Here is a 144,179-nt window from a genome sequence, read left to right as displayed (position 1 = left end):
CAAACACAAAAGATAATCCTCTGCTCCGCCGCCAATGGTCTGGACCCCCATTTTCAGTTGACGCGAAAAGGGGATAAGATGGGGAAAGGGAAGAAAACACGAGAAAGATGGATTTTAGCACCTCTCCTATCGATGCTCTAGCCTGTCTCAACCTCAGATGCTGGAAGCATTGCAATATTAGCGGTGAAGTGTACACCGTCATGACCGTTACGGGTAGATGGAAAACAATGTAGCCTGGGGGCCGCTTCACAAAGCTGTTCGTAAATTAAGAGCGACTTTAAGAGCGACTGGTGAACCCTTCTTACGCGCTAAAGCATCGCCAATTCAATATACCATTTAAAAGAAAGGTTCACCAGTCGTTCTTAAAGTCGCTCTTAACTTACGAACAGCTTTATGAAACAGCCACCAGGAAGGTGAGGAAGTTTTGACCTGCATAGGGGAGGGGTCGAGGGGAGGATAATGGATGAGCAAAGGGAAGAGAGTAACTGACAAAGAACTTTTTTCAAGTGTTTCATGGAAGCCACTTAAAGACTTTCAATTCTTCCTGACTCTCCAGAGGTTGTTTGCCGATGATTTTTTTTTTTTACATTTTCCATTTCTCTATTATGATAGGTCATGATCAAGCGTGGAAAGAAGTATACTCAAACCAGAGATCAAATTAAGGTAGAATTTTTTCACTTATGAAATTAGATTTGAAAATCTTTCTTTATTTTGCATCGTTTCCATATTGTGTTCCAAGCCATCTTTTCGTTTTTATTTGTATAACATGAAATGAGAAAGACTAACATTTTCTGTTCCTGGGACTAACTAAGTCTATTATACATGGATAAACTGATTATCTCTTGGGTCTTCTTCGTCCCTTTTCAAATACATACATTAGGTGAGAGGAAATTAGAATAAAATCTGTTTTGTTTGATACAAAGACGAACAAAAGAAAGGGAAGTAATATTGTTATCAATCGTCGGTATAATAATACACCTAAGACCATTGGCGGCGGAAGCCAAAAATTTTATGGGGGACCACCAAAATTTTTTGACAAGCAAAAAAAAAAAAAGGTTATCTCAACCAAAAATTTGAGGGGGGACGCAGGAAACAAAATTGACAAGCAAAAAAAGAAAGAAAAAAAAAGGTAATCAACAAAAAATTTAGGGGGGATCGTCTCCCACCTAAAATTTAGGGGGACACGTCCCCCCCCCCCCCCCCGCCGCCTATGCCTAAGACTGGTAATGATAATATACATCAATTCACCACCCAAATCCCACCCTATAATACCAATTCATTATAAAAGAATATGTTATGCAACACTTGATTTTCTATCAAAAAAATGTATACGAATTCTCTCGTGTTAAGAAAAAAAAACACTTCACACATTCTATGACCAGCCAAATGGATTCAAACACAACTGTTTTACAAAATAAATATTCTGCAAATTATGTCGAAATTGAAATTGTTTTGACTGTTTGATTTGACTCTTTATTATAATTTTTGTTAGTCAACTCAATATTTGGTTGAAGAGACCCCTTTAAGAAAGGATTCTGACAAAGACCATTCACTATTAGGCTCATCAGAATATGAACGATCAAACCACACTTGTACACTCCAGTTGAACTTCATCGTCGACGTCAAAAATATTTGACCCCACTGAGAGCTGAAGCATTCCTAACGGTTTGACTTTGTCTTTGACGAAACAATTAACAATGTTATTTTAATGGATTTTAGAAGACTTAAGTCAAGGCACTACAAGGAAATAGCTCATATTAAATAATTTATTTTTATAAATCATTCACCATTCTCTGCAGGAGTGGACTATCCTTGTAATCAATTCTCCAAATCCTCCGACTAGACATCACAAACCCCTTTAACACACTCCCGGGGTGCTTTCCAAGACAGCGATGCATCCTTCGTTTCTGTTGATGAGGATGATGATGATGTTGCTCCTGCTGCCGTTGTTGTTGTCGTTTATTCTAAGTGATGCGTTCAGGATTCTATCGAGATGGAGATGAGGGTGAGAAGCAGTCTCGGACAGCTGTTCGTGTCAGGACACCCTAATGAGGTTTACAAACTAGAAAATACTTGACATGAAAGGTCACATCCTCAGTTACACACGATCTCCGATATGATGGCGGGGGTGGAAGTAGGCTGGGTAGGGGTGTTTTGGAAAATATTTTTATCGTTGTAGAGCGAGTGGTGTGTATATCAATCGAAGTATATTCGCCGAACTTTATATGAGGGACTTCTTTACTCTAGGATTCTGAGAAATGAAACAAATTATCAACTCAATGTCATGACCAAAAGTTTGTCCCATTCATGTGGCTTAATCTGAACTTCGCTATACAATCAATGTCCCAGTCAGTGGCGTAACAGGCGGGGGGCAGGGGGGGGGCAAGCTGCCCCCTGGCGGATTTCACCGGGAAAATAAAAAAAACGGGAAAAAGAGAAAAGGGAGGGAGAAAGAAAGACAAAGGGGAAGGAAAGGGGAAAAGGAAAGGAGGAAGGGAAAATGAAAAATGAAAAATGAAAAGAAAACGAAGATTTCTTTTTAATGGAATTTAAAGGAAGGAAAGCGGGAAAAGGAACGAAAGAAAACATTTGAGAAAGAACAAATCATTCCGAAATAAGCCTATGTAATGCAATAGCATGATTGGAAATAAATTAAAAGATGACAAAGTGGCAAACAATAGCAGGAAACGAAGGTAGAATGAAATTAGTCAAAAAATAAAATTGGAAAACAAAGAAAAGGGACAAGAAAAAAAAATTAATAACACGACCGGGCTGCCGAGGATTGAAAATTAAGAGCGGGAAGAAAGATGGACAGCATACAACATTGTACTATAAGCTTTCTAAATTTTATGCAAATAAGCTACCGGGGCTTTGCCCCAGACCCCACGCAGTAGGGGCTCTTCATCTATAACCTTCAAATGGCTCTATAACGCCCCCTGTAGGGACCCTTCCTACATTAAGCTTTATGTTCAATCACTGGCGTACAGGCGCGGGGGGAGGGGATCTTGGTTCCACGCAAAAGAGGAAATAAAATAAATTATAGGAGACAACATATAATGAAATGAATAGAAACAATGAAATGTGTTATTTGCTGAATAGAATGGAAAAATCTATTACATAATTAGAATTTAATTTCAATAGGCAATTTTTTCCAGCTCGCTGGCGACCTTTTTTTTCCTACATTGCTATGTTTTGCCCCCTCAAAATGTTTGGTTCATTACGCAACTGGGTTGAATAAATGTGTTGTGTAAAAGCTATAAATTCTGTATATACCCGCAATTTGATTTAAAATAGCGGCAATCTGCGAGGTTTAAATGGCTTTGATATCAACCGCATAGCACTGCCGTATATGGAAGGGTTGGGCCATGGCCCCAACAGTTCTACAACCAAGAAAAAAAAAGGAAAGAAAAAGAAAAGCAAAGTAAAAGTGTAGGTTATGATTTTATTTACTGAATATAATGTCAAAAAGGTATCTCAAAGTTATATTCTTCGCTCGCTCGGGATTTATATTAAAGTGATTGGTTAACAAAAAAAAAATCTGAGCTAGGTCACACTTGTCACCTGTGTCTGTGATATGTTACAAAAATGAAGCCCAGAAAAATTGCGTTCGAAAATAATTATTTAGTGCTTCAAAAATTGAAATATATAGTGACCGAAAACACCATCTTAATTTCATCCCATACACTTATGTGTACTGTTTAGGCGTCTATAAGACGCCTATTTACAAAATCGGGGTTTGCCTTGTAGTTTTAGCTTTTCATTCTCAATAATGGTTGTTTTCAGGGTTTATTGGTTCTAATACATGCACTTGTACACATGTTTCATCTTGGTTTGAGAATTTTTTAAATCGGCTGCTCACAAAGTTAAACAATACCTTTAAGCAGCTTTTTAGCACATGCGCCATACTGCGCCCCTCATTTTTTTTACTCTTCACGCTACTGCCGCAAAGAATCCTGTTCACAGTGGCGTATAGACCACAAAAAAGAAACGGAAAGAGAGAAGAGTGAAATATATTATTTTCATGTCAAAATCTATCACAAACTTGGATTTTTGTATTGAAATTGTCAAAAATTTTGCTCGCTCGCTTCGCTCGCTCACATTTTCAAAAAAAAAAAAAATATAGATTCTGCCCGATACGCAATTACACCATTACGCCTGTTCATACCATGATATGATCGGGAAATTTTTGGCTTTGCCCCCCCCCCCCTGGCCACCGACCCCTGTTACGCCGCTGGTCCCAGTTAGTTTCTTGTTTAATCGTGGTATGAAAATGTGATATTCATGGGGCTACCCCCCCCCCCTCTCTCTCACTCTCTCTTTCTGTCTCTGTCTCTCTCCCCATCCCCCATCTCTGTCTCTCCGCCTCCACCAATAAGAGCTGAATAAGAACTATAATGAAATTTGATTTAGATTTCACTTTTACCCTTCCAAGCTGCCAGCCTCCATACCCTACCTAAGGAGTATTCCAATACTACCTGACGTTTTAAAGCCTTATATTTCACGGCTTTTCTATCTGCGCGACTTTTGTGACATGAAAACCAGGTTCTGATGACGGGAAGGAAGTATGACGTCATAGACGGTCGTAAGTCCCAGGCTACATCCACAAAGAGCTGGAAGACGAATCGGATTATGGAAAATATCTGATGACGTAAATTGGAGAACCAATTTTGGATCATCGCTTGCTGTCTTCTCCCAACATCACCAAATACTCCCTCCCTTTTCTCTCGTTTGATACAGTAATACCACACAGTATAGATCAAAGAATAACAAAAAGAAAGAAAATGACAAGGAAAAGTGGAATATTACATCATATCTGAATACTTTGTCTAAATCCATCAACAAACTTGCATTAAGAACGGTAAAAGTGTGTGTTTTTAGAGCTTTTGCTCAATCTGCCATATTCAATTCAATTTATTCAACCATAAATATATGTATATATAAATCATTCAGTGTACATAATTATGCAATAAATAGTACAAAATATGGCAAGGAACATAAAAAAGCAAATTGCTTGTAGATAATGGCCCCAATTAATATCTAGTCGCTGCACTTTTTTTCATTTTATTTGTACGTTTCAAAACTGCACATGCAGGTGATGTATATTTCTATTGTAATGATTAATTATGAAATGTACTTTGAAAATTTGTGGAATATGAATATATGAATAAATAAATGAATAAAAAATAAATAGCTATTTTTTAAATTTTATTTTCATATTTTCGGGGGGGGGGGGGCTCAATGCGTCAATGACCTACCACTTGCGCCGCCATCCTCGTTTGTGCTGATTTTACATTATCACCATTCGCAAATTCAATCTCTGTAATATTCTTGGAAAGCCAGCGGTGGCTTTTCCCGCCGTCTTGATAGCTTTCTACTCTCACACAGCATTTGGCGCATCGATCGAACCAGTATCTGTCACAAAAGTGTAACGAACTCCTTCAGTATTGCATCCCTGATTATTGTAAGCGATTAGATTCGAACTGTTTATCTCTTGTTCATTAACCTACATTCAGTCGAGGTGTTTAAAGTTGATTAAACTTGATTAAATGTAATGAGCTAAGGGATGGTATGAAGAAAGGGAGACAAAGAGGGTTGTTATAAAGAATGAGCATCGCTTTCTCTGAGTCACAATAATTTAAGAAGCAGCTAAGAAGATGTTTGTTAGATGACATTTCCTTTATTATAATCAGGTAAAAGTTTGGCAGGTTTATTGATTTCTGTTCCTCTCTTTGCAATACTGTTATCACGGTTATTAGGCTTATATTATGATGTCAGTAAACAATGTTAAAGTTTAGGTAGGGTAGGTGTTGCATTCCGTAAGAAAAATCATATCTAAAATTCATTGCATGTTTTCACAAATTTATGCCCAAACTATGCCCATCAAATGTTAAATCCAGCTTCGGATGTTTCACTACCTTGTTGGGTTTTCTTGAACGTTTAGACATATTTATTTGCTTCCGTAAAATTCTGCATAATTGTGCCGTCAACGGTCACTAATATATGGACTATATCACTTTGTATGAATGAATGCCTATTTGACATTGATCGATGAAGAATCAGAAAGATGAATAAGAACCATCGCCTATCTATTCTTTACAACTTAAACTGGTGTTTATTATAGTCATCTGTGTGGGTTTTTTTTATTTTTTTATTAACAAACTTCATTCATATGGCATGAATATTTTGTTTTAAAATATATACAATGATAACATAAACAAAAACATTCATAAGTGTATGTCGTATATAAATCAGTAATACATCGATTTCCAATTATTATAAAGATATACATCTATATACAAAGAGAAATGACTAATTGAAAATTAACATAAAGAAGGTGTAGCATAATGCAATATACATAAGTTATCTAATTATCGAATACAAATCAGGAAGTATTTTGTATTTTCGTTGACCGATTATCTGTGTGCTTCTCTGACTTAACCCTTTTCTTTGCTTAACTTAATCAACGATTTCAGCCTAACATGGCCTAAAGGACCCATACAGCTTTACAGCTGTTAGCATGAATTTGACGAATTACGTGTCCCCTGCATAGCTCCGTACGCCCTAAGGAAGAGGTTCAAGATTCAAGTTTGCTTTATTTCATTTTTCAACTTAACTTAGGGCCTTCTCACACGTGAATCTTGAATCATCATTGTAATGATGATTGAAATTCGTCTTTAGAATCATCAGACCTTTCACACGGAAAATTCGTACCATAATTTGAGTGAAACTTTATACTGGAATTCACCTACGGAGTAGAATTTGAATTCGTGATTGTGATTAGCGTTCGTGATTCTAGTTTGGTTCACACGTGCTAAAAATTCGTCATTAGCCTTATCTTTCACTGGAATCATCATTCAAATTACGATTTTTTTTTTACCTTGTGAAAGGGCGGTCAATTTTACAACATAGGAAATGATAACACAGATATACATGTATGTATATCCAAAGTCATAAGAAGGAAGAAAAGGGGGTGGGGAACACTAGTGCTTATATTATAACGATGTTAGTATACCTGTATACACATAACTGGCAAGACTTTTAACTGGAATTTTAGTGAGCTAATAATGGCATACTTACGTTTTAAAATCATGTTTATTTCATCGCATGTGCATCTTCTCTTGCTGTTAAATAATTGAACTTTGTGTTATGCAGGGTCCAAAGTTCAAATCGTATAATCAAAGATGTTCGCATGCTTTGAAGAATCGCTAGGGAACCATTTTGGATTACGTTACGAAGCTTCGTATTCAAATTATTCACAAAGTCTTGCTGAGTCTAACGAATGGCCTAGTAAAAATCCATTTAATATTTTGCTCGAGGAGAAAAAATAATGTTGTCCCTTCACTGTTTTTAAGTTAGAGATAGATATATATATAGAGAGAGGGGGAGGTGGACGGGTGAGTTCTTGATCGCCCCTAAAAAAACATGAATGACCGAGATTAAAACTGAAATGTCCTTAATGATCCCTTACTGAAGACAATCGTATTCAATGAAGACACAAATAGAAAGTTCTTGGGTTTGATTTGGAATGTATGTCATGCAGAGTTGCATAATGCGTCAATGTTACCCTTGTAGGGGAGCAATCAGGATTGCTCTGGAATGGTCTCTAAAGTTCTTGAAGCGTCGTATATTCTCAGGCTCCGAACCTCCTCTTGTTTTCTCTTTCTCACATTCATTAGTAAGCATCGTCGTCATCATCATCATACATCCTCACCATCAACATTACACATCAGACATCGTCATCATCATCAACATCATCATCGTCGTCGTCGTCGTCATCAATCATTACCATCATCATCACCACCACCATCATCATCATCTTCATCATCATCACTACCACTAACATCATCCCCATTCATCTGTAAAAGCCTACTCGGTTGCTCAAACCCTGACCACATAGCTTTACCCCGTCACCATTCCTCGTGGAGTTATTGTTGACGGTGAGACAGTTTACCATCTTATTTAGATCGTATAATAGACGAGGCGCCAGTGAGCTAAGGATATCATGCAGTGATCATTATACCAAGCTAACCCGCCTCCTTATCATCTTACTCTTCCTATGAAAGAAAGTCGTTTACTGTTTGGTAGAAAATATGTTTTGATTATTGTGTAATTTGTCAGATAACACGAGGGATAATTCGAGTGTTTTGATAAATCAATATATGTTTTCATAATCTACAAAGTGTGGAAAGATGTTTGAGGAAACGGTATTTCTTCCTGAGATCATCATATCAATAAAACATATCTTATTTATTTCTCTATGCGGTTAATTCACAGTAGCAAACACTCTTTAAAATGTTTCGAGTTTGCTGATTATTTTGGGGGTCTTGCATAATTATTTAGAACATGTAGAAAAAGCAGTAATTCAATAAAATTTGTCAAAAAATCCCAAAATGTCCTAGTGTATAACTAAACAGAATCTTTTGAAGCTCATACAGGCTCTGTTTCTATTTGAAAAGGACTCGCTCTGTTTCAATAATTTGGTTCTAGTGGGCAAAGACAGTTGATGATGGAGGTAGATTTGGTCCACAATAAAAAGTAAATAAATCCACAAACGGTCGACTTTTGAAATTTGATTTTCTAGGGCAAACGATTAGTTATTACGGTCTTGTCTTTAGATATCCCTTTAATTACCTTTTTTGTTATTGCGATTTCTTCTAATACCAAGATGAATATGAACTTTTTTTTCCACCATGGACAAAGAATCAATCCCGGTAGTGCATTTATTTGTAAAAACCATGCAATGTCAGATTCAAACCATAACACATACAAATCATGTGGTAAAAAAGGCTGAAGGCCATCCCTGTATCATAAATATAATTCAAATAGTTACAAATTGTGCTGCTCTGAAACTGATAGTCATCGAAAATCATCACTAAGATATCGAATGTTTTCGAAAACGCGTATCTCGGTTTAAAAAGTAAATGATTGACACTGTATTATTTCGCCTATTTCAACGGCATTGCACATCGATTTGCTTTGCTGCAAGCACCTCATAATTTGAGCTCGAATTATTTTTCCCTCTCAACTTTAACTCTGGACTACCCTACAGGGCTCCTTCTTGAAATAAACAATGATCTATACCAGTGGCGTACCTAGGATTTTCCACAGGGGGGGGGGCAAAACCGTCCGCCAAAAAATTTGACAAGCAAAAAAAAAAAAAAAAAAAAAAAAAAAAAAAAAAAAAAGGTCTTCGATCACAAATAAAGGATTTCGTATCAGAAAAAATTTGACAAGCAAAAAAAAAAAAAAAAAAAAAAAAAAAAAAAAAAAAAAGTCTTCAAGCTCGTCAGGGGGGCATTGAAGGTCTTAAAGCTCGTCAGGGGGGGCAAAAAAGGTTTTTCAAGCCCGTCAGGGGGGGCAAAGATACGTTTTTTGCATGGGTTGTGACTCGTCAGGGGGGGCAGAGTGCCCCCCCTGCCCCCCCCCCCGTAGGTACGCTAGTGATCTATACTCTATCACAAAGAGGTTCATCGAAAATGTGATACTTGAGGAAAGTAGAAGATTTAAGACATCGTGACGAATCTTGAAACCGAGTATCCCGTCTCCCATGATGCATAGCGATCTACTTTTAAACGATTATTACCGGTTATCATTGCGATAATGTGTATCGGGTCAAGGTTAGAGTGATCATGGGGTACTAATTAAATTTGGAGTGGTTTATGACCGACTTGATGCCAACCGGACGCGTTGCAAGCCGGGCATCGCTTTGTTCACGAGAAAATAATATGTTATCTTGCATGTATTGACCACCAAACTTTAAAATACAAATGCATTTAAATGTAATGGGAAGTTACATTTATTTTCATACGCCCGATTCTACACACACTTAATAAAGGAAACAATCAAATATACATGTCATATAATTCATACATTAAAGTCATATCATAAAAATCAGTATTACACACTATGAAATTAAGGTTCGTGTTTGCACCCTAAATGCAACACTTGCAAGTAGCAAAACCTTTTGGGGTGCATTCTATTCTTATAAAATAGGTGAAACAGATGTAAAATTTCAATTTTGTACTTGTTTTAGCTAGAAAATGTTCATTTTTAGCCTAAAACTTGCGACATTGCAACTTATAGTCTGCGTATAACTTCATGAATTAAAAAGGTGCAAATTCCTTTACCTGTAAGCCTACATCTGTGCAAACTTTATTGTAGCTATATAACGGCACAATTCAAGGTGCACGACAGCACCCGGTGGGGATGTAATTGTAAATCAAACCTACATTAGTGTGCATAATACATAAAAGATAGACAATCACTAAATGCAAATTTATACAGAGTGACAGTAGGGTCTTAGGGTTGTTTATGGGACAGGGACATTATAATCCGAATTTAAATTTCATTATTTCTTTTCTATTTTAGTATCATGGTTGGATATCAACCATTGTTTATTTCTTGTTTTATACGTTTATTCAAATTTTCTTGCCCTAGTTATTTCATCCCTTGGGAAATCATAGACGCGACCATCTCGCTTGCCCCCCCCCCCCCCCATTCAGTCTCCTGTATGTTGGCCCGGAGTCGTTATGGCAGTTAACATTCATTGCACAATTGCCATGAATGTAAATTTATTTACATTAATTATTGACCATGCCATGGGGGTAAAACTCCTATTCATTCAAAAAATATATAATAGTAATGACTATGATGATGTTAAGAATTATGATGATATAGATGATGTGAGTTTCAGTACAAAGGGGGTGGTTTTACTTTTTTTGGGACTATATGATGGTTACGATATTTTAGCCTGAAATTTCTCCGCAAAGTTCATTTGTAAAATCAAATGTTAACGCTAAATGAGCTGGAATGGGATATACCTTAAACTTGTTCCAATCATATAAATGTCTTTTTTTCGAGGGACCTGAAGAATGACGTCAATTTGTCTATCTTGATCTGATTGCATTTGCTCGAAAACACTTCAAATTAACTGCCGCTGGGGGCGCAAAAACACTATGTAGCCACCTCCTCATGTTGGAGTCCATGCGTGTCTGAAACTCTTGTAACTTCTCTCAAACTATTTCACTTACTTTGAGGGCATTAGTTATTCAGATCACGGCACAACCATTATCGATTACCCCCTTTACACTTGAAGAGGGTATCTTTTATCGAGATCGAGGGAAAACGAACAAAACATCCGAATGGAGAAAGGACATGGAGTTTGTAACCATCTAGAAAACAGCAAATAATTTTTCCCCTCAAAATAATCAAATTTAGAAAATAACACAAGCAACAAGGGGAATGTACCGTTACACAAATATTCAGTGATTTTCACTACCAAATTCCTCTGCGTCAATTAGATACAACAAATTCGGCAGATAATAACAATAGTACGTGAAAATCTCTGAGTTTTTTTGTTTCATTAAATACCCCCCGATGGGGAGTTTTGGGAAAATTATCACCCCTGCAGCATACTAAGCTATGATAAGCTATACAAAGAAAAAATGATGTTGTCGATAATGTGTCAATTTGAATATAAATCAATATGGAAAGAAAAGGTGTAAGTCTTGTAAGAAAGCATCTCCACCTCTTTTCCAATTCAAAACCTTGAAAATTAGCCATCATTCCCTGTTCTCCGTCAAAAGACAGATCCGATAACTTCTATTAAAGAAAATTAAAAAAATTGGGTAATACATTTACCCTCCCTTCTCAGCATTTTGTAGCTGAAAAGTTCGCCATGGATCAGAAACTTGAGCAATAACTATCATCGTAATAGTGGTGTATCTGAGGATATACTTGTATCCCATTCGTCCGAGTCTCCGGAAATAGAACCAGTTTCCAAATCAAGAGAGCTGCTCTCCGATGATGACGTTGACGATATGGTTTCCTCGGTATCTGAACTGCCGCTATACGACGTTTCGCTTTCACTAGATTCAACAATATTATTATTTTTGTTCCTCGACCGTTTCATCTTGGTACCACCTCGTTTTACAGGTGACCTACCTTTCCCCGCCTTTGCTGTACCTTTCTTCCATTTGGGGGCACTTTTGGTTTTTCCCATGGATTTTGGCCTACTTTTCATGCTTTTCGTTGGGCTTCTCTTAGGACTTCTCTTGGGACTTCTCTTGGGACTTCTCTTGGGACTTCTCTGGGGGCTCCTCTTTGGACTCTTCATTGGTTTTCGCTTTACAGATTTCGATTTAGGGCTTGTCCTAGACTTGGTGGGGCTTCTCGATTTAGGACTTGCCTTGGACTTTCTCGTTGAAGCGGATTTAGTCTGCTTCGTTTTGGCACTTACTTTCTTCTTGCTCGGGCTGGCACTTCCCCCTCGTTTTGGAGATGATTTCACACTTTTCTTTGGGCTCTGTTTTGGTGCTGACTTTTTAGGGGTACTAGTTTTTGGTTGCTTGCTTCCAGTTTTCTTTGATGGAGGTTTGTCAGGTCTCGGAGGACCCTTTTTGCCTGCCTTCGTTTTTCCACCCGGAGATGATTGCGATGGTGGTTTGCTGGGTCTAGGAGGTGCTTGTTTCTTTGGAGAAGCTTTCTTGCTAGGTGGTGGGCCGTCTGGTCTTTTGGGCGGACCTGTAGCTGGGCGTGACGGAGGAGCTCCTTTGGGCCGTTGAGGTGGAGGGCCTTCTGGTCTCTTTGGTGGAGGACCGCCAGGTCTTTTCGGTGGAGGACCACTTGGAAGTGCAGGAGGCATCGGAGCATCTGGTGGACCACTTGGAAGCATAGGAGGCAACGGCGCATCAGGAGCTGTATTATAAAGATCCGCCATGCCCCCTGGAGCATATGCTTGCATGTTGTCATAAAAGTCGTCTATTGGTGGAGGGGCATATGCTGGAATATTCTCATAAAGATCTTCCTCTGCCGTGGGGACATAAGCTGGAATGTCGTCATAGATATGTTCTTCGTCGCGGCGAATCGGTTCTTCGTAAGGGGACTCACTTTCGTACTGATTAATGTTTTCGTAGATTGGTTCATTCTCGTACTGATTAATGTTTTCGTAGATTGGTTCACTCTCGTACGGCTTAATGTTTTCGTAGATTGGCTCACTCCCGTACTGACCATCGTTCTCATATGGATTGTAGCTTTTTGTCTGATTAGAGGCATACGCAGTGACGGGCTCATCAAATTCTTCATCAAATGTCGAATCATCTAGTAAAGTGTCGTACCCTTCTTCAGCATCCAAGTCATGATCTTCAAAATCTTCCATGGATCCTCCTAGGCCACCTTTATCTTTTCCAAAAGGAACATCTCCACCACCTTTCTTCGGTTTTGGGCCGTCCCCTTTTGGCGGTGGAGGTGGTCCGTCTCCCCCTGGGCATAGGAATCCTGGTGTAGGCGCCTCCGGGTCTCCCTCGGCTATGGCACCAGCTATTGAGGTCTGAAGGTAACGGGCAAGCAGAAGAGCCAACACCTGAAACAGGGTATCGTATAAAGTGTCTGATTAGTCAAGGGTACGAATTTCTCCGCCCAGATGTGATGATCGTGGATGTTATGTTGAGATCATTGTATAGTTACTCAACTTTTCTTTCTCAAAATTATGGTGGTTCGGCTGAAGAAAGACAAACAAATGTGTTTTTCCATTACATAACAAAAAGAAGCACACATGTATGTACATGCATCATGTCCAGACAAGTTGTAAATTCGGGCAAGAAGGCAATTTGAATAATACAAATTTAATTCAATTGGAATAACCATAATTTCGGTATTGAAGTATTGTTGGATAATTTCACAAATAAGAAATTTTAAGTATCCTTTATGTGTTCTTCAATGGTTAAATTTTTGGAAATCTAAAACCGCAATACAGGGGGGGGGGGGGGTGCCTGACACCAAACCCAAATCCAACTTTTTTTTTAGAAAAGAGAATTGCTAACAATAGTACAAAATATGTGTATTGGTGCTACTTAATGAATGAATTTATTTATTTTCCCACTGGGCATTTTACCTGACATTACCCGGGTTGTAACAGGTAATAACATGAATATTACTACGGTAACAACAGTGGGTAATAACAGGGAAATAGTAGACCAATCCTTCCCTCTTATTACCTGGACCTGATATTACTCCATTTACCCAATATTTCTCAGTATGATGTAACTACTATTTCCAGCATTTTAATGATATCACCACCTCATATTACTCTGTTTACCCAATATTACCCAATTAATGTCGGCTCATTAAAAAAACAATTAGTGTCATTAGGGTCATTGAAGCACATTTTTACAACTCCATACTCTAAGCCATATCATCTTATCCTATCCCAAAATCCTACATCCTAATCCTAATCCTATCCTACACCTATCCACCAAACCCTGTCATTTACTTCTATATATTGAGCGAGTTTACAACACTTGACAAATTATGGTTAACAATTATTCAACCCTAAAACATTTTTCTAAAATTAATGTCATGATTATGACTAATATGATATATAAACTACACATTTTTCTGAAAATTTTCTGGGTGGAATAATTGCATAAACATATACACATTAATTATTACAGCTATATTAGCTAAAATTTTGGCCATTTATTGTAGTAATGAATATTCATGAGTAACTAATATTCCCAGCATTTTCCTGATATTACCATCTGATATTACTCCATTTACCCAATATTAATTGGTTCCGCATGGGTTGGAGGTCTCGTTTCCATCTGAGTCCTATCTGGGCACCATGTGGGTTCAAGTATATGTTTTCATCTGGGTTCCATGTGGGCCCATATGGGACCCAGATATCCCAGATAAGAACCGTATGTGATCCAGATACTTTGCTGTCTGGGAATGGAAGCGTTTCAACATTACCCATTACCCCTTATCAACCTGTTTGTAACTGGGTAAAATGTTGGTTTCATCAGGGTGATAACAGTAATTTTTTGGACTTTGAAAATTTCGCTGGGATTGCTGTAAGATTGCTCTTATTACTAAAGTTTGCAATGTTATAACCAATCAAAGTCATTCAACATTACCCTTATTACCCCTCATCACCCTGTTGTAACTAGGTAAATGTAGGTTTCATCAGGGTGATAACAGTAACAGGTATCAACAGGAATTATAATTTCGGTAATAACATGGTAATAACGGTAATATTTGGTGTTACTCAAATTTCCGGGTGATATTACCGGTAATAACCGGTAAAATTGGTAATCGGTAACAAATTGCCCAGTGGGTTTTGTTGAGAAACTTTTTTTTTTGCTTGTCAAATTTTTTACCTACGTTTATCCCAAAATTTCACGTGGACCCCCCTAAATTGTTTTCCTTCCGCCGCCAATGGGTAAGGGCCATGTTATTACAACGATGGTAGATTAATTCTTTCCATACATCTTTTAGGAAGCTGGAGCCACTTTCAGACAATTCCACTCAACGCCCATCCCCACCCCCTTCCCCTTATATAGATGTCATCTATATAACTCGATTCTCTTAACGAAGTGGCCCCTCTCGAAACAGCTAGGGGTATTGAAGATCTTAAATAAATTCATTCCAAAATTTAAATAAAAAAAAATTCATTTGATGTGTTATTAGATATTAGTATCCATATTGTCATTTTTTTAAATGTATTTAATATCGTTTCTCATTAACTTCAATCAGGGTTCATACAACAAAAATACAATAATACATAATATCAACAAATATTTACGATTGTCATTATTGTTACCCTCTAAAACAAGTCAAACTGAGTAGTCAGCTGACCGGTAACTGATATATAAATTATAGCTATTTTTTTTTTTTTATATTTCTAAAGAATAACAGTTGCACCTACGTGTATAGCTGACCCTTTCACAAAGTCACTTTAAATTAGTTTGTTTTATAAAGTATACCATCCGCCGTTTTCAGGAGGGGTTGAACAAAAATGTCAACACATACCTGTACTCCTAGCAAACCAAACGATGCTGCTCCCAGCTGGTTGAATTTCGATCCAAAGTACTCCATAAGCTGTTCCTTGCAACCAACAGGGTGAAGGGTGAGGTCGGTCTGGTAGTCGTAGTTGTAGTGGATGTCGTTATCCTGAACTTGATGGTGGATGCAAGGGCGTGGTGATTTCGGTCGACAGCACGAGAACGGAACATCATCGGTTAAATAATTGCCCGTCGTCATCTTACTGCCATCAAGAAAGAAATATATATTATACCCAGTTGTTGTGTGTCCGGACGATCAATTTTAGAAAGTCATTTGGAAAAATTTACAAGCTAAGTTTCATAAATTTTTAGTACAAAGTGTTAGGAAATATTATAGAGAACAAAATAGAAGATGATTACAACTATTGAATTCATATTTTTAGTGTAATCCAAAGACAAAAAAGAAGGCTTCAAAAATATAAAGTGTCCGGACACCCGAACCCCCATCCTACGACTTCTAGATATTAATTGAAATTTGTATGTTTGTTTGTTTGTCTCCTTGTTTGTTTTATCAACACTTTATCTGAGTCATAATCGTACTTAAATTATGTGAGCATGAATGAGAATGGAATCTAGGCCTATATCCAAAAAAAAATCGTCAGTATTCGGTGTCTAGGCCCGTCATTAGCGATAATTTTTTTTTACAAGAGTATAATTATCTTTGGAGTCAAAGGTCCCTTCACATATTTTCTTCTGCATGGATAATACGTCGGATAATACTTTGTCGAATAAAACATCCGATAACTGCTTTCATAAAAAAATGTCCCTGGTTTTCTAGAATAAAATCAAAGGCTTAAGCCCATTTTTTTCTCGGTTTTATCTGGCAATTTTATATACCTAACTATGCACAAATGTGTTGATTTCGACCTATATATTCCCCAGACTTGATGGGCAATTCTATTCTGCTTTCCAATGCAAATCCGTTAATTCGTAACTGATTTAAATTATTTTGTATTATGTTTCAATGGAAATTAAATAAAGAATTGAAAATGAAATTTGAAAACTGCATGATATTACATTGGAATTCTTTATTTTTAATAATCTCCAACGTTGTCGATGGTCCCCTATTTTTCGAAGTGCTTAAAATGATCTTATAGGGTAGGATGGGGGGTCGGGTGTCCGGACAGTTTATATTTTTGAGGCCTTCTTTTTTGTCTTTGGATTGCACTAAAAATATGAATTCGATAGTTGTAATCATCTTCTATTTTGTTCTCTATAATATTTCCTAACATTTTGTAATAAAATTTGATGAAACTTCACTTGTGATTTTTTCCAAATGACTTTCTAAATTGATCGTCCGGACACACAACCTGTCCGGACACACAACAACTGGGTATATACTTACATTCAAAACCTATAGGCCTAAGTAACAATTATTTTTTATTATTATTATTAAATTTATTTATTTCTCGCTAGTGTTTATAGATCATAATCATATCGCAATCAAATCATAATCACATCATACCTCTGTATTTTGCTGTTGGAGATATCCAAGAAATTGTTGCTAATCCACTGAACATCGAACCAGTCTTCATATCCATTATTACCACAGCATGTATTTTTAATTTGAAGCATGTCGATGTCATATTTCAGAGTGCTGTCTTCGTGGTATTTCCCCATCGCCTTGATGAGGCCATTATGAAAAGACCTCGAAAGATGGTGTCGATGAGCAAAACACATGCTTCCCGCTGTGAGCAAGGCGATGAGAACGACAATGAGAAGCACAAGGATCACCATCAGCAGACTGCGAAGCTGTTTTCTATTCACGGGGTTCCCGACGTCGAAAGCGACCTTGCTGCCGGCGAGGTTAACCAATGCGGTGAGTCCTCCGACGACCATGAGGACGATGGGAAGGACGTTGCCGTCGTATCCTTCGACTAAACTGACTTTAGTCTGGAGAGTGAAACGGAGAAAGAATCCCACAGTGCAGAGTCCTACTGCGCCTAAGAGAGTGATGGTGTGAAGGATGACGAGGAGGATGGCGATTGTCTGCCTTCCTCCTTCAGTCAAATTGATTGCTAAAACCATATCTCCTGTCCCAACACAACCAACAGCCTAAATTCTTGAATGATAACTTATTTTTCACCTGATTTGGTGACCCCTTAATCCTAACCGTTTCTTGAGCTTATTACAAAGATAACGTCATCAAAATAGGAAGGCTGAAAGCGCTAAGTGCAAAATAATGTTAAAGTTGCGTGTGGAGTCTATGAAAAGGCGCATCCTTTGTTTTACGCGCCTGTACTACAGGTACGTGTGTGAGATGCGCTTCAGCTTCATCATGCTGCGCGCGCTGCGAGCTTTTATCTTTATTATTCTATTTCTTTCCTCTTATGTCTCTTGTTGCAAAAACATATTTGCGATCAATTGCAAATATTCTGTTGCAATTTTACTAATGATAGATCACCGTTAGCTGTAGCAAATCAGATTAAACTTCTTGTTTCAAGGAGCAAATTAGCAATCAATCACTAATTTGCAATTAACTGCAAGACATATGATTGATTTAGGGACCAAAAATTGACTTGCAATTGATCGCAAGTTTCTTGCAACACCCCATTATTCTTTTCACTTTTGAAATGTAGGCCTTATATTAAAAAAAATCCTAGATACGGGAGTTTATCAATTTTCTTCTTCAAGCTGGTAGAATATTAGATTACCGATACTCAAATTTAAATAGGCGAGTTCTTTCGACAAACAATATTTTTTTCTTATTTCTTAAATTGGCAATTATGAGTTTACATTTTCCCTCCAAAACAACAATATTTAATTAAAGGGGTTGGTAATATTCTAAATTACCTTGGACGCTTGGAAGTTGACAAAACATCGCAACAAGAAAATACTGATTGTTAACCCATTGCCGATTTTACTTAAGCCAGTGTTTATTTTGTTGTTTCATTACAAAGCCTATAGGAATCACAATGGGTGATTTCAAGTCCGGTGTTGGCCTTGGTGTTGGTGTTGAAATTTGGATTGCATCCCCTAGCTCCAAAACTTATTCAGGAGTTTGTAAAGCTGATCCAGATCACTTTATTTATGCATACATCTCAACAACTAGTGAGTGGATTTTCGGGACCATCTTCATTTTATGTTTGATTTTATTATCGTGTAAAAATTGACCTAACACCTACACCAAAAGTTAAACACTGAACTTGAAATCACTCAATATCCATTGGTCAACGGTTGATCTCTCCTAGAATTACTTTTATACTTTGAGAAAAAAGTGGAGAAAAAAAAAGAATTATCACAAAGCAGAACATATTGTTTAATTTGAAGTTAATGTTTAATTCATACCATAGTGACGTAATAAAGTTACTTGCACTTTAGTAATCAGCATGGACCGCATTTTTTTCAAGATCAATAAAAAAACATATAGAACTTACGGGCGAAAGTTTGATCCTATTTAATTTGGCCTTCACCCATACTCCCATCACATGCTCATCTCTGTGCATATATATCTCTATGATCTTATCCTATCCTCATTCAAGAACAAAGTTACCATGCTCTTGAAAGGGAGAATATCTTCAGAGCCCACTGCCAACCTCTGGGGTGATACGACAGATGCTCCTGCGACATTTGCTACGGTCTTGATGTCTTAGAGGGCCTGGGGTTAGAGTTATGATTATATTAGAGCTTTCGGTTCAGGATAATGTAGAGATAAGGATCGGGGTTTATTTAGTTTTGGAGGTTTGGTTTCACGTGTGGCTTGATGTGCAGATTTTTCATCAGAGCTATTTATTGTCGTCGGAGCAAATGTCACGAAATCGCCTGTGGGGCTCACCATCTCAAGGGATGGGTGCACAACTACAATCTTGATGATTTTCCCAAATTACCATTATGTTAACTCCTAAGTTTTATATCACGGCTCCAAGGATCATTGCCGTGATTGCCTTGAACAACGTGACAAGAGGGAATTCTTCAAAGATCCATCCCTTGGCAGTTCTCTCGGGATTGCCACGATCCAGAGCATTGCAGATTGATGAATTCAAGTATTGGGCCGTCAGGAGGATGCTCAACTAATTTTTAAAAAGGGAGGAAGGGGTGAAAGGAGAATGATGGATTTACAAGTGGGCGGCGAAAGGTGGGGGTGAGAGGAGAGAGCAGAGAGAAGAATATGATGTTGATGGTGAATTGTGGTGACGATGATGATGTCGACGATGAGGATGATGAGAAGATGATGATGACGTTGTTAATGATGATGATGACGTTGGTGATAAAGCCATTGATGGTGATGATGATAGTGTATAGAGGTGACGATGATGAATTTGACGATGAGGATGATGATAAAGACGGTGATGATGAGGTTGTTGATGCAAATGGTGATGATGGTCATGGTGACGATGATGACGATGATGACGATGATGATGACGATGATGACGATGATGATGATGATGATGTGATCTTGGTGATGATGATGAAGATCAGCAGTCGATTAAAATCAATGTTTAGATGATAGATAACAAAATGTCAAAGTTATCAGGTACTTAATCATATTAATAGTAAGTGCAATATTCATGTGAAAAGGTTCATGATATGCATGCACGTTTGCCGGGGATCCAATAAGGCCTATCTGCAGACCTCGCAGGTGCCTTCAAGGGTGCCGATTTTTTGGCATCCAGAAGGATGCATTATATTCCCCGCTCCTATGTGTATCCTTACGGATGAATCTTGAGGGTTTTTCTTTTCAAAGTTCCACCCTCTTTGGTGTTATTATGAAGCGTGTGACATTTAGCCAATATTTGTCAATAAGAAGGTTTCATTTTATCTTCACACACGACGTCCATCTTACCTGTAGTCCACAAAGACCCATCACACAGCCACCGATTATATTGAGTTTTCTGTTGAAGTACTCCATGAGCCGATGTTTACAGCCAGTCTTATGAATGGTAAAACTAAGATCGAAGTTGTAGAGGTAGTGGGCATCGTTGTCGAGTACGTTGTGGTGAATACACGGTCGAATAGAGCGCGGATGGCAGCAGGAGAAAGGCGTATCATCGTTGAGGAATTCTGTAGATTCGGTTCCTCTGTAATGGTATATAAAAGGGTTAGTAAGCCACATTAACGTTAATAGGGAATGGAATCAGAATAAATATTTGGAGCAAGAAAAATATCTAAAAAATAATGCGTCTAAAGCGTAAATCATCTACCACATGGGATTTTTCTAAAATTTAAATCTTTGGATTTTTAGTTGGCAGAAGAATCTTTCTTGTTGGTGTTTATCAAAATCTTTAGAATCTGTATTCCAACTTCACAGCATATTTATTTAAAATAATTGCAATGGTACTCTGGCTAGGGCTATATTTTGATTATACCAACCCGTCATCATCGTGTTCATCATCATGATGGGAATCTCGAGCAGGTCTCTTTGAGCCTTCGATATAATCATCATTAATCCACTGTATTCTAAACCAATCTTCATAATCTTCGTTTCCACAACATCCAAAATCCAATTGGAGAGAATCGATTTCCTCCTTGATTTCAATATCGTCCTTGTATCTTTTCATGGCGCTAGTGAGACCATTGTGAAATGATTTCTTCAACGAATGACCGTGGATGAAGGTCATTGATCCTCCTATAAGTAATCCAAGGTCGACGATACAGAGGATGACCACCATAGCAAGCAATGCACTTCGGAGCTTTTCCCTCTTCCATGAGAATGACGCCTCGTGGCCAATCTTGGCAACGACCGGGTTCATGAGCACGGCGATGCCACCGACGACCATGAGGGTGATCGGTAGCTGTTCGAAGTCATAACCTTCGATGAGATTGACTTTGGCTCGGATATGACTTCGTATGTAAAAGCCGACGCCGATGACTAAGGTGCCGCATACGATACCGATGATGATTTGGATAATGAGGAATGAGATGAGACGTTGCCGACACTCCTCACTTATGTGGCAGGGAAAGACCGCTTGCTTCATGACATCTCGTCAACCAAACAATAGCAACAACAACAACAAAAATCAGATTTGCTGGCGATTTATTGTTATTGATCCTAAGTAAATGAGCTTCATGTACAGAAAAGGTGCAATAACTTGCGTTTCAGAACTATGTTCTCCCCGTAAGAGCACGAAGCAAGACTCTTCACTGATTATTCCGCCATTTCAAGTCACAACTCGTGACAAAATAGGCCAATTTTGACAATACCGGACGTCTGCACAACTTAATTACGTCATTGCGTGGTCTGTGGTCAAACTTATCGCGCAATATAAATTGCGCGCTGAGCGTAAATCCGCTACGAGCAGTGAGGGGAGGGGGGGGGGGGTGATAGCAATATTGACCTGAAAATTCAAAAAAAAATTGGGACATCCCCACCCAAGTGTTATCTATATACTGTTGTATATTACCGTGTTCATATACCAAGTTTCACTTCGGGGCCTATCACGATTTTTTTTTCGACGGCTATATTGTATAGAATTTGATGTGAGATGAACTGATAAATGACAGTTAAAATCAATATGCGAGAAGGCGAAGCGAGCAAGCAACTCTTCAGTAGTTGGACAGAATAGTCCAAAAACGTCCTTCAAGTGGTGTGTAATTATCACATTAAGGGCTGTGCATACGAGAGTAATATAACCGTGTACAGAATATATTTTTTTTTCCAAATTTTATTGATTTTCAAGATTTTTTGTAACATTACAAAAACAACAATCATACAGGAATTACATAATTGTATAACATTAAAAGAACAATAATCAAATAGGAATCACTGTAACAATTACCAAAAAAACAAAAACAAACAAACAAACAGACCTGATGTAAAAGCTAAAAAATTAGTCCCTGGTGGTTTGGATTGTCTCATTATTAAAATATAATTATGGATAATTAAAATAAATTCTCAATAGGGGACCATTTTCTATAGTGCGTGTTTTCTTTCTGCTTTTGTTAGCAATTACCAATTCTATATGTCTGATTTTGCAAATGAACGCTTCAAAACATATGAAACTTATTACTAAATTCCTGCATTTCTGAATATAAATGTATCTCTCCAATAAGATAATTAAGTGATTCAGTAATATTTTATGTGGTCCCTTCCAATCCTTTATTAATCCAAAATTCCAAACATCATTCTTTTCCTAGATAGATCCTCATATCTGACAAATAGCTTCAGACCAATTTTATCAACAATTTTAGCACGTCTTAAATCTTCAGCAACCTTGCATTCATAAAAAAGATGTAAAGGAGTTTCAACAGAGGTCTTGCACAATGTGCAAAGTTCTGTCTGAACTTGCTTCATTTTAAATAGACTCTCATTGGTGTAGAGAATATTATGCAAAATTTTAAACTGGAAGACTCTCATTTTAACTTCTATTGTGCATTTAAATGGGAGTAGATACATTTGTGGCCATTCTTTCTCCTCTATCCCATATTTAGTGGAAAATAGGGGCTCACAGACAGGTCTACAGGTCTATCAACATAAATATTTCTAGTTTTTAGTTTTTGAATTTCTACTGTCAAAAGGACGGACTGATCATTTTCATAATCTATTTTCTCCAAGAACATTTGTATCAATAATTGATTAAATGAACTTCCCCATTTCTTCCTGACTAGTGATATTATTGCCAAATATATCATGTAATATTTATGCGGTACTCCTCTTGCTTTCCAAAAATTAAATTGCACTATGTTTCCATGTAGATCAAAAAGTTGATATACATAACATAGACCTGCCTCATGAAAGGCCTTACAGTATACTAATTTATTATCAATAAGAATATATTGATTATTCCAAACAATTTGACTAAGTACACTTGCTTGGGTTCTTTGATCATCACAAAATTGATTATACTCCTTTGTCTTGGACCATGCAAACATCAAGTTGTGATAAAATAAGGGAATTCCAAGAGAATTCAACTGGCTCACAGAATAATATTACTCATAAACGTGTACAGAATATTACAATCTATCCCTTATGGTAATGATAACTATATAGAGGACTATCAAGATTTTTTAATGGCTATATATGGTAATGGTTTTGTAATAAAATATAAAATACTTATACTAATCAAAGCTTATATCTAAAGGCGATCGAGCAATATTTGAATAGTTGAAAGACAGAATGATGACCAAAATCGTCTTTCAAGGGGTGTGCAATTATTGGAGAAAGGCAGCGAGTAAGCGTAGTGAACGATCCTTGTAAAGGTTGTTTCAGTCGTTTGAAATACTATGCATATTATTATAATTACATAGGATAATAAGTGCAAATCATTAATAACGTTTATTTTAGAACAGGAAAAAGAAATATAAAGAGCCATTAAGGATTGAGCAATTCATATTTGTTCAGTGAAAATTCTTTAGCTGAATGGTTATAGGTGAGATGAGAATAAAAATAAATGGTGATTAATAAGCCTTATCTAGGCCATTATCTGATCATAGGCCACAATAATAAACTTCCAAAATCATGGAAATAGCACAATGATGCAGAATAATGAAATGGTAAACATTGCAGAAAGGAATTATTTTAATAATCTATAAGATTATTTTTCAAATTTTGTGAATGAATCATATTTGTAATATTTATTAGATTGTTGTGTTAATCAGCGTGATTTAAAGTATTCTGTAAAAATTGATAAAACTGTAAAGATAACTTATGTGGGAAATATCGCTATCCTAACATGCCTTTCTTTTTTCATCATTCACTTTACTTGAAGTATAGGGTTTAGGCCTATATTTTTGTATAAATTATCTCCCGCTTCCACAAAGATGGTAGGATATGAACCCCGCCTCCAACATTCACCCCAGTGTACTTTCCATTTTTTTATTGGTTTATGATCAACGTTATAACAATATTTAAAAAAATAAATGGACTTATACTTCGCATGATGCAGCGGATATACAATAAGCTAAACGTAGAAGGATTTGTCATGGCCAATTTCTTGTAAGCATTGATTGACCGCGCGAGAATTTTCTTTTTAGAATGCAAAATCAGGCCAATTTAAGAACTTTGACTCCATTTAAAGATGAATTCAGGCATTAACAGTAGGCTACTATTAATATTTTGTTTTAAAAAGTGGGGGAGGGATGATTGCACATGCCACCCCCCTCCGGAAAGTTAGGCAATATTATATCCCTTAATCCCCCCGCCCCGGGATTTACACTTTCATTTAATTTTCTGATAATGTCCGTTTCACTTTTCTCTCATAAAATATCTCCCTTTTTTACAATGTCCACTTTCTCATGACCTTCCACTCTGTACTCTCCAAGTTTTCAAAAGTTGCCTTGTTAATTTGGCTAAATTGATAGGACATATTTATTTGAGATACATGCTCTTCATTTGGGTCCTACATGTTTGAATTTATTAACAAACTTCATTCATATGGCATGAATATTTGTTTTAAAATATATACAATGAAAACATAAACAAAAACATTCATAACTGTATGTCGTATAAATCAGTAATACATCAATACATAGATTTCCAATTATTATAAAGACATATCTGTATACAAAGAGAAATGACGAATTTAAATTTAACATAAAGAAGGTGTAGCATAATGCAATATACATAAGTTATCTAATTATCGAATACAAATCAGGAAGTAAATAAATGTATAACGTTAGAGATATATCTTTGGTAATGGTGGCTTTGGTGGCTTTTAGATAGCTTGAATGCAATTTAAAAAGAAACATGAACTTGATGTTAAAACTCACCCCTCTTATTATTTTATAATCGCTTTGAAGAACTTACAAAAATTATCAATTATGTTTTCATTATCAAGTTTCATTATGAATATAAATTTGTCTTTATCGCTAAGGTTCTTAAACTGTTTATATATTTCAGCTATTTTGTCAAAAAACACCACCCTTTCAGTTGTGTGTACATTACATTTTATTTTCGTGTGATACTCATCCCCAACCCTTCCTGAATTACAATTATTGCATAGCACGTTCTCGAATGTGAGGGTATTTTATCTGGACGTCTATGTCTTCCAGGTTCAATGGGTAAATTATGGGAACTTATTCTGAATCGACAGATGTTTTTCCGTATTTTCTGATTTTGAACAGTTAATATATATTTCTCTGTTTGTATATTATGTTTAAAAAGTTTATAAGTTCTCAATTTATTTTGTTCAACATCATTTGCTCGATCATTACGTAAATCCAATAAGAACTGGCGATTGAAAATATCTTCAACTTTGTGTTTTATTTCTTCTTCTACTACTCTATCACTATCGACTATCTCACTTAGCTCTAAACAGTTCTTATTCACATCCAAATATATTATGATAAATCCCTTAAGAAGGTGTTGCAGATTTCCTAGCCAGCATTCGCAATTATTCTCAATTATCTTTTTGTTTTCTTCAAAGGAGTGATGTAGCAAAGAATCTTCATCTATACTTCTTATTCGAGCATAATATTTTCCCAAGTTTCCGCTAATTTGTGTTATCAATGGATACATTCCAACTTCTGCAAGTATTGCTAAGTTGCTGCTCCTTTTGTTAATTCCTAAGGCATTTCTCAACCATTGAAACTGGACACACTGAATTTCATATCTCAAATACAACTTTGAATTACCATTTGCAAGCTCCGCTAACTTTTTAAAGTTGGCGGTAAAAGCGCCCCATACCTCCCAACCATATAAGAGTATTGGCTTTATTAAAGAGTCAAATATTCGTGATGCGGTTTTTATATTTGGAAGATTGTAACCAAAGGATTGAAATAATTTGAATAATACTCTATTGGCTTTATCTGCCAGATTAACTCTTGTATCTTTGAATGAACCGCAGTTATTGAAAACCAAACCTAAATATGTTGCATGTTTAACAACTTCAATGTTCTGACCGTTTACCTCGAAAGCCTGATCTTTCAAATTTTTTCCATTCTTGTTACAAATCATCATTTTTGTTTTGTCAGTATTAACATTCAATAGCCATTTATCACAGTAAATACAAAGTCTATCTAACAATGTTTGCATTCCACACCTTGATTTTGATACCAATACAATGTCATCTGCATACATTAAACAGTTGACTAACTTTCCATTCAACTCAACTGGATCAGTGTCAGTAATTCCTAACTCATGAGGCAAGTCATTTAGATAGAGGTTGAAAAGGGTGGGACTTAATGTACACCCTTGTTTTACACCACAATAATATTGCTTCCAAAACTCTCAGTAATCCCTTCATTCAGCTTTACACTCAACTTTAGTTTTTTATACATATTAGTTACAATCTCATAAAAATTCCTCCTATACCATATTTCAGCATTTTATAAGACAGACCATTCCTCCATATACTTTCGAATGCTTTTCGCAGGTCGACAAAACACAAATATATATTACACTTGTCATCCATCTTATGCGTTCTCACGTATTTGTCTAAGATCAGAAATGAGACAAAAGTTAATATCTGAAGCAGAAATATGAATGCGTTAATAAAAGAAAACATATATTAAAAAATACAATTTTAAAACACAGTGGTATCATATAGTTTCAAGGTGGTATACTTTTTTTCATGTTTCATTTTGAAGGACGCTTCGTCACTCTTATCCAGCTTAAAGCTTATATAAGAGAAATAATGTTTAACTGAAATAAGAGAAACATATTTGCCACCGGTCTTTGCCCGCAAGAAACTGCATGACCTAAAGAGATAGAGGGCGGTACATGAAGACATATTTGGAAAGTCTACAGTGATTGAGTAAACTTTTGTCCAAGGTTAAATGGGCATTTTCGTAGGAGAAATACGGGGCAATATGCAGTCTAGCAAGTGATTTAAGGGTACTTTTGTTAACGAAAAATAAACGGGACACGATCTGAAGAGAAATTATAAAAATGGTCATGAGCAGGGCCTGTTATAGGAGATGAAAATGGGGGCTATATGAAAATTGTCACTGAAAGAAAAACGAATTGTATATTAGGATCCACTTCTGGTGGGTGTTTCTTAAAGTTGTTTGGAGCGACTTTAAGAATGATTGGTGATCCGTTCTTGTGGTAAAGGTAGATTCATTGGCAATGGTTTAGCGGGTAAGAAAGGATCACCAGTTGTTCAAAAAGTCGCTTTTAACTTACGACCAGCTTTATGAAACGGCCCCCAGGAAGCGCAAGAAAACACATCATCATCAGGGGCTGATCAAGGATTTCCCAAAGGGGGGGGGGGGCATTTTCCCCGAGGAAAAATTTGACAAGCAAAAAAAAAAGTCTTCACTTTCAAAAGGGGGAGAGGGCACACTTCTGTTTTAACGGCATTTTTACATTACAAATGTTAAATGTGCCTCTCAAAAAGGAGGGGCACGGGCCGGCTTTTCCCCTACCCCCCTGGATCTGCCAGTGATCATCATCATCACCATCATTATCCCCTGATCAGACAAGGGGCACTGCAGAGACCTAGGGCACCATGCCTTACTACCCCCCCCCCCCCCATATCTCAGCATCTGTTTCTTTCCCTCTACTTTTCTCTTGATTCCAACTCTGCATTACAAATAAGAAATCCAACAAACCAAAATGAAAAATAAATCAATGTTTTGGAGCTTTTTTGTAATTTAATCAATACTTGTCCAACATTAAATTATTAACAGAAAATTGCATCCTCTTTTCCAGTGCAAACTTGAATGTAATTATAAGTACCATGGTATGAGCAATTGGGGCAACATCATTCCTTCGCCTTGAACACTGACACTAAATAAAAATTTTGATTTTTTTTTTTTTCAGATAGTAGCTAGAAGCTAATAGGCCTACTAAATGTACATTGCATTGTAAAACAAATTTCTCAGTACTGGATAAAAATACTACTCAATCAGTATTAAAAACTTGACGCAGACAAGGATTGGAAAAAAAAATCATGAAGCGATTTTATAGCATTTTTTTCTTCTTCAAAAATGGCATATTAAAAGCAAATGTCTTAAATTCAATTTTGAATGGCTCGTGAGAACAAGAAATCTACAAAAACACATGTAGCTAATTACAGGTAAGATCATTTATCTTGGTGTGTGGTATGTTTTATATCATTGAACTACTGTACAATTTCCATCTGAGTGAGTTAATAAAATCTGAATATAAACAAATCTACCCACTTTCACTACAGAAGTCCATCTATAACATGGAAAGCCACATACATGTATACCTCTGCAGAGGATACTTACGAACATGTACCTGTACATGGGACCTTCATGGAAGAATGAATGTAAAAACAAAGGAATGAATTAAATAAATTTTGGAGAACATGTGCATTAGTTTTGTGTTAGGAAACATTCTCATTGCAATTGTACATGCACCTGTAGGGGAAAGGATTTGTATTTATTTAGTCACATTCTGGGCTATAATTGTGGACTTCACAACCGTATCTACTGTATTCATTAATCACTCCTAGTACCTTCTACAGATTTTAAAATCCTGCTCATTGTTCAACATAAACTAATTATGTAGGTCAATATCATCATCACCTAAGGTAAGTTGACATTCTTGTCATGGAATTGTGTTTTGAAAATTTGAAATTCATTTTAAGCCAATCATTACTTACTATTGGCCGTTCTGGATTATATGTCACAAAACAATACTTGTAGAAATGTAAAAAGAGTGGAAAATGTACACTCCACCTACATGTATGTAAGCCAGTCATGTAAGATATTGCATATCTTTGTAGTACATTTTGTATGTATTGTACATGCACATACATTTAAGGGCAAGTCCAACCCAACAAACAGTTGATTTGAATAAAAAAACAAAAATCGAACATGCTTAACACTGAAAATTTCATCAAAATCAGATGTAAAACAAGAAAGCTATGACATTTTGCTTAATTTCACAAAACAGTTATCACATCCTGGTCGGTATGCAAATGAGAGGACTGATGACATCACCCACTCACTATTTCTTTTATATTTTAACATGAAATAGTCGACTTAATCTTCTTCTCATTGTCATGTGAACAAAAGATTTATTCCTCCCTAACATGAGGAATTACCATTGTTTTACATTTTGTGGTTCAGTCAAGTTGGTTCTCATTGTCAAATCTGTAAAAATTGATATATTGTATAATTCAAACAATAAACTATAAAATAGCGAGTGAGGGAGATCATCAACTCTCTCTTTCGAATATCACTGACTATGTGCATAAGCAACATTTAAAAATGTCATAACTTAAAATTAAAATCTAATTTTGAAGAAATTTGAAGTGTTATGCTTGTCTACAAGTGTACATCTTTCTGATGTGTACTTTACCATTTATTAAAGAATCACATGGTGCAAAGTCACTGTAATCTTTAAACATATATAAGCCTACATGTTCATGTATATAAAATTATTATAAGAACAATTAATGTACTCTAAGTAGAACTTTATCACAGCCAATGTCTTAACTTTAAACAGATTGAGCCAAGAATAGAGTTGACATACTGTACTTCAAGAATGTGGTAATGGCATATGTACATGAAAATATATAGCTTCGTCAGAAAATTGTAGGGTATTCTGCAACTATGCCAAGTTTAAGTTATATGTCAAACAGCATAAGGGTATAATGTTGATTGCCAGTTGAAATGTATTAAAACTCTGCAAAACAAATACAAATTACATGTAAATATAGACTCTATATAAAATTATGATTTATATTTAGTATCTTTACAAATTAATTACATTTAACACAAAAACATGAATTCATTTCATTTGGAGTGACATTTTGAATAATTTGTCATGAGTAAAGAGATTGAAGGTTATAATTTGAAATAAGAAATATTTGGAAACATTTTGATCACCTTATTGCAAATTACCATCCATATAATATATCATATTGATCACATCTGCACCTAAATTTAAAACTGAAATCTTAGTCCCATTCTTGAACTCTTTCCTCATCAGGTATCAGTCCCCAGTTCGGTGAGTGCTTGTCATGAGCCAACCAGTTGAAATCATCCACATCATTCCAAGAGTTCTTGCTCTTGTCAAGACCACTCTCCTCATAATCCTTCTCCAAGGTTTCATAGGCCCAGTTGTATGGAGCATAGAGAACGCTGGTTGTATCCTCGATGATGGCTCTACTCGTCACATGAAGGTAGAACTTGGTATCTCTGGAATTGTGGACCCTCAGCTGTTGACATGCAAGGATAAGGGTGCTATCGATGCACTTATCAGCAAACACTGACCCAGGAATCGGTCCACAGAAGACTTTGCAGTCAGAGAGGTTGCTGATGTGAAGCGCACTTGGAGATCCAGGTAGTTTGATTGTGCATGACGAAAGGTTACTGAGACTGACATCTTTTTGATGAATCTCTTCCGCAGGCAATGATAACGACTCAGATGTCCGATTTGAAAATCCAGCGGCGTTTACTGTGATGATTGGAGATGATTTAGAAGCATCTACATCATCCAGACCAATCTTCTGTTGCTTGGATGCCTGTCCATCTCCTCTCTTCCTTACTTTGAAAGCGAACTTCTTCTTTGGCAACAACTCATCTCGCCTTTCGTTGATGCTCTCGAACAACTTTGCTAAGTTTTGTTGGGCACTTTGAATATCATATGGGGGCAAGAACTGGGTCATGTCAGTCATATACTTCAGTAATTTCTCAGCTGCCTCTGTAATGTCATCAAAGAAATCTCGCAGTTTAGGTTTTCCAACATTATTTGCAGTCGCCAACCGCTCTTCAATACTCGACCTCTCTGCATTGAACGTCTTTGCAAAATATTCGGCACTCTCTTGCACCACCTTTTCGTTTTCACGCTGTTCTTTCATTTTCTCAACTTTGGCTAACCTTTCATCGTGTCGCCGAAGAAGTCCTGCAGGAATCTTATCTTTCTTGATTTCTTTGCCATTTATGTTGACTGAATTGGTTTGATGGTTGTCTCTTAGTGCCGAGTCGGTTTCTTCCACGTTGGTCGCCATGATCTTAAAATACGAATGACAATTCAAAATCAAATGTTTCGAAATAACAACCTCGTAACTAGCGCTGTTTCACAAAACAATTATAGGTCCATGTTCATCAACATCCTGAAGGAAGGGAGTCATCACTACATATGTTTTGTAAGAACAGTTCAATTAGATCACTTACGATGATTTTGAGAAACCAGCCCCAAATCGGTTACCGAAACTAGTCTTGTGCCATTATTTAGTGATTTTCCCAAACCATTGTATAAAATTTAGATGCAAATTTCACGACCCTTAAGTGTAATTAGAAATTTATTTTTGTCAAATCATCAACATGATACTTTAATTAGGCATTTTAGAGATAAAATATGACGATATTTTACATTTCGTCTAAAATTAATGTAATACATTTCTGATTCCAGACTAACGGTAGCGGAGATTTTGGAGGATCGGAAAGCCAAGGTAAACAACCGAATTTATTTGATTTATTTGTTATTTCGGTGATCATTTGAATTTGAATATAATATCGTGTGTCGAGACTAGTGATGTGACTTTGTGTGATCTTATGGTACTTTGTGAAGAGCGAATGAACTGATTTTGTTTTGAAGAAACTTAATGTTAAAGCCCACCAATTAACATTCGTGTGTTGTGTGAGTGAGTTAGGCCTACCGCATGCCGTAAACTAGTTAAGTTCAGTTTGAGTCTGCGTGATGTGGGGGTTCCGAGGACTAGAATCAGGGACAACTCGGACCACGGGACAACTCGGACCGCGGGCCGAGTTGTCTCACCCGTTTCGTGATTTTTTTCCCACAAATTTGCGTCTATTTTCCTGTCATTTCGAAATTTCTTGTAAATCTTTTTTAGAGATATGGTCTGATGGTAATGTTCTTCACTTTCTATTACTTTTTTTTCGCTGAAATAAATAAAAAAGTGTAATTTTAGGCGTTTTTCGACAGCTCGCGATTCCCATAGGCGCGCGTGTATTAACTGTGTAGGTGCTCGGCTCGGCCCCGCTCAACAACTGACTTGATTTTGTGATCATTTCTCCTCAAGTTACCACTTTTATCGCAGAAGATGGACTTTCTTGTATTCCATTAACTCCATTTTCTCATCAAAAGGATAAAATTTGGAGTATTTGCACGATTTTCTTAAAGTTTTTCACCTTTTCTCTCTGGTCGTAAGAAGCGAACAACCGATGAACGGTCCGCTGCTCTTCATCGCAATTCTACGTAGCTCGGCCGCCTAAACTGGCGGGGTGGGATTCAGCCCGAATCCCCAATGGAAGTGGGCGTGCACTGTCAAAGAGCTGAGCTTGACTGAGTGAGAGAGTGAACTACAGCTTGAAGCTTGGCAGTGTCGTATAGGCTCTGCCTTTTTTTTTTGTAAATATGTATATATATTTTTTCTATATTGATTTTCCCTGGTGTAGAGCTTTAAGATTGTAATAATTTAATATGCTTTAATTTCTTTGACTGAGTATGACTGTGGTGTGGATGTTTGAGTCGCACAAAAAATACTTTTACGTGGGTGGGGGCTCAGGGCGATTTCACTCCTGCCCCCGAAATGTGAAAAAATATTCGCGTTGTAAATGTGTTGGCATGCCGGGCTGAGGGTAGCCATCAATAAAAAAAATTATTTTGGGGGCTTAATTTTTTAATCAAATTGATTACTTTTAGGCCTTTATATATTTTTTTAAATTTAATTTTTGTTTTTTTATATTGAGTTTAAGTTGCAATAATTAATATGCTTCAATTTCTTTGACTCTGAGTGTGACTGTGGTATGGATGTTTGAGTCGCACAAAATATACTTTAACGTGGGTGGGGGCTCGGGGCGATTTCACTCCTGCCCCCGAAATGTGAAAAAATATTCGTGGTGTAGCTGTGTGGGCATGCCGGGATGAGGGTAGCCATCAATAAAAAATGTTCATTTGGGGGGGCTTAATTTTTAATCAAATTGATTACTTTTAGGCCTTTATATATATATATATTTTTTTAATATTGAGTTTAAGTTGCAATAATTAATATGCTTCAATTTCTTTGACTCTGAGTGTGACTGTGGTATGGATGTTTGAGTCGCACAAAATATACTTTAACGTGGGTGGGGGCTCGGGGCGATTTCACTCCTGCCCCTGAAATGTGAAAAAAATATTTGGGGTGTAGCTGTGTGGGCATGCCGGGATGAGGGTAGCCATCAGTAAAAAAATGTTTTATTTGGGGGCTTAATTTTTAATTAAATTAATTATTACTTATTTTTATTTTTTACAGGATTTAAAATAAATTGATGTAATTCATTGTGCCATTCCTTGTTTTTCCCTGATTTACTTTCTTTAATTTTATTTCTTGGTAAGGGTGGATGTCAGGCTGCCAGGGTGGAATTCAGCCGGAATTGCCAATGGAAGTGGATGTACTTGCACAGTCGTGAGCTTGGAGACTGAAGCCTTGCCCTGCAGTTGTGAATATTTTTTTCAATCAAGTTTTAGGGCCACTCGGTCTTATTCCCATCTGAAATATAATCAAGGGCGGATCCAAAATTTCCCTACAGGGCCGGAGGGCATTTTGTTTAGGAATTTTTTGACAAAAGGTCTTCACTACCAAATCATAATTTTTTCCCAGGAAAAATTTGACAAGCAGTTGCCTTTTGAGTACCTCTCAAGGGGGGGGGGGGCGGAATGTGCCCCCCCCCCTCCCCGATTTGCCACTGGAACTAATGTCCATTTCATTTAGTTTGTAATTTTTTACAGGAGGAAAGAATAGAGTTAGAAGTTTTGTGTTTTGTATTTTTACCAATTATTGTTTATTCAATATAAAATGTATTTAATTTAGTATTGTTCCAAAATGCATCACTTAATCACTTAATTAACTTGTTTAAATTTTAAATGTAAACCTGAATAAAAATGAATTGTGAACTTTGAATAAATAGAAATATACATGTATATGTTATATTCTGTAAATTGTAATATTTTATTTCCATTCTTATCTTATCATTGTCTCCCTTTCTCATTATGTTCATCACTCTCATTTCAATTAAATTTATATTCTATTACTGGTATAAAAAAAGACAATACTAAACACTGATACATCGATCAATAGAAAAAACAAAGAAAACGAGGTAAAATACAAAGAAATGCCAGGTACATGGAAGGGGGGGGGTAGCAACAAATCATGCTTGTCTGGGTTTTAAAAACAGGAGAAGGGTGGTCAATACGATATTGCAAAGAGCAACTATGAAGAGGGTTTTGTTTTTATCAAATAATTTGTCCAGTTCCTTTGGAGTGATGTTGTTTTTGTTTTTCTTTGAATAGAATATCACCCATTCTAGAAAACTGAAATCTGTATCTAACACTAAGTTGCCCTAGTGTTGTTTTCCAATCTACATTTTCTAGTTCCTGGTATCATAATTATGGATGTAATCATTTAAGGTGTACCAGTTAAAAAAATGTTGACTTTTGGTATATATTTACATAAATTATGCAAGTTGCAGGTCACGTAGTTGATAAATTGTTGACACAAGCATTAGCTCTATGATCACCTTCTCAATGACTCAAATGACAAGCTTCTGTAATAATAAAATATATTGTATTTACTAGATAATTTGAACAACTGGACCGAATTGTGGCAATATTAATGAGTTATATATATAAGTGATAATGGGGTACTCCAGGCTGAAAATGATATGATTTGATCAAAATCAGATAAGGAATAACAAAATTATCGCTGCATTTTAAAGAATGATTTGCATTATTCTGGTGATACAGGTCTGGCGTGTCTTCATGGATATTCAATAAGCAAGCTCATGATGTCATATCCTCACTTTTCTTTATATTCTATTATATGAAATTAGATTGATTAATTTTTAAACGTTCAATTCAATAACCCCCCTATTTGTTATCAGATTTTTATGAAATAAGCACTTTAATATGTGATGTTACTATATCTATTAATATATAAATATTTTAATCCCGCAGCATCCCTTTAAATGATTTATTTATTATTTCTGTTTTCTAGAGAAAAAGTGGTCTCTTCAATAAAAAAAAAAACTGAGTTAAAAGAGAGCCCTGTACATACAACAAGTGGAACGTCTCTGGCAGTCTCACCTGCATTACACGATTCAATATAGCAGCAGTGCCCGGGAGCAGTGCTGACTTTGAAAACTACTATAAGATAGTTATTCAAAATTAGTTATTCAACAAATACCCCCATATGGCCGAAGTTCATTGACCTTAATCATGTGACCTGAAACTTGCTGCAGGATGTTCAGTGATACTTGATTGTCCAAGTTTCATGAACTATGTCCAAATACTTTCTAAGTTATGCTGTCATTTCAGAAACTTACAACCTTCGGTTAAAGGGATGGTCCGGGCTGAAAATACTTATATCTTAATACATAGAGTAGAATTCACTGAGCAAAATGCCGAAAATTTCATCAAAATCGGTTAAAAAATAATAAAGTTATTGAAGTTTAAAGTTTAGCAATATTTTGTAAAAACAGTCGTAATGAATATTCATAAGGTGGGCTGATGATGTCACATCCCCACTTTCCGTTTTCTTATGTTATTACATAAATCATTTTTTTTTTCATTATTTCATACTTGTGAGAATAATATGTCTCCCTTATAATGAAATAAGTTGCAGCAATAAATATCTAATGCACTAAATCAGTTGTCAATCCAATTTTTCTAGTTCTTGGAGGAAAACATTTGAATTAATTTCATATAATAAAATACAAAAGAACAAGTGGGGATGTGACATCATCAGCCCACCTAATGAATATTCATGACGACTGTTTTCCCAAAATATTGTTTAACTTTAAAATTCAATAACTTTGTTAATTGTTATCCGATTTTGATGAAATTTTCGGCATTTTGCTCAGTGCATACTACTCTATTTATTTAGCTATAAATACTTTCAGCCCGGACCATCCCTTTAAGATTTGATGTTGACGCTGCCGTCGGAAAAGCGGCGCCTACATAGTCTCACTCTGCTATCCAGGTGAGACAAAAATCATGATGCAGTGATGAAAAAAAAAGTAATAAAATAAATTTAATCAAAAAGAAAAACCACATAATATGTAAAAGAAATGAAATTCAAAATCATAAATTCATCATTTTTATTGAATAAAGAATTTAATTTATTGATAATTGGAAAAAAAGATTACCCTTATTTTCTTTCAATGTAACCCAAATACTTGTAGGGCCTAGTATGATTTTTCATCACAACATGATTTAGAACAAAAATCAAGCCATATGTGAAGTTTTGGGTTATCATGTGGGACGGAATCTACATGACGGCATTCGTCGGACGGATTTTTCTTCTTAAATCTATCTATCTCTGCCGGCTTTTCACCTTATCATCCCCATCCCTCCCCATCATCCTCATCCCTATCATCATCCTCGTCCCTATCATCATCCCCATGGGCGGAAATCTGTCCCCAAAGGTAGGGGGATCAAGGGCTGGAAAATTTGACAATTAAGCATAAAAAAAAAAGGTTATCGCCCAAAATATAGGGTCAATTTTTAACCCAAAAATAATTGACAAGAAAAAAAAGTGTTTTCAAAAATATAAGGTCATTTAGTCCTAAATACATGTATTATTTCGATTGTGAATGATGTATTTGTTCTCCATTATTCAAGAAGAAAAATAGTAGGGTGGACATTTGATATTGTGTCCCCCTTACTATTTTTGGTAGGGGGACACGTCCCCCCCCCTGGGATTTCCTCCCATGATCATCCCCATCCCTCACATCCTCGTCCCTCTCACCATCTCCATGCACCCCTCTCATCAAAGATCCTCATCCCTCTCACCATCGCCATCCCTCACCTCCTCCTCCCTCTCGTCATCTCCAAAACTCAGCTCTCTACACCAGGGAAACTCAATATAAAAATGAAATTTATATAAAAATTAAATAGGCCTAAAAATAATTATAGTTCCATTAAAAAAGTAAGACCCAATGAAACATTTTTTTTATTGATGGCTACCCTCAGCACAGCCCAGCATGCCCACACAGCTACACCCCAAATATTTTTTCACATTTCGGGGGCAGGAGTAAAATCGCCCCGAGCCCCCACCCACATATAAGTATTTTTTGTGCAACTCAAAAATCCACACCACAGTCACACTCAAGAGTCAAAGAAATTGAAGCATATTGATTATTGCAAATTAAAACTCAGCTCTCTACACCAGGGAAACTCAATATAAAAAAAAAAAATGTAAAAAAAAAATTAATAGGCCTAAAAATTATCAATTTGATTAAAAATTAAGCCCCCCCCCCAAAAAAAAAAAATTATTGATGGCTACCCTCAGCCCGGCATGCCAACACAGCTACACCGCAAATATTTTTCACATTTCGGGGGCAGGAGTGAACCGCCCCGAGCCCCCACCCACGTAAAAGTATTTTTTGTGCGACTCAAACATCCACACCACAGTCACACTCAGTCAAAGAAATTAAAGCATATTAAATTATTACAATCTTAAAGCTCTACACCAGGGAAAATCAATATAGAAAAAATATATATACATATTTACAAAAAAAAAAAGGCAGAGCCTATACGACACTGCCAAGCTTCAAGCTGTAGTTCACTCTCTCACTCAGTCAAGCTCAGCTCTTTGACAGTGCACGCCCACTTCCATTGGGGATTCGGGCTGAATCCCACCCCGCCAGTTCAGGCGGCCGAGCTACGTAGAATTGCGATGAAGAGCAGCGGACCGTTCATCGGTTGTTCGCTTCTTACGACCAGAGAGAAAAGGTGAAAAACTTTAAGAAAATCGTGCAAATACTCCAAATTTTATCCTTTTGATGAGAAAATGGAGTTAATGGAATACAAGAAACTTGAGGAGAAATGATCACAAAATCAAGTCAGTTGTTGAGCGGGGCCGAGCCGAGCACCTACACAGTTAATACACGCGCGCCTATGGGAATCGCGAGCTGTCGAAAAACGCCTAAAATTACACTTTTTTATTTATTTCAGCGAAAAAAAAGTAATAGAAAGTGAAGAACATTACCATCAGACCATATCTGTAGAAAAGATTTACAAGAAATTTCGAAATGACGGAAAAATAGACGCAAATTTGTGAAAAAAAAATATCGTAATGGGTGGGACAACTCGGCCCGCGGTCCGAGATGTCCCGTGGTCCGAGTTGTCCCGACCCCGAGGACTATACCCTCCATCCACTCACACTAGTACGAGGTTAGTATGTATACTAACCTCGTACACCTACTGCGTTTGACCCTGGATTTCTAAGTAGTCGGCAAACATCGCTTCATTGCACTTGCAGAAGTAATATTTGCCGAAACTCCTTGAATCCTTCCCGCTACTCATCGGCACTCTAGGCGACACCGCAATACTTACCCGTGTTAATAAAGTGGGACTCCGCTCACGCGCGTTTGGGCCTCCCTAGCTTAGAACTAAGCACTAATATCACCTTAAAAACTAAATCTACAAGGTATGTATAATCTATTTAGTAATTTGATAATGTTTAAACGGTACTCACCAGTTCTTTTGATGTATTTTCTCCAGAATTCCCACGGATTTGTCCCAAATCTTGCGACAAACCACGTCGCGGTAGACAGCTGTACATTTTTTTTTATTTATAAATAAAGCGCCCCTTACGATAGTTGTTAACAACGCGGCCAAATCGTTAGGTTTTTTGCACTGTGTCCAAGGCTTTTTTATTTTGTTTGATTTTTTATTTTTTAATAAATATTTTGTTCAATAGCGATTTTTACGTCAAATATTAAATTTATATCACAAAATATTTTTTAATTGTAGAAATATACATAATATTATGCAATAATTTATTCTATATATATTTTATAATAAAATTTATAATTGTTGCGGTCTTTAAAAAAGGATAGTCGATTGATCAGGTGATGACCACACGTATCACGTGATCTGAAAATCAGCTTCATACCGCTTTGATCGCACTCGACGGTGACCGGACTGACTGCCAAAAAAAGATCGAAAAATGACTCAAATGTAAGTTTCCCTTTATTTTATTAAATTCAAATTAGGAATAGGAATATATTTAATGGGCAATCTTTTAATAAATGATAAACAAACGAGGACAAAACTCATATTTTGGGAGTAATATCATACTTGGGTGCAGGAAACAGTACGGTTAGAAGTTCTAACCTGTTTTTAACGCATTGTCGCCTATGAGGTCCATACATGCTAATGTTTGGACCTCATTGGTACTAGGAGTGCTCATTTGGGCTCTTTCCGCTAAGTAAGTAGCAATACAAATTTACAATCATAATTTTTATAATATTGAAATTCGAAATCGCTTACCTCGGCCTGGAAAGTGACTTCGCATGTCTCTTTTACGGAAATATAACTTTTTTTTATAAGGAAGCCCGTTGGTGGCGCTAATAAATTTCACAACCTTGATTCAGCTCCCCGGTAATTTTTGAGTGTGTCTAAATACTTTGAATGCGCAAGTCTTATGATTACTTGACTAATTATGGGCACCAATAAATGGAATACCTTCATAAACATAATTCAAGATTATTATTGGCGATTATAACACTTTTTTGCAAATAATTTAAAACGATGACTAATAAAAAAAAATAGAAAAAATCTACGTACCTGGAACGAAACCAGCAGTACAAGCTTTAACGAACGTCAATAATACGGTCTACCGAAGTCTATACGATGAAAAGATTGTACACTTCACGGACTTCGTGTAATGCTTTGCGTCGATTTGTGTGTAAAATAGTTTAGGTGCCTAGCCTTTCCCTTGTCATGTCTTTGATATGAATATAAATCGCGCGCCCTCTTTAGGCCAAAAATTGATGTTGTCGTTCGACAAGCCGCGCGACGTCAAGAGCAAGAAAAGATGAGGAACAGAGGGGAATGCTCAAATAAGTCTCCAAATGGACTTCATATAGATTGGTATCAGTCAGACAGCAGGTCCCAAGAAAATGGCTTCTTTCATCCAAGTGATATTCATGACTTGAGATGTTTTGCATATTTAATGAGCTTGATGCGGACCAAAACACCTCTTTTCATTCGGTCATTGCTGCTCTATTTGTGCATCGAATTTCATGAATTTGGTATCATTGTAAAGAAGAAGAATCATTCTTTCAGGTCATGTGTTTGAATTTATTCAAAGATTTTGTAATATAGGTCAAAATTCTGATCTAAAATATGCTACAAAATAATTATTTTCACCTGACAAAAGCTGCTATTTTCACACTTTATTTTTGTTTGAGCCCAAATGATTTTTAGATCATGATAAAGCTGAATATGTATGCTTTAAAATGATATAGGTTTCAAAATAAGAATTGGTTTAATCGGGTCAAGATCACACTTTTCATTTGCCAAGTACATAAAGCAGCTTGAAACAAGAATACTGCACTCTGATAGGTCAAAGAGACCACACACTGGCAAATTCCAACGGTTCCAGTGCCTGGGTTCATGGGAAGGTCACACTTCCCATGTGGTAATCTCCTCAAATACCCCGCGCCTGTTCTGTGAACCTTATCCAGCCAATCATAACTCTGGATTTCATGCAAGTACGAAATTTCAGAAATCTCGTTTTGTACCTTGGTGGGAAAAGTGTGATCTTGACCCGATTAAAAGGTGCCACATATCAAGAGTGGCATTGTGAGAAAGTACAGAAGTTCAGCTTTATGGTGATATAGATATCATTGAGGCTCAAACTAAAAAGTTTTGCACAATTTGCAAAAGATAACAGAGGAAGAAAATTCAGTTTTGAGGCACATTTTCAGGCCAGAAATTTACTTATTTAACAAAATATTGTATACAAAATAAATGACCAATATGAAAGAGTAACATTTACTCTATCTGATGGTGCAATAATATTTCATCTAACTTGAGGTTAAAACAGGTAAATTCTTAGAGAAAGAAAATCTCACGAATCACAAGATTTTGCAAGGAGGAGGATTCAGCCACGAGATGATTTGGATGAATCTGGCCTTTTTGCTCATTAGCATAGGGACCTGTGGTCTGACTGATAGGCCCTTAACAAGTAATTAATGTGTAATCATTGATAGCTAAAATAGTTACAGAAAAAATAGAGCAGAGCTCGGAGAAAGTTACAGAACTGGACAAGGACGAAAACAAAGAATGTTACAAAGAACAGGGACACACAGGTTAATAGACAAGACAAGGAAGACAAAGCAAGACATAAAAGAAAGAAAAAAGGAAAGAAGACCAGTCAATTATATTGCTGTTCACGACTGCGACGTTTAAGGATGACATTAAATATTTTGACAGAATTGGTCGTATGCCAATGAAATAGAAAATAGTAGACGGGTCCTTTGTAAGGGTATCTGCAGCTGTTAATATGAATACATGTAATTTATTTACAATGACAAACATACGGACATAGTGAGGGGATGGGAGCACCTGGCAGACGAGGAAAAGAAGAAATCTTGATAGTTGCTAGGTGAGAAAAAGTATCAAAGGAAGCAAAACTCAGAAGAGGTATGTGGTTGATGAAAGAGTTTCCCTAACTACCAGGTGCCCAATCCGCTCTCCGACCGTCCTAAAAGTAATACACAAATGAGTACAAATAGATAAAATATATATTGTGTATTTAAAGCGTACAGTTGGGTTCTACGAGAAGTAATATTGTCTCAAAAGAGACGTTTTCAATTTTCTTTTAAATGCAGTTAATCTAACAGATCTTTTTATATCAAGATTGAGAGAATTCCAATATTTGGGACCTGAATAAATAATAGTATTGTGGGCAAATTTTGTTCTGGTTTTTGGAAGATGAAATGAAAATGCTTGGCATGTTGGATAGTCATGCAACTGGTTGTTTTTTATGAACATATAATTAAGTGCCAGAGGCAAGTCATTATTGTTCAATTGAAACCCAACTGCAGATAGAAAATATCAGAAACTCTTAAAACACCCTTTTCTAAAAAGAGAGGACCTGTATGAGCCTGTATATGGGCATTGGAAATTATACGAATTGCTCTCTTTTGGATAACCAAAATTTTATCAAGTTGAAGCTTACTAGAATTTCCCCAGGCAGGAATGCCATAGTTTGAATACGGGAGTAATAAAGTAGAATATAACATTTGCATAATATGGGGTGGAAACATTGATTTAAGTTTATACATTATACCAGTATTTCTAGATAAAATTGAGCAAATGTGGTTTGTATGAATTTTCCAGGTCATTTTATCATCAATAAAAAGTCCCAAGAACTTAGTTGATTTTACCCTACTGATCTGGACATCATTTAATAAAATATTGTCAGGTAAAGTTGTAATAGAGTTACTAAATAACATAAAATTTGTTTTATCAAGATTAAGAGAGAGCCTATTGGCAAATATCCATTCACAAATACTTTTTAACAGAAATAGAAATTGTATAGAGCCATTTTGTGTACATCTAATTGTTTATTGCTCTCTCTTTCTGTCTTTCTTTCTCTCTCTCTCTCTCTCCCAATGACTTCCTCCCTGCCTCACCTTTCTCCTTGTTTCACCTTGTCTCTCTCTTTCTCTTTCTATCCTTACCCCCCCCCCCCTAGTTATGAGCTGAGATGAGGATGACACTGCTGAGATCATGGTATTCTGCCATTGTCATTATCTCTTGTACTGGATGGTGTATCATGGCAGATACAGTGAGAGATCCTCTTGATAGACCAAATATAGTGCTCTTTCTTGCAGATGATATGGGGTAGGTAAGCAGATTTACATGTACATCTATATATATGTGACAGTTAAGAAAAATGTCGAAAAGGAGAGACTTTAAAGCTAAATGACAGTAGTTGCAGTAAAATACTGATTTCGTGAGAAAGTCTGTAAAACCAAGGTTAAGTAAATATTACTATATCATCGTGGATCTAGATCTGGTACAGTTACATAAACTGAACTTTGTGAAATCATAATATCTAAGCTAAAAAACGATCACACTGAAGATCGCCAACACAGATAGGCACACGTGGGACAGTGTATTATTATTGCTGGAATAAAGACCCGACGGAAGTGACAGAATCCGCGCTTATTTTGCTTATTTCTCAGCAATTAGACAATTTCTTCCAGAATCCTTTGGCGCATATTTTTTATTTATACAAACAGACACTTTGGTGATCATTATATTAAATTCTGTAAAAAGTCATTTTGAGATCGTCCCCACAACTGGAATTTATCTTTAAAATAAATGCTAAGTTACAGTAATATGAACATTAATACAGAAAAATAATGTCAGAAAATTACTAACTGCTCATGGCAATTTTTATGGTCCATGTGATGAATCTCTGGCATTTTACCATATGTTTCTCCTCTTTTTTGTTATCTTTCATTATAAGAGATTTTTAGCAAGAGCAAGTTATGTTTACAAATGATATACCATAACTCTCCTATGGCTATTTAAATAAGATTTGTGATGACTGCCATACAAGTGTGGATAGCATTCTTGAATATTGAAATTTGTGATGAATTCGTGAATTCAATGCATTTTTCTACAGATATGGAGATCTTGAATCCTATGGTCATCCTAGTCAAGAATCTGGTCCTATTGACCAGATGGCCCGAGAAGGCATGAAGTTCAGTCGATGGTACAGTCCAGATATATTGTGTAGTCCTAGTAGAGGCGCCATGCTAACAGGTGATTTCATTTTGTGCTATTCTCATCTTTTATCTTTTGACTATCATTGTTCATTTCAAAACTAGATAAAATCTCTTGTGCACAAAATACTTTTCAGTTGTCAATCCTTCCCCTATCTCTCATCTTTTGTTGATCCAAAGTGAATCTGATGGCTTTGAAAGCAGTGATCTCTTGTTGTTCTTATTTTTAGGTCCTGATACACTATCAATAGAATGGTTTCATGTTATTGGGCCCATTTAGTGGTGAGCTAGTTTCAAACTAATTCTGTTCACCAGTGCTCTAGCCTTTGTAAAGCATCGGGTTTTAATAGTTATTTAGAGATTAGAGAGATTAGTCATCTGGCTGTTTAATCAATTAGTTTTTATAAGTCAGGTAAAACCAACCAAATTATGGCTGACCAAAACTTTATTTGTTACAATCAATATGTTTGGATTTTTTTATTTGTGTTTTTATTGGTGAATAAAGTCAATCTCAAAACAATCACAATATTTACAATGTGTTTGGAAAGTTATTTTGGATACCTTATTGATATATTCTTATTGCCATCAAATTATGTACATGTAGGTGTAGTAGGTGTACATTTTGAAATCTATAAGGGGTTGGATGAACTTTAAACCAAGAACGTTGGTTCTTTTTAGCCTCCTATGACCAGAGACAGTGTTGGGGTGTTTCATAAAGTAGTAAGAAGTTTTCAATCCGGTTGTCTCAGAAGAATGGGATGGCTAACTTCACCTCACTCAATTATCCTTACCTCTTCATTCCACTTTGCAGGATTCAGTGCATCCTCCATCCTCAACCAAACCCTCCTTCTCTCTTCCTCCACTTGTTCTTCCATGACTTCATTGGTCGTCTCCTTCTCGAACCATCCACCTCAAACTCAAAGCCCTTCTTAAAACATCCTTAGAACATGACCATGTCAGCCAGGCAATATTTTTTTATTGCCTAAATCTTCAACATTGGATAATCATTAACATTGCAATGAATAGAGATTTCTAGGGCTCATTGTTTTTTTAGTTTCCAGGGATCTTCTGAGCATTACCAGGGCTAATTCCTCCCCCCCCCCCCCTCCCCGTGTATTTTTTCCCTTATTTCAACTTTGTCCATTTGCCTTTGCTTGAAATCCCCATCTTTTCCCTCAATCATCATGTCTCTATCTCATACAGCATGACTAATCTCCTACAACTCTTATGCACCATTCCTTTCATCTTCAAAGAAAAAAAAAACCTATAACTTCAGTACTCTACACATTCCCTAAACTTCATCCACCCAAAACTTGGTTAAGCTGTTACAGCTGTCTCACATCACTCAGCATCTATCGTTTTTTTCACTGGACACACCAAGTTGCATCTCATCCATTTTCACTTTTTTCCAAAATCTATTCTTTAGTATCTTCTCCACACTTTTAATTGCCTCTCCAATAACTTTACACCCCTCTAGGATTAACTCATTGCATTCACTGGTACCACCACACTCACTCCTCACTCATCCAGCATTCCTCTTATTTCAATCTAACTCTCTGGCATAGAAACTCCATTATCACACCAATTCTTATCTCTTTACTCATAATAACCATCTCAACACTCAATTTTAAGAGTCCAGTAGACTTTCTATTTTTATTTCTCCAATTGCCTTCACCACTTAATTCCAGACTCACTCTTTCAAATACATTACAACTGTTTTTAAGTTATGAATGTGAAATGCCAAAGTCCAAAGTGTTTTTTTTTCATTGCTTTAACAAAATCTGACATCATTATGAGGGTATAGTTGTTTATATTGAAACCAAATGTTGTAAAGAACGCTGCAGCACGTTTGGTCACCCTATCTAAAAAACATGTTCATATCACACCCATTCTGAAATCTCTTCATTGGTTAAAGGTTAACGATCGCATCATCTTCAAAATCCTTCTCCTTGTATTCCATGCAATTAATGGCTCTGCTCCACAGTACAATATTAATCTAATCAGCAAATACACTCCAGTCAGGTCCCCACGTTCATCCAACTCTGGTTCCCTAGTTATTCCTAAATCCGTTAAGACATGGGGGGTTCGGGCTTTTGCTCACGCTGGCCCTGTTCTCTGGAACGATCTTCCCCTGACAATCCGTGAATGCACGTCCATTGATATATTTAAACGTTACCTCAAGACTCGTCTATTCAATGCCTCTTACTCTTAATTGTTCCTGAATCTATTACTATTATATTTGTACTTTTTCTCTTTCTTTCTTTCTTCTTTCACTGCGCCTTGGGCACTCTGCCGAGTGGATTTGGCGCATTAAAAATCACATATATTATTATTAAAGCCCTCCATTACCTTTCCTTTCATTATTATGAAACGGTCTCCCCCTTCCTGGTCTATGTCATTTCTGTTCAATTCAATGTTAAATTATCATGCATAAACATACAAATTGGTTTGCAGTCTGACTTTCAAATTCAAATATCTTTTAACATATTGGATAATTGATAAGTACATGAAACAATGCATTACTACTACATTCATAATTGGTACATTGAGATTAAAATGTAATGATTTACCCAAATGTCTGTTAACATCCATTTTATTTGATCTCTTCAGGACGCTTACCAGTGCGTGTTGGACTCTATGGACCGGCCAGGGTGTTTGAGATGTCTACAAGCTATGGCCTACCCAAATCAGAGACGACCATAGCTGAAATGCTCAAGGAACAGGGTTATCATACCGGTATGGTGGGCAAATGGCATCAAGGTATGTGGAACATTTGAAGGTTTTTAATTTTCCAATACCTTTCTTAATCAACCTTATTCTTAGCCAATTAGGCATTTCAAGAAACTAGAAATCAATGACAAGTACATGTTAATTCAAAGATGAAGTTCAGCTCAACAAAAAAATAATGGATAGAGAAGATTCAATCATTCAAATAAGAATAACACTTGAAATTTCATAACATTTCCAATTTGTGCTTAGTTTTACTAAACAGTGATAAGTACATATGGTCTGTATGAAAATGAAGGAGCTGATGATATCACAAGGCTCATTTACTTGTACTTTATAACATGTAATATCTGATATTTGTTTTTTCATAGCAGCAGCATAGAATTGTCCTATAGAAGGAGTTAAATAATTATTTACATAATCCTGGTGACTCCCGGTAAACAATGGGGATACAAATATTTATAAAAGTGAGGCATTGTTCCATTGACTTCTGTAATCTAGAAACTCATCTTTTTGTTTGGATGATAGAGGGAGTGGGCCGTCTGGGACAGAGACCTGAGTACATTGTATCAACCACATAGCTTCCTGAAACAATTGTAGGTCTGTCTGTCTGCGTTGGCGTGTGTATGTGTGTATCAGTTAGATTGCATGGATATTGTAGTTCTCACCTTATAATTGGACCACAGTAATTGATTGCATGACCTAAAGGAAAGGAGCCAAGGTTGTATAAACAGGATGCAGTACCACTTGTGTAATAGCCACCTACTACTACTACTACAACTATTATTACTACTACTACTACTACTACTACTGCTACTATGGTGTTACGTCTGCTACTCAGTGTATTTACACTAGATATACAAAATCAAACACCAACTACAACCTACAACACCATGAGGGCTGGATGAAAACCATCAAGCTTTCAGAGGAATCACCTCTGAACTCTCCACTATGAAGCTAGTACCCGAGAACGATGAATCCTTTGGTTTGCCATCTGAAAAAATCAGATTACACATCACCAGGAGCTTTCTTGACCTTCCCCTAATATGTTTTAGCAGTGAACACGTTTATTATTTTATAATTTTTATTTTGTATATAGTTGGATGAAATGTTTTTATTTATTCGTAGAAAAACCATAATATGTTATGTTGTTAATTTGAATGCTCATTGCATTTCTTTATTTTGGAGTATTTTAGAGAATTGGCTTGCATGATTTGAGTATGTTTTAATTGTTAAAAGAATCAATTAATTTAGTACATGTATATAACTTTTTTTGTGTGTGTGTAGAAGATGTGAACTTTGATAGGAAAAAGGTTAAAGGTGTTGGAAGAGGCTGGGTGTCATAACAGTCATGAAATTTCAAAACAGCTTCAAAAGAGTTTCATCAACTAGAATGTGTGAATCGTTTCGCGGGAGAAAATACATGGGATCATGTATGTACCACAGTAGCAAACGCAGAAAAGGCAACTGCAAGATTTTGTCAGGGATTAGGGGGATCAATCAAACCTACGAAGATTGGTGGGAATAGCTGCACAATTTCAGAGAGGAAAGTGATAGTTAGGCCTCTCATACAAAAACGAAAAATGGAAGTGAGTTTTTCTGTCAATAAGAAAAAAAATGACAAACTTTTTATTGATATATTTGATATAGAACAAAGCATAATTTAACACTGCCTTTCTCCATCTAAACTTCATAACATCGTTTTGTGAAAGAAGCATGATGGACCTATGGCTTCATCAAATGCCTTTCTTGGATGCATTGGGGCAAAATACATAGAAACCACCTTTATTCACTGTAGCGTCAGACGAGTTGCCATGCTGATGTGGACCCAATCAGGCACAACCTACACTACAAGGAGGACAAGAATGGGATCATCAGTACAGAGTCTGATGATGAGGAGCTGGAGAATGATGTGTTTCCAGTGGAGTCACAACTCCCCGTTATTCACCTCTAAGATGGAGAGGTAGAGGAAATGGCAGCCAAGACTGAGGTGGAGCTGATGCAGGATTGGGAGGAAATGGCTATCGAGGAAGAGGTGAAGATGGAGAAGGAAAGGCGGCCTGAGATTGAGGAAAAGGAAAAGATTAGTATAAATGAACTCCTTCACCTCAGGGAAAAGATTGATGTTGTCAGTATTTCACAAGGGCAGGAGCAGGAGGAGATGAAAGAGGATGAGATATTGGATAACAAGGGCTTGAAGACTTCCCAAAGCACCTGCTATGATCATATGGAGAGCCCTTAATTCTGTCATGCACAAGGTAGTCACCGAGAAGTGTTAAGGCTGCATATTAACTATGGAGGACTGATGATGTCATTGGAAGAGCGTGGGAAGGGGCATGATGTCATAACAGTAATGAAGATATTTTATAAGTTTGAGTATTCAAAGCAGGATTAGAATATCTTCATTTACAAAATACAGAGTAGCTAAGTAATGCAAAAACAGACGAAAGATCATTAAGAATTGCCATGGCAAAAAGGGTCAATTTTACCTTGGAAGATTGTAGGAAATTGACAAGTAGGTCACTGATGAAATAAGATATGGAAGTGGATATTTGTGGATATGTATAAGAAAAAAAACTTTTATTCATCTAAACTTCAGGCAGTTGTTTTTCAAATGGAACGGGATGTGAGGGCCGACCTGACACTTGTCACTGAGGCACCAAGACAAAATGCATGGGCACCTTTTCATTTACTGTACCGTCAGACAAACCTCCATGTTGATATGGACCCCCATCAGGCGCATCCTACACTATGAGGAGTGCTAAGATTGAGTCATCACTATTGAATCTGATGAAGAGGAAGGAGCTCAGATGATGTGTTCCAAGTGGAAGATGATGTGTTTCAAGTGGAAGAGTCACAAGAACTACCTGTTGTTCTCCTTTAAGATGGGGAGAAATAGCAGCTAAAACTGAGGAGGAGCGGATGCAGGATTGGGTGGAATAGGCTACCGAGGAAAAGGACAAGATGGAGGAGGAGGAAAGACAGCTTGAGATGGAGGAAAAGGAAAAGATTGGTATAAATGAACTCCATCACCTCAGGGAAAGGATTGATGCAGTCATTATTTCACAAGGGCAGGAGCAGTGAGGGGATGGAAGAGGGTGTGATATCGAATGGCAATGAAGACAGGGCTTGGTGACTTCTCACAACACCTGCTGTGATAATATTAATGGCCCTTAATTCTATCATGCACGAAGAAGTCACCAAGAATTGTGAAGGCTGTACATATAAATGAGGAGGGCAGCTTGGTTATCAACAATGTATGATGATGTCATTGGAAGAGTGTGGGAAGAGACATAGTGTCATTACAGTCATGAAGATTGTTTAGAAGTTCATGAATTTCAAGCAGGGTCAAGATCTTTTCATTTATGTGGGAATCATTTTGCTATACAGAGGGGTCACATATGTTGCTATTGGTGAGTGCTACAAAAACATAGACAAAAACATCATTAAGAATTTACAATGGCAAAGGGGGATCAATCTGACTTGGAAGATTGTAGGAAATTGACAAGCAATTTTCTGGGCATCAGTGATGCTGAATGTGCCCAACTCATAGAGGAAAGTAATAGGTCAATGATTAAAAAGGAAATCAGAGTGGATATTTGTGGATGTAAATAAGAAAAAAAAATGCAAAGACTAGCATAATTTGGCACCACTTTTCTCCATCTAAACTTAAGATAGTTTTTTCTCAAATGGAATGGGATTTGAGGGCCGACCTGACACTTGTCACCGAGGCACCAAGACAAAATGCATGGGCATCTTTTCATTCACTGTACAGTCAGACAAGTCTCCATGTTGATATGGACCCCATCAGGCGCATCCTACACTATGAGGAGGGCTAAGATTGGGTCATCACTAGTGAATCTGACAAAGAGGAGCTTTAGCATGATGTGTTGCAAGTTGAAGAGTCACAAGAACTACCTGTTTTTCACCTTCAAGATGGGGAGTTTGTTGAAAAGGCGGCTAAAACTGAGGAGGAGCTGATGCAGGATTGGGAGAAAATGGCAGCTAAGATTGAGGAGGAGGTATTGCAGGATTAGGATGAAATGGCACCTAAACTGAGGAGGAGAAGATGCAGGATTGGAAGGAAATGGCTGCCATGGAAGAGTAGATGAAGGGGGAGGAAGAAAGGCAGCCTGAAATGGTGGAGAAGGATAACATCGAAGAAAGTGAATGCTATTGCCTTGGGGAAAGGTTTGATGCAGTCATATTTAGCAAGGGCATGACTGAGCAATAGGAGAGGGAATACTGTGATATATGGAATGACACTAAAGACATGGCTCAACAACATCCTGCAGCACCATCAACAGTAATAGTGAGGGCCCTTAATTCTCACATGCATGAGGTGGTAACAGAGAACTGAGAAGGGTGAATGCGGAGGACAACTTGACCATCCTCAGTGCGTGCTGATGTCTTTGGAGGAACAAGATGAGATGTACTTCCCAATCGCTCTGGAGAGACTGAAGAATAAAGTGCTTCTTTCCAAGCTTCATCTAGTCTACCTCATACATATGATGTTTGTTTGTAAACTGGATGTAGCCATTGTGGAAGCTAGTGAATTTTTAGCTGTCGATGTGAAAAAGTGGAGGGTAAAGGATATCATCAAAGACATGGTTTAAAGGAACATCTGAAAGAACACACAGCTATACACCGTTTTTAAGATACTTGCCTTGTGCAACCTTTCTTCTCTCACTTGTTTATTAAAACCTTTTGTCATTGTGTTTAATGTACTATTAATGGAATTCATATTTAATCGGATAATAGCTTTCTCTTCAGCTTGAACATTGTATTCATGGTACTTGTTAGTTTTAATGTTGAGGTACAGGTATGGTCATTGTGTGATTCGTTGTTGTTGTTGGGATACTTGTTTTCTTTTTTTTATAAATGGTTGAGGTATGCTCATTTTGTAAATGGTTGTTGTTTTGGGGATATGTATTTTTACTATGTAAGATCATTGGCTCTCTATTTGCATCAATTGGCATTTGTTGCTGATGTGATACTTGTTTGTTCGTGAATGGATGATGTATGGAAAGAAGAAATGGATAAGTACTTGAGTATTAAGATTCAGGGAGATTAAGAGAACAAGAAGGGTTCTGGAAGAGCTGAGAAGTTGTACTGTAAAGAGAAAAGAAAGGATTGTATAAGGGTGATGCATAGGCAAGTATAAGAGTGGTTGGTGGACAGTCAGGCTTAATAAATTAGTCAGCTTAAAAGAAAAGAGTTTGCAGAGTCAGGTGACAGAATACACAATGGATGAATTATTTAGCAATTTTATTTTATGGGTATGTATTCTTTATCCTGATCGTACAAACATTTTTCAACTTGTATTGAAGTGTTATCCAAATTTGCATGGGTTTTTCCCATCAGATAAAAGGGGAAAAAGTATGGTGAAGTTACTAAAGAAAAATATTTGCTTTTCTTGGTGGACATCCCAGCTGGAAGAAACTACTTGTTGGATCCCTATTTCCTTCTGGCATAGTTTTGTGAACCTTGAATTGAATGTTTTCATCCAGGCTGACCTTTTTGTGGGACTGTAGTATGACCTGATGAGGGCATTTTATTCCTTATGTGTGTCTTTGACTTACTCAATCCACCTTATGCTAAATGCTTAGAAATGGTAGCTTCTCTGGTAGGAAACATTTCGGCAGTGTTTTCCTGAAGGATCCTTCAATGTTGATGGTGGATAAGCTGAAGCCTGTGGATTGGCCATAGCTGGTGACTTGGCCATTACTCGTAGATGGCCATAGCTTCAGGAAGGGTCAAGGCTAGTAGATGGCCAAAGGTGGTAGAAGCACAGTGGCTAGTGGATGGGTCAGCACCAGATGGGTAGATTAGTTGACAGTCCCTGAAGGTGACGGGGGTAAACAAATAAAAAAAAATACTTAGTGTTTTTTTTTAAACATACAGTATATGCCTCGGACAATTTATGTCATTTCAAAGCATTACTTTTATTTATAAAATATATATTTATTCATTCATTTTTTATTGTGTATTTATTTATTGCATCCATTCTACAGTTAGTACAAAAAGAAGACATACTCACCACCATCTCCAAGGGCATGAATTAGATGGAGAGATCCGGTTTGCTGTCATCATTGTTCCCGTTGGTTGGGCTGGGAAAGTAATTTGTTGATGTTGTTATCTACTCCTATTTGGCTCACTAGACAACAGGGAGGTTCAGAGATGACTGGTACTTGTGTTCTTCCATGGCAGAGATAGACCAGATGGATAACCCAGTTCTGTCATTGATGTCCATGTTGTTGATGTTGGGTTACCCTGGCCAAGTATTCATTGATGTTCATTTCTACTCCTGTTGGGGTTGCCGCTCGACATGTAGTAGTGGTGGACTAATTTGATGGGTTTATGTTTTCAAGGCCAGATGTCATGTCGGCAAGATCCATTCCATGCAGTGCTTCATCTCTGGAGAAAAAAAAACACCAGTATACTATAAGTCAGACATACATGAACTCAGAATCCTCAAATCTTCTTCAATTCATCTCTCTGTAATGTAGATCCTGACCCTTGGAACAACTTGCTCCCAATTTAAGAATATACAATTGAAGTGATTGATTTCACTAAAATGAATTCATAGCAAACAAAGTATTCACATTTTTTAAACAATCTCCACTTTTTGCCTCACTACGTAGTAAAAGCAAGATAAAAACTTAAACAGAATGTAAAGATTTGAAATTAAAACATTAATTTGAAAACTTGAATTATTTCCTGTTTCATAGAACTTAGATATCATACACTTAGTCATTGATTATCAGCAAATTAGTTACCGGGCGGTAATGTAATTTCAGGTCACTAGGCCAAGATAATGTTGAAATAAAGAGTCCTTACTTTATAAAAACTGAGATCTAATGGTTATCAGGTACATCAGCAATTGGATGTGTGCTTGTAGAATTTCAGATCAAGGTCAAAGGTGATTTCAGGTCAATGAAAATTGGCATCTCAACTTTAAAGTTATTTTAGCAAATCTGATGAAACTAATAAAAATTTAATGTCAGATGGTCACAAATTACATGAAACAAAGGTATAAGTGTATGTATAAGTCAGACATTGGATTCAATTTTAGGGCAAAGCCACTTCGTGATATAGCAAATATTATTCTTTATAGTATTACAGCTCAAATGGGTGAAATTAAAACATGTAGGTGCAACAAAAATTTCAAGGTTAGTAAAACTGAATGGGCTTTGAGTCTATTAAACAGGACATCCTAAGATTGGCATTGGTGGCTGGCTTGGATTACAGTATATTCAAAGGGTAAATAAAAAAGATCATGTTAAAAATTTAACACTGCTACTGTATTGAATTGTGAAACTCAGGTGAGACTGCCTGGAATATACAAGTTGTTTTTTCTTTCTTTTTCTCTTTCTCAGTAAAAATGGGATGATTATAATAATAATATGTGTTAAACACATATATGTTTGTCATAGATGCTGCACACACGCACAAAATATATTTTTCTAATGAATTTTTGTTTGAAAAGAAAAACAAAGGCAAACAAGCTTACATATTTTTTTTTTCCAATGTTAGTCTTGATAGGCACTTACCATTTTTTAAATCTGGATTGCCCTGTCCATTACATACATGTATTCTCTGGTTCCTTGGTTCTTGCAAAAACCAAGGCATGCTGTTTTAAGTCCAAGGTTCCAGAGTACCCTTCCCATAGATTAGACATCTCCAAGCAGGCCTGTAGTTTCCTTATTCAAATATGATAATTCTGGTTGTGTTCACATCGAATGAGTCGAATAGAAAGCAAACATCCGAGTGCAAAGATGCGAAGTGTCTTGCTGGTCATACCTTGTCATACTGCACCCAGAACTCACAAAACATATGACCAATCAGGAGTCTTACCTTTGGAAGAAGGGAGTGTCTTAAGATGTATCAGGATTTGATTGGTTGAATGCACACCCTCGCACCCACTCACTGAGACACACTTACATAATACTCATACCCTTTGGAATGGGTCCATGTTCTTTTGTTCAATATCCTGCACTGGTCACACCTCCAAATTATCTCTCATCTTCTTTTGTCTCCTGACTTCCTCCCCCTCACCACCTTCTCTGGCCCATCTAGTTTGACTGTACACTGTATTGTATATGTATTGTTTGTGTCTTCTACATCCTGTTGTCTCATTAACTGCACTTCCTCCCTTTAAGGGTCTTGTCACCAATCTCTATTCAGAGTGTAGTAGCCAACTTCCTCCCCCTGCCCTTTATCATGACCCAATGTATTCTATTAAACCCAATGTTTGCACTCTTGCGATCCCTCTTTCCCTTATCTTCTTTACCTGTTTCTCTATCCCTTACACATCATGTGAAAAAAAAGATGTTTGGCTCTTCCAGATGGCCTTTCCCCTCTATGATTCATTTTAATTTAACAAAAGGGCTCCTGGATCAATGAAGAAACTGGAAGGATGCTTCATTTAGTACGAATACCTGCACCCCTATAGTTTACCAGAAGGAACTAATTAACACATTCTAGCATGTATCAGAAGATACTACACTTTTGAAATTGCAGCAAAATTAAAATATGTAATTATTCAGGGAGGAGAGGTTTGTATGTATGAATTGTTCACATGTGGACCTACATATAACATTCATACAACACCCCCCCCCCCCCAAATATAAATAAATAAAATTTTGGATTATCACTGCTAACTTTTGTAAAGATATGAAAATTAGGTTGCACAAGCCATTTTAAAAGTGGAAGTTATACTACTAGTATATCACTTCAATGCTGCTTTTATATAGCTTTGGTGATTTAATTGATTCACAATAGATTATAATAATGATGATTTGTACATGTTCAATGAGGTTTCAAACTAGGTTCTACATTGTTGGAGGAAAAATGAAATATTTGATATTTTGAAAAAGAAAAGGGTATCATTTGCTCCTTTATTTGCATACTGTATATGAGATATGAATATCACCATTTTGGGAAACTAAGCAAAAATTGAAAAATGTTAATGAAATTCTGCAAAGCATTTTAGTCAACATTCTTACTATGGTCAAGCATTTATCATTGATGCATAGGAATTGTGTTTATCAATAACATACTATACAATGATCTGATCTCTTATACTGTGCAGGTATCAATGAGTTCTCTCACAACGATGGTAACCATCTACCTCATCATCACGGTTTTGATTTTGTTGGTCATCTTATACCCTTCACTAATCATTGGATGTGTGATGAGACCAAGGTTAGTTTGTTATGTTGACTTTTAAAATTCTGATGTTTTTTATCTGCTATATATGTGTATCCTTTAGGTTGTTGTGATACCATAAATACAGTTGATATGTATGTAATAACACCTTTACACATAACCTCATTGTTGGTGCCATAATAGTTGTAGGTCAAACATTTAGAGACCAACAAAAATCAATATTTGCTAGAACTTTATGCATTCATACATTGACCAAGGCTATGTATATTTCAAATTCATGATGTAAATGGTTGGTAAGATTTGTTTTTTATCTGGACACTGCTGCACATGAAAATAATTTAATGATTAAAGAAATGCCTTTAAAATCATAAATTTGAATAAAATAGTAATCACTGTATCATTTTCTACATTAGTAATTACCAGTATTGACACTTTTTGAGTCTGTTTCTTTGAGTCACTGCCTTCTTGAGGATCATCATGGGAGATACCCTGTGCATGTGGAGGCAAACTAGGTGTTATCTCTTCATCCCTAGTCTCACAATAATGAGTGAACGGGATGTAGAGACAAAACATTCAATCCTATTCTAGAAGGTATTTACACGCATAAGAGGATTGCAAGTGGTATAAACAAACCATTGTTTCAGGTAATAGTGCGTATTGATTAACCTGTCAGAAAAACCTGACTGAGTGAGACACATTGTAAACTAACGCCTGACTAATGCAACTTTTTTCTCACTTCTTTTTATCTCTTGGTCTCTCTTTACCTGCCTTTATCTCTCTCCTAGATGTACACAGATGCACCAGATAGATATTACTGCCTGCTTTATTACAATGACACAATCATCCAGCAACCGCTCAGCCATAGAAACCTTACAGAGAGACTGGTAGAAGATGCTAAATCATTCATCTTTAATCATCGGGATGAGCCGTTCTTCTTCTATTTTTCTTTCCCTCAAGTCCACACCGACATGTTCAGCAGTCCAAAGTTCAGTGGTTCTTCGAAACGTGGTAATTTGATTTGTCAGTGTATGTTTTAAAAATGTTTCCTCATTTGTTGATAAAAAAGCTTGCAGATAATCTCTCTTGATAATATATGTTGACACACAGTTACAGCATAATTATAAATGAATGCTAAGAGAAAGTCTTTTGATTGGGAGTACTCAATATGGTTGGCTGCTTCACTGCATATTTCCTTCATTTTGGAGCAAGTTATTTTTGACACCCTGATGAAAAAAAAGATCAGCGTTTGGTCATGCATGAAAATAATTCATTTTCTTGTGTCATCTGAGTGATAGAGAAGACTTTACAGCATCTATCAAATGTCTCCTTTAATTTAGAAATAACAATTTGAGATCTTTTCCAAAAATGGAGAAAATCAGAGGTTGTTCGTTCTTCATTCGGTGCTAGGGGATACATCCAAGTTACGTCTCTAGTTTCTTTTGATTCATTGTTTCATTCAGAAAACTCATTAATTGATTTGTTTACAGGTCGTTATGGTGATTCATTGAATGAGATGAGCTGGGCTGTTGGTGAGACCCTGTCAGCCATCAAGGAGGCTGGTCTAGAGAGGAACACACTGACTCTCTTCCTATCTGATCATGGACCACAAACAGAGGTCTGCAGTGAAGGGGGATCATCAGGAATATTGAAAGGTATGTGTATGCAATGACATTATAATAATTACCTTGGGGTTGGGGGGCACTCAACTTATTGGATGTGGGTAGGCATATGTCAGTCTTGTAACATGAGGATTGGGACTTGTGGAAACTTCTGGTTTGTAGGCCCTAAAAAGCCCTGTGAACAGGGTCTTAAGAGTAAAAAATAAAATAAAAATTTGGAGGATCTATGGATCTGAAAAAAAAAAAGATCTCACTGTGCTTGAGCTGTTATGTCTGGTTTATGTAATTGTTTATTGACAGTTGAGGCAGGTTGCTGTTATCACTAGGCAAGAGGTCAGAGTTGGGTTTTACAAGTTTTATCAGCCATAGGGCTGAGCACATCACCATTAGCTAAAAAACAAAAGAGAATTACAGAGTTCAAGCAATCCTTGGCAATAGGCGGTGCGCATTTATGTCGCAGATGTAGGGAGTGTGTCAAGAGGTGAATTGGGTGGTCAGAGCGGCGCATACCGGTAGGTCCAACATGTTTAGGTTGAATGTGTTTACTTTATGGAATTACCCTTACATCTTTCACTATTGCCTCTTTTATCTCACTCCTTCCAATATTGATTCCCATCTGCGCTGCAGGTTCCAAAGATTCCACCTGGGAAGGGGGTATCCGTGTTCCTGCTATAGCAAGATGGCCAGGTACCATAGCACAAGGCAGCCACTCTCAAGCCATCATAAGTAGCATGGATATATTTGCCACTGCAGCAGATCTATCGGGAGGAAAGCTGCCCCAAGATCGCATCATGGACAGCAGCAGCTTCTTACCCATACTCACTGAGACATCAGCAGAGCATCGAAAGGTCCTGTTCCACTACTGCAATGACAGGCTGATGGCTGTTACGTATGGTATCTTCAAAGCTCATTTTTACACCAAACCAGCATTGAACTTGGACCAACTAGCAGCTAAGTGTAGGAAAGGTTGGATACCTACAGGACCTTACCACCTTTGCTTTTCGTGTGACCCACCCTGCGCCGTACGTCATGAGCCACCGTTACTATACAACATAGGGGTCGATCCTTCCGAATTGTCGCCCTTGAATACCAGGAAATATCTAGATGTCCTTAGTGAAGTTGAAAGAATCGTAGAAGAGCATCAGAAAACTCTGGTGAAAGGCGACTCATTGTTTATACGAGAGCGAGCTTTGTGGTTGAATCCATGTTGCAATCCTCCGTACTGTATGTGCAATTATGATAGAACTTTATATCTCAAGGAACTTGGGCTTTCATAAAATGAATTATATAAAGAGATGTATATTTTCTTACTGCAATATGTATTTATAATACAAGGGGAAAAATCAATTACATACAGTTGTATAAGTTTATGGGTGGTGCATGTGCCATGTCAACTAAAGTTCAGAGGCAGAGACAAAAAAAAAGGAATAGACTTGTTCAAGGTTAATTTGTTAATGATTTTCCCTGAGTGCTAGATGAAACAAACTGAATTTTTTCATGTAAATGGCATATTTCAAAACTTTTTTTGACACAAAAGCGATCTTTTGATTAAGCCCATATTTTTTTGTCTTTAAATAAAATTTGTGGCATGTGCAAGTGAGCACCGGGCTTGTAGCTGATGCAGGGGTGTGAGAGTTCAGATTTTTATCTGATTTCAGATTTTTTGTTTTGATTTTCAGCTTAATTTCAGCTTATTTTTGGCCTTCCTCTGTACAAAAAGTATGGGAGCTCTTTCTATTTCAGACTCTTTCAACACTCTTCGGCTTTTTTCAGATCTTTTTATTTGTGACCACTCACACCCCTGCTGATGGCATTGCATTCCTCACAACCATTGGTGCTATATGAATTTATCACCTATAATAGATCCACTGATGTTATATTGATTGATACTAGAGGATTGAAGTGATAGCCTAGTCCTTTGATATTTTATTTTAATATTAATTGAACTATAAAATACATGTATGAGGTGGAGGGGGAGATCTCCTGAAATATGCTCGGGATGCAGTGGAGAGAATCTAGATCCCCAGAGCTGGTCCTCTAGCCAAAGGCATATTTGGCACAGAAAATAGTACTGATTTGGGGATTAGAATACTTGTGTAGTGCCCTCTCTTGGCACGTTTGAGTCAAATCTTTTCACAAAGGTACCATGATGTTATCCAGGATTTTTCAGCCCTATTTCATGCCTAGAAAGTTGTTTGATTAAGTTGCCTTTTAATTAAAGCCAATACCATCATTCTGCCATAGTTAGATTCCACAATGGTCCAGAGGCCCGTTTCATAAAGAGTTGTAACTTTGCGATTAGGGCAACTACCATGTTAACAGGGCTCAGCAGCCAATCAAAATCAAGATTATCATGGTAGTTGCCATAATGGCAAAGTTACAACAGTTACAACTGTTTATGAAACAGGCCCCACATGACTTAATTGGTTTATAATTAATTTGAAATAGAGGTGACAGCCTAAATTTGTCACTTGAGATATCATGAGTAGAGTTTCTTAAAAATTGTTTCTCTACTATTTCTTTAGGAATGTCAGTCTGGGTTATATACAGTACGTGTATGCATGTAATTTTACCAATCAAATAGTTATGCCTATGCAGGGTGTTGATCAAGGGTATAAACGTCGGAACATTCATCAATTGAATAAAACGTGGGAATTGCAAATGCATGTAAACCTGTAAAAAAAAAAATTTGTAAATGGATCAGAATTAAACCTAGGAAATAAAAGACAAACAAACAAGTTGTTCATTGCACAAAGATTTAATTATAAAAATCAAAAGAGACAATAACACATGATCAACATTTTTACACAAACAGCAATTAATAATAATGTATGTGTGATTTAAGTAAGGTACCGATTACTGAGAGTGCAAACTATCTTTATTGATTTCATGCAACTGTCCCAATAACGTGCATATTATCTGATGGAGTAAATAAATACACGATCCGAGCAAATATTCCTCTTTGAATATAATAAAAAGCCACTTGATTTGGATGAGCTAATCAATGATTTGGAAGAACATTGCAAGGTTTTTCACTGATTATTGAACATTAAGTGATTGCTTTTTTAATTTGTACTCAAATATAATGCAATGCTACCGCCTATATCTATCTCCCTAGTGCAGCTTGTATCTGCAAATAAATAAAATACACTTGTTTTTAAAGAGACACTGCTTATGAATTTGATTGATTGATCATACATGTAAATACATTAATTAGATCCATTCTCACCCACTTCCTTGTGTAATGGGGGGGGGAGGGGGCTCACTTTTGCCTTGTTAACCAGGTTTAATCGTATGTGAAGACACCACCGTTCTTTGCACATAAGTACGAGAGTGTGTGATGTTGGATGCGCTACTCAGTAATGCACTGTGCATATTTTTCACAAAACATGCGACTCCACCGAGAGCATTCCAATAGAAACAAGGCCACTTTATGTGAAGTGGTTCTGGAAACCAGTTTTAAGAAAGTAGATGAGAAGTTGGCATCCAAATCTCTTGACTATGAAAATTTCAACACAGATACTAAAGTAAATAATCTGTATAAAATATATCTGCCAATTAAAAAGATCAATATATATATATATATATACTATACTGTATTCCTACATGGCAAAAAGAAAATTATGTACAGTAACTATAACATGATGATCATGAAGCCAAAATAAGATATGGTGGGGCAAAGTTCAGCAACAGAAATAAAGCTGAGCTGTCCCAGAGAAAGCAAAATGTACCCTTAACGAGTCTGAAAACATCTTTCATCATGAGGAAATATCATCTTCACAATCTCTAATACATAAAGTTTGTAAACAAAATATTGTTGAGCCTTGTCATACAACTTCTGTATATAAAGCTAAATGGTTAACATTTCTTTAACTCAAGGATTCCTTCAGTGACGTCAGTCTTCTACCAAGATTGTGTTACTGCCAGCACAATGAATCCTGAACTACCCTCATTGTTTAGACCCTTAAAATTATTACCTTCAAAACTAAAGCAGCAAGTAAATTCTAAAATGGTCAATGAAAATGTATTACTGGTACATATTCACAATGAATATGTTCTTTACTTCTGACCTATAAATAATGCAATTTATTCAACTACATAGAGACTAATATCTTACTGATAATGCAAATGTTATTGTGATTGTAAGATAGTAATAAACCCTGTATTCTACTAAAGAAATACAATATTAGACATATTACAGCCACATACATCAATATTGGCAGAGATGTGATGAGAGCAGGAAATATTGTCTAATTCAGCGAAACTCAATAAGAAGCCATTCCAGTCTGATCTGGACATTGCTTTGGGAGGATTGTGTTTGCAAAATAATAATGCAGCTCTGACAGCTCAGAAATAACTGGCAGGTGGCTGCATATTTGTAACCATGTACAGTAAACAAATATATCAGGCTTTGAGAAAGTATAGTGGAATTATTTATCCGAGGTTGGTCTGGCAATTACTATTTTCCCGAGGGGCGAAGCCCCGAGGGAAATATAGTTTTGCCAGTCCAACCGAGGATTAATAATTTCCACTATGCTTTCGAATGAAACGCCTGGTATATTTGCTTTATATCCTACTTTTGGTAATTTACAACCAAAATCTATGTGTTGAGCTTGCAAAGTCCGGTTACTTGAGTTGAATTACCTACTTTTCTCCGAGCCACCGCGCTCAGCGGAACGCAGATTAGTGCCTGCGCCGACGCATCGCTGGACTTGCCCGGGAGAGAGAGCACGCAGGCAGGTGCGCCCGAGAGTTTAGCTAGATATCCAGTTTTGCGAAATAATGACGTCAGACCTCGATATATCCAAAAATATATCGAGGTCTGACGTCACGCAACATCATAGTTGAAATATATCAGGTCACATGATGCTACTTGAACCAATCACTATACAGGATTTACTCTATGTAGGATATAATGACATATGGCCTGTTCCTTAGAAGTAAAATCAGATTAGTACGCTTCTATTTTGTACAATGACACACTTCTTGCCGGGTTCAAGCCAACTATCAGCTCTGCGAGCAAAATCGTAACAATATTAAAAAGTGACATCCTGCAACAACTTTTCTAAGTGTACAGAAATTGACAGTAGCAATTTTATCTGAAAATATATATTTTTACAAGGACAGATGCAAATACATGCTTGTTTTAAAAATAGAGAATTTCTGTAATCTAGGAATGGAAGACAGAGGATTTAATACTTATTGATAAACATTAAACTTACATGTACATGCATAAGCAGACAATAAGATCCATACCATGGATTCAATACAAACACAACAAGACACACATAGACAATGATACACTGGGTTAAAATAGGATTGCATGTTAACATACCAACCCACAATTGAAATCAGATGTTAAAACACATCCTCAGTCGGATGTTAAAATGCATCTTCAGTTGAATAGTGAACAGATATGGTACTAAAATATTGCCTGTAACACACTGAGCAATTGGTAAATTTACCCTACAATCTCCCAATTTTCTAACTGCTCCAAAAAAAAAATTATATATAAAATAAATATTGTAATATCTATTGCTCTGGCAAGCAGTTGCTAAATCATCTATCTAAACCTATAAATACAATATCTATTAGCTACATAGAGCATGCAATTTAAGGTGCTATTCAATACCCACATGAATGGAACATTTTAAAGTTGAATTCTGTAAGGAAACTACAAAATCATGATTTAAATACCTGTATTAAGATTCACTCCCAACACATCACATCATTCCAAAAACATTTTCAGAATAAACAAGAGGAACAGGTCTCGCAGGCAGATATTAGCCATCCCACTGATTAAAATCTTGATAAGCCAATTAGAACCAGGTATCACGTAGTGATAAAACTAATATCAACTGGAGCCTTTGGTACATGGTTCGCCTGACATAGTATCATGAATATGAAATTTCATGCTTGAAGTGGAATTTTTTTACTATGTTATGTACATGTAAGTACATTTTCGACTTGGAATTCATGTAGCAAATCAATGAGTAAGTAACTCACAGACCATATCTCTCATACATGTAAGGTCTGGCAGACTGTTCAAGATGGTGTTACTGAACATTTCTTGTGTGTTGAATCAGATTCTCATGTTATTTACCATCTGCATCAGGTCGAGTTCAAATCCAATCTCTATTGATTAAAATTCTAATCAATCTGAATGGAAACATCAATTAATTTAATTAGGATGATCAGAATGCACTCCAATAATATGTAAAAACAGAAAAAAGATTGGGGTATCTCGCATTGCACAAGAAAGTGTCACAAGTCATGTGTGGGGCCATTCTTGATCATGTGTGTGACAGAAATTACAACGAATCGTGACTTTTATTAGTAAATCTAAAATCTTAGACATTTATAAATAATTATGATAATTTTGAAAGTTTAATTTCATTTTGAAATTGAACTTTCATATTCATGATGCTGTGTGAATTCACACACGTGACCCACATTTATACCTCTGACCTTGAACCTGCATATTGGAGACAGCAAAAAATAACTTAATGTTACATAACCTTTGAATGACTAAATTTTTAGATTTGTCATACTTTCAGTCACACACATGACCAAGAATGACCCTGTAAAGTAGCTGACCCTCTGTTCTTGTTCAACATGAACTGGTCTATCCTATTATTACATAGTGAAAGTGTATCCCTAATCAAATGATGACAGATAACAAAAATTTGATTTCATCTCTTAATGATTAATTCAATCAAAATGATCGAAATTTGATTTAGCACACAAGTCATTTGAAAAATTCTGTGTAACTTTAACAGAGCTGTATGAAACCCAACCTCCTACATTTTCATTACACAACAAATTTGTGCACTTCTCCTAACAGTGTACACCAAAGAAATAAAAACAAATGTTAGTAGCCAGCAGAACATCAATGCAACAAACTAATAGGCCCGATTTCACAAAGGTGGTTTTTAAAAACATTGGTTGAACTCATAGTTTATGCAGATATCCTGTATAAATTATGTTTATTTACCGCGTATATTAAAATATGTCCAATGCTGATGTGCGCTTTTGTCACAGTGCGCCAAATTGACACCTGTTGCCATGGTTAAGTACGCTATTTTATTCATGAGTCCACCTTTTTAAGAGTAGATTCATTAATTCAAAACGGTGGACTCGTGCATAAAATAGCATGGATAACCACGGCAATAGGCGTCAATTTGGTGCACTGTGACAAAAGCGCACATCAGCATTGGATATTTTTTAATATACACAGTAAAAAAGCGTAATTTATACAGGAAATCTGCATAAACCATGGGTTCGACCGATGGTTTCAAAAACCACCTTTGTGAATTCAGGCCATAAAGTCTCAATTTGGGGTGTAAAACCTCAACTATGCAAATTATGTGAACCACTTCAATATCATTTTTACTTCAGCTTTATTCATTAAAACCAAAATGAATTGCTGCAATAAATGAGGGAAAAGATAAGCCTGTGCCACATTTTGATCAGGAACTCTGCTTCAACAGGGTGACACCACATGCTCCTACAACATTTGCTCCTGTCCCAATATCTCACATGTATGTCCTATTCTGGAAACAATCAAATCTATGCTAGCCATCTTGTAGCTAAAACGGTGAATTCAGTCAACCTTTGTTCCTAAATTATGATCCATTTCCCAAACTAGAAGAGTACAAGAATGCAGTTCGGGTTGACAGGCTTCTGAAGCTGTTGATGTCCTTGATGTACCTGTCCAATTGAAGCATCTGGAGGAACTGGTAGTAAGAGATCTGAAGAGTACAGGCAAGATAGATATAGGTCAGGTTGACAGGCCTTCAAGGTTGTTGATGTCCTTCATGTACTTGTCCCATTGTTGCATCCACTTCCCAACCATATTCACTGATTGTTCAGTTCATTGTGACCCAGCAACCCTAGAACTCATCCTCTGAGCTGTCGGCTAGTAGCATTACCCTGTCATTGCTTGTCATTCTATGAACCTGGGCAGAAATAAAAAAAAAAGTGAAGAGGGCTATTAGTTTAGATCATAGAAATTGATTTAATATTTTTCATTCTTGGAGTAAAAAGCAACATCTTTCCAAAATAGCTTTATCGACATCAAATAAATTGAATCTATTGAGACCACAGGCATCTGCTAGACATGGAGGAGAAATTTGTCTTAGAATATATGTTGCATAATGTGGGGCAGCCAGTTGCATAAAACATTTGCCATAAAAAAACTGGCAAACAATTGTGACAACACATTAAACTAGAAATTTTAATATCGTGCAGAAACCAATATGGATATATATAATGAACAAATTTAGAACTTTGACCCAACTGGCATACATAATGAGCTGTGACCTTTGACCTGCGGACTCCAAATTCGAACTTAGCCTGTATTTTGGTGTCATCTACCTACACACCAAAAAAAATTTAAATCCATTTCATATTTGTTGAGTTATTGCGCGGAAACCAACTTGCATATTTAATGAGCTTTGACCTTTGGACTCCAATTTCGAACTTAGCCTGTATTTTGGTGTCATCTACCTACACACCAAAATTTTTTAAAATCCATTGAATATTTTTTGAGTTATCGCGCAGAAACCAAGTGGGGGGACGGAAGAACGGACGGACAGGGACAACGCTTAATGACTCCTCCAGACTTCGTCTGCGTGGGCATAAAACTATGGCAAAAACATTGCCAGACTTTCTTTCATGCAACAATCCCCTGGTTTAAAAAAATGGTTCCACTTAGAAAAATTATTTGACTTGGAATGTAGACTTATAAAATACAAGTTGACCTGTAGTCAGCATACCAACAAACATTTTGTTTTTAATTGCAAATCCATGAAACTAGAAACAGCCCCTAAATGTTTATTGACAAAGATACATTTTCAGAAGGAAAAGGCAATTACATGTATCTAATACCATGCACATTTATCCAATCATGTTTGGAAGAATTAGGTTTGACATGAAATTTATATGCAAGATATTCACCACAGATGCAAACCCACAAAAAGTAGGGATTTGAGGGATGAATTAATACATTTCAGGTGGAGAAACAGATATGTACACATGTATAACACATTTTTAGAAAAAAGGGAAATTTTTCATAAACTTGCAGTAACATATTGTAGGAAAAGCAACAGGTGGCATTTCTTATATTAAAATACAGAAATATAATTCATAAGTAACTGAATATATTATTGATGCAATAATTATAAAGTACCAACACGTCAATATGAAAATCCATGCAATATCTCACCCCATTTCTACTTGACTTGGCTGCTCTATTTGATCCTCTCCTTGAGCAATAGCAATAAGCAACAGCTATGATAATCACAGAAAATGCAGTACCCACCGCTATAGGAAGCAGGATTTTACCTGTAAAACTGTTACCCTGTTTGAAGATAGAAAAATGATACAAATTTTATAATTATTTGGTTAAAAAAGCCTTGTACTAAAAAAAAAAAATCAGATTTAGGCATAAGGTAAATGTTCTGAGCACAGAGACAAAATTACATCTAAATTACATGTATCTCCATGAAAGAAACAGATGGGACCATATTCGCTCTGAAGAATTTGGCCCAAATTCACAAATGTGGTTTTAAATCGATGGTTTCGTTTTTGTATTGATTATGCTTAATTCAGCTTGTATATCAAGAAAGCATATCCAGTAATAAATGTTTGTTTATATCACAATGCCCTATCAAAATTGAAGCTTGTTGCTAAGGTTATCATTAATGAGTCAACTCTGAGTCCACTGATCTGAATACATGAATCCATTCTTTGTTTTGATGTACCTAGAAGTGGAATTATTCATAGCACCCCATGTGGTAAAAGTGTGCATTTATCATTGGACTCTTCTCAATATATGTGCTGAATTAATTACTTGAGGATGAAATCAGCTTAAACCATGGTTTGAAACCACATATTAAAACCACCTATGTGAATTCCTTTCTTTGAGATCTAAGAGCATCTAGTGGCAAATGACTCCCATCTAAGAATATAGCCATATATCCTATCTCTATCTCTGTAACCTAAGGATTGAGAACAAAAATTCATTTTTTGTTGTTGAAACCTTATAATCCATAGAGGACGCAAATAATGACAGAAGAATACTTATCTGATACATGTAATGTGTATACACTTCTATTTTTAACTTGTAAAATGATTTTTCAGCCAATAGACTACCAGGTTTAGTCATTTTCAATAAGCAAATGGTTATACTACAACCAACACCCCCTATACCTTAGTTCCATATAAAACCTTCCTACTGATTGTGCCAGATGGCAGTTTGCCTGTGTACATACATTTTTGTCTATATGCACTCTACAACACAATGTAAATAGCCAATTACTAATTAGCATTCAAGCCATGAAAATAAAATCTTTCAATTTCTCGAACAGGGTGCATGGATACTGGATATTAATAGTTTTAATATTAAAGTTTAGTTTTTGATACTCTCTATTGATTTGGAGGGTATTGGTGACTCAATTTGTATGTGATTCCCATTAGTCAATGAATAACTGTTGGGTCGACATGAGAAACTGGAACTCTTAAAAGTGAAATAATTGTGTGAAAATGACCAAAAGGTGTACATGTACATTGTACATGTATGTGTGAGAGCTTGCATTTGGAAGACCTGAAATTATCCCAAGCCCAATTTTCTATTTGATCATATTATGTAGGGTCTCTGTTACACTGCATATTAGAGTTAACATCCATTTGATTCAACAAATACACCTGATCAACGGAACTAATAATAATAAATTACATGTACAGTACAAATAAACAAAGTTGTAAAAATGCATTAATAAATGCTAGCTCTCTCTACACAAAGGTATATATACATGTACATGTAAGTAGCCTAAATGTAACATAAAGGCCTTGCCATATTTGGCATGATTCCATGGTTTTATTTCATCAAGTGTTTTATAAATTTGATTTACTGTATTTCCTTGAATGTTTCCTGTTTCACACCCAAATACACAGGAGTTCCAGACAAAAACATACAGTAGGAAAAATAAGTGAAATGCCTCTGCCAGCTTCACTGCAATTCGCTTGAAAACAACTGACTACATGTAAGATGAATAATTTTTCGAGCATAAAACACATTCCAATATTCCAGGTTTGTTAAAGTCACATATTTCATAATTTAATTCTTAACCTTAACCTATTGATACTGGTAACGTAACATAGTCAAATGGTCGTTGACCTTGTCCATGTGACCTTGCAAGAAGGCAAGAGAGTCTAGCGAGTAGCGACAATGACTTTGAAAAAGTCTTTTTTTAAATTCTGTTTAAAACTTATTTAAAATGTAAACAGAAAAAACATTCGTAATTTCCATTGTGCAAAGAGATATGTTCCTGCTCCCTACAGATTAACCTCATGTCCCAGATTCAAGAAATAGAAATATAAAATAGCCTACATACCTACATGTATCTCACACTATGGTCTTTGATTAAAACGTAATTAACATAAATTTCTTTTGAGTAGAAAACGCAGCCCACTAGCATCACCTATTCATGCCAGCCGAAAAAAGGCTGACATAAATAGATAATAAACAAGACCAGCATACAGTATAACGATTAGCAGGGGGTTATGGTATGTTGTAGTCTTGCGTTGTACTTGTTTATTATGTTGATATGTAATGACATCATCATCACATGACTAGTCACATGTTCTGTTATGTGTGTTATTGTACACTGGCCTTGCTTGCTCACTGCCTCCAGCCTATGAGCAAGCAATGCATTTCTTACTCCAGCAAAATGATTTAAGCAAACTTTTTGACAGTTGATAAAGAAACCACCAAGTCATGTTTTTTTTTCCTCCAAGTCTTGTCATCAGTTCGAAATCTTGGTGTCGTATTTGATGAAAATATGTCCATGGATGCACATGTAAAGAAAATATGTCAATCAGTATACTATGATATTCATAATGTTAACAGCATTAGGAAAGTCCTTGACCATAAGTCTGCTGCTATGCTTATACACTCATTTGTAGCTCATCTCGATTAGATGTTGGAAATGCTCTTCTTTTTAATATAACCTCACGCAATGTCAATAAACTTCAGTATGCTCAGAATACAGCTGCCAGGGTTTTAACTGGTACGTCAAAATATCAACACATCTCACCAATTCTCCAAAAGTTACATTAGGTGGTTTCAGGCCGCCTCGAAGTTCGCCAGTTCCAGGTATTCTCTGATCGGGAAATTTACCCCGATCAGAAAATACCAGGTATTTTGGCGGTGTGAAAGCAAACTACGCGTAATATCCCCGAAAGAAAATACCCGATAAATAGTAGGTACTTGGCGAAATTACGAGAACTTTCGCGGGGATTTTTGTGGGTATTTTGGCGGTCTGAAAGCAAATTACGGGAACTTTTAGCCCAGCGTGTCGTTGGGTGCGGCGCCGTGCATGGGTTGCTGCTGGGCTAGTGATTTTGAATTTCGCGCCTTGCTGCTTATCAGACCATACTGCGCATGCTCGTAACTTCAGGAACTTATCCTGAAGGGTATGTTTCAGGGCGGTGTGAATGCAGGAATAATTAATGGGTATTTTTCAGCCTAAAAAAGTTCTCGTAATTTAACGGGGATTCTTGTGATCGAGGCGGTTTGAAACCACCTCATGGTTGCCAATCCGGAAGCGTATAGAATTTAAAATACTTCTTCTCACTTGGAAAGTGTTAAATGGTTTGGCACCAAAATATCTACAAGACCTTGTCATGCCATATACACCAGCTCGTAGCCTGAGATCATCACACCAGCAACTTCTTAAGACTCCCAAGACACGTGTAGCATATGGTGCGCGAGCTTTCTCTGCCTCAGCACCTTCTCTCTGGAATAATTTGCCATTAAATTTAAGAATTATACCATCACTAGAGACCTTCAAATCTAAACTGAAGTCTTATCTTTTTTAACAGTATTAGCTATTGGCACTTTGACACTCATCCAAACTTTCTTATTCTTTCTTTTCTTGTGCGCCTCGGAATAGAATATTTCTAGATAGATGGCGCTATATACATTGTAAATGCCTATTATTATTATTATTACTTCCTAAATCTCATGCTTAAACATGATGTTTGACAATAGATTGAGTTCTATCATCCAATGGGCAGAGGAGGTGAGAATAAGAGAATCCTTTTATTATGCATTCATGAATACAAATTAGGAATTCATTACATAAGGAGACTTGAAATCACAATGACCAGTTGAGTTTAGGTATTGAAATTTTAAGACTGCAAAGGCTGAAATGTATCAAAGCAAGCTTCATTAAACCTTAATGAATGCATGATTCATGATTATTGCTAGGTCAGATACTGACCTGTTAGCTAATTTCACATACCGTATCATGCATACCTTTCAGAGGAAGAAGAATGCATTGCTAATGGCTGTTGCTAGGTCAGGAAAAGTTGTTTGGCAAAGTAATATATAGATTGGCCATTATTCCATTGGGCCTCATGCCCAAGATAACTTGAACATGCTATGGTTCATGGGGAAATGTGTTTCACAGTCAATGGGGCTATGCTAAAGGGGCTGCAGGGTGACTACCCTCTCCCCTACTATGATTCTTCAATTCATGACAGAAAGGGGGGAAAGAGATTTTAGAGGGATGCTCCAGGCTGAAGATAATACGATTTGAACAGACAAAGACAAATCAGACAAACAAAACAATGAAAATTTGATCAAAATCGGTAAAGGAATAACAAAATTATGACATTTTAAAGTGTTGCATTATTTAGGTGAAACAGTTCTAGGCATGTATTCATGAATATTCAATGAGCAAACCGATCACGTCATATCCCCACTTGTTCTTTTGTATTTTCTTATATGAAATTAGGTGTATTAATTTTTTTTCCTCCAAGAATTAAAAAAAAAGGATTAACAACTGATTTAGTGCATTATTCGTTGATGCAACTTTAAAATTCAATAAACTTTGTTAATTGTTATCAGATTTTGATGAAATTTTCAGCCAATCGCTCTGTGAACTTTACTCTATTTATCTAGATATAAATATTTTCAGCCTGGAGTACCCCTTAAAAAAGGAAAAAGAAAGATGAAGGAGGGTACCAGATAGAGAGGTCTAGATTAGGCCTATGTCCATTATCTAACCAAAATACCTATTATTCAATGGTGAAAAAAAATCATGTTATCTCCCCCCCCCCCCCCCACTAATCCTCCTTGTTGTCAACAGTGGAGTGCATTTGGCAGTCCCATCTGCATTACGCATTTCAGCTATATTGAATTTGAAAAGAACTACATGTAGGCCTACATATAATAATTTGCCAAAAAGAAAGAAAAAAATCAATTAATGATATTCCTTAGTTCACTGAGCTTGCCTTTGAACTTGGCAAAGAGACTTGCTTTTTCTAATTAATATTTCATATCATTTGTGATATACATATCTATCATTAGAAGTGGGCTATAAACAAACTTACTTCTTATGTTAAAAGATAAAGGTGACAGAGGTCCATAAAAAATTAAGCTGTTATCGGTAAAATTTTAACCTTTAACCTGAAAGCTAGGTCCATGGTAAAAAATATATTTAAAAAAATATTACAAACAAAGGGTAAATCAAAATCAATTGTGTTTTTTAAAGAAAGCTACATTTAGGCTAAGTAAATAACTTGATAGAAAAACACAATGAATTTAATTCATCAGGTCATGACTTATATGCAATTGAGCACAGAAATTAAAAACAGATGATATTTGAGTATTTCTACTGAGTATTTAGTCATAAAACAGCACTTGCGCATTCACCAGAAAAATGGTTTGATGAAATACACTTTGAAATTGACTTCTGACATTTGAAAAATGAACATTTTGCCTTTTTATATACTAACTCACTCAGAATGCATTTAACCCAAACATATAAATTCCATTCATACACACAAGTTTATGTGAATATGTGTCGAACTTTATTTTTTGTTAAAAAGGTTACGCTATTTTTACTTAGTAGGGGGAACATACTTTCATGTTATTATGAGGTCATGAGTTTGTCCACATAATTAAAAAAAATACTCATCTTAATGTGAAGCAAATAATGCATGTTTATTTAATAGCATAAGAACTTTAAGAAGGGTGATATGACCATATTATTGGGAAAAGGCTTGATCTATATATACTTATGGTTATGCGTTTAATATAGTCATAGTACACTCTCAGTTCACTTTATACGAACAACATATTCAATTACAAGGCAGAAATGTTACGATATGTAGCTTACATACACAGATACAAAAGCAAAGAAAAGATAAAATCTCATCTCGGGCTGGGCATGGCTAGGCTCGATGCACTTGTTCAATCAGGGATAATCAACGTAAAATCAATGTGTGGGACTACACAGATGGTGAGTGACAAAGAGAGACCATATCCAAGGTTATTGAGATAATACAGCAGCCGGCTGCTGATAAAATATGGGTATATCAAAGAAACATGAGATGGGGGATGACTCATTTCTTTTGGTGTATTTCCTCACAGTTTCAATGAAATTGGATGTCTATGACTACTGAGTGCATACATACAGGCATACATAGTATGACGACAATGGCTATATTGTTCTGGAGGAAACAATAGCAAATATATTCATGAGCCAATCACATGAATGAAAATAATAATGATGATAATAATAATGATAATAATAACCATAATAGTAACAATAAATATTATTATTATTATCATTATTATCATCATCATCATCATTAACTTTATTATCATTTATTATTATTATTTATATTATCATCATCATTATTATTATTATTGTACAAATACAAAGTTCATAATAAAAATCTGCAACGCACTTACCGAAATTCCAATTATATTCCAATCTCCACCTGATGAGAAAGAGAGGAAAAAAGTTACATATTTCTAAAATGAACAGTTTTGTGGATTTTTTTTGGGGGGGACACCTAGAATATCAGATGAAAATAATAAACAGCAATAGGCCTGTTTATGAATTTGAACATAATACAAAATAGAGAATTCTTTCATACAAAGCACAATACCTGTTCAGTGTCCAGTGTGTACTCTGTATACTGTACTTTGCTTGTGCACTACAATGTATGTTTGGTTATCTTTTGGCAAAGTATCAGATTGTTAAGAACAGCTGTTCTTTAAATAGTATGCATAGCATTTTAATATTAGTAAAAAATATATCACTCTATATCCCTGCCAAATGAAGTTATTTTTCAAGCAATTCATAAATTCAAATTAAAAGTTTTATTACAGCAGGTAATTAAAAAAAATGTTTCAAACGAAGCGTAGGAAATACATGAGGGCGACAAAATCACCCCTAAAATTCCACCAAAATACATGCTTTGGGGCGACCATTCTTTCTAGAGTCACCCCAAGATCTGCCACAGACAATATTCAAGATTGCTAAGAAAATCAATTTTCTAACTATGGCAGAATAATGATGTATGTATTTGCATTTACTGTATGATTGCTTGTTGCCTCCCCATAAATAGCCCTACAAAAAGTACAAATGATAGAAATAGCCTCCACAATTCTGCAATTCCCCGAGGGGGCCACTTTCATTGACGAGTGGACACCATGCGTGACCAAAAAACACATAAAAAGGATCTATTTTTCAAGATAGTGCACATTACGTATGTGACGTACGTAACGTAATAAGGGTGTCAAAAACACTATAATAATGAAAAAAGGGTAGGGCTATATATTTCGCTAGGAAAACTTCATGTTTTTAGTCCAATTTGCGAGGGTATAAAAAGACTAAAATGCTTCATAAAGGATGTACATGTACTTTTTGCCCCAACACTACGTGTTTACATGTAGGGTCCGATTTGAGCGAGGTGTGTGGGGTGCCAAGCCCAATGAAAGTAAAGGTAAAGCCAATGTCTGTGACGTAACAATTGAGATATCGTTGTAGACCTACTTGTTTAGGGGGTCAATTCAGGGAGTATACTGTCAAGGGTACCGTTTTGTTTCCAATATTTGATAAGGGTAGGGTTTCACACGCCAATACTTGTTAATGGGTGCATTTTCAGAATATGTAAAATACTTTTTAGGGTGCTTTTTGAAATCACATGGTCACGCATGGTATCCACTCGTCAATGGAAGTGCCTCCTCCCCCCCCCCCCCCCCCCCCGGGGCAATTGCCCAAATGTGAAAAAAAGATAGTCCCTGAAAAATAAAAATAATTTTTTATCCTGTTTAAAGTAAATGAAAAGTTACAATGCATTCTAATATCATTTTCATTTAATAGAACTTATTTAATACATACTGGAGGCCCTATACTGTATGTACCGTAGTCTTAAAGATCTACAGATGGGCAATTGACTGTTGTTTTCATGCCATTCATTCGATACTACAACATACATGTAGATAGTGTAAGCAATCCCTATTCCGAAAAACACATGTGTATGTCAAAGGAAATTCCCCCCTGCAGATATTTTTCTCATAATCCTAATCCAATCTTGAATCACCATGGCAACAGGAGGAATCACATGCAGAGTTAACACAAGCATGCTCCGATAAAGATCAGAATCTGTATCAATACAGGGTCTTTTCTTACTGAATCATAGATTTGAAAGGAGGCGAGGTTTATCAACTAGGGATTGCAGCCATGACCTTCCTGAATATAAATCCATAAAATTACATATTTCTGGCTTTGAAATTTCAAGAGCTTGAAATACATAAACTTGGCATACGTTTGTGTCAACACTGTATTGCATATGCACATCCGTATACATACATGTAAACGGCAAGGAGATACAAACTCCTTGAATAAACAAAGTCTCTCTAATTTGACATCAGAGTTTAAATTATTTCTCCATGGATAACAGTGAAATATACAATTTTAGACACAAAGTGTTTCTGTCAAGCTGGATTAATTATTTGAATGCATCAAGAACTGAAAACAACAGCTGGAGCTTAAGCCCGGGTAATGTACTGTATAGTGCGCCTTCAAATAGGAAACTAGATAAATAGAACGCTGTATGCTGTAGGACTCTGCCTGTATCAATTTTCAAAATATTAGAAAAGTAATCACAAGTCAACACTAAACATCTGGTCTAGCCGACCAGCATCTTCTCTGAAAAGGAAAATAAAATATGAATGGAAATTTTGGACAACAAGTACATGTATGAAGCAACCATAATTGCAATGAACTTCAATTTGGGTATTTGATCATTTTGAGTTTTGAAGGAATACATCCCTTTAAATATGAGCATCCATGGAAACATAAAACCCCTTTTCTAAAGCCCTACCAGTCACTAGACATACATGTACAGGGGGTCGGAAGCAATTCATTTCACTACAAAACATATTGTCTGAGGGGAATTATCACATTAAGAATTTAGAAACATCTTCCTGTTATCCCCACGGATGCAGGAGCCTATTACATGGAAATCATAATGATAGGATCATCCCTTTCCGTCAATCCAGAGAGTTAATAGATCATTTCCAATAAACAGTGTTTGAAACCATTGAAAAAGGAAGCTCTATACAGTGACAGGAAGAATGTGACAGGCAGGAGAAAGAGAGAGTGGAAGAAAAACAAGAGCGGGATTTGTAGCTTTTAGCACTGTAAAAAAAAAAAAAGGAATAACCCGTTCTCCCCCAACTCCTCCCCTACACCCCTTCTCTCTCCCTACACCCCTTCTCTCTCCCCACCCCTCTTTCTACCCCACATCCTGCCCCTTCTCTATCTGTCTAGATCTCTTGTTTCAAGATCTCTTTATGTGGATCCAGATTATTTTCCTAAATGTAGAATCAAATTCCTTGATATGATATTCAGATTTTTCAGAAGTTGCCAAGATCAAAATTGTGTTACTGTACGTACAGTACGTCTCTCATACATGTACATGTATGAAAGCTGTATGCACTAGTATCAAATAGGCTTTTCACAATGGGTTAAGGGGAGCAAGCAATGATCACAGGTGGTATTAAAACCAGTAGTTTGTCCTCTCTGACAGTTTCTGAATGTACACTTTTTAGCAGTGTTCCCCCTCAAACAAATGGAATGGGCACCACAGCAACCTTGCCTGCATCACTTTAAAGTTTAAATTCAATGTACATATAGGCCTACATTAGATGTAGACCTACATGTAGATGAACAAGTGTTGACTATTTGATATTATACATCTTTTACTTTAATATGGTTGAACCAACATAAAAAAACAGACATACAGCTGATACAGTAATTATCACAAGAGAAATAAACTAGAAATTTGATGTGTCCAAAGGACACAGATGCCCCTGCTTAACGTGATCAGAAATTCATTCAATATGATTGAACTTAATATCGTGCAGAAACTACATGTAATAGGCATATATATAATGAAACATATTTAGACCTTTGAACCAACTCGCATATAATGAGCTTCTGACCTTTGACCTGCGGACTCTGAATACGAACTTAGCCTGTATTTTGGTGTAATCTACCTAGCTCATATTTAATGAGCTGTGACCATTGACCTGCGGACTCCGAATTAGAACTTAGCCTGTATTTTGGTGTCATCTACGTCACGTATGTGAACCGCCTCAACTCAGCGGAGCCGGCCATTATAAAAGCCCTCTCGCGGTAGGTCGCCTAGCAATCTTGTTAGCGACGCTTGTGAGCATCGTCTTGCTCACTCTCCAAAATGTCTGCGATATTAAAATCCGAAAAACTATGGAATCGCTAAAATTTAGTAAGGCTATGAATGTTTATCATTTACATTGACCATCAGAGTATCAACCTTTATCAAATTTACCAGCAAGAGTCGGTAATATTACGAATTATCAGTCATTTTGATGAGTGATACAAAGTGCCAAAATTTATGAAAATATAGCGTAAATTTTATATAGCATTTTAAAATCCTTATTTTCAATATCTTCACAATTTTTTATTGTTTTAAAAAACATCTTATTACATTTACTATAATTTTCCCGAACCGATAACGTTGGTAGACTATTTTCTCCATTCTTTATAAGGAAATGGCAGGCCGTCGAAATCAGATTAATTTTTTTTATATTTCTAAAAGAAAATCGTTAGATTCTAACTAATATACCATTGTTCGCCCGAAGAAGGGTTATCATCTCATAATGTTGTGTAAATGATACAAAACAATAAATCTTAGGAGTGTAGCAATCCATGTTGGATAACATTTTTCACGATGACTTTCGTAATGAAAAGAAAAATCAAGTTCATTCTTAGCACGCGAGCCGCAGAATGATAAATTTTAGCGTGCACAGGCGGGGCTGATCGCCCTCGCTGTCCGTCCAGATTATCCAGTCCGATTCTGGTGTCGGGTGGTATGTTCCAAGTACTTTTTTCCCCTTGCGATGACCACTGTGCACTTTTAGTGCTTAATTTTGATACTCAGTGTGTGAAATTAATAGTTAACCGATATCTAAAAATGCTCCGAATATACCTGACACATAAGTTATTTCATTTTCGGTAATTTTTTTTTCCTGAATTACAAAAAGTCAAACTTAGGTCAAGAATGTGTAACATTGACTGTATTATATAGTTAAATATGATAACATTGTAAAGGTTTAGGAAATATCGTGTTAAGTTTGCCCAACGTCATCAGTATACAGTGCGTCCCAGAAAAAACGAAACCGAGATTAAGCGACGATTTATCATAGCTTAATCACAAATACAATAGACAAATGACCTACCAATGTAAAGCTTAGAATCTCCTTTGTCATCTGATATTACTTAGATTATTCCATATTCACGCATGAGTGAGCAAAAACAATTTAAAGAAAGGATACCAAAAAATGTGATTTTCTTTTTGAAATTCAGATACCCCCCGCCAAATAATTTTTTGGTATCCCCTCTTCAAATGCGAGAGGGCTTTATAATGGCTGGCTCCGCTGAGTTGATACATATCCTATAGGCGGTTCACGTACGTGACGTACACACAAAAATTTTTTTTGATCCATTGAATATTTTTAAAGTTAGAAACCAACTCGCATATTCAATGAGCTGTGACCTTTGAACTGCAGACTCCGAATTCGAAGTCGGCCTGTATTTTGGTGTCATATACCTACACACCCCAAATTTTTAAAATCCATTGAATAATTTTCGAGTTATTGCACGGAAACCAACTCGCATATTATAATGAGCTGTGACCTTTGACCTGCGGACTCCGAATTCGAACTTAGCCTTTATTTTAGTGTCATCTACCTACATGCCGAAAATTTAAAATCCATTGAACATTTTTCGAGTTATTGCGCGGAAACCAACTCACATATTTAATGAGCTGTGACCTTTGAACTGCAGACTTCGAATTCAAACTTATCCTGTATTTTGGTGTTTTGGTGTCATCTACCTACACACCCCAAATGTTTAAAATCCATTGAATACTTTTCGAGTTATTGCACGGAAACCAACTCACATATTTAATGAGCTGTGACCTTTAACCTGCGGACTCCGAATTTGAACTTAGCCTGTATAGTGGTGTCATCTACCTACACACCAAAATTTTTTAAAATCCGTTAAATATTTCTTGAGTTATTGCGCAGAAACCAAGTGGGGGATGGATGGAAAGACGGACGGACAGGGGCAACGCTTAATGCCCCCCACCCCCGGGGGGGGGGGGGGCACTCAGTATATAATGCATAGTGGGTATGTGCCGCGGAGGGGACCCCCATTTTTACACTCAAATTTCCGTTCCAAGGCATAGCATTTTTGTCTTATTGAGAAAAAGAACAAAGAAAGCCGCTCCAAGGCATAGCATTTCCTTCTTATCGAGAAAAAAGAAGAAAGAAATCCGCTCGAAGCTAAATCCGCTCCAAAGCTTCGCATATTTTTCGTTACGCCGTTCCGGTCGCATTGATCTGCTACAATTTTGGTGAAAAGCGGCCGTAGAGCGCTTTTCGACCATCGCCTAAGCGCGAGCGCACCCGGCGAAGGCCGCGCTAGCTGCGTCATGCACGATTGCCCATTCCATAGGGATGCATACGCACTCACAGAGATACGGAGATCCGTTCCGAAGACCCCCGTTTTCACAAACATTTGTAGTTCCGAAGCCCGTTCCGAGGACCCTCCTTTTTACAATAAGCCCGCTCCAAGGCCCCCGTATTTTGCCTCGCCCGCGGCACACCCCTACCACTTTTTTGGTCGAGTGCCCCCTCCGGACTTCGTCTGAGGGGGCATAAAAACACTGCAGCCTGTCTGTCATTTTGAGATTGAAAGACAAATATGTCTGCCAACCCATTCAATATAATAAACAAAAACAAAAACAAGTCTACATTTTGAATCCATTGCAAGAAATGCCTAAAAATTAGCATTTTCACCATTTTGATTTGGATTTGTTAAAGAATATCTGTTGCGGATACAAATTTTCTGGAGGTTGCATGTGTCCCTTTTTTATCATAATTGCTCAGATAGGAGCACTGGACAGACACAGGGCACCACACCATATTGCATCTGATAAGTGTCAACAATGAATTAATGCGCACCTTGCTACACATGTTCAAAGCCAAGTCAAGGGGCCCATGTAAAAGCGGAATAGGCTACTCAATCATATTTACCGACATGTGTTTGGGCTTACACATCTTGTTCAAATACTATAACTATTGAGAGTACAAACATTGGATTTAACCTGAAGGAGAGTCAATAAAGCTTGAAATAGAATTATGGTGTGTTTATCTTAATTCCTATATTGCACAATCAATCATCATTGGAGTGAACCTGACTGTTCTAATTTAATGACTGCATTTTTTTTTAACTTAGGAAAATGATACACTGTACATGTACTTGGCTCTTTAATTTAAAAAAGTTGGCAATTTTCAAACCACAACATAAAATATATATAATAATAATAATAATAATAATAATTAGACTTATATCGCGCCAAATCCACTCTGTAGAGTGCTCAAGGCGCTTTTTAGGAAATTATAAAAGAAATTAAGAAGAATTGAACAGAAATGTTTTGAGGTAATGTTTAAAAGTTTCAGAAGTCAAGCATTGTTTGATGTTTTGAGGGAGGCTATTCCATAGCTTAGAGGATGAGTAAACAAATGATCTTTCACCCCAGGTTTTGGAAATTTTGGGGGTAACAAGAGAATTGGAAAAGGAGGAACGTAAGGATCTTGAAGGGGTATAACTTTTGGTAAGTGAAATAAGGTACTGGGGAGATGAGCCATGAACACAATGAAAAGTTAACAACAAAATCTTGAACATAATACGCTGTTTTACAGGGAGCCAATGTAAGGATCTTAAAATAGGAGTAATGTGAGTGCGCCTGGTGGATAGAGAAACGATTCGAGTGGCAGCATTTTGAAGTTTCTGAACTTTGACTAACAGATTCTGTGGTAGATTAAACAAAAGGGAGTTTCCAAAATCGAGACGGGACGAAATTAAAGCGTGAACCAATTTTTCTGTGGCCGGTCGAGACAAGTATTTTCTAATAAAACCAATATTTCGCAATTGGAAGCGAACGGATCTACAAATAAAAGATAGATGTTGTTTGAAGGTTTGCATGGTGGAATGTACAATCGCTGATGTGGTTTACGGTACACCATGTGTAGTGTCATAGAAACAGTGGATAGAAGAAGAGAAGAAATGGATAGGCGAGAAAGTGGAGATTTGAGAGTAGAGTATTCTTTCTTGTAAGTAGTCCTGAAAAGGACTGTAAACCAGGAAAGATTGAAGAGTTGAGAACAGCTTGAGTAGTAGAGCCGATGAGGAGATGCTGGCTTGAGTAGGCGAGTAGAGATGGTGAGTAGTAGAGAGACTCGACGTTTCGGGCAGGTTGACTGTCCGTCTTCACTCCTGAAGACGGACAGTCAACCTGCCCGAAACGTCGAGTCTCTCTACTACTCACCATCTCTACTCGCCTACTCAAGCCAGCATCTCCTCATCGGCTCTACTACTCAAGCTGTTCTCAACTCTTCAATCTTTCCTGGTTTACAGTCCTTTTCAGGACTACTTACAAGAAAGAATACTCTACTCTCAAATCTCCACTTTCTCGCCTATCCATTTCTTCTCTTCTTCTATCCACTGTTTCTATGACACTACACATGGTGTACCGTAAACCACATCAGCGAAATAAAAGATATGTGATTCGACATTGTCATGTGAGAATCAAAAACTATACCGAGATTGCGACAAGAACTTGACAAATTTACAGTGAGGCCAGAAAATGAGATTGAGTCGATGTGGATTTTACTTAGCTGTACCTTGGAGCCAAAAAGAAGAAATTCACATTTGGCTGGATTCAACTTTAAGAGAGTGATAAGTCAGCCAATTGTGAACATCAACCATGCAACATTCAAGACGATGGATGGAACTTTCTGCAGCTAGTTGATCCGAATTAAAGGAAATCATGAGTTGGATGTCGTCTGCATAAATATGGTATTTTATGTCGTGTTTCAACAGAACTTGTCGCAATCCAGATAAATAAATCGAAAAGAGAGTTGGCCCGCCCACAGAACCCTGAGGTACTCCACAAGAGAGAGGCAAAGCATCAGATTTATAACCGTTAATACAAACGATCTGAGAGTGGAATGAGAGATAAGACTCAAACCACTTGTAAGCCTCACCCTTAACACCGAGTGAACTAAGTATGTTCAAAAGGATAGTGTGATTTACCGTGTCGAAGGCGGAGGACAAGTCTAACAGCAAAAGAGCTGTGGTGTTCCCTTTATCCATGCCTTGTAGGATATAATTAGACGCGTCAAGAAGTAGTGTTTCTACACTATGATTAGACCTATAACCAGACTGGAAAGGATCGAGCAAATCATTATCCGAAAGGTATTCAGACAATTGAGAGAACACAATCCTTTCAAGAATCTTGAATAAAAATGGTAAGTTTGAAACTGGGCGGTAGTTTTGGAGGGAGTTTTGGTCCAGAGAGGGTTTTTTTAACAGTGGGGTAATGAGAGCAACTTTCAGAGAGGGAGGAACGTATTCCTGTTCTATACTCATATTAATTAGATGAGAGAGAATTGGAGCAACAGAAGGGGAACAATCCTTAAGTAATTTAGTGGGAATGGGATCTGACTGACATGACTTGGGAGGGAGTTTACGTAAAAGTGACATGATCTCGTCAGGAGTGGTAGGTTGGATAGTTTCAATATATATACTCACTATGTTTTGTTGTTAGGTTATCTGATATATGTGTTGACTCTCTTGTTGTTGTTGGAGCTCCTTGTGTTGTTGTACTCCCTCTAGGTGTAGTAGTTACTGGTAATGTTGCTTCGTGCACTGGAATAATTGACTGCATTGTTGACGTTTTAATAACTGTTGAAGTTTGGGGCGTGGTAGAACTTGATGTACTTGTAGTTGGATGTGATGTAGCGGTAGATGTTGGCAATGTGGTTTTAAGTGTTGTTGGCATCGTTGATGATTGCACTGGTGTGGTCGTTGATGTAGATGGTGCAGTTGCTGTTTCAGATGGTATTATTGTTTCTGCAAATGCTGTCGTTGTAGGTGGCTCAGTTGATGTTACATTCAACGTTGTCGTTGTGGCTACTGATGTGGTTGTTAGATTCTGGGGTGATGTTTCTTGTACTGTAGATGTATTTAAAGTATCTCCAGGCTGTAATGAAGGAACCTAGAAAAAAAGAAACAAACAATTGATCTTGTAAAACATAACGACATCATTTTAGAAATTATCTGGATTATGTGAGAAATTATACTCTTTTTCTCCTCATTTCATTGCACAATTTTCATTAATCTCAGCAGGATTAAAATACATGTACATGCATCTATACAAGCTGATTGAAATGACAACAGGTTGATCACAAAATATGCTTTTAGTGCAATTGTTACGAGAATATCAACCATCATGTTCAGAGTGAATCATGTACTAGTTTGAACTGAGTTCGTAGTGAAAATGAATATATGACATAATGCAATTCAAAAGATCCATGATCGAGACCCTGCAACATACACAAGATACATCAATAATAAGATTGATATCCAGTGGCATATCGACATGAGCATTGGGCAATGCTCTCAGGGTGCGCAATAAATGCAAAACTGAAGGGGGGAACCAAAAACAAAGAATCTTGAAAGTTTTATTTCACATAGATGTACATGTACCACCTAAGAAACCACCAAAACAAAAGTTGGAAGGAGCCCAATTTCCAGATTTTGATAGGAGCACAATTTTTGCACTTGCTTTGTGTGCTGTTAGAGCGATATGTTGATTGTACATGTAATTGTAAAATTTGTAACACTTTGGGTCTTTGGCAAATCACATTAAAATCAATAAATATCATTGTGTCTCTCTGTGTTTAATACAGAGCCCTTAACTGTGATTCTAAGTAAGTCTCACCTCAGATGGAATTGTTGTAGAATACTGTGGCATTGCGTTGGATGTAGAACTCTCATTACCAGCAATTGCTTGGAGATCTGTTATGATATCAGTTATGTCGGTTTGTAGAGTTGGCCCTGGCTCTGTAGTGATGGGCAAACCAGTTATATAACATGGTGTGGTGCATATTGCTGCCAGTAGCAACGGTGTGTAGATCCAATGTATTCTCTCCATGGTCATAAGACTTGCATAGCCGTTATTGAAAGAAGTTTGGTGGATGGTCTCAATTGTTGTTTGGATGAAGATTCTACAAGCATAGGGAGAAGGACATGAAATAAATAAATAAGCAGCTTTTATATGTAACACAACAGTACAAAATTTTACACAGTTTGGGAAGCCATAGGCCAATCTAGCTATAATCTATAAAACTGAAAATGGAAAGTTGTATATACCAAAATATGACTCTTCCATCAAATTATGGAGCAGGATTAAGTTTCTAATAGTACATTTTTTCGTAATGACATCTGGGGACTTATCTTTTTTTTTAGTCAAATAGCCATTATAGTTTCAATGCTAGAAAATTGTGATATTTGGTTTACAACCACTTTGAAACCTCTTCCTTAATCAAAATCATAGTAACACAATGTGTAGCACATAGAACTGAAGTATACGGTAGTTCAATAAATCACTGAAACAAATTCTTCCACATTTGAATTCAGCTCAAGACTTCTTGTTAATAATAGGAAATCAAAACAAATCAAAAATCAAATTTAAGGGTTTTTACACCTAAAAGGTTTTAGAGGGGGTACATATCTTCCCATTACGGCTAAGTAAATGGCTGCCAAAATTATACATCCATGAAAGGCAAGCAAATAAAATTGCAAAACGAGGGGTTTCCTCAAGTTAGGTTCCCCTTTCAATGCGGCTCAAACTACAAGCAAAGGTGGCTGGAAACTTTATGAATTTATTGGTATTACGCTCATATTGTTTCTTTCAGCAATCAAGAATAAACCAAAGACATTGATACAATAACACTCAACACAATAAGAACAAAACATGTCCACCTACATGTACTGTACTGGGGTGGTATTCTGAGATCCATTTTATCTCAGATAAAATAAAATATTGTATCTCCGTTAAAATCAGTGAGATAAAATACCCTTAAATCTCTCCGAATTGGTATTCTGAGAACAGTTTTATCTTCATTTTATCTCTGAAAGACACACCTATTTTTTAATCAATATCCAATTAGAAACGCGCTTTTATAGCTCTCTCATATCACTCAACCAATGGAAATCCATTCCGCTAGGAGGTGTGGCGAAGGAGTGAGATTGCGTCAATTTATTGACTTCAATACGCTTGCACTATACGCTTGCGCGTCTTTACAGAGATTTCTATTTAACAGAAATGGCAATACTCTCATCTTTTTTTCGAAGTCTATATCGCATTTTTTCAAGCATCATTTCAAAGACAATATTAGTCAAGAAAAGTCTTATGAAATGCTTTCTGATTGTACAGGAATAACTTTAAGATGTTGTTCTCAATGAATATATAATTTTTCTTAATTTTCATGCCAACATTTGGAGTTAATTCACCTAGAAATATTGACCAAATCAACATCGCGGAGATAAAATAGCCCCTACCCTCTTTTAAGTTTATTTTATTTTTTCTTCAAAGTAACTTAATTGGGCGCAAGCACATCACCCGCGTTGCAATGGCCAGATACGTGATGGGTATGTCTACGCAGCCACTGCTCTGTTGCGTATCATCATAGATACGCAAGATAGAATTTATACACAAGATAAAATTTTAAATTTTATCTAAGAGATAAAATGTCATCTCAGTATACCAATTTCATTTTAAGAGATAAAATGAAATATTTTAAAGATAAAATGACCTCAGAATACAGCCCCTGGACTACCTACCAGAATAAAAGAGTTAAAGTCCAAGACCAGAGCTAAAAGTGAAATTTACAATTGGGAAATATAAAAGCTACATAGTACAACAATCTAGTTAAAATTATACTATTCATCACTTGACTGCTGAGCACTTTGCTTCTAAGGAAAACTATTAAGGGTTGTGATTCCATAGGTTTGCAGGTAGAAAAGATTTTTTTTCTGATTTTGAATTGGATTTTTGTTTTCAATTTGCATAGAAAAATGGCACTGACAAATTATTCAGTGCTCAAATGGATGGAAACATACAACTCTTCACTAGGGTTTTTGTGATTTCTTCATTTGGCTCTTACTGGGCCTTAATTTCTATGTCAGGAAAAGTTGTTACATACAATCTAATTGCAGATAGAATTGGAAAGCTGCGCCAAATAAGGGGAAGGGAATACATGTACGGCAAAAAAGTAGTCCAAAGTTGTAGATTTTATCAATTCACGCTAGTAGGAAAAGATATCTACATGTATGAATTCTCTATACTGTGAGAGAAGTAAAGAATTCAAATGCATTATCTGTAAAGCAGAAAAATCATCAATTTTTCCTGTGTACAAAAACAACATGAGAACAAATTTTCAAAAAGAAATTATTATGGTAAATACGTGTCTATAACGTTCAGCAAAAAAAAAACACGATAAAAAACTAAGATGTTACTAAACATGCTAAATAATTTATTTATTTTTATTTCATTTTCATTACAATTGTTATTTTAGGGCTGAGATTAATGTCAATCAATGAAAATTAATTGATGGATTTGTGCTAACTTGAGATGAATGAAACAACAACAAAATCTGCAGTAACAAAATAGCTAATTGAATTTAAGATATAGATTAGGCATATACATGTAGCTTACAAATCCATCACAATCATTCCAAATGAAGTACCAATAAAAGAAAATATTATGGAAAGCTCATACGAAGAGGCGAATTTTTAAATCGTAGGGTAGGCCCCATCGGCCCCTATACATGTCATGTTAAAGCAATACTGTAGTCTCGACTCCTTAACTTTGAAATGTTGAACATATACATGTATATACATATATACTTATATTCTATATAAACTTCCATAAAATTATCAACTTTGAATATGACCAACGTTTATGATCGTCGTCATTTTTGGTATTTCTTGCGTTATATCTGACAAATAAAATAAATAAATTAGATTTTTCACACACAGCCTCTCATATTTTCCTTTTAAGTCTCAAACAATCATACACATTGATTTTGTTTACTCCATTCAAACCCTTTTTTTACCTCAGCGAATAACATTTAACGCAATTTGCAAAATCATCATTATAAATAAGTATTCTATAAAAATTCAGAATATTGAACTAATACAATGTCAAAATTACTTATATTTATGTCAGACAAGGGTCTCTTTTGTTGAAATATCAATGAAAGGTGTCTCTAAACGGACACCATGTTCTAAATAAGGGAAATAATGAAAATTTCTATTTTATCCAGTTTGTTTGTGAATCTTTACACTACTTTTACAGTTTTTTTTCTCCTTTTACCTCATAAAGTAAGCTCCATACATCAATTCTACAATCAGTAATAAATAAAACATTATTTGATCTCCATTTATTGAAATATATGATTTTATGAAAAGTCGTCATTCCAAAATAATAGGTTCAGGGGACGATGAAGAGTAGACTAAATATTTTTACGATACTATCGATATCAAATGATGTTGCAGACTTGGAAAACAAAATTGCCTTCGTGAAACGGAAAGCGCTGATTTGTCGCCAATCTTCCAATATCGGAAGAATGGTCCTAGAGGATGTTCCTACGTATCGCTCATCTCGTCATGAAACAGGCCCCTGCCACATATATATTATAACCTTAAGAGCTTCAGTCTCTGTATTTTGGTTGTTCCGCTGAACTGCGTTGGCTCACTCACTAATACATAGACTGAAGAGCTTGGAGGCCCGTACGTACAGACAACGTATTAGCAGTAACGTTAGATCTAACATTCAGCGGAAACCCGATTTTCGGATCGTTTTTTTGTGCATAAAATGTCACATTATGAAAAAATAATTACATCAAATTTACGAAAAAATATATAAAATTGAAAAATATCGTACCTTAGACCACTCATTCAATGAACTCAGTTATATCTCCATGTGTGGCAAAATAAAGGTGGCAATGTTTGGCTTGTTTTCTCTTATTCTTTGGGACAAATGCTTGATTTTTTACACAGACAGTTTCCATTACACCTATTTGTCATACAACTTGGCTCTTAAGTAAATTTGATTCTTTAAATGATTTTTTTCTTAATAAAAAATAGAGATCAAAAATGAAAATTTTCTTGCCATATTACTTTCCACCAATAGAGGGCGTACTTAAAATTATGCCCAAAATTCATGTTTTTGAGCGCTCTGGTGATTACAAAAATTATCCCCACGTTACTAATGAAAAATAAATTGCAACTGTATGGAAATGAGTAATTTTGGTCACAAAAGTGATATTTTAAAGGACAAGTCCACCCCAACAAAAAGTTGATTTAAATAAAGAGAATAATCCAACGAGCGTAACGCTGAAAATTTCATCAAAATCGGATGTAAAATAAGAAAGTTATGACATTTTAACGTTTCGCTTAATTTCACAAAACAGTTATATGCACATCCTGGCTGGTATGCAAATGAGGAGACTATGATGTCATCCACTCACTATTTCTTTGAAATATGAAATATTCTCATTTTCTCCTCATAGTCAAGTGATACAACGATTAATTCCTCCCTGAACATGTGAAATTAGTATTGTTTAATACTATATGGTTCATTCAAGTTGGTCCTAATTGTCAAATCTATAAATAATGAAATATTGTATAATTCAAACAATAAAAAACAAAAGAAATAGTGAGTGATGGACATCATCAACTGACTCACCTAGTTTTGTGAAAAATAAGCGAAAATTTAAAATGTTATAACTTTCTTATTTTACATCCGATTTTGATGAAATTTTCAGCACTATGCTAGTAGCTAGTTTGATTTTTCTCTATTTATTCAAGTTAGCATTTTCCTGGGGTGGACTTGTCCTTTAATGATTTTTTAAGTGTGTGATGTGTACATCATTGGCATTCCAATACCATAGTCCTACCTGTAGATTCCCCACAGGCAGGATGGTTGCAGTGAACCGTCGCGTAACGTTGGGGAAGTACAATAAGAAACAAGATGGCGGCGTAAACATCGGGCAAGTCTCTTCCGTCTTTTCACAATATTTTTTCATTTTTTTGATGAATTCTTGTTTAAAAATAACAACGAGAGCGTAGAAATGTCGGAAATGAAGTTTTATAAGATTTATGGCTAGAATCCTAGATGTTGTTTACTTTTAGAAGGAAAGTAGAAATCTCGGGGGCGAAAGTTTCAAGGTTTTTTGCGGTACACGCAGATGAATAGGAAGGACTCCCTGGCTTCATTGAGAATAAGCCTACGTTAGAAAATGATTTTTACTCTCAAGAAGCCGCCTGGCTAGCCTCGCCTTCACTTTGGCTTGCCTTGGGCCGGTTGCCATCATCATTTTTACTAAAATTTTTAGATCTATCTAAAAAATATTAAGCCAAGGTTCAATGACCCAAGGATGAGCTAAATTCAATAACATAAAAAGCTTACCAGACAGATTTCTTCTTTTCTTAGAAAATTGAAAAGACCGTCAAAGGCTAAAGATCCGAGTGCTGGAAATCTTAGCCGTTAGGCTTGGCCTATTATGGGTGCGGTATCGGCACGGTACCCCCTTCTTGGCGCTCCCTCAACTCCGCGGCCGGGCCGCAGTCCGTCCTCTTGACTCTAATTTACGTTGCGGTTGCTCGGCATAGGAAATTAAGAACATGGACAAACCATTGGTGGCTTTAGCCCTTGATTTGGTCGTCAGTGAATGGTGATAAATCTTCAGTTATCTAAAGCAACAATTTCTGATCGTGCAAACTTAGGCTTGACACAGATTAGAAGGCAATTTTAGTAAATTTCAACAGCGCAGTGATGACTGAGTGAGTGGATATTAAAAGCATGATCAGCTGACTTATTGAATAGGCTTGATCTTCTTCTTCTTCTTATGTTTGTTTGAGTGGCGATTAGTCATATTTGACTATTGTCGCCATTGACATTATTAATAAAAAATCTCACTTCTCACATAATAATATTATTACCAATATGATGTATACATATATAAAATATTTTTTTTGTATCCTTCTGATATGAAAGAGGATAATTATGATATGTACAAAAGTTTGCAGTAACTCTTGTCAAAATGGCATATAAACAAAACTTCACCAAAAACAAACCGCTATCTTCAGCTCAGTTCCAACTAGTTGCGCTTGCCCTGCCCTTTCAAAGATGCAATCATACCGGTCAGCACGGTACATTGTGCCGATTTTTCGGACATAAATGCCTAGGTCACCCATGCATAGACGAGGGGGCGCTAGTGTACCTGTGCTTACAGATGGGTTAAACATTAAAATAATTTGTTTCTTTTTTTTAAACAACAACAACAACAAGGCGAAAACACTTGTGGGCTTTGTTAGTTATATGTGCAGAATATATCATATTGTATATATTATATCATACATTATTATGTATATATATATATTTTTTCTTCTTTTCACATTAGACTTGTACAAGCATATCCATTCATATTTCTTATAGACAATACAATATTAAAATAGTACATCACTCCTTACTAAAACGTTTCGTTCTTGAAACGAAACGTAAAAATGCTTTCTGTATCCCTGGGTCATCTTTTTTTAAATACTCCATTATTTGTCCTGGCTGTGATTCATTCAATTCTACAAGGAGCATTGATCTTTCAATTATATATTTTGGACAATGTAAAAGATAATGTCTGACAGTTTCTACCTCAGGACATCTATCACAAAACCCTGTTGGATGGATCCCTAATCTTAGTAGATCTTGGTTAAGACCAGCGACTCCAAAACGGAGACGATGGAGTACAGTTTCCTGTCTTCCTAGATTACATTTATATGTGGATAGCACTGATGGTTGCAATTCTTTCAGTGCTGAGTTAGTTTTATTCCATCTTTCTTGCCAAATTATCTTACAACTTTTTGAAATAAGTTGCATAATTTCTGATAATGTTATTTGATTATGAATTTCTATTTTGTTTGATAAAGCTTTTTTTGCGCAGGAGTCTGCTATTTCATTTCCTTTTATTCCACAGTGACCAGGGATCCACTCCAGGTATACCTCTATACCTTTATATTTGAGTCTTGTACTAATAGTTAGAATTTCTGTAATGATAGGATCGTCTTTCCGATTCTGTAAAGATAAAAGTGCACTTAATGAATCACTGAAAATAACAACACCTGTATATATATCTAAATATTCTATCCATTCCAGTGCGAGAACAATCGCAATTAATTCAGCCCTATAGGAGGACGTGAAATTCGATAGTCTTTTGCCTTGGTAACAGGAAAAATAAGGTACATAAAAAGCAGCTGAGCTAATCCCCTTTTCAGGGGCTTTGGATCCATCAGTGTATATATGGAGTTGGTGTGACCATTTTGTATGTATCAATTCCAAACTCAATTGTTGTAATTGTATTGGATGATCCGATTTCTTGATTTGTGAACTCAATTCAGTAGATACAACTGGTGGACAAAATAACCAAGGTGGAAAGGATGGAGAAATAATATTTTCGACACTAATTTCTTTTCCTATCTTGGATTGGAGCCTGTAACCAAACGGTTTACTAACATTCTTACCTTTAAGATAATCGAACTGCCAGCATGGTTTGATTCGTGTTATTAATGGGTGATTATTATGTCTTTCTATATTTTGTCTATACTTGCTTGATAACATTTGCCTTCTTAAATCTAAAGGGGGTTCTCCCATTTCCACCTGCAGTGAAACTAACGATGTTAATGGCAGCCCACCAGCACATATTCTGAGTGCCTGATATTGCACCGAGTCTAACAATTTTTTTGTAGTTACTGGAGCACTATCATAAGCTTGACAACCATAATCAAAAATTGATCTAATAATTGCCCTGTAAACCATAAGTAAGGACTTAGATGAACTTCCCCATTTAGTTCCTGTTAAACTTCGCAATATATTTAATTTCCTTTTACTTCTTGAAACTACGTTCTCTATATGGGGATGCCAAGACAATTTACTATCAAATATCATTCCAAGGAAACGGTGATTATTTTTATAAGTGAGTATACTCCCTTCAAACTTGATTGTTGGAGGGGTAACGTTTGAAAGCTTAGTAAAAAATACCGGAACAGTCTTCTCAATAGAAAAATTGAAGCCCCAGTCTTTAAACCAGGTACATAATACATCTAGATAAGTTTGTATCCTTAATCTAATATTCTCTACATTTTTTCCAGAAAACCATACTGCACAATCATCAGCATATATGGATAATGTCACTTCAGGATCAATTGGAATATCTCTCATCATGACATTATATAGAAGGGGACTCAGAACACTCCCCTGGGGGAGTCCGTTATGGATTTGAAATGTTCTGGATTCAGTATTTGTAACTCTTACCTGAAAGGTACGTTCTGTTAGATAATTTTCTAAAAAATGTAACATTTTTCCTCCTATACCACATTGAGTGAGTTTGTACAGTAATCCATCAATCCAAAGACTGTCATAAGCCTTTTCGACATCCAAAAATACTGCAAGAGTGTGCTCACTGCAATTGATAGATTTTTGAATGTCATTTTCTAATAAAACAATATTGTCAGTAGTACTACGACCTTTTCTAAAACCACTGATGAAATTAGGCAATAAGTTATTTTTATCCATGTACCATTGCAATCTGTCTTTTATCATACGCTCTATAACTTTGGCAAAACAAGATGTAAGTGATATTGGTCTATAGGAGATAACATTTTTTGAGTCCTTACCAGATTTCAAGATTGGTACTAAAATTGAGTGTTTTAGAGAACTCGGGATATCCCCGGATTCCCATATTCTATTAATAATGGTCAACATAATTTCTTTTGTGCTTTTTGGCATATTTTCGTATACAATGTATGGAATATTATCTTTTCCTGGAGCAGCAAATTTACTAGATATAACTGCTTTCTCAAATTCATTCATCGAGAAAGGTTCATTAATAACATGTTCATTTTGGTAGAAAGAATTTTGTACTTCCTTGGTTAATGTTTTATTGGAATCTTTATTTTTTTGTCCTAAGGATTGGAAATAAGTTCCAAAAATCTCTACTCTCTCTGTTAAGGACGTAATGGCTTTACCTTTCTCAATCAAAATAGGCATATTTTGTGATTTTTTGACAGGTACACCATTTAAACGTTTTATACATGACCATATCTTTGTCTCTGGCATGAATCTGTCTAGTCTTCTGCAAAAAGCTTGCCAATATTCTCTTTCCGCTTTCCGGAGAACTCGTTGGGCTTCTGCCTTCTTTTTTTTGTATTCGTTAATTCTATCAAGTGTGATTTTTCTTGATAGGTGGTTTCTTATTCTATTTCTTTCTTTAATCTTTTCAGTACATTCCTTGTTCCACCATGGGACAGGATTTTTCCCCGTCTTTCTTTTTTTCGGGACTGCTTCATGAATACATTCCTTCAAGCGTTCCATAAATGAATAAAAAATGTTCTTAATACCATCTTCAGATTTAATTATTTCATTTTTTATGATATTTTCACATTTGTATGCAAATATGGGCCAGTTAACATTCTTGAAAGAAATATGTTCATGAGGCATGTTATCTTTGGCCTGATTACTTAGATTTTCATGATTTTTACCTTTCTTTCCAAGTGTTATTTGTATAATAATTGGAAAATGATCGCTCCCAAAGGAATCTTCCATAACCTTCCATATCGCCTTACCGGCCAGTGATGGGGAGGACATACATAGATCTAAGCACGAAAGCTTTCCAGTACAAGGATCAAGTCTAGTTCCTGTTTTATCATTCAATACTATTAAGTTATTCTCATATATAAATTGCTCAATGGCTTGTCCATTTCTGTCGGTTTTGTCACTGCCCCAGAGGGTACTATGAGCGTTGAAATCACCTAAGATTATTAGGTTATCTGTTTCATTAACATTCTTCAACAATGTGTTTAGAATTGATTCGTTTAATTTTTTGCATGGATTATAAAAGTTGATGATAGATATTTTTTTATTGGTGACATATATGTTCACATGTTGTAATTCTAGACTTGAATCATTGATTGGATCTTCGTACTTAATCCTATCATGAATATATATTGCACAACCCCCTCTTCGTTGACCTTCCCTATTTCTTGGGAGGCATGTATAATTTGGAATACAAAGTGAACTATTATCATAAAACCACGTTTCTTGGACACAAATTAAATCATATTCTTTATTTATTTTTAGATGATTAAGTAGCTCTTGTCCGTGCCCTAATAAGCCCTGAGAATTCCATTGAAGAATGGAAAGTAGGGCAAGGAAAGCGTTAGTTCCTGCGTTGTTGAGTTATGATTTCCTTTTTTTGTTGCCGCAATCTTCTTGCAGCGGTTAAAATTAAAGCATTTATTTCTTCTTCTTCTCTCCCTTCAGTTAATGACATAATCAATTGACATATAAAAACAACAATTTGCTCATCACTAGCTAGACTTATGAAATTAGGTGTGGTGTTCTTTGCCGATGTACCGGCTGACCTGGTAGCCTGTTTTTTAACTGCAGACAGTGGCGTATCCCTTTGTTGGGTGTCGACAGGGAGGTTAGTCTCCATAGGTAGTTCACTTGAAACTGTTTCTACCTGTGTATTTGTAACTTTACTCTGGTCATCTGTTAAGTTGGTTTTTTCTCTTAACTTAGGTACTGATTGGGAACATTCTTTAGCATCTTCAGTGACTGTCTGTGTGACCCTTTTTTCACTTTGTGTTTTCCAGACCTGGGATGCTTCAGCATATGTTAGCTTTCTTATTATCTTTATTTCTTGTACTTCTTTTGCTTTTTTTGCCTGCTGGCATCCTTTAAATGCAGCGGAGTGTTCACCTCCACAATTGGCACATATTGGTGTCAATTTCTTTGGGCATTGATCAAAATTATGGTGATCTCCACATCTAACACATCTAATCTGAGATCTACATATATCAGCAGTGTGACCATACCTTTGACACTTAAAACATCTGAATACAGGAGGGATATATGGTTTTACTATAAACATCTGGTAGCCTAGATTGACATTCTGAGGGAGATCTGCCCGACTAAAAGTAAGAATCACACTCCTCAAGGGAATAAAAGTAGGCTGATTGATATCAACATCTTCTCTTTCTTTGTCATTTTTGTTTCTCTGATATTTCTTTACTATTCTTTTTACTGCTGTCACTTTCTGGTCCCTCAATTCTTCAAGAATATCCTCTTCTGATGTTTCAGTTGGGACACCATATATCACTCCTTTAATTCCCGACCTACTTTCCGTGACCTTTACTGGTATATTACCAATGTTTTGCATCTGTGCGATGGATTTCATTTGCTTTAGGTTGATACACTTTACCAGCAACCCAGTGCTAATTGGTTTGATAAACTCTACTGGTTGTGAACTCACGTCTCTGATCGCTCTTTTAACTTTTAAGGGATCAATATTCCTTAAATTCAATTTCTTCTGTCTATCTATAGGTGCTATAAATAGCTTGAAATCAGACAATCTTTTGGTCGAAGTAAAACCTGGAGTACGATATGATGTATTCGAGTCAGAGTCTGACGATGCATTTTGATTAATATTTTCAATTGTAATCTCGTCACTCTTTTCTCTTTTTCTTTTTTCTGGTTGGTACGAAGTGCTTTTTTTTCGACGTGGTCTTTGTATCATCCAAATATTATCTTCATCCGTACTCGTTATTGTGTGGTCCGGCTCGGATGCCGCCGGCCCAGTCGCCATGATTGGCCTTTGGTAAAAGGGCGGGAAATTTGAATGTTAGTACGGTGCGTATATAGGTGCGACCTGCGACATAAAGTAAGTGTGAAGTGCTTAAAAAGCCCACAAATGTTCGCTTACCCTGTCACTTGACCATATAGCGATGTTCCAAATGCACAATTTAGACTAACAACGCGGTATTGGTATAATTTACAGAATTTTCCTGATATTTTCCTGATTTTTTCAGAGAAAGTGAATTGCACGTCCTACTATTGCCACGTAGGTACTGAAAATTTCTAGTCTGTCTCGTTATTGTACACGTTATCGTTTATGGTATCTTTGAAGACTGAAGAAATGGAAATAGGGGGACTAGTTATGAAAAATCATGAAAAAAAAAACGTTTGCTTGCTCTTTGTTTTGCTTGTTAAAAATCCGCAATCGGATAATTTCTTTGAATTGACACAGGCATGTACGTTAGAGGGAAAATGATTCATCCAATAAAGTGTCCAATCACTAAATTCATGCTCATCATTGACTAATTGGCCATATTGTATCAGTGTTAATCAATCTTAACGAATAATTTTCCAACCTTTCGGTAATAATCCGGATTATCTTTCCATGTGTCTGTCTCCGTCTGTTTGTCTCTCTCTCTCTCTTTCTTCTCTCACTTTCCTCCCAGGCCTCTCCTCTCTGTTCTTTCTCTCACTGACCAGAGAGTCCTCTTTTCTTCCTTTCTTCTCAGCATCCCATCTCTTATCATCTCTCCCTCTCAAATGTTCATGATCTCCACATATTTCTGTTTGCCCTTCTCCTTTCCTTCTTTAATCTAACCCAGTTTACTTGTGTGTCCCCCCCCCAATCGACCCTCACTAATTTTATTTTATCCTGTCGGTCTAATGACTGATGTAAGGACTTATGTAAAAATAAAATAAAACGATCCCCAACAAATTTGGTATTGAAGCAGTTTCGAAAAATTGATACAAACTATGTTCACCATCAGAATTTATTTTAATATTCTCATATTCTTATATACAAATAATTTCATGGATAGGTGATGTAGAAAATTATTTTACAACATATTCAGATAAATAAATAAACAAATATATTCTATTCATCTTAATATGTTGTAAACTAATTTCATGAATAAAACTGTAGCATAACAAAAACTGTGCATTCCAAATAAACGTTATACAATACATTATGTTTTACATAAATGCAAATGAAAACATTGTTACATCATATTCATAAATGAAGAAGTGGCGGGAGAACTTTCGGGAAGGGCCGAGAGAGAGGGGCCGTGGCAGAGGAGAGGGGGTATGGATAGACGGAAGTTGTGACATTTCGCTCGAATCACAAAATGGTTTCATGCTGAGTATTTTTTTATTATTATTAATTGGGTGAAATGTATATAAGAGCCAATTTACCTATTTTCTGTTGTATTTCAGTTAAAATATCTAATGTCTTATTTTTGTAGGTTTGATAATAAATGAATCATAATACACGGCGTGTTTATGGATTATTTCAGCATGTAATAAAAATGTTACAAAATTTGAAATTTGAAACAAAAGAAATAGCGAGTGTGATTATCGGGTTCCTTATATACATATTACTTAGGTTATGCTCAAAGATTGTTTTGTAAAATTGAGCAAAACTTCAAAACATCAATAAATCTTATTTTACGCCAGATATAGATCAGTGTTATGCTTGATAGATTTTTTTGCAAAAATAAACAGAAAAAAAAACATTGACATATCAATGATACAATTAGCTCATAATCCATTGCACAAAATAATACTGTCTGATAATGGAATGTTAATTTATCTTGGTTTTACACGATGAAAGTAGTAAACAATGAGTGTGAAAAATGATTAAGGACGGTATAAAAATGAAATATATTGTGATGCATTTTGACCTGGTTATAATAGGTTCTTTCACCCTCCTATAAGATGATGATAAAATTTGTTAAGAAGTTTTAACTATTGGGGGTAGTATACATATCGATCAACAAATCATTGATTACTTTGAAGAATGTATGGGATTATGGTCTTATGGCTTCACAATACCTATGAATACAATTATGTAAAATCAATTTAATGATCGTAAGACTCGATTTATAGATTTTGTATAGAAAGGTTCAAATGCTGACCAACATAAACCTTTAACCACACCTTATCTACTTCCACATTTTTATCATAATAATGTCTTGAATAAAGGGAGAGGGGATTAGGTCACGTTGCCGTCGTCGATGCTCTAGACGTTGTCGATGTTGTTATGGAAGAACCGATCAAACTGAAATTGCACATCCCATAGAAGCTATCACAGACGTTGGTAGGAGCCATTTAAAGACAATCGATTAGGTTTCTTCGAGATACGAACTACAATGGCAGCGATGATGATGACCAACATGACCCCGCCTATGACTCCGACGATGATGAAAGTTTGTTTCGAGAGCTTTTGGTTTGGGTTTTCATTGACATCAGACTGGTAGTAACCGTGTTGTAGGCCATCGGACTTGCTATTGACATTTGTGTAAATGTACGGAAATTCCTGAAAGGAAATTTTTTTAAAATACAAACATAAATATCAGGTATCGATATAAAAAAAAATTATCAATCAGGTCGGGTGTATTCTCAAGATCCGAGGACAAGTTTTCTCAAGAGGCCTCCATTCTTTATTGAATTGATTATTTCTTGTATTTCATGGAGACTAGTGTCTGTTTGTAGAGAATCAATTACGTCCTCCTGGGTCTGCCTCTTTATGTTTTTCCATGGAGAGGCTCTCACAAAAAAAAAACATTATTTCCTAAATTTTGTTAAATTAAAAAATAGATTTCTTTGGTTCATTATGAAATGTATTATAAATATAAATAAGAAATAACTTAAGACCCCTCGTTAATTCTTAATCTGTTCACAACTGAATCATGTAATTTTCATAGGTTTTGTACAGGGATCGACTGGTTCCAGTATGCAATAGGTTAAGAAACGGGATCAAGGAAAGTGATTACTCACCTCAGAGGGGCAGTTCAGTTTTTCACCTGGAACCCATTCTAAGCGTTTGCTTCCAACCGGTTCAAACTGAAATTTAAAAAACAAAGCCACCGCTTTATATGCATATTTTGCTCGATATTTTTTTCTAATAATAAAAATGATGACATGATAATCGACTTTGACTCCTATTTTATCATACTTGTCATTTGATTCATCATAATGATAAAAATGTTCTACTGTAAATTACTGGTGGTGATACTAAAGCTCATCCCCCATTGAAATATTGGTGGGGTATATTATCTCTCCATATCTCCCCCCCCCCCCCGATCGACACCCATGTGGGCATGAATGCCTTATTGATTGTAACATAGAATTTATACTGAATTTATCTATTTATAATAGTTTTTTTATTATTATTATGATATGAGATAATTCAATAAGGTTCAATTTGGATATCAATGAAAAGCTAAGCAGTTGCTCATTGATATTGCGGTCAGTTGAAATGACAGATTTTAATAATTTATGAATACTATCCATCTAAGTCTGAGCTATCCTGTTTTTCCGAACATTGCATTACTTTAACGTTTCAAACTATAGATGGCGCTATACCTCTTTAAATCTTCAGTAACATATATTTAAGTTTAATTGACCAACAGAACAGTTAAAAAAATATTACAAAGGTACAGAACAGCTACCTTATTCTATTTCCGACTCCTACTTCACTATTTCACATAAAGATTGCTCTCATAATTAAAAAATAGCACTTCTGATATTGCTCAATTAAACAATATAATGTATGTAACAGAGATGGCGCTATACCAATTTAGTAATAGAGTGTTACTCAGAATGGTTGAATGTTTTGATTTAATTTAGACGAGTTCAAATATACTGTATATGCAATAATTTTTTTTTTAAAGCGGGTAAAATAAAGGTAACAATTTCAAAACAAAAAAAGCGTCCTTCGTCCTGCCAAATTAATGCAATGATTGCAAAATCTATGGTTATACCTTCGAAATTAATATTCGATCCTGAATGTGTTCCTAAGGGTAAAAAGTCAATGGACTTCATATGTGGCACTGGTTTCAATTCATGTGAGTGCTACGAAAAAACAATACTTCTCTATTTACAAACCTTGATTAAAAGAGGGTCGTTATTTTTCAGGTTCTCTCAAATAAATGACCGGTCTGAATGGTTTTTTTAAGAGTTTGATCCCCAACGTGAAAAAAATGACTAAAAAATAATTGAAAATATCTAAAATGAGATTCTAAAAAGTTAGATATAATAAATCATAAAAACGTATAATGTGAAACGGTGCTTTCAAATCGACAGAAATGATGTCAAATATGCATTTTCATTTTGGCTACATTATCTTATGTAACATTTATTCTCGGGAATGTGTTGCTAAAAATCATAAATTACAAAAATAATCATTTAAAAATCAATTCCGTACCTATTCAATTTCGTATCTATTCATTTGGTCATGTGTGACAACATCAACGTAAACGCAAATCTAATGTATTTCAGGTAATTTCAAATTGTGAGATTAAATAATCTCTGAAGAGCTTCCCTCTAAATCCAAAATATCCTTTTCATACGAACTTTACATAACTATACAATTTTGGACTATAGCTGGCGCTATACTACTTTTAAGTTTCAGTTAATGTAAATTAAAGCAGAAATTACTAAATGAACGATTTGAAAATATAACAAAGCTATGAGATAGCTAAATCGCATAATTTTCGTCATTTACTTCCCTTTTTTAATCTTAAGAAAACTATTTTCATTGAAAAATAACCCTTTTGATATTGTGCATTGAAACAATATAATGTTTGTAACTAGAGATGGCGCTATACCACTTTCTCACAGAGAGAGTGAATAAAATTAGAATGAGAATTCCGTTTTTCCTTTCTCCAAGGCGTGGTGACAATACTAAATGTTGAACGAAGATTTGTCGGATGAAGTTATCATTTCAATAATTTAAACAGTACAATTGACAACCATCTTCACCCAACATGTCAAAGCCCTTTTTATCCGATGAAATAAATAATTAAATAGGATTCGATCCCGAATCAATTCTTGAAAAAAAAAGTGTTGATGGATTTTCAAAAGGACAGTGGTTAGTATTCAAGAAGAACGCAACGACAGAACAATTTTTTTTTATTTCCACAAAGCTTGATTGAAAACAATATTCAACTTAATTTTTTTACTTAGTAGTTTCATTTTATAGGTTTTATTGTAATTCTTAAAAATATTTTGATGTTCATTGTAATTTTTTTCTTTGAATCAATCAATCAATCAATCAATCAATCAATCAAATCAATGTGTAGAATAATTTTAAAGCAATTAGATTGAATAAATACTTACACACATCATTAAGTGGAAAGGTAATTCAAAGTCGGTTGAAATGATATCAAATATGCATTTTTATTTTTGCTACATAATTTGAATTCATTCATGGGAATGTGTCGCTGATAATGACAAATTGCCAAAATAATTTTCAAAAAATAAATTTCGTACTTTCATTTGGTCATGTTTGATATATGTACGAGTAAGATAGCAACATAAAGCTAAGGAGATGCTTATGTATTTTAAGCAATTTAAATTTAAGATTAAATAATTGAATAGCCACCCTCTAAATTCAAACTATCCTTTTCATACGAACTTTACATTACCATACATTTTTGGACTGTAGCTGGCGCTATTCCGCTTTTTTATTTCAGTAAATGAAAATTCAAGCTTTAACAATCTAAAGAACAATTTTTAAATATGACAAGGGTATGAAAAAAACTGTCTTTATTTTAATTATTTAATTCATTCTTCGAAACGTGGGAAGTAACATTTAGAAGAAAACACACTTTGAATATTGTTTATTGAAACAATATAATGTTTGTGACAAGAGATGGCGCTAGACCACTTTCTCAATGAAATACATGACTAAGATTGGTTAAATGGTTAATTTAGTTTATCCCTTTCTCCTAGGCGTTGTGATAGTACTTCCCGGTAAATGTTGAATAAAGATTCGTCAGATGAGATTATTTTTCTGATAATTAGAAGGAAAGGTACAATAAACAACCGCCTTCACCCAGCATTTTAAAGATTTTCATTTTATACAATAAAATCAAAGTAGACTTCACCCAGAAACATTTCTGTAATTTAAAATGGGTGAAGCCCTAAAACGAACCGTGGTTTCTATTCAAAAGGAGTGCAATCATAAACAGGTAATTTCTTTTCACAAACCTTGATTGATTTTATTTTTATAATTTTGATATTTACTGCGAAATACAATGGAATAATCTAGCAAAGGTACAAAAGAGTTAAATCACCTTATTTTGCATTATTAATGTAATCTTTCATATTGAGAAAAACATTTTCAGTTTGAAATGGCACTTTCGATCTAGTTTATTAAAACAATATAATGTTTGTAACTAGAAATAGCGCTATAGCACTTTCTCAAAGAAAATCATGACTAAGATTAGTTAAATGTTTAATTTAGTTCCTTTTTTCTCCTAGGCGTCGTGATAGTACTTCCCGGTAAATGTTGAAAGAAGATTCGTTAGATGAGATTACTATTTTGATAATTCGAAGGAAAAGTCCAATGAATAACCGCCTTCAAGGGATCTCTAACGACCAAACATTATTTCCATCTACAAAAATCATAAGAGTTATAGATTTAGAAAATAAGAGGAGAAGTTATTCTTTTCTTCCATTTTGTTTTTTTATTTAATCAGTCACTACACCAACGTAATTTTGTTTCATGGATTTCATTGACAGTGAAAAACAACAACCAAAATGAAAACATGAAAAGTTATTGATACTTATAAAAAAGAGTCATTTTTTTTTCCTAATTTCAAAACTCAATCCATATTAATTTATTATTTCAATTGAAGTGATATCATGTCAAATCCACATTTAACTTAAATTCTTTTTAGATGTCACGTTCTGTAAGATAGGTTTTTTTTTGCTGTCAAAATTTTCCTTGTTATTTCAGCATTTCAATGAAAAATATTAATGTTGAATTCATATTCTGCTATGCTATATGTAATCATCGTTGTTCTGCAAGGTGTATAAAAGGTATAAAAACCTGTCTAGCGCCATCTCTAGTTAGAAACATTATATTCGATTTACAATTTTTAATGAATCTCCATACTTTAATCCATGTTTCAATTCTGTCGAAAAGAGCAAACAAATCATTAAAAATACGTTTGTAAGCTTGTTTTTGTATATTTGGTAAACTTCTTCACGTTTCTGGTAAGCTATGAAGTTTGTTTCTTTTAATGCTCAATTCAAAAGCTGTATAGCGCCATCTATAGTTTAAAAATATTAAAGGTTAGACATGCCGTTCAATCACATTATAATCCTTGAAAATTTTCGCTATCAAACCTTTTACATTCTTATGATTTGAGGATTTGGTTTACATTGAGAACTTATTTCTTTGTTTGTTTTTACCCTGCTCATTATTGAAGTCTTCGAAATAATGTTAAAAGCTAAAGATAAATGTTGATTTTATTTATCCTTTTCGCTGGCTTGCATTCATCCCATGCGTGAATAAATTAATATATTCTTCTGAGTATATTCTTAAAACCCACTCAAGATCTCGCTGACTTTGACATGTTCACCATCAGGTCAATCAATAAATATTGAATAAAAGAAAAATAAAAATATTACAATCTACTTAAAAGTTTGCAGGTAGGCCTATCTAGAAAATTATTTTTTGTTTTCTTTTCTCTTTTTTTGATGAATAAACATTGCACGACAAACCTGAATGATTAGTGATTCGCCCTTTAGCAAAATTATTTTCGGCTCAAGAATGGAAGATAGTAATGACAAGAATAAAAATCATCTACAATTGCCTTCAGATATATTGGTCTTCTAGATAACACTTGACGTGTAGTATGAATTATTATCGAGGAATAAACTTAGTACAAAGAAAAATAAATGGAAATTAAATACTAGAGAAAGAGAGAGAGAGAATTAAAGAAATTTTAAAAAGAGCACCATTCAATTATGTATGTGAACAAACTTAATTCATAAGATCCTGAGAAGTAAGACATAAAAACATCCTGTAATGTTTGTATTAATGAGATTTAATCTTTGCTCTCGTCTGGCTTTCCACAGACTCTCGCTTCGTCGTGAGAAACTTTGTAAGAGTAATGGGGTAAATGAGCATGGTGAACCTTTCTGTAATATTACACAGGGAGTGGAGAAAGAACGTATTGTGCAGTCAAGCTAGGATCTGATGACTGCATAAATAACAATAATAATAATGAGCCGCGTTAAGAGACAGTTGTCCCTCTGATATGCGCAATACAATAAAACGGCTCAGTCCTGTACTCGAAACAAGCATAGCGCCAACTGTAGTTGTAAACATTATAGTTGCCAAAATAAAATTTAAAAACCTTACATAACGAAAGTCTCAATCGCCATTAAATAGAATGTATGGTATTACAGAAATCAATTTTCTTGATTTTTTTTAATGGTGGCTGCGACATCATTTCCTTTTTATTAAAAATTAAACCATTATAAACATTTTGAGAATTGAAAGTCATATAGCGCCATCTATGTTCAAAACATTATAGTTTGAACAAACTGATACATTCAATCGCGCATTTCTGTTCTAATGATGATATCGCTTTCCTGATGTTTGTCTATTTTTCTTTCATTTTTTTCTTGCATTGCCGTTGTTGTTACCTTGTCTTGCTTCGTTTCCCATTAGAATAATTGGTGTAATAAAACAATTTTAGCGGGATAAGAATGAATAATAATAACTGGCTCGCTTCTGCGATATTTTTTTCTCGATGGCTGTTCTCCCCTTTCCCGCATTCATTCTTGAGCCGAACCCATCTACATAGCAATCTACTTACCAGTCCATTCCAATTAGCTGTAGCCTGTGCAGCCTGTCCCTTTTGACTGAGATGAAAACAATCGGAAGCAAAATAAGAACTATCCGGTGATCCATCCTAAAACAGACAAACAATAAACAAACAAAACAAAAACAAGATTATTAGTTAATTGTTTATCAATGGTACATTGGCAAAAATACAATAATTCCACATCATAATAACGTAATTCCGTTCAGAAATTTATTTGTAAATGCCCAATTTACAAAGTAATCTTATTTCAGTCTGTTTACAAGATCTATGTTCTCTTTGACTTCAAAATCGTTCCCATCTTTTTAAATAAAAATGAATTATGGGTTTAAAAACTGTAACTTCATTGGTCAACTTGTCAGTAATGTTTTTCCCTTTTTCTTCCGTTTTGAGTGAAATAAATCCTATATAAATCACTATGATATTCGAATAAGATCTAATTCAAAGATTTACACTCTTGTCTACATTACCATCATCTATCCATTTATCTATTCATTATTCAGTTATTCGTATTTATGTGTTTATTAATTTATAATAATACTTAATAATGCTTATTACTTCAACGGCGCTTTTCACATAAGGCCCAAAGCGCTTACAATGAGAATATTTAAAATAAATTATATTACGCTACACTATGAAACTACAAATCACGAAAGAGTTTTCAATTTAAAGGAGAATGAAACCCTTGAAACCAGCTGAATCCATATCAATGAGAAAAATCAAAGAAACATATTGTTGAAAGTTTGAGGAAGATTGAATGAATAATAAGAAAGTTATGAGCATTTGAATATTGAGATCACTAATGCCATGTAGATCCTCCCATTGGCAATGCGACCAAGATCTGTGATGTCACACACGTACAACTCCCTCATTACTTTAGTACTTATTTCACTTATATTCTCATTTTTATAGAGTCTATCACAAGGTGAGGTGTTCTCTTTATGAGAGGACAAGTACAGAGGTTTCACAACATTATATCATTGATGAATCGTTTGTCATATGATTAGAATGAGCAAAAAGAGATGTTTTGGGGTATATTTTCAGTGTCCAAAAGGGGAGAGTTGCTCATCTGTGACATCATAGATCTTGGTCGCATTGCCAATTGGAGGATCTCTATAGCATTAGTGATCTCGACATTCAAATGCTCATAACTCTTCTATTGCTAGTCCTATTTTACTCAAACTTTTGTTGATCTTATTCTTTGATTTTTCTGCTTTCACAAAAGCTTACTTGCTCCAAGTGTTTCATTCTCCTTTAAGAGCATTCAACTATGAAACAACAAACAACGAAAGAGCATTCCATTATCACTATACTTATTTATATATTAATTAATTATGATTATTTTATCTATTTATTCAATCATATATTTCTTAATTCATTCGTTTGTGTATTCATCTTGCATCCTTTTATTCATTTATTATCTGTTTATTTTGTGCACTAAGTGGAATAATCAAAGTAACTTACCGCATGTTTGGGGATATTCGTCTCATGGAAGAAAGGCTGATAAACCACAGTAAAATCATCTTTATCATCAAACTTTCCACTTTCAATATGCTCTTGTACCACCCTCTGTATAGGTGGAAATGGTGTTGGTTCAGAATAAAGAAGAGAATAATTACAACAACAAAAATATTAACGTATGAATAATGTCAGTCCGCGAGCCCCTGTGTTAATGAGCAAATGAGCAAGATTTATCCAAGTCCTCTCGTGGCTGAATTCATGTCCCTGCAAAATCTCGTGAACTGTGAGACTTTCTTTCTCAAAGAATTTAACCACTTTCTCCTTGAGTAATATTGATTATTTTTGTACCATGGGCAAGAGTAAATGTTACTCTTTTATATTGGTCATTTCTTTTGAATGAAATATTTTGATAAATAAGTGAATTTTTTACCTGAAAAGATGCATCAAGCAGAATTTTCTTCCTTTATTTTCACTTGCAAATTGTGCAACATTTTGTGTTTTAGGCACCAAAATTATTTTATATCATCAGAAAGCTCAAACTCTATACTTTCTTACAATGTCACTTTTGATATGTGGCATCTTTTAGATGGGTCAGCAGCCAGCTTTTTCCATCAAGATGCAAGACGAGATTTCTGAAATTTCTGAGTAACATAAAATCCAGTGTTCTGATTGGCTGAATATTGTTTTCAAAACAAACAGGCGCGGGTAATTTGAAGAGATTACCACATGGTGAGTGTGACCTTGCAGAGGCCCAGTGTGGGGAACATTGGAATTTGCGTGGGTGTGTGGTCTATATGACCAATCAGAGCGCAGTATTCTTGTTTTTGAGCTGCAAAATGTACTTGGCCTATGAAAAGCTGGCTGCTGACCCATCTAAAATACATCTTCTTAAAAAAATTATACCATATTAAAGCTTAGATCTTCAGCTTTATCATGATTTAAAAATAATTTGTTCCCAAACAGAATTTAAGTGTGAAAACAACAACTTTTGTTGCATGAAAAAAAATATTTTGTTTCATGTTTTAGATCAAAAGTTTATTCTATATTACAACATTCTTTTAAAAATCCAAACACATGACCTAAAAGAATGATTCTTCTTCTTTACAAAGATACCAAAAACATAAAATTTTGTCAATATTTAGAGCAGCAATGGCCGAATAAAAAGAGGTGTTTTGGTTCGCACCAAGCTCATTAACTATGCAAAAACCCTCTAGTCATGAATATCACTTGGATAAAAGAAGCTACTTTTTCAGGGCTTGCGGACTGACTGTACGTATTTTAACATTATTATAAATGATAATAATTATCAATGTAGCGCAATCTTTTATTACCCCGACAAGCATGGCTATTGTTCGAGCTTCCGCTTCAAGCGCTGGAAGAATACCGGGTACTCCATTCACCTCACCTGGGTCGGGCGCAGCACAATATGGATAAATCAGTTTAAATCAATATTATGGTGTTTGTAGTTTAGGAACTGCCACAAATATGTATAGAATCACTTTACTGAAAATATATTTATTAAATAATTAGCAGAAGATATACATGTGTAACTCATTTTATAAACATAATGTGATTAAGTGTAAACAAAACGTGACGGGATGAATTAAATGATGAATAAATAGATAAATACATAGATGCAATGATATATAAAAAGAATTTATAAATAAATAACAAAAGAATTAACCAATTTATAAATAAAAAATAATGAATGAATGAATAACATTTTATCAACTAATAAATGCAAAAATACCTTTGAACGAATGACAAAAATAATTTCACCTGATATTCTTTTGCTCGTTCGTATATGGCTTCTTTGCCTCCATCTTTGTGTAAACAACTGCATACAATTCTGTACCAAAAGAGACAAATTTAGTTCGAACTTTAGACTACTTATTGCTTGTGAAATAGATGAATAATTACAGCAAAGCAGTAGAGGTTAAAATGTAAATATTATTAATATTTTGAAAACGGTTCAAATCTGGATGTAAATTATCATTCTTTTTTACATTTTTTTTTCAAATACTTTAAGATGTACATTAATATGATCATGTCTGAATCTAATTTATGTAAATAATGCTTTTCTCTGTTGAAAATATTTTGCACCTTTTTGGGAACTGTGATTTTATTCAAAACTGTTAAGTGTATTTGAATAAAAAAATATATATATTTTTTACTTTGATTTTCTCAAAAAAACGCAGGAAAGTTGGTTTACCCCTTATAGTAGACCGGCCAAAAGCCAAAAAGTGCTCTAGATAAGGATTCGACGGCAAAATTTGTTAATGCTTGGCATCCCAGCTAAAAGTCTTGCAAAAATACCAAGGAATAGCGTACGGCCGGATGCCAAGCGCAATTTTGCGTGAAAGTGTCATTTTTAGCGTAAAAACTGAAAGAATGTCGAAAATCACGCATTTTGATATTTTGACGGATTATCATCATATTTTTAATTATCTTTGATATGAAATTATTTTTATTCAGAGTTTCAAATTATAAGTCTCATAAATATGCATTTTAAATTTGAATATTACACACACACATATAGCACAGGGAAACATAAAACCGCGATTTCCTCAAAATAAAAGTTTGTGAAAACTATCAATAGTTTGAAGTTTATTTACGCAGCTTAAATTCTTCGATTTAACTGCGTTTATCCATCAAATGTATAGTAAATGTCCTAATGTCACAAATATTAAAAGAATTTTCAAGTAAGATGGAAGATATATCACTTTATGTTATCCGAAAGGAGACAATGTGCATTTTACCAGGTGCGCATTTTGAAAGAAAAATTGAAAATACCGTACATAATGTACATAATTACATGTATAAGTACATATACTAAAGCGAGTTTTTAATTACATGTATAAGTGCATTCTAAAGCGAGTTTTTAATTGGATAGCACAATTTGTCAATTCTTTGCATCCCAGCTAAAAGTCTTGCGGAAGTCCTGAGGAATAACGTACGGGCGGATGCCAAGCGCAATTTTGCGTGAAACTGTCATTTTTAGCGTAAAATCTGAAAGAATGTCGAAAATCACGCATTTTGATATTTTGACGGATTATTTTAATATTTTTGATTATCTTCGATATGCAATTATTTTTATTCAGAGTTTCAAATTATAAGTCTCATGAATATGCATTTCAAATTTGAATATTACACACACACATATGGCACAGGGAAACATAAAACCGCGATTTCCTCCAAATAAAAGTTTGTGAAAACTATCAATAGTTTAAAGTTTCTTACGCAACTTAAATTCTTCGATTTAAAAGCGTTTCTCAATCGAATGTATAGTAAATGTTCTAATGTCACAAAAATTAAAAGAGTTTTCAAGTAAGATGGAATATATCTCATTTTATGTTATCCGAAAGGAGACAATGTGCATTTTACCAGGCGCGCATTTTGAAAGAAAAATTGAAAATACCGTACGTTATGTACATAATTACATGTATAAGTAGGCCTACATACTAAAGCGAGTTTTTAATTACATGTATAAGTACATACTAAAGCGAGTTTTTAATTGAATAGCACAATTTGTCAATTCTTTGCATCCCAGCTCAAATTCTTGCGGAAATACTGAGGAATAACGTACGGGCGGATGCCAAGTGCACTTTTGCGTGAAATCTGAAAGAATGTCGAAAATCACGCATTTTGATATTTTGACGGATTATCATCATATTTTTGATTATCTTTGATATGGGATTATTTTTATTCATAATTTCAAATTATAAATCTACTAAATATGCATTTCAATTTGGAATATTACACACACATATATGGCAATATGACATTAAAAATCGTGATTTACTCAAAATAGAAGTTTGTGAACATTATCAATAGTTCTAAGTTTTTTTACAAGTTATTTTCTTCGATTTAAATTGGTTCATCTATTGAATATCGATCGTTTCTAATGTCACAAATATTAAAAGAATTTTCAAGTAAGATGGAAGAAATATTTTGCGAAAGGGGGCATGCAAAATTTAGCGGGGATGGGGGGGGGGGGCATTTTTAATGTAAAATTGAAGATACTGTAAATTATCAACATAATTACATGAATAAGTACATACTTAAAACGAGTTACAAAATTGCTGGCCGCAACTGCCTCTCCCCCCCCCCCTCCCCCCCCCCCGCTGCCTAAGGTCGATCATGTATAGTGTCCGAAAGGATTACATGGAGCTGAAAGTGTCCCGTTTTCAAGATAATATACCACTAGCGTAAAGGGGGGGGGGGGCAGACTGCCCCCCGACGAGTCACAACTCATGCAGGAGATGTACCCCTGCCCCCCCGGCTCCTTTAGTCCTGCTCTGCTATGCATGCATGCGAGACATAAAATAGGTATTGCCGTGGCAACGGCCATATTTTTTTAGAATTTGATAATCCAATAATTGAAGTAAAATGTAGATTGACAGAGTAGTTTAAAAATGCTAATTCGATCGTTTTATTCATACATGTTTATTTTCTATGCACTAGCGTACCTACGGGGGGGGGGCAGAGGGGGCAGTCTGCCCCCCCCCCTGACGAGTCCCAACCCATGCAAAAGACGTATCCATGCCCCCCCCCCGACGAGCTTGAAGACCTTTTTTGCCCCCCCCCCCCCTGACGAGCTTGAAGACTTTTTTTTGCTCGTCAAATTTTTTGGCCGACGGTTTTGCCCCCCCCCCCTGTGGAAAATCCTAGGTACGCTACTGTTTCTATGATTTTGGATATAGATATTCCTACAAAATTAATATTACCACGGTAACGGCAAATTAAATATCAGACCTATTTATGAATATCGCCACAGGTAGATTTTACGTTCAGCACCAATTAATTCGCGGAAATAGCAAGAAGATCGAACTCTACAAAAGTAAACATAATCCTATATACTATCATGACGAGTATCGCACTGATTAATATTAGTATGTGCAATATAGATGTAATATTGTGCGCTGTTTGTATTTTATCAGAAATGCGCATCCGATAAATGTACATTGTTATCTTTCGCATATAACATAAAATGATATATCTTGCATCTTATTTCAACATTTGTTTTCACTATATGTGCCATGACAACAATTATTATGTATTTATTCGGTTAGCGCTAAAATTGACGAAATTGAGATGCGGAACGCAAACATTATACTATTGATAGTTTTCACAAACTATTATTTTTAGTAAATCACGATTTTATATTTCATATTGCCATTATGTGTGTGTAATATTCCAAATTGAAATGCATATTTACTAGACTTATAATTTAAAACTCTGAATAAAAATAATTCCATATCAAAGATAATCAAAAATATGATGATAATCCGTCAAAATATCAAAATGCGTGATTTTCGACATTCTTTTAGATTTCACGCAAAAAATGATACTTTCACGCAAAAGTGCACTTGGCATCCGCCCGTACGTTATTCCTCAGTATTTCCGCAAGAATTTGAGCTGGGATGCAAAGAATTGACAAATTGTGCTATTCAATTAAAAACTCGCTTTAGTATGTACTTATACATGTAATTAAAAACCCGCTTTAGTATGTACTGATACATGTAATTATGTACATAATGTACGGTATTTTAAATTTTTCTTTCAAAATGCGCGCCTGGTAAAATGCACATTGTCTCCTTTCGGATAACATAAAATGAGATATATTCCATCTTACTTGAAAATTCTTTTATTTTTTGTGGCATTAGGACATTTACTATACATTCGATTGAGAAACGCTTTTAAATCGAAGAATTTAAGTTGCGTAAAAAACTTTAAACTATTGATAGTTTTCACAAACTTTTATTTGGAGGAAATCGCGGTTTTATGTTTCCCTGTGCCATATGTATGTGTGTAATATTCAAATTTGAAATGCATATTCATGAGACTTATAATTTGAAACTCTGAATAAAAATAATTGCATATCAAAGATAATCAAAAATATTAAAATAATCCGTCAAAATATCAAAATGCGTGATTTTCGACATTCTTTCAGATTTTACGCTAAAAAAGACAGTTTCACGCAAAATTGCGCTTGGCATCCGGCCGTACGCTATTCCTGGGTATTTTTGCAAGACTATTAGCTGGGATGCCAAGCATTAGCAAGCATTAACAAATTTTGCCGTCCAAAGTATAAAAAATCGTTTTGGCCGGTCTACTATTATATTTTTTCAAGAATTCATTAAAATTATATTGTTACGATAGGGTCTTCTTCAAAACAATTTCAAACATCTTTTGTAAAGCTGTCCTTGCTGTTGTAATATAGTTTACTTGATAATGATTGGATTGTTTTTTTTTTTAATCTGTTTATAGCAAAATTTTATTTAGGTGCACTCAGTTTATCCGTGTAATATCCAAATATCTTTATTCATTATCAGTTGCTAATCCTCTTAAATTTTAAAAGGGGGAATAGGGAGGTTTTGAGACCATAAGAATACTTACGAATGAACAAGATTACATTTAAGACTACCGTCTAATTCCGGTAAGATATAGGCGTTTAGGACTCCAACAAGATTCACTATTGCTCGCGGGACCTGTGTCAACAAAAAATAAAATGACGATTCATTGACGATTTATTTTCATACATAATATCCAAATAGTTTATGCTTAGTATTTCATCAATCATGATAATTATGTAGAAGGATTTGCTTTCATTTTTCTTTCTAAGCAGCAGTAAACCATTTTGATTATTCTATTCAATATTTAATCGGACTAATGGGGTGTTGCAAGAAACTTGCGATCAATTGCAAGTCAATTTTTGGTCCCTAGATCAATCATATGTCTTGCAGTTAATTGCAAATTAGTGATTGATTGCTAATTTGCTCCTAAAAACAAGAAGTTTAATTTAATTTGCTACAGCTAACGTTGATCTATCAGTTTAAAATTTGCAATTGATCGCAAATATTTTCTTGCAACACCCCCTAAGACTGCGTCATACCATTTCCAAAATGAATTCAACTGTATATACCTCATCATGGAAGATACGCAGTGTTTCATCGATGAAAGCTAAATATTCCTGAGGCTCTGACGTTTCTTTGCTGCATCCGCTACAGAGATCATTACCTCCGATGAATAGAGTAATAAACTTCCAATCATTCTCCATATCGACGTCGGAATGGGCTCGGAGATCGTCGATCAGCTTACGTGCCTGCTTCGGTAAACCCCTGAAGAAAGAAAAGAGAAATGCGATGTTGGACACATAATTACCCTCATATAGCACTTTTACCCAATATTCTTTAGAGTGTATTATCAATAATACTACTACTAATGATAATATTATTAATACTACTAATAATAGTAATGATAATTTACTTTGCCTTAGCCCCGACGACAGCATGGTTGAATGATTTTGACTTGGGTTGAGTAAAGACGATTCCTTCACCCGTAGAATAACCAAGAATATCAGGATTATATTTCCTCAGGATATCTATGAAGAACAAACAAACCCAATTAAGAACGTTTAATCTTGAGCATGTTGAGTACGTTGATTTGACAGTGAAGAAATACCGCCTGTGTGAGAAAGAAGAATGAATTGGGGTATACCCAATAATGCAGTGGCATAATCGGGGGGGGGGGAGCACACGTGCCTTCCTTGTGCCCCCAATCAAATAAAGTGGAAAATAAGAAGAAAAATAGTGAGCGAAGGGGGGGCATTAGAATTATATAGAAAGTGGTCAATCGGATTTTTTCTCTCATATTTGTTTTGCTTTTCACAATGGTCTAATTTTGGAGAGACGTCTCGTTTGTTTAATATTTATTATGGAGATCCACCCGCCTGGACAGACACTGCAGGATGGTAAAAAGACAAGATTGTTGGACCAAAAATGAAAAATAAATCGACGGGCATGTTACGTATTATTATGTTGAACTATGAAAGAATAACTTTTTGTTTACGTCACTGGTATACCTTAGTGTGTGTGGCAAACGGTGATAGAATATCATAGATGAAATATCGATCAGGACCTTCATGAGATTGACACACGTCGTTATTATCCACCAAAATTACCTACAATTTCAATAAATCGTAGATTTACATAACATCGCAAAATAAATGAATCATAAGTTCTTTTATTTAACATGAATAATGTGGAACAAACAATTTGAAGTGATCTCGGCTACTTACTAGGCAGTGTTCCAACGGAAGATAAACTTTTGTCACCCCCAATGCTAGGTTGGGAGAAAGAGAGAGAGAGTTTAATTATGACTGGAGTTTTAAATGGTCGAAAACAAAACGCCTTTTGCCTCGATCGTTCCCACTGTCCTCGCGAAAATTGTTTAACCTTTCAATTTTATTCTACGATCAATACGATTGTCACGAATGATTTGATACGATCTTATACGATTACTTTAACTACGGTTTCAATCGTGACAGTGTGAACTTGGTATACAGGGAATTAATTACAAAAAGTAAATGTTTGTCCTATGTTATACCAGGCAAGTATCAACATATTAATTCAAATCTATGTTTCAATTCTATTTCAATTATTTCTAATTAAAATAAAGTCCCTGTGCATATGTCAACGTTAAATTCCACATTTATTCTGAGTTATCAAATCATGTTAACCCATTTTTTTAATAGGCTACCTCACACAAAAAAAGATGTTTTATTTTTCTTCCGTTTGCGTTCACTGTTGTGATAGTTGCGAAATACAGAAGTTTCCCCTTTTTTTTTACTATAAGTCATAAACAAACAATCTCACTTTCAATTGACCATTCGGAAGAAATTTTCAAATTCTCGTATTTCATCATCTTAACAACATGATTTATTTACATTAAGAATTCCAAAAAAAATGATAGTTGACGTAAAGGCCTACCTCGCTGATACACCCCAGTAGTTAAGCATCACAGGTAAAAATATAGGAGCTCCAGCGGCATATGCAGTCTGAAATAAAACACAAGATATGTATCTATCAAACGTCATCATCATCATTATCATCATCATCATAATTATCATCGTCATAATCATTATTATCATCATCATCATCATCGTTGCCGTCGCCATCGTTTTGGTCGTTGTTATCATTACCACCACTACCATCATCATCATCATCATTAGCCGTTTCATCATTATCATACCCATCATCGTTGTCATCGTCGGCCGTAGTCGCCGCTGTCATTACCATCGTCATCATGATTATCAAATCAACTTCTTTATCATCATCGTCGTCGTCGCCGTCATCAACATCATCACCATCATCATCATCATCGTCGTCGTCGTCGTCATTGACGTCGTCATCATCATCACTACCATCATCATAAAGAACATCACGATGATTTGTATTTTTGATTATCGTATTGTTTCATAAATAATCTATGTAAGCAGCAATGTGTGATTAGCATGATTAGTACACTTGAATGATTATCTAAATATACTTACTGAAAGAGAATCTCCTATACCAGCTACCACATTAATATCACCCGGTCGGAGCTTGTGAACTGTATCAAACGAGACATAAACATCTTATTTATTTACACAATAACAATAAAATACAAATTTATTTTTCTAACAATACAAAATCACTAAAACAACAATCTGATCACATGTTGCACATGTTAGTTCAGTGTATATATATAAGAAAAAACTAATTGAATATGATATTTAAAAAAAAGAGGATAACTTAAAGGGGTACTCCAGGCTGAAAATGATAATGATTTGAACAGATAAAGAAAAATTATTCAAACAAAATACTAAAAATTTGATCAAAATCAGACAAGGAATAACAAAGTTGTGACATTTTAAAAATTTGCATTACTTCAGTGAAGTACTATACATGTCTTCATGAATATTCAATGAGCAAACCGATGATGTCATATCCCCACTTGTTATTTTGTATTTTATTATAAGAGATAACGTTTATTCAAAGTTTTTCCCCAGAACTAACAAAGTTGAATTGACAACTGATTTCATGTAATAGATATTCATTGATGCAACCGTTTTCATCATAAGGGAGACATTATCATTCACACCTGTATGAAGAAGAAAATAATTGTGATTTCATATAATAACATAACATGAGAAAAGGGAAATCAATATTCATGACGATATGCATAACTGTTTTCATAAAATATTGCCAAATTTTAAAGTTTAATAATTTCGTTATTTTTTATCGGATTTTGATGGAATTTTCAGCATTTTGCTCGGGAAATTATACTCTATTTATTTAGATATAGATTTTTCAGTCCAGAGAACCCCCTTTAATATTTCTGAATTGTAACATCATTGATCATGCAGAAAAATTATTTGGTATTTCAGTTATTAAAGGGTAGCAACCTGTCTATGCCCCATTTTCATAGTGAAGCAGAATGAGCCCGAACTTCTTAGTTTTATTTTAAATATTTAATAAAACAAACCTGATGTAGGTTTCTCTGGTGAAACAGAAGAGTGACAGTTGAATTCCATTCCTACCTGAAAGTCAACAGAATCAACAGGAAGGACATGACATGACATGACATGTTACTGGGAACGTTATTAAATTGTAAGTTCAAGTTTGTATTATGATAATGAATCAATATTATAAGCACTATTAGCTGTGAGATGAACACCGCAAACCTACTCCACCCCACACAGAAATATGAAATTTACCATAATCTTTGAATTCGACAGCCAATATTTAAGATATCCGAAAGTTTAATGAAATCAAATTCTATCTTTTTTTAAGGTCAGTATTGTCTGTATCTGTTGAATTAGCTTCGCTTTGTCATGTGATATCTACCACTCAATTTACTTTTATTTCATTCCATTTACGTGTTCATATAGTTCTGCAAAGATAACTCCTTCGTGACATGTTAAATTTAAGAGACACGATTACGAAGTTTGTTCGTCTCATAAGATTCCACGAATTACCCGTTAAAGGACAAGTCCATCCCATAAAAAGAGAAAAATCCAACAAGTATATAACACTAAAAAGTTGACCTGTAATAATTATTAATTGTGACAATTCAGTGCTTTCTAAGCCCTCCATATTGTTGGGTATCAAGCCCAGACCCTTCAGGTGACAGATCATCGAAAAATAGCAATGCATATATTAGCTAACCTTAGGAACCGATTAATGATAAATACAAATAGCAAGAAAAGGGGAGAAGATTGTAACTCGGTACCGGGTGTTCAGGACATGCTGGAGGTGTTTTGGGGGTGTTGCTACCAAAGTCCAAAATATTGAAAATGCTATATATAACTCCCTCCTGTTTACTTATCACTCGATGTATCAATCATAGCAGAATATTGTTTATTTTGATACTTCAGTCACACTGCAACGACGACAATAAATTGTTCGACAGGTCACCGAGGAATTATCTAGCGACGATTTATTCTGGAATTGTTACACGATTGCACTCGATCCAAGAATGCTCTGACCAGTGAATCTCATTAACAATTCCTTTGATCCGACCGTATAGCTCCGGCGTACTTCTCGGACATTAAACTTTAAAAAAGAAAAAAAACAGATAATGTGTTTGTAGAAATAGTCGTTGGACTCGTAGTCCAGTAGTTTGTTTGTCGTCAGAGTATATATCGCTGGAGTACTTCTCGCAAGTGTGATTATTGACATTATTCACGTCGCGTACAATGTTCACCTTTTATGATGTTGAGGAACAGTAAAATTAATCGACATTAAAAAGAATGTTGATGTCTCGTCGGAAGAAAACAACAAACTAACTATCCCTAACTAAAAGATTGATATCGGGAAGATTCACCTGACATATCAACAGCTTTCATCCAGAACATAAAGGGGTGGAGTGGGAGTAGCTCTCAACTATATTGCTGTATATATTCGAGTGCGACCTCATGGTTTCGAAGCTCCTATACACGCCTTTTGTAGTTAAATAATATCCTATTTACGTGGGGTATTTCCTCGGGTATTCTAGATATTTGTCCATTTTCTTCAAAAACATACCCATCTTCTTGTCTTAAATATTAATCTTAAGGGTTTTTCGAATTGAACTCGAGATTGGATGTTTTCCGAATTATCTCTCACCAACTTTCGAAAGGTGGCACGCTTGACATGTTTATACTAAACGATGACGATAAATGTTTCGATTCACTCTAGAAACTAATGACGTTCAGAATACGTCGAATAATAGGCATAAGTAATAGCTTTTGAAACAACTACTAACAATAATATCAGCTCAAGTGCTCCTGTCTCTTCCCTTATCGTGAAGAAAAAATAAGGTTATGTATATCATAGGCTCAAGTGCATAATGTTTTTGGGTCTTTTTATAACTGAAGGACACTTTTTAAGTGTTTACGAAGATATTTTTATTCATGAAAAATGTTAACTGATATACTGCACCTGGTTTCAGTTTAATTTTTTTGTTTAATTTTTAACAGACGAGTCAGTGAACAACAGTAAAGACATACAAAATAAACAGATGTTTAAAAAAAATCTATATTCAGATCAAATATTATTACTGATGTTAGGATGTTTCTTTTTTTTAAATTCAATTCTCTTTTCCAGTTTATTTTAACGTTATCATATTTTTACATAGAAAATCCATATGAATGTACTGGCTCTTTATTCATTATCCTGAACCGACCAAAACATATTTACAATAGAGGATGAGCTAGAGGTTTCTGGTAAAGAGGAAATAGAGCTAGATCGAGGGTGGTTGAAATAAAAGATGATTGTTTTAAAAAGAAATGTTCATCATGTTTATTGAAATATAAAGTTTACACTATTTAAAATCTAAAACAAGGTGGTTATGCGAGCGATTATTAGACTTTGATTTCGGGGAAAACACTGGAAAAGAAAAAGTAAAGATTTATGATTGTGTCCTCTGTCAGAATTGTTTTTCTGGTGATTTAATTGACATGTTATGTAATTAAATCACATATCAAACATATTAATCAGTACCCCTGTGTGTACAAACAAGTATCACGTGAGCTAATTGTGAAGAAAAAAACAGTAAGAAAGTCGTACAGGAAAGTTTTGCATTGAAAACTTATGCATTATTGGCTTTGCTGCCTGATTTATTATGTTTATTACAAAGCTTTGCTTTCATTGTTTGCATAAACAGTATATCGTTATATGGAGCATAATATGTTTTTTTTTATTGTAATTATGATGATGATGTTGATTATCATTATTATTATTATTATTATCATCATCATTAGTATTATAATTATTATTATTATTAATATTGTTGTTGTTGTTATTATCATTATCATCATTATCAATATTATCATAATTACCATCTTCGTCTTCTCATTATTATATCGATTCTCATTTTGTATATTCCTTCTTGAACTGATTGTATATTTTTAGGTTTGATCTTTGTATGTTTGTTCATTGATAGGCGGCTGATGCCCTAGATTGTCAACTTGTCAAAGTTATATCGTAATCTCACCCAATCTCACCCATCAAATTTGTTTTCATTTACTTTAAAGACCCTAATCACAAAATGCAAAAACGAAGACGAACATAAATATATAGCATTATTTATGAAGGCCTTTTTTGTGGTATTTCTTCGGCGAAATACATTATGAACGCAAACATGGCAAATGGCAGTACACTTTCCTCATACAGTTTCATACATTTTCCTCATACCGTTGGTGAAAGTGACGGGAAAAAACGTTATTATATAATTCGAGGCAATTTGTACGAAGCTATCAATAAGTTTAAGTCCGGTGTTATTATTCATATAGTGTCTTCCATAGTTCAAGCACCATGAGAGTTAAAAAATGATCCAAATCATTTATTGATAGTTGGAGATTTAGTAGGATTTAACATTAAATTTTTACCTACTTCATTTAGTGCTGTACTGATGTAAAAGATTGGTCTAACGTCAGCATCAAAAGGTCAACACCGAACTTGAAATTGCCCATTGTTTCATACTTTAAACTTATCAGTGTGAGATAATTATAATCACACAACCGTTAAACAAATTTAGAAACACTCAATAATTATGTCAGGTGAACTTGATTAGGTCTTGAACTTGTTCTTATCATATCACTAAAGATATTTCGATCAATCACCCTCCTCAGATTAAGATTCTGTAATGTTGATTTCGGCAATCAGAATGAAAATATGTTATATAGTATACATGTACAACGTCCTCCATTAATGTTCTATTTTGGGGACATTAGGCTCTACAGATTACAATACGTTGCATTATTTTGACAAATCATGTCTATCACTAAGTCATTTAAAAAAAGATTTAATACAATTTGACAAGAATCAACAGAGGTGGAACCAGATGACGTGGATTCCATTTTACGCGTGACATGATGATTATAATTTGAAAACTTTTCATAATTATGCAGAAAGATCTCATGTTAAATTCCCAAATTTTTAAACAAACCAGCCTTCAATTTCAGTGAGATGATTGGTACCCTTAAGTTAAAACAATATTCAGATCTACAGCTGACTGGCCGATCCAGGATTTTATCAAAGGGAGGGGGCAGAACCCCCCCCCCCCCCCCCCATTTATCAGTAGGCCTAGTAAGTATTGTTTGGGAAACCTCTTTGGGGCCGCTAAAGTTTTCGTTGGCATGAAGTTATCTAATTGTCTTCAAACAAAAAAAATGACAAGCACAAAAAGATAAAATGGGGGAGAGATGGTTTTTCTTTCCTATATAAACATTTATCAAAACATCCAATTTAATGACTACAGATACATTTCAAATAGTTTTATAAATATGTATGTTGAGGTAAAATCATAATTCCTCTTACTGGTGAATGCCATTGGAAGGGGCATTAATGAAAAAAAAAAAACATTTCTGTAAGAGGTTAAAGCTATGACCTTACCGATTCAATGTCATCCCGCGTGGTTTCACTGACATGCCCGAGAAAGAGATGATAGTCGTCATATACTTCATAAAGTCCCCGAAAATCATCTTCGATATCTTTTGAGGGGATGGAGAAAAAAATGTAAACAAAAAACGAAAGTGTAACCTGACGCAAATGGAAATGTACATAAATTCTTTAGGTTCAATTAACAACATTTATTATTAGTTCTGATATTATTCCACAGCTATAATCATAATTCATGGTAGGTATTCGTATAGTGTGTGTGTTGCTAGTTAGGCAAATTGAAGCCAATTCCATGCTGGGGGAAGGCCCCTGCTCCTTGTGATGCTTATGTGTTTTCTATGGAAGAAAGTGTACTGGGTGATGTGGATCCCCGCTCGTTTATTTAAACATCTGAAGCTTTCATTTCTTCTTGTTGTTTTCTTTTCTTTGATTGGTATTTTAGCAAAAATGACGAGTTCATTTTCAAATATTTGTCAAACGAAATTGAAAAGGTACCCCTACATTTACAAAATTCTCGATCAACTGCTGTCTCCTTCAGTTTATCAGATTGCTCACATTGAGTTGACGATTATTTTCAATTATTAAATTTTGCTCTTGGTATCATCTCAATTTTTCGTTCAGCTAATATCAAATTATATTATAATTTCAAATAAATATGTTATATCACCTTAAGCTTAACTATTAATATACGTGCGATAATATGAATATAAAACCGGACCTTCTGATGCATAAGCTTCTATTCCTCCTCCTCCTCCTTCTTCTTCTTCTTATTATTATTTTTCTTCTTCTTCGTCTTCTTCTTCTTCTGCTTCTCCTCCTTCTTTTTCTTCTTTTTCTTCTTCTTCAATACGTACTCAGCCACGCTTTTTCACCTTTTTTCCCCTGAAAATGCAATTATTATTCCTATACATGATAGTACAACAAATAAGTCACACAAGTGTTCAAACACATCATTATTATTATGGTAATAATGTTCACATGTCATTGTTTATCCCACTGTTAAACTGATAAGCGACGTAATATCGTATAATATAACCAATGATGACTTCAACCCTGGAACAGAATTCACTCAAATCAAAACAAATAAATTTACTAGCATTATACCTCCAAAACATAATGTCGAATAACAAGATCATGATCAGGGATACTTATGATTATTTGTTTATCAAGTCTTTGATTACAGTCAGGGAAAATTGTCATCGCAATTAACCAGGCGAATATGTGTATATAGTGATTGATTCTCCCTGATTAACCATAATAATAAAATCGTGGTAAGCAAACTATGTACGTACAAAAGAATAATGAATAAGTTATCGAAGGATATTACCTACCTCCGTTTACTATTGAAATAGCCGACATAAGAATCCACAGCCAGAGAGAAGCCATCTCTAATTAATGTCTTTATTTTAACTGAGTTGACCACAAAAATCAATTACACGACAGCGAAACTAATGTTTATGTGATTCGCTGGATCAACTCTCGAAGCGATCTGCTCAATAGCAATAAATTAATTTGTCTTATTCTTTGCGGCGAGACGCAGTCCTCGTCACACTAGGTGAACGATACCAGACTGATACCAAACAAGAACGAACTATCGTATATGGAAGTGTCTGTGTGTGTTTTTTTTTTTTATTATAACTTCCTCAAATTTTGATTTAATGGTATGGTAAATTAAAACAAATCATGTTCAACTTGAAATATATCTATAGATTATAAGTGTGTTTGTCCTTAATAATTATATTCAGAGATATTAAATTTGTAAAAGATTTTATTTTGTATTACTATTCCATTGTGATTATAAACTAATGCAGACATAATTACAGATTGATTTTTAGTTTACTTTTGGAATAATCATTTTAAATTGTTTTAGTATATGTGAATGATTTTTTGTTATACATTATTTTCACACGTTATGTATAATGAGGAAGAAATAAAATATGATTTTAAAAAGGGGGTTTTACAGGGTGTTTGTTAATTGGCATAATATCAGAACTGACAGGTCTCAACAGAAAATTAGTAGATGCCTACACAATAATTGTGGAACAGAAATTCATTCTATACCAACCGAGTATGATTATCGGTGCGCAAAGTATACTTACTTAGTTTAAGCCTTTAAAGGGATGATCCAGGCTGGAAATATTTATATCTCAATAAATAGAGTAAAATTTACAGAGCAAAATGCTGAAAATTTGATCACAATCGGAAAAAAAATAACAAAGTTATTGCATTTTAAAGATTTGCATTATTCCGATTAAACAGTTCTAAGCATGTCTTTATTCATATTCATTACTTGGGCTGATGATGTCGTATCCCCACTTTCCATTTTCTTATGTTAATTCATGAAATCATAATTGTTAAATTTTGTTGATTAAGTGCATTAGTTAATTATTGCTGCAACTTATTTTATCATAATGGAGACACATCATTTACACATTTATGAAAAATGAAACAATAAGAAAAGGGAAAGTGGGGATGTGACATCGACAGCCCACCTAATAAATATTCATGAAGACATGCTCTGTGAATTTTACTCTATTTATTTAGATATAAATATTTACAGCCCGGACCATCCATATAATAAGGTCCTATTGCACTGTCCTACTTAATGGGGGGGGGGGGGTGATGCAGTGAAAAAGAGATAATATTACAACATGTCCGTGAATTTTGGAGGGAGGAAGAGGGTTGAGAGTGAAGCAGATTTTTGCCCAGAAGAACTCACAAATTTAAAAAATTGGTTATCAGTCCTAATTATTTTTAGGGCAAATGATGTCACACCATATACTTTAATGATAGGCATGCATGGGTTATGCTTAGGGTTTTAGATTTTGACATTAACATTAATATACAATACAACAGTTAGATAATTCTATTTGGTGAACTCGGCTACAGGTAGTGGGAATAATAATTGTTCCTACAAAAATTCATACAGTCAACCAATCATGTAAATGGTAGGATTAATTCCTTGAATGTTCATGAGCACTGCTGAAGAAGCGGCACCTCGAGCAAGCTGGGGTAGATATGGTTGCAGTTTGTATTCTCTTAACGAAGCACTACAAAAATCAGCGAAAATCAAAATTTATTTGAACTATGTGTTTTATACGTGCTTGTGATTGTTAAAACATGCAGGTTGACCCATTTTCGTGCAAGAGAGGGCGCCAAACCAAATACAAACATGCCAAATTTCGGTATTTGAAAAAAAACCGTTAAGTTTATGTTTATTGCTAGGGTTTATTGTTTTGAGTTTTGAGATTGTTTAGTTTCATGTTTGCATTTTGTGTTCACTTTGCTATTTCCCGGAAAGTGAACACACGAGAAAACAAGATCGAAAATTGTCAAGTCGGCCCCTGGTTATGTCTATTGAGAATCAAAATTTGTGGAAGTATAAATCCTTTACAAATTCTTATTAATTATTTTTTATGTTTCATGCAGTTCATAATTATGCAAATTGGTCAAGAAATGAGGTCCAGAAGAAAATTGAGTCCAATCTAAATTTCTTGCCCCGAATTGTCTTCTTTTCCCTTGCACACAGAGAAAAACGTTTAGGGGGTGTTTGAAAATAATTTGGTCACACATGCCTGTGTACAGCAATACATTTGACTGCCCCCCCCCCCCGCCACTCCCGCCAGACTACCCCACCCTCGTCCCTGTGCGCTGCGTCCACCACTTTTCATCCTGCTCGATCTGTACTCCGCATAAGCTATTATCAGATTCACAGCTGTACATTCTACTTTGGAGAAACTCAACTCCCTGATATCTGATCCGATGAAGTCATGGGAATTCGTACCGGCAGTGAATGCTCATATGACTGCAAAAGTACAGTATTTTCAAGACCTCCACGTAATACAGTAATGGATTCGAAAGGGCTTTTGTAAACCTCTATTGAATTTCTTTTTATGCAAAGCCGCATGTCAACTGGATAAGTAACAGGTGCACTGAACTGAGAACAGAAAGCATGTCAAGCCAATTGAAAGTATATTATAGAGTATACATGTATTGACTCACGTTAGTGACCAGACCAGACGTTTCGGAACTGAAGTTATATTAAAATGGGGTACACACCGAAATATTGCTTTCTTGTTCTTTGCTTTCTCGCATCTACTGGTTTGCTACCACCTGTGCATTGTACGACTGATAAGTTCTCAAATAGTAAGTATATCTCTTTTACCTCCATGATTAGATCATTCAGAGACATCGTATAATGCATGTTTACCAAACTGAAATGACAATAGTAGCTCCCGGAAGCAGCTATGAGTTGATCATTGAGTAGATGCGAGAGAGTGAGGGGGGGCAGAATGATTCGAAGGAAAGACGTACATGTAGATATTCGAGAGTAATTCACGTTTAAGTTGATGGGGATGATATGAGATATGGACTTCGCTGTGAGAATACCCGACCTGACATTCCGATTTAATTAATGAGTTTTCGTCACATTAATTTGGCCTGTTTCATATGAACATTATGATTTAATTCATTTCATACTAGGACTCAGGAGCGATCGACGCCAGGGCATTTTAATAAGGGGGCAAACGACTTAACGGGTGAAGTCGTGTTTTTTTTTTTTTTTTTTTTTCTACGGAATTCCCGGGTAGTACGACTCATGCCTCTCTTATTTTTTCCTTTCCTTTTTCTTTTTTATTGGACTTTTTCTTGTTATCTTATCATGTTTTCACTTTTTGGAAAATAATAGGGGGTGATCACCCGCACCCCCTCCCCCGTTGCGCCTGTCTTGTTTCACACCAAAATCAAATGAGAAAATTCATTCCTCAAATTTTTCACAATGTCCTCCGCCCGTTTTTGTTTAAGAAATTCCGACAACAATGCTGGACATCGAAATTCTTAGTTGAATAAAAAAAAACTTCATGAGACAGGTCCACATATATATTCTTAACATCCCTTTTCTTCTTGAGATTCATAAATATAATACAACTCAATTTTAACTGTGGAATGTCGAAATGCGGGTTGGACCCAGCAGGAACGTAAACCTAATTATAGGCTCGGGATGTGACCTGCCTCTACTTACCCTAACAATCCCAGGACACGAATGGGCAAAATTACGGAAACATTATCTGTTGTTGACCTCGCATGCTTGCTCTATACTCTTTCCAGTAATACCCATTTTCATGTCAATCCTATAGAGATCTTTGTCATTATAAATTGGTACGCAATTAACACAAAAAAAGTTATTCATTTTCGTGGCATAATCTGTAACGTCTTGGGGTCGGTGTATGCCAAGATGTTTAGATTAATAGGCACCACGCCCTTAAAAACAATATTCTCAAATTAAGAGATACGTTTTTGTAGGGGCACTTGATAGAATATTTCTACTAAAAACAGGATTTAAATTCTTGTCAAATGAATAGGTCTACGTCATTTAAAAAATTTTGTTCATTTTGACAAGAAACTATTCTTATATTTTATAGAATTTATATTAAGTACTCTTCTCATAAAGTCACATTATGAGTAAATTATGTTAGAGTGTACAGTTTCCATACTTGTTGATTTATCATAAGCCCTTAACTCTTGTTACAGACTGAGAAAAAAAAAAGAGAATGAGAGAGGAAGAGAATTCTCCCCCGGCATATTTTGAAAATTTTGATCAAGTCGAAATCTTTCTTCCGGGAATCGAACACGGACCCCCCCCCCCCCATCTCTCCGGTGTAGTAGTTTAAGGCACCGGCATTATTTGTCGGTGTTTCGGATGCGATTTCCGACATGGATATTTTGATATTTTTCGGCCTCACAAATTTTTTTTAAAGGGATGATATAGCGCACACTATGCGACGCGTTGCGACTCGATTTTTTTTAATGAATTGCAATTTGCATTGAGTTCCAAGAACATGAAATGATTTTATTTGGAGTTCGGCATAATGTTATGAATGGAATAATAAGATCATAATTTTGTTTTGCGGCAAGACCTGTGTTCGGAGTAATGTCCGAATCGGCTTCAAGCCGCAGGCGATGATGACGTCATTACGATTTAGAATTTAATTTTCTTTTATTCCTCCAAAGAGGCAAACTTTCCAAAATTTTGAACTAAGATCGCCAGATATATTATTTGTTGGAATGTTCATATCAAATATTACAATTTCTTTGAAATTCGGATCGCAACGAATCGTTATATACGACGTTTGAAAGTTTCGCTTTAATACTTTCACAGAAGGAGGTATGCTTTATAAAGTGACTGTGACGTATAATTTGCATTTAGTCTGAAACTGATTTAAAGTCACACAACATGTAATCGGATTCAATGTTTAATCTTCTTGGTTTTTTTTGTAACTTTCTTGCGCTTGTAGGGTGTCGAGAGAGGACCATCCGCCCCCATTCAGACATTGGTTTAAATCAACAATGCATAACGACCTCGATGTGGAGATGGCAATTAATCAATACTTTTTTATGAAAGTCTGACCATTGTAATATCATCCTTCGTTGCAATTCCCCCTATTACCATTTGCTTGCTGAACCAGAAGACATGTGCCCCATAGACACACCATGGACACACACACAAATGGAAAACAAATAGAACGAATTGAATTGAGAACGTGTTCTTTATCAGGGTTGTTTGCTTTTGTTTTGTTTATTATATTATTCACATGCGTCTGTAATGCAATGTCAAATAAGTATGAGGCGCCGAATGTACCAATATTATATAGAACAATTATTTGTTATATAATCATTATTTATTAAATAATAACTATTATTTATATATAATTTACATTTTATTTGTAAATAACTACTATTATATAAAATATCATTTCTAATTATTTATATATAATTCCAAGTAATACTTCATTATTTGTAAATAATAATAGTTCGACATTCCATTATTTATAAATAATGATTATTTGTTTTTCATTATTTATAAATAATGATTATTTGTTTTTCATTATTTACAAATAATGATTATTTGTTTTTCATTATTTATAAATAATGATTATTTGTTTTTCATTATTTATAAATAATGATTATTTGTTTTTCATTATTTACAAATAATGATTATTTGTTTTTCATTATTTATAAATAATGATTATTTGTTTTTCATTATTTATAAATAATGATAATTGGTTTTTCATTATTTATAAATAATGATTATTTGTTTTTCATTATTTACAAATAATGATTATTTGTTTTTCATTATTTATAAATAATGATTATTTGTTTTTCATTATTTATAAATAATTTGTTGAGTTTTCCATTATTTATAAATAATGATTATTTGTTAAATAATGAAAACATCTACTTCATTATTTATAAATAATTTTTTCGAGTGCACCATTATTCTCATTATTTATAAATAATCATTATTTAATGTTCGAGTTTTCCATTATTTATAAATAAAGATTATTTGTTAAATAATGAAATATCTACTTCATTATTTATAAATAATAATTTTGTTTCAATATCCCATTAATCATTATTTATAAACAATTTTTACAGTTTGCCATTATATACAAATAATCATTATTTATATACAAATAACCATTATTTATTAAATAATGCCATTATTTATTAAATAATGCCATTATTTATTAAATAATGGAAAACTCGCTATAACATGCAAATGTGGGACCGCCCATGATATGAATATTCATGATGCGATTTCCTTTTTCGTGATTTTTCTTCACAAATTTTTGTCCATTTCCTCTTCATAATGACATTTCTTGAAGCAATTTTCTAGGGATATGGTCTGATTGTAATATTCTTCATTTTCTATATAACTTCGTCTTCGTAGAAATATCAAAAAGTGTAATTTTATACGATTTTTCCTACAGTTCACAATCCCCATAGGCGCGCGTGTACGGTAGGGACAACCGGTGAATCGACGGAGTGCTCTTCATCGAAATACTACGTTGGTTGGTCCCCGGAAGTGGCGGGCGGAATTTAGCCCGAATCCTCGATGGAAGTCGATCAAGTGCATATGAGCTGAGAGAGTGAAATATCAGTGTACTTGAAAAAGGCTCTTCTACTTTTTATAAATATTTCTTGTTGCTTTTTTTGTTAAGTTAATTTTTCCTGGTGTAGAGATAAGTTTCAGTTCTAATAATGCACTTCAAATACATTTTGGAGTGTCTGTTTGAGGCGTTTGGGGCGATTTCACCCTGGCCCCAAAATGCTCGCAACGACAATACGGGGGCATGATGACCCCTAAATTTTTAAAAACTTATTTTTCTATTGAAAATTATCTCAAAATTCACCAAAAGTGTGCACGAAAGCCTTCGTTTTTCACTTCTAAAACTCCAAAAAGTGCCCAAATGACAAGCTTGGTCGCTTCGCTGTGTCGCATTCAACTTGAGAACGTTTACGCGTCTGCTTCGATATATCCCCCCCCCCCCTCCTCCGAAAGAAATTCTGTATACGGCCATGCTCTAAAGAGCCTGGCACATTGATTTATGTATACTTTCATTTTCATTATTTTTATCTCATTATCAACATGGCCTTACGCAGAATTTTTTCCAGGGGGGCCAGGGCCGGAGCATGACGCGCGTAAACTTTCTCAAAAAAATCTTGAAAGCGAGACAGCCACGGGACCAAGCCCAAATGACAAGCTTGGTCGCTTCGCTGTCTCGCTTTCAACTTGAGAACGTTTACGCGCGTCTGCCCCCACCCCCCGAAAGAAATTCTGTGAACGGCCATGCTCAAAAGAGCATATGGCACATTGATTTATATGTACTTTTCATTTTCATTATTTTTATCACATTATCATCATGGCCTTACACAGAATTTTTACCGGGGGGGGGGGGGGAGCAGCTAGGACGCGCGTAAAGTTTCTCAAAAAATCTTGAAAGCGAGACAGCGACGCGACCAAGCTCAAATGACAAGCTTGGTCGCTTCGCTTTTTCAAGATTTTTATGAGAAAGTTTACGCGCGTCCTGCTCCCCCCACCCCCCCCCCCCCCCGGAAAAAATTCTGTGTAAGTATACATAAATCAATGTGCCAGGCTCTTTAGAGCATGGCCGTATACATAATTTCTTTCGGAGGAGGGGGGGGGGGGGAAGCAGACGCGTAAACTTTCTCAAGTTGAAAGCGACACAGCGAAGCGACCAAGCTTGTCATTTGGGCACTTTTTGGAGTTTTAAAAGTGAAATACGAAGGCTTTCGTGCACACTTTTGGTGAATTTTGAGATAATTTTCAATAGAAAAATAAGTTTTTAAAAATTTAGGGGTCATCATGCCCCCGTATTGTCGTTGCGAGCATTTTGGGGCCAGGGTGAAATCGCCCCAAACGCCTCAAACAGACACTCCAAAATGTATTTGAAGTGCATTATTAGAACTGAAACTTATCTCTACACCAGGAAAAATTAACTTAACAAAAAAAGCAACAAGAAATATTTATAAAAAGTAGAAGGGCCTGTACAAGTACACTGATATTTCACTCTCTCAGCTCATATGCACTTGATCGACTTCCATCGAGGATTCGGGCTAAATTCCGCCCGCCACTTCCGGGGACCAACCAACGTAGTATTTCGATGAAGAGCACTCCGTCGATTCACCGGTTGTCCCTACCGTACACGCGCGCCTATGGGGATTGTGAACTGTAGGAAAAATCGTATAAAATTACACTTTTTGATATTTCTACGAAGACGAAGTTATATAGAAAATGAAGAATATTACAATCAGACCATATCCCTAGAAAATTGCTTCAAGAAATGTCATTATGAAGAGGAAATGGACAAAAATTTGTGAAGAAAAATCACGAAAAAGGAAATCGCATCATGAATATTCATATCATGGGCGGTCCCACATTTGCATGTTATAGCGAGTTTTCCATTATTTAATAAATAATGGTTATTTGTATATAAATAATGATTATTTGTATATAATGGCAAACTGTAAAAATTGTTTATAAATAATGATTAATGGGATATTGAAACAATATTATTATTTATAAATAATGAAGTAGATATTTCATTATTTAACAAATAATCTTTATTCATAAATAATGGAAAACTCGAACATTAAATAATGATTATTTATAAATAATGAGAATAATGGTGCACTCGAAAAAATTATTTATAAATAATGAAGTAGACGTTTTCATTATTTAACAAATAATCATTATTTATAAATAATGGAAAACTCAACAAATTATTTATAAATAATGAAAAACAAATAATCATTATTTATAAATAATGAAAAACAAATAATCATTATTTATAAATAATGGAAAACTCAACAAATTATTTATAAATAATGAAAAACAAATAATCATTATTTATAAATAATGAAAAACAAATAATCATTATTTGTAAATAATGAAAAACAAATAATCATTATTTATAAATAATGAAAAACCAATTATCATTATTTATAAATAATGAAAAACAAATAATCATTATTTATAAATAATGAAAAACAAATAATCATTATTTGTAAATAATGAAAAACAAATAATCATTATTTATAAATAATGAAAAACAAATAATCATTATTTATAAATAATGGAATGTCGAACTATTATTATTTACAAATAATGAAGTATTACTTGGAATTATATATAAATAATTAGAAATGATATTTTATATAATAGTAGTTATTTACAAATAAAATGTAAATTATATATAAATAATAGTTATTATTTAATAAATAATGATTATATAACAAATAATTGTTCTATATAATATTGGTACATTCGGCGCCTCATAAATAAGCTATAAAAGAGAGAGAGAGAGAGAGAGAACAAAAAACTCTTCACCATAATCATGCTGATTGTGTAATTTTTATTCACATGATTCTAAACTCATAAATATAGCATAATCAGATAAAGGATATTAAAAAAAAAAAATCTTGCAAGGTATGGTAACCCTATGGATTTGTATACAAGTATATAATTGATGTAAAATTGGTGTCTTTCGTATATGTAGTTCAGATAATCATAGTACCAGTTCAGTGACTGGTCCAGGTAGCCAAGTAAAATCCATGGACCCGCGGCTGGCGTCATGTCCACATTTTTAGGATTTGCGAACCCCTTTTTATTTTCGGACTCTAAAGACAGCTCGGTATAAATTATGCAATTTGCGTGTTTCGGAATAACGGACCTTCAGAATGACGGGTGTATAGCGTTTCGTATGTGATGTGTTGTCTAAAATGAAATCGATTGCGTTCCTGATTGTTGAATTTTCATTATTAGTTTAGCATTATTTTTTTTCAATGCAGGTGCTGCTGACTTTTTACTCAAGATTCAAAATGGATTTGAAAACTCCTCTATCAGCTTAAAAGATGAACTCTTCGTTGCTCAAAACATCGACAAGGTATTTTCTTTCAGACCTGCTTGGTATGGCCGATTTATTTCAAAAAGTAAAACCCTTTTCAGCTTGTTAAGGTGGTTCCATGACATTACCCTAACCCTATATGTCCTCTGAGATATTATGACCGGAGCAATATTGTTTTAGAAGCTATATAATGTCGGATCACTGTTAAGGTCTATACATGAATTCTATATTTTGGCTTAGTTAAACAACGAGGACAATAACCATGATAACAGAAACACAGCTACTTGCCCTTTTGTCAGACATTGTGAATCTTATTATTAATTTCATCTACGAGAGGTCACGACTTGACCATGCAAAGTTATGACTGGTGTTATGATTAGATAATTAAAGTTCCTTTGTAATCCGACAGAGCTGTTGTTATTAAAAGCGCCCTTCTGTAAATTCCATTTTCACCAGACTTTGAGATTTCGTTACCTGTACGTCTTTTGGTTTTATATTAGGTTGGATCAAACTTTGATTGTCCAGCATCAGTTTCGCCAACTGTTCCAGAATCAGGTAAAAAGGGGATTAGGAGAGAGAAGCAACATATATGGGGGGTGACGGTAACCAAAGTATCTATACATTTTTTCAAAATGAATATTATTTCTGATTATAATTATGCACCATGAGTCTAATAATTCACAAGACGAGAAATGAATTTATCGGTTATTACCATGAAATTAATATTGACGTCGTCATCATCAGCTCGTCTCGATGCTAGTAATACCAATCATACCAAATAATTATTATGGACATATCAGAGCAGGAGCCGCCCTAGGTAATTTTTACATCAACACATGCAAGAAAACTTAGAACAGCATTATGGTAAATCTTTACTCGCTCCCGACTCGGTTTTCCCCTACCATGCCTACGCAACTATTTGCTCTCTTCTATTTTTTTTAAGGCGCATCGATCTAACAGTATACACACAGTTTCAAACCGCCTCGATCACAAGAATCCCCGTTAAATTACGAGAACATTTTTAGGCTAAAAAATACCCATTAATTATTCCTGCATTCAGACCGCCCCGCAACATACACTTCGGGATAAATTCCTGAAGTTAGGAGCATGCGCAGTATGGTCTAATAAGCAGGCAAGGCGCGAGATTCAAAACTACTAGCCCAGCAGCAACCCATGCACGGCGCCGCACCCAACGACACGCTGGGCTAAAAGTTCCCGTAATTTGCTTTCAGACCGCCAAAATACCCACGACCTTGGAAAAATCCCCGCGAAAGTTCTCGTAATTTCGCCAAGTACCTACTATTTATCGGGTATTTTCTTTCGGGGATATTACGCGTAGTTTGCTTTCACACCGCCAAAATACCTGGTATTTTCTGATCGGGGTAAATTTCCCGATCAGAGAATACCTGGAACTGGCGAACTTCGAGGCGGTCTGAAACCACCTAATTGATCTCAGCTGAATTTATGCTAGTCTGATTAGCTGAGTTGATTAAAAATAATGTTGCTTTCTTTCTATGTTCTTATAGTTCATTTATTACGACCCGGGGACATCGGGATTATTGGTGCTCTAGGTGACTCGTTGACGGTAAGATGCATCGTATATCAGTAAAACCATCCTTTTTTATTTGCTTTATGATTATCACCTCATGTTCAGTGCAGTTCACTTTTCATTTTTGGATAACAAAATTGAAATATGTTAGGTCTATGATAAACGATGGTTTTTTAAATTAACAGTGGAAATTTGTATTATATGATGATAATTTTTGTCCATCTTGGTCCATCCCCGATCATGTATATATAGCCTGTTTCATTATCGATGATACTCCTAATAGAATTATATATACACGGATATGATTATTCAGTTTGGGATTAAATAAGTATGCTCTAGAAGTGACGTTCCTGGGTGCTTGCTTTTAATATACGTCGAATGATATTACAAATATTCAATTTTATAGTTCAAGAATGAACTAATTTTGAACTAATGAATAAATTCATAATCATGATTTTTATGTCTTTTTTCATCATGATGTCTGCAATAGCTGCTATTAAAGGATCACATGCTGTGCTCCTTTTAATTTAGATTACAATTTTAGGCAATTCGATCATGTACAATATGATGATTTATTTCATAGGGAAAATAACCTGGAAGTAAATCGTATCTCATATTTCTTTGTCATAATTTCCACGATGAAGGCGGCGTATGGAGCTGGTGCAAACTCTTTCTCACCTGTGATGTTCGAGTACCCAGGGGAAGCATCAAGGTGATTACTGGAATCAAAACTTTTACTATTCAACCGAGGACCATGTTACTGCAAAGTCCGAAAGCCTTATTATGGTTTGATGATGATAGTAGTGATAATAAAAATTTCATCAATATCGAAGAAGAAGGAGAACAAGGAGAAGAAACAACAGAAGAAGGAAAAGAGGAAAGAGGAGGAGGAAGGGAAGAAGAAGAAGAAGAAGAAAGAGGAGGAAGATGAAGGGGAGAAGAGAAGAAGGAAGAAGAAGAAGAAGTAAAGGAAGAAGAAGAATAAGAAGAAAGAGGAGGAGGAAAGGAAGAAGGAGAAGAAGAAGAGGAAGAAGAAGACAAAAGAATAATAATAATAGTAAGAAGAACAAAAATATAGACACATACGACCCCCCCCCCTTTTTTTTTTTTTTATAGCATATTGCTTAAATATCAACATACCTTTGTCCTTCTTTCTAGTATTGGAGGCGATAAAACGTTGGAGGAAATCATTACACTTCCGAGTAAGTATTCAATGCGAAAAACTCTAAACAACTCTTTCACTGCAAGCAACAGTTGCTTCTTATATACTTCAAAACAATTACTTTATTCAGGCCAAGGGTAAACTTGTTTTCCTGGTTGCAAGATTGACAATATTATTTTTTTTCTGAATATAATGGTACAAGGGGGCACATGGGAACACCTTCATGTGTAATCTTTCATGTTTATGCTCTGAAAAGAACAATGTTACATCTTTAAAATTTGCTTCAATGCAAGAAAGTTTTGCATCTTTTAAGTATACTTCCTGAGTGGCTTTGTGATGCACAATTTAAAGGTTCAAAGTTAACATTTTTCATTTATTCATTAGAGTTCCTGCCGAGAACGATATGAATCTTTATTTGTATTTGTTATAATACGGCTTTATTCCCCGTAGGAACATTTTGACAAAATGAAAACAGACTTCCTTTTTTTCTAAGTTTCTCTCTCAGATATTCAGAGAATACGATTTTCATCTTGGATTTTCCCCTATATTCTTGGACTCCCTCTGTAAATAATTAAAAAATATTGTTAATATGATTATATCTTTTCTAACGCTCTCACGCAGATATTTTCCGAAAGTATAATTCTCATCTGTATGGCTATTCGACCGGACTTTCTGTCATTTTAACCCAACCATTCAACAAACGATTGAATGTGGCAATCAGTGGATCTTATGCAACGTAAGTCAATTTTCCCCCAAATCCATGTCCCACCAATATTATCTTTTTATATACAACAATCGTAATTAATAACAATAAGAATAGTGGCTACTTAATAGCGCACATGTTGACTTTTCAGTGCATGCCGCTCTTGCAAGGCGCTTGAAACTCATGACCAATGAGAAAAAACATTTTCGTGAACAAAATATACCAATAATTCATTGATGATTATGTACTTTTCTTTAAACTTACCTGTAAAACAGTACTAATGAATGAAAATACCTATTTTCGAAGAAATCTTAATCAAATTTCTTTTTTAAGAAAATCAACATGGCCTACCTGTCATATTTTTTCAAGTCTGTACTTTCAAGATAAAGCATAATATTTCAAGGTGTGAACGTCAAATACACCCGTTCAACCGAATTTAATTAAACTGAAATGTACTGAGCTGAAGTGAATTGAATTGAATTTAGAACTGAACTGATTTACATTGAATGAATAAGGTTTCATTAAATTCAATTTCGATCTTATTTGATTTAATGGAATGAAATTGAATTGAATGGAATTGATCTTAGTAGAACTGAACTGATTTAAAAGGATAGAATAAAGTTTCATTAAATTCAATTTCGATCTTAATTTGGTTTAATTGAATGAAATTTAATTGAACACTGTTAAAAATAATTTAAACAACGCTGTTTACTGTGTGAATCGCACAGTAGTTGTTTACATATTTTAAACAAGTGTTTAAAATCTTAAACAAACAAAATTTAAATTCAAATATTTAATTATCAATAATTCAAGCATGGTTGTTTAAGATCTCAAACACTTGTTTGAACTGTTCAAATAACTCCTGTGCGATTCACATAGTAAACAACGTTGTTTGAATTATTTTCAACAGTGAATGGAATTGAATTGACTAACGTTACATTAAATTCAATGGAATTGAATTAAAATGATCTTAATTTGATTTAAATTGTATTGAATGGAATTGAAATTGAACTGAATTGAATTGATATAAATTGAACAGAGACATGCCTGGCCAGGCTCGAGAGCTGATCCAAACAATGAAAGATGATCCTTCGGTCGATTTTGAGAATGATTGGAAACTGATAACATTATTCATTGGCGGGAATGACCTATGCAGTGGATGTCTCTACGCTGAAAGCTCACCGGCAAATTACATCAAATTTGTGGAAAAGACCATCCAAATATTACACGATGAGGTTTGTGGATTTTGCTGATGTTATCTAAGTATTGTTGAAGGTTTTTTTTAAACTAAGGTGAATGGGCGTTGAGTCTGGATTATAGCCCCTGCCTTTTTTCTTTTTTAATCATCTTTCCATTTTAAAGAGGAAAATACGGGGGGAATTGCTTTCTAACAAAATTTTGTACGAGCCTTGTCAGATCATGTGCTCACCATGATCGAGAACAAAGTATAGATTGTGACATCTAAATTGTCACATTTTTACATTATTTTAATTCCTTTTACCGTTAAATCATGGAGCTACTAATACTCCAAAGTTATGTCATTCTTTATATGATCACCCCTCTTTTATAAGTGATTGACAAATTACCTTTTAAAAAAAATGAGGAGCTTGGTATTTCACCAGGATATTCATTATATTCTAGAAAACAGCGCCCGGGCATGTGACAATAACACTCTTCTCCAAATTCCTGACACCGATGCTCAGATTTTACCTTTAATCCTGTTTTAAAAATAAATTTTGCCTTTTGCACTCCCTTGAATTGGCGCCTTCCTTACCTTATATTAATACTCCAAGTGCTGAGGTATTTTATATGCTTATATACTGTTACCATTGGATTTACGTTAATGCAATTTCGTCATTACATACCAATCTTAATCCCTTTAGCATGATCCATTTTTGTCATGTTTTGTCATTTATTTTTTAAAGAGCCCAAGGACATTCGTCAACGTTATTGGAATAATGCAAGCTAATCAGATCATGAAGCTACAGGGCCCGACGATATGTAACTTAATTACAAGGTAAGTTCATTAAATAGGCTAATATCCAATGATTTTGCTTTTTTGTGCAGAATTGGCCCATATATAAAAATGTGGGCCGCGGAACGATCTCGATAGTTGGGGGAGGGGGGGGGGGGTGAACATGAAATCACGGTTTGGTGATAATTTTTACAATTCAGTGAAAACGGTGCCCCCCCCCCCGGTTCTGTGGTCCATGCAGTATGTGCAACAAACAACATCCTGATTAATAAAACCATGGAGGTCAAAGAAAGACCTCCATGAAGACCTGTATTATTTCGAAACTGATTTAGCATAAATCCTCAAAGAAAGTGCTAAAAAGCATGGAAAGTAAAGCAAAAAAAATGGCATGATTTTGTTTCTTGTATTATAGTCCTTCCTCGTGCTTTGTTATGAAGACCCGCACTTTTCCTATAGTTCCTATTATGCAGAGCTGAATAACTAAGTTTCGACTGCGCGTATATGTATATTGTGCATGTTTTGTTTGACCACAATTTCAAATACTTTTTTAAAGATTATATATCCAAGTTCAGAAAAAAAATCGTAACCACTGATGCCTGTCTTATCATAAATAAAAACCGTGCTCCAACTCACTCTTATTTAACAGAAAGTGTGTAAATAATCAGACAACTACATATTCCAGTAAATTAGCTTAAATAAGCAATGTTGGATTTGAAAAATATGCGATTGTGATGAAACGTTTTCGAGTGATCAGAAATAATTGCTGCCTCACCATCATGACCATAATGCTAGTGGTTACTTATTTTAGTATAATAGTTTATTATGCTTTTTATTATATCAAACGACCTTACTTATTGATTTTCATGCATGTTTCGCTGCTCCCATTGTCATGATTTTTGCTCTCCTTTTATTATTATAATTATTATTATTATGGCTTTTGTTTTATTGTATCCAGTGTGTTTTGCCCATGCGCATTGGGAGGTTCAATCCCACAGCAATACGTTTATCTCAAAGCCAGAGAAATGCAGGTAAGACGATTTGGATCGGATTCAGATTATATTTTGTAGTTAATCTTTCGCCTTTGATATGGAATTAGCAGTCAGAGTTTAGAGAAACTATTGCGGTTTTATCATGAGGACAAAAATTTTTTTTGGTTTTTTTTACTCTGCATGTTTTTCCTTCATTTCTTCTTTTTTTTTCTTCTAAGTCTATCGTGATTTATCATGAGACAAATCACTGGCGTATAGGCTTGAGGGCTCTGGACCAAAAAGATCCGTGACAAAGGAAAAGAAATAAAAAGGAGGAAAAGAAAGAAAGGGGTGAAATTACAATTTTTTTTTAAATATAATGTCAAAATCTATCGCAAGTCCAGATTTTTACTTCGGAAAGGTCAACATTATCGCTCGCTAACACCGTGGTGTGCTCCCACAAGTTTGTTTAGCTTGGAGATATAGGCCTAGTTCTGGCCCTCTCGAACATGAGATCGAGTACTAGTAAACACTAATTGTCCATTAGTCCGTTGCTCTGTAGTGTTAAAGTTTTTTTTCAACTTGCTCTCATTTCTTTATTTTTGCATCAATTATGTTCATACTTGGTACATTATGATTTCCTGGGTAATACCACATGTGACCCCACGATAATAATGGGGTCAATGGTCATCTAGGGGTCAAAAGGTCAAATGATAGGAGGTCATGTTTATCCTTTTTTAAAGCTTTTTTCAACTTGCTGTCATTTCTTAATTTCTGCATCAATTATGATCACACTTATTATCAAAATTATCCTTGGGTAATACCACAAGTGTGTTGTTGAGGATGATAAGGTCAATGGTCATCTAGGGGTCAAAAGTCATTGTACATTTTATTGATCGCGAAATTTCAGGCGAGACTCGTGGTTCATGAACATCCTTGTTAATTTACAAACCTTGAATGTATATTTCCTTTAATGTAAATTGATGTAATATTATATGTCATGGGTATGATAAAAAAGTATAATGCATCCTATATATCCTCTCAATTTTTTCAATCATTCGCTATGAGCATAATGACCCTATATATTGACTCAAGAAGTTTGAGGTTTGAGAGGGTTGATAGCTAATCGTGTATATAAATTCATGTGATAAAAAGGAAATACACCTCATGCACTGTTCGTTCTTCCTCACTCTCGTTTACTGGTTTTATTGAACACAGCGACTTCTTCGCAACTCTGTGGAAAGTGGAAAATATGATGATAAAGATGATTTCACGGCAGTATATCAGCCATTTTTAGAAGACTCAAGTGTTCCTACACTACCGGTATGTTGTTTTTATTTCCTTGGTTCCAATAAGATATTGCAAATTTCAATAAAATTATCGCGAACAGTAAATGAAAGAAGAAGATGAAGAAGAAGAAGAAGATGATGAAGAAGAAGAACAAGAACAAGAAGAAGAAAAAAAAAAGAAGAAGAAGAGGAGGAGGAGTAGTAACAGTAGTAGTAGTAGTAGTAGTAGTAGTAGTAGTAACAGCAGTAGTAGTAGTAGTAGTAGTAGTAGTAGTAGTATAGTAGTAGTAGTAGAAGTAGAAGTAGTAGTAGTAGTAGTAGTAGTAGTAGAAGTAGTAGTAGTAGTAGTAGTAGTAGTAGTATAGTAGTAGTAGTAGTAGTAGTAGAAGTAGTAGTAGTAGTAGTAGTAGTAGTAGTAGTAGAAGTAGAAGTAGTAGTAGTAGTAGTAGTAGAAGTAGTAGTAGTAGTAGTAGAAGTAGTAGTAGTAGTAGAAGTAGTAGTAGTAGTAGTAGTAGTAGTAGTAGTAGTAGTAAAAGTAGAAGTAGTAGTAGTAGAAGTAGTAGTAGTAGTAGTAGTAGAAGTAGAAGTAGTAGTAGTAGAAGTAGTAGTAGTAGTAGTAGTAGTAGTAGTAGTAGTAGTAGTAGTAGTAGTAGTAGTAGTAGTAAAAGTAGTAGTAGTAGTAGTAGTAGTAGTAGTAGTAGTAGTAGTAGTAGTAGAAGTAATAGTAGTAGTAGTAGTAGTAGTAGTAGAAGTGGAGGAGGATTCAAGCTTGTTCTTTTTAAATTTTGATATACATATAGTGCTTTCCCCGATTTCGTTCATTCCTTCTGATATCCCATTTCCTTGATTCCTTGAATTATAGGACGGAGATGTCGACAGGTCATTCTTCGCACCCGATTGTTTTCATCTCAGTCAGAAGGGACAGGCTGCTCAGTCAACGGCCAATTGGAACAACTTGGTATGTAAACAATTTCATATCCATAAATAAAATAATTCTCAATAAAATTTTACTTTCTCGATTGGGACCAATGTCGTTGCACATCTAACCATAAGACCTTAGGTTAATGATAACTTATTAAAAATCATCAATTTCTTGCATGTAGAACCCATTTTTTTTAATAAAAGAAAATATTTACTTTTATCATTATTATGATGGGATGAGCTTAAATTCTTTGGGTTTTTGTGATTTAACATCCCACTGCTGCCACCGTTTAATTAAAGCAAAATGTATTGATATTTACAATTAATATTTACCATTGCTTGTGACTTTTGTGTACATATTTTCCATATAAATATACAGTCACTCTTAAATATACAACAGTCTTTTATGCTGCCGGGCCCATATTTGAACTTTAAATGAATGCAATAATTATTAACCTCAATACAGGCTTAACATGCCGACTTAAACAACAACAATAATAATTATCTCATTCACAATGAGATTCAATAATGCATTTTTTATAATCTATTGGAAATTATTTTTCAAATTACTCATTACAGTTTGAACCTGTAGGATCCAAAGATACATCATACGACACTGGAGAAAAAATCAACTGCCCTTCACAGGTAAGACAAATGGTGGAGGATAGAGCGATTTTTTTTTGGGGGGGGTGGGGTATTTATAAAAATTATGTGATAGAATTAGGAATTTGTACAGAATACTCATCCATTCTGATGAATGCCAAATGTACTCGTATCTAATAACACGACAAAGTGCAGCATTGTATTTAATTATTAAAGGGACAGTTCACCCTGACGAACAGTTTGTTGTCAAAATAGCAGCAAAAATAATAAAAAAAATATTGGTGAAGGTTTGAGGGAAATCCATTAAATACTAGGAAAGTTATCAGAATTTCAAGTTTTTTATCTGTGACGTCATAAACAAGCAGCTGCCCTATATGTTATGTAATATAAAATGCATAAATTTCATATTTACTGGTTCGTGATGACTTATTTTTTATTTTCATTTTACAAGCGTGTGTGAAATGATTTGCGTATTTATTTACTGAAGGTACAATAAATCCATCTCCAATTTACTAAGAAAATGGCATTTCATTTATTTTTTACAATACGATAACTAAGAAAGCTGCTCGTATTTGACGTCACAATTCAAATAATTAATATTTTAATAATTTTTTTAATACTTTTTATCATTTTTTTACTATTTTTCTTGTCAGAGTGAACTTCGTTTTAAAAAATGTGATGGGCTTGTACAGTTGCTATGACAACAACACAACCCCATAAAAATTATCATGAATGTATAAACATTTGAGTCTTAACTTTCTGTTTATATTAACTGTGTATCTCCATTAATTTGTTTGACACTTAAATGCCGCCCATAAACAAAACTACGGGACAGGAAGCTAATCACACCCTATGATTTTTTTTTACATTATGAGAAAAGAGTATTTAAGCGATGTCGGGGAAAAGGGAAAAAAAATGATATTGAAAATATTTTGAATGTGTGTTTGCCAACACTGTCCAGTGATGATAAAGATGAAATGAAATTTTGGTCACATTGCCACTCCCCCTCCCCCTACCCACCTGCCATTGAAACACAATGACGTCACTGAAACATCATTTTTATTCGTTCCTATACTGTTGAAAGGGTTAAATGAATTGAATTTGATACAAGTTTGAACGAAATCATGAAAAACCTGAATGTTATTCCGAAGATCGTACCTCTATCTAGTGTATTATATCGCGGCATGGTTAATTCATTTGTCCCCTTTCACTTTCTGATTAAACAGGACTTTCCATACCTCTACACCAATGTCAACAGTAAACCAGGATTTCTTACCAAACTTCAAAAATCACACACGTTCGGCAATGAGGTACCAAACACCAATGCAACATCGATGCCGCGAGATTTACGCGACCATGTCCACGAGATCAACACGATACTTCGTCTTGTTCCATAGCTGTCCCCATTTCTTACCTATGATAGTTGGCAGAAAACAAATATTTAGGGTATAATTTTCAAGACTATTTATGACAGTCCGGTACTAATCCATTGATGGTGTTATACTTTGGTGTCACCAACACTTTTACACTACATGGTGTGGTCTCCTACGTAGATGTATAGGCTGCTTACTGAGTCGGAAACCGTATTGCCATTGACCTACTACCTGTAACATCTCTATATGGTTTATAAGATAACCTTGGTCTAATTATATCGACACCAACACTGTGTCAAATATCACCTCCTGCATGCAGAGTAGTATTTGGACATACCAGTGCCAGATTGTAACACCATTTTAAACACTAGCTCCAGTTGACATTGTCTGTGGTGTTAAATCCAACATAATTGTATCTTTGTCAGCATCGTTATTGTTCATTATAATCATTATCATCATCGTCACTTTCTTCATTATCATTACTTCTATCATTATCATCATCAGTCTCGTTATTTGTCTGCTTATTCTTCATAAGCAGGTACTTGTTATATAAATTGAAAAATAACCAAAGATTTGTAATCACATAAGTGGTATGATATTATTTATGCATTGAAATTATAAAATTCTGTTATAGTTATCATATTCTCGTAGTTATTATATTGTCGTTGATGTTTGTATCTTAATTGTAAATGGTGAATTTCTATGATTTTAAGTTACTAATTCAATTATATTTATTCATTCAACAATTTTAAATAAAATTTTGTGTCTAGTGTTGTAGGGGTGTGTATATGTGCGTGTGTGTGAGGGTGGGTAAGCATGCGGGTGTGTCTGTTTGAAAGAGGATGCGCGTATATTTTTATTTTCTTGAAGCGCCATGAGCACTGAAAGGTGGACATCCGTCCTATATAATATAGGTAGCCACCATTATTATTATTATTAGTAGTAGTAGTAGTAGTAGTAGTAGAAGTAGTAGTAGTAGTAGTAGTAGTAGTAGTAGTAGTAGTAGTAGTATTAGTAGTAGTAGTAGTAGTAGTAGTACTAATACTACTGCAAGTATTGGTAATAGTTTATTGTTGTTGTTATTGTTACTAACATTATTATTATTATCATTATTATTATTATTAGTATCATCATTATTATTATTATCATCATTATTATCATTATTATTATCATCATTATTACTTTTATGAGTGTTGAGTATACTTGTGTGGTGGACGGATACGGAGAGGAGAGAGATAGAAAAAAAAGTGGAGAGAAAGTAGAGATGAGGACAATAGGAGAGGGGGGAGATTAGATGAGAGGGTAGGAAACATAAATAACAACCCTGATTGAAACTTTGATCAACAAGTGGGTCTCCATGCAAAGACTAGCACATACAAAACTTGCTGTTTCAATTCATTATACCCCCATTACACCAACGCTACGTCCATGCAGTTCTCGCTACGTCAAAGAAAAATGGCCATGACGCAGTGGGAACTGCTGCAGCGTACCGAGAGCGTAGCGAGAACTGTTATTGACGTGGCATAGTCTGCATGATCTCCGGAGACAAATTTTCCGCTACGTGGACTTTGAACATGTCCAAAGTCCACGTAGCGGGGGCGCCGTCTGAGCAGTGCGTAGTACTGACGCACTAAGGACCTTCTTATCGCGTACTAAAAGCTCCATCGACGTAACATAGACGTAGCGGACACGGAAAGAACACCACTAACGCACCATGAACGTATCAAGGACGTATCATGCACGGGACGATTTCATATTTTTCGAAAACAAGGAAGTTATCGGAATTTC

The 144,179-nt window shown here is 35.2% G+C and overlaps 7 protein-coding genes and 2 long non-coding RNA genes across 13 annotated transcripts; 3 read left to right on the top strand and 6 right to left on the bottom strand.

Moving 5' to 3' along the window:
- Positions 1 to 11,704: 11,704 nt before the first annotated feature.
- Positions 11,705 to 17,867, bottom strand: LOC129265936 (uncharacterized). Its single transcript, XM_054903841.2, has 3 exons — positions 17,305 to 17,867; positions 15,808 to 16,042; positions 11,705 to 13,360 (listed from the first exon to the last, which is right to left on the bottom strand). Exons 1-3 carry the CDS (start codon positions 17,865 to 17,867, stop codon positions 11,705 to 11,707), a joined length of 2,454 nt encoding a protein of 817 aa, XP_054759816.2.
- A 1,234-nt stretch (positions 17,868 to 19,101) lies between these two features.
- Positions 19,102 to 21,951, bottom strand: LOC129265426 (photoreceptor outer segment membrane glycoprotein 2-like). The gene is made up of 3 exons (XM_054903420.2): positions 21,150 to 21,951; positions 20,623 to 20,857; positions 19,102 to 19,849 (listed from the first exon to the last, which is right to left on the bottom strand). The coding sequence occupies exons 1-3, from the start codon at positions 21,752 to 21,754 to the stop codon at positions 19,688 to 19,690; spliced, it is 1,002 nt and encodes a 333-aa protein (XP_054759395.2). The 5' UTR covers positions 21,755 to 21,951; the 3' UTR covers positions 19,102 to 19,687.
- A 6,329-nt stretch (positions 21,952 to 28,280) lies between these two features.
- Positions 28,281 to 31,834, bottom strand: LOC129265937 (tubulin-specific chaperone C-like). The gene has a single exon (XM_064102160.1). It carries the CDS (start codon positions 31,640 to 31,642, stop codon positions 30,590 to 30,592), a length of 1,053 nt encoding a protein of 350 aa, XP_063958230.1. The 5' UTR covers positions 31,643 to 31,834; the 3' UTR covers positions 28,281 to 30,589.
- A 215-nt stretch (positions 31,835 to 32,049) lies between these two features.
- Positions 32,050 to 60,848, top strand: LOC129264804 (arylsulfatase-like). Of its 3 annotated transcripts, none has more exons than XM_064102157.1 (9): positions 32,050 to 32,086; positions 33,973 to 34,076; positions 43,127 to 43,275; positions 44,066 to 44,205; positions 46,776 to 46,925; positions 55,987 to 56,099; positions 56,849 to 57,071; positions 57,551 to 57,715; positions 58,310 to 60,848. In XM_064102157.1, exons 3-9 carry the CDS (start codon positions 43,139 to 43,141, stop codon positions 58,957 to 58,959), a joined length of 1,578 nt encoding a protein of 525 aa, XP_063958227.1. In that variant the 5' UTR covers positions 32,050 to 32,086; positions 33,973 to 34,076; positions 43,127 to 43,138; the 3' UTR covers positions 58,960 to 60,848. The 3 variants fall into 3 exon arrangements, with proteins under 3 accessions (XP_063958227.1, XP_063958228.1, XP_063958229.1); XM_064102158.1 differs by lacking the exons at positions 32,050 to 32,086; positions 33,973 to 34,076 and adding exons at positions 32,361 to 32,443; positions 38,897 to 39,064; XM_064102159.1 differs by lacking the exons at positions 32,050 to 32,086; positions 33,973 to 34,076 and adding exons at positions 32,361 to 32,473; positions 38,897 to 39,064.
- LOC129264805 (uncharacterized) lies at positions 52,145 to 54,684 on the bottom strand. The gene is made up of 3 exons (XR_008584890.2): positions 54,446 to 54,684; positions 52,933 to 53,309; positions 52,145 to 52,734 (listed from the first exon to the last, which is right to left on the bottom strand). It is a non-coding gene; the product is annotated as an uncharacterized LOC129264805 (long non-coding RNA).
- Positions 60,849 to 63,147: 2,299 nt separating the features above from the next.
- Positions 63,148 to 90,158, bottom strand: LOC129264807 (uncharacterized). Of its 2 annotated transcripts, none has more exons than XM_054902752.2 (6): positions 89,417 to 89,841; positions 83,882 to 84,167; positions 82,690 to 83,155; positions 73,449 to 73,477; positions 66,909 to 67,043; positions 63,148 to 65,640 (listed from the first exon to the last, which is right to left on the bottom strand). In XM_054902752.2, the coding sequence occupies exons 2-6, from the start codon at positions 84,098 to 84,100 to the stop codon at positions 65,575 to 65,577; spliced, it is 915 nt and encodes a 304-aa protein (XP_054758727.2). In that variant the 5' UTR covers positions 84,101 to 84,167; positions 89,417 to 89,841; the 3' UTR covers positions 63,148 to 65,574. The 2 variants fall into 2 exon arrangements, with proteins under 2 accessions (XP_054758727.2, XP_063958231.1); XM_064102161.1 differs by lacking the exon at positions 89,417 to 89,841 and adding an exon at positions 90,074 to 90,158 and having other exon boundaries at positions 65,482 to 65,640.
- A 995-nt stretch (positions 90,159 to 91,153) lies between these two features.
- On the top strand, positions 91,154 to 92,318 carry LOC135154728 (uncharacterized). The gene is made up of 2 exons (XR_010294114.1): positions 91,154 to 91,239; positions 92,149 to 92,318. It is a non-coding gene; the product is annotated as an uncharacterized LOC135154728 (long non-coding RNA).
- Positions 92,319 to 96,578: 4,260 nt separating this feature from the next.
- Positions 96,579 to 124,877, bottom strand: LOC129265938 (phospholipase B1, membrane-associated-like). Of its 2 annotated transcripts, none has more exons than XM_064102156.1 (14): positions 124,807 to 124,877; positions 120,636 to 120,733; positions 116,245 to 116,299; positions 115,271 to 115,329; positions 114,708 to 114,775; positions 114,017 to 114,060; positions 113,206 to 113,320; positions 112,862 to 113,057; positions 112,336 to 112,427; positions 107,716 to 107,785; positions 105,940 to 106,044; positions 104,470 to 104,565; positions 98,630 to 98,695; positions 96,579 to 98,168 (listed from the first exon to the last, which is right to left on the bottom strand). In XM_064102156.1, exons 3-14 carry the CDS (start codon positions 116,291 to 116,293, stop codon positions 97,938 to 97,940), a joined length of 1,191 nt encoding a protein of 396 aa, XP_063958226.1. In that variant the 5' UTR covers positions 116,294 to 116,299; positions 120,636 to 120,733; positions 124,807 to 124,877; the 3' UTR covers positions 96,579 to 97,937. The 2 variants fall into 2 exon arrangements, with proteins under 2 accessions (XP_063958226.1, XP_063958225.1); XM_064102155.1 differs by lacking the exon at positions 124,807 to 124,877 and adding an exon at positions 121,973 to 122,213.
- Positions 124,276 to 143,149, top strand: LOC129264808 (phospholipase B1, membrane-associated-like). The gene is made up of 14 exons (XM_054902753.2): positions 124,276 to 124,787; positions 131,793 to 131,887; positions 132,349 to 132,403; positions 133,375 to 133,433; positions 134,042 to 134,109; positions 134,556 to 134,599; positions 135,181 to 135,295; positions 136,302 to 136,497; positions 137,188 to 137,279; positions 138,193 to 138,265; positions 139,424 to 139,528; positions 140,357 to 140,452; positions 140,995 to 141,060; positions 142,245 to 143,149. The coding sequence occupies exons 1-14, from the start codon at positions 124,688 to 124,690 to the stop codon at positions 142,413 to 142,415; spliced, it is 1,335 nt and encodes a 444-aa protein (XP_054758728.2). The 5' UTR covers positions 124,276 to 124,687; the 3' UTR covers positions 142,416 to 143,149.
- Positions 143,150 to 144,179: the final 1,030 nt, after the last annotated feature.

This window comes from Lytechinus pictus, chromosome 7 (genome assembly GCF_037042905.1).
Source record: "Lytechinus pictus isolate F3 Inbred chromosome 7, Lp3.0, whole genome shotgun sequence".
In the NCBI taxonomy this organism is placed as follows: Eukaryota; Metazoa; Echinodermata; class Echinoidea; order Temnopleuroida; family Toxopneustidae; genus Lytechinus; species Lytechinus pictus.
This window is presented reverse-complemented; position numbering and strand designations above follow the sequence as displayed.

What these genes read in the sequence shown, in the direction of transcription:
- LOC129264804 (XM_064102157.1), top strand. Translation starts at nt 43,139, where the DNA reads ATGAGGATGACACTGCTGAGATCATGGTATTCTGCCATTGTCATTATC. An exon ending in GGTGGGCAAATGGCATCAAG is followed by an intron (nt 46,926 to 55,986) that starts GTATGTGGAACA and finishes TATACTGTGCAG; the next exon opens with GTATCAATGAGTTCTCTCAC. An exon ending in ATCATCAGGAATATTGAAAG is followed by an intron (nt 57,716 to 58,309) that starts GTATGTGTATGC and finishes TCTGCGCTGCAG; the next exon opens with GTTCCAAAGATTCCACCTGG.
- LOC129265937 (XM_064102160.1), bottom strand. Translation starts at nt 31,642, where the DNA reads ATGGCGACCAACGTGGAAGAAACCGACTCGGCACTAAGAGACAACCAT.
- LOC129264807 (XM_064102161.1), bottom strand. Translation starts at nt 84,100, where the DNA reads ATGACCATGGAGAGAATACATTGGATCTACACACCGTTGCTACTGGCA. An exon ending in TAACCTAACAACAAAACATA is followed by an intron (nt 73,478 to 82,689) that starts GTGAGTATATAT and finishes CTTTCTCATCAG; the next exon opens with GTGGAGATTGGAATATAATT. An exon ending in CCAAGTCAAGTAGAAATGGG is followed by an intron (nt 65,641 to 66,908) that starts GTGAGATATTGC and finishes ATTTCTGCCCAG; the next exon opens with GTTCATAGAATGACAAGCAA.
- LOC129265426 (XM_054903420.2), bottom strand. Translation starts at nt 21,754, where the DNA reads ATGAAGCAAGCGGTCTTTCCCTGCCACATAAGTGAGGAGTGTCGGCAA. An exon ending in GATGAACACGATGATGACGG is followed by an intron (nt 20,858 to 21,149) that starts GTTGGTATAATC and finishes ATACCATTACAG; the next exon opens with AGGAACCGAATCTACAGAAT. An exon ending in TGGGTCTTTGTGGACTACAG is followed by an intron (nt 19,850 to 20,622) that starts GTAAGATGGACG and finishes TTTAAAAATTAG; the next exon opens with TTGAGCATCCTCCTGACGGC.
- LOC129264808 (XM_054902753.2), top strand. Translation starts at nt 124,688, where the DNA reads ATGGGGTACACACCGAAATATTGCTTTCTTGTTCTTTGCTTTCTCGCA. An exon ending in GACTGATAAGTTCTCAAATA is followed by an intron (nt 124,788 to 131,792) that starts GTAAGTATATCT and finishes TTTTCAATGCAG; the next exon opens with GTGCTGCTGACTTTTTACTC. An exon ending in TCCAAATATTACACGATGAG is followed by an intron (nt 136,498 to 137,187) that starts GTTTGTGGATTT and finishes TATTTTTTAAAG; the next exon opens with AGCCCAAGGACATTCGTCAA.
- LOC129265936 (XM_054903841.2), bottom strand. Translation starts at nt 17,867, where the DNA reads ATGGTTTTAGCAATCAATTTGACTGAAGGAGGAAGGCAGACAATCGCC. An exon ending in TCCAACAGCAAAATACAGAG is followed by an intron (nt 16,043 to 17,304) that starts GTATGATGTGAT and finishes TCTTGATGGCAG; the next exon opens with TAAGATGACGACGGGCAATT. An exon ending in TTGGTTTGCTAGGAGTACAG is followed by an intron (nt 13,361 to 15,807) that starts GTATGTGTTGAC and finishes ACCCTGTTTCAG; the next exon opens with GTGTTGGCTCTTCTGCTTGC.
- LOC129265938 (XM_064102155.1), bottom strand. Translation starts at nt 122,027, where the DNA reads ATGGCTTCTCTCTGGCTGTGGATTCTTATGTCGGCTATTTCAATAGTA. An exon ending in TATTTCAATAGTAAACGGAG is followed by an intron (nt 120,734 to 121,972) that starts GTAGGTAATATC and finishes TCCCCTCAAAAG; the next exon opens with ATATCGAAGATGATTTTCGG. An exon ending in AACGAGCAAAAGAATATCAG is followed by an intron (nt 106,045 to 107,715) that starts GTGAAATTATTT and finishes CCACCTATACAG; the next exon opens with AGGGTGGTACAAGAGCATAT.